A 144,179-nucleotide genomic window follows, 5' to 3' on the forward strand; every position below is an offset into this window, starting at 1 on the left:
ACACTTCAGAAATGGTTTTGCCAGTGTTTACAGAGCTCCTCATCCACTTTTGAATCCTTCCTGACCAGCTCTTTTGCTTTAGCAGGAACACACAGCTAACAGCTGTTTGGCACCTGAATGTGGTTGTCTTTGCCCCCCATGCAGTGGTTGCTGCCCACCATCTTGGGGGGCCTGGCTGCTTGTCTCCCTCACCATCTATTTGCACACCCCAAAAGACAATTACACTGCCCTGTGGCAGGGACCAGCTTTATCCTCACAACTAGGCAGCACCTTATGCAACAGGACCCCAGGCAGCTACACCAGCTCAATAATCCCAGCCTTACCCAAGGGACATCAGAGCCTCTCATGGATCAGGCTCTTAACATAGAAAGAGAAACATCTAGATGACAAGTGGGGTCACTGGAGATTGTTTGAATTCATCATCCTTTGGACTGATATTTCAATGCCTAACATGTTCAAAGGCCACAAGACCTACTTCTCACTGGAGTTTTCCAGCTGAAGGTGGAGTTGAAATTATAAATCCACTTCAGTAAATATTTTGCTGAGAAATTTCTCCTTGGGAAGAGGAAGTTAGTAGAAAAAGCCTTCATGAATTCAGTCCAGGTTTAGGATGCAACAGTGACCAAAGAAGGGAAAATAGGAAAGTGAAAATACTTTGACATTTAGCTAACATTTTGAAAATTGCCAAACAAATGCCAAAGCAAAGTAAACTCTTTGCTTTTGAGTCAAGTGAAACAGTCAACAGGTAAGGAGATCTCTTCCTTATATTACTGAGAAAACAAATCCAAGCGAATTTCATTTTGAGTTAACCAAACATATATTTCTTGGATATCCAGGCTTAGCCACTGATCCAAAAGCCCCTGCTTATTTAGGCAGCTCTAATTGCAACCCATTCCATTGGCTCTGAGGAGGTTTTTGCTTATGCTCAAAGGTGAGCATTTAGTAGGCTTAACTATAGGAGAAACTGCATTGATTAAAGGGAAAACCCACCTCAACATGCAATTTAAGAATGCAGATTTAAGTTATCCTTTAAGTTATCCTAGCTGTAGAACCTATTTCAGCTGCATGGACCTTCAGGAGGCCAGGTATTCCTCCAGTGCCTATGACATTATAGAACTGAATTAAAGTTGAATGTTTGAGTAATAATTTCTCAGCAATAGAAAAGAACAACTTCCCAAGTAATATTGACACCTTGTGTGTGTGTAGTTTTGTTTGTTTGTTTTAAGGCAGTTGGTCAAAAGGGAGAGGTAACTCATTGTTTCCACAACCCAGATCTTATTGGCAGAAACAATTCTTATCAAGGAACTGTATGAAGTCCTATATCCTTGAAAGTCTGTTCTTTCAGAATTAAGGTGCTGATTTAATAACTCCAAAAACTGTTGGTTTGTGTGAATTTTTGCCCCACTATTGAAGTCTACTTGTAAAAAACATGCACTTGTTCCAATATAAGGCTACAAAACCAAGTTTGGAATAGCAAAAGCTGTTAACATTAAAAAGATGTTTGGAGACCATGAAATTTATCAGTCACCATGAGAAGAAGTGGTGCTGGTGTTGTCACGCATTACCAATGTTTCTTGCTGCAAATTAGGTTAGGATGAGCGATAATTATCCTGACTTTGGAAAACAGAAGGTGCTTTTAACAGCTGATTCAGACACTTTTCTTACTCCAACCTGTGGGACTAGCAAATATTTGATAACAATAATTCTACATAAATAACACCTGTTGAATTGATAATTTTATTGCAGCTTCTGTCTTCTGACCCTAATCCTGTGTCATGTTTTTGTTGCCAGCAGTAAACAGATGCACTAATTAGCACCAATAAATAAAAGTTTACCTTTGGCTGTTGGTGCAACAGCAACTAAGTGCAGTGACTATATGAAAATCTTAAAAATCAGCCCTTGGAATGGATATATCAACTCTTCTGTTTCTATTTTTACCTCTTATAAAATATCTTCACTTGTGCATCTAGTGTTGAATTGTGCAGAATAATAAAAAATTTGGTCTTGAATACAAATCTCAGATCTAAGAGAACACTGGACTGACCATTACTAAAGATTCCTTTTTAAACCTTCACCATCCTACCACAGAAGTTCACTGCACAACACTTGTGCCCTGTAGCTCTGCTCTTGTACTCTCAGCTATATCAGCTGGTGCTTGGGAGAGCAAGCCTGTTATTTTGAGGTGGCAGCTTTCCTGATTTCTGCTCACCTTAGCATGGTTTGAATGCATTCCATTTCCCTCTGCAACCTTGGGCTTTGGTTTCAGAGGTTAGGGAAGAAGGACTTGTCAGCTGGACTGCTGTAAATTGATTTAAGAAGTTACCTGAAGTATCACTTTTCTCTTCCTTTCACTTTTTCCTTCAAGTTGAAACATGATAAAAGAGACATGACAACACAAGCTATATTTTGTATTAGATATTACCAACAGATGAACTCCCAGCTGTCACAAGCAACACTTTGCATCATCTTTCCCAATAAAACTGCTCATGATTACAGCTTTAGTATTTGTTTTCTAACCAGATTCTGAAATCTGAAATTTAAGAGCCACTGTTTTGGTGACTATTCCTGGCGTTAAGTGTAGACCCTAGGCTCACTGCATTAAAAAAAAAAAACAAACACAAACAATGTAGACCTGAATTTACATGGTAGGGAGTTTTAGAAGTAAAATGACTGGTCACAGAAGGCTGCTTTGCATATTCCCTCTTGCTTCAGTTTCAGGGGGTGTCAACACCAGCCTGCAATGCCACGATGTACTTTAGAATGAGTTTACAGTCATGTTATTTTTAGGGAATTGCTGTTGGGTATTAAGTGAAGTTCTCCCCTCCAGCCAGTACTGGTTGCCCTATTTAAGGGAAGGGGATGCTGTGAGCTTCAGTTCCAGTTCTCCTCCTGTGCTGCCCTGCTTGCACTCCCAGCTTCTGTTTTGTTTTATGCCCTGTAACTTGTTTATAAATTTGAGATCTACCTGATTATTCTGAACTACTGAATAAGAAGTTTACACACCTGTCACAAAGGGTGCAGGAGGAAGAGTATTGGAATGAAAACACGGAGTGAAACATGGAAATGGCATTGGAGAACACTAAAATTTTTTACAAGGACAACATAGGAAAAGCAGCAACTATTGTTTTGTTAGCATAAGGACTTTCTCCTTCAAATAGCTACAGATACCACATGTGAAGTTTTGTCTTAGGTGGAAATGGAAGAGAAACTCTGCATCTTTGCTGTCAGCATGGGCCATGATCCTGCAAACATGTAAGTACTTATACTCCCAGAGCAGATGAAGCTAGGCAGAGCTACAGTCCTTCCATGACAAACTAGCACTCCTATGGCTCGACTTTCCTGCTTTATCACTCCATGATGGAGTACCTGGCACAAATCAGTAGTTTTCTTCTGGCAGCCTTTATTTTACAACTGTGACACGTAGAAGGCAGAGGAAACTGCCTTCTCAGCATCCCAGTAACTAGAATTCAAGGGAGCTAATGATAACACAATCCTGATGCTTGCTTGGAGGTCAGTGTTGCCTGCAGATAGCTGCATTAGTATTATTGTTATTGACACCATTGCAGTGACTATCCTTAGTGCACTGTAAGACAATTACTTCACTTGCTAAAGGGTAAGCCCTTTCCTCGCATCCTTCTGCACATCACCAAACAACTACATAAGAAAAATAAGCAGAGGTCATCAGCACAAATCCATTAGAACAAGTTTGCATCTATAATTTTATGCTTTACTTGTTGACTTTACTGGAAGGGTTGAATGCCAAAACAACATGCAGATCACCATATTAAGATGCAGTTATTTATTTGTATTACTTTAGTACCTGGAAGACTCAGCCAAAAAATTCCTGTTGCAATGCCCAAGGCCTTGTTTGAGGAACTTACCCACCTGTCAGCTAAGTGTTATTTCTGAAGGAGGGCATGGTTATTATGAGCAGCAGGTTCAAGCTAAAGTAAATTCAACAGCCTGGGACTTTATGTGGCTGTAGCTGTGTTAATGAATTGGTGCAGCAGAGAATTGAGATATCACAGGAAAAGCATGTTTACAGGGAAGCAAAGGGCAGAGTCCAGGGAGTAATAACAGCAGTCAAATGAGATTTAATTACTTCAGCAAAGCATGCATTTTAGTTTATGGAAGGAATAACCCCAGCTGGGAACATCTCAGCTCCTTCCCTAAGAAGGAATCACTTCGGAGTATACCACCTCAGCATATAGCCAAGCATGCCTCAGTTATCTGTACTGGCTGAAATCTCATGTCAACATTTAAACAAAGAATGAATGCCAAACATCACATGTAAATAACACTAAATGCTTTTCATTTCTTGTCTTATTTCTTTAGAGGTATTTAATTGACAGAATTACTTTCTGTTGTTCATATTTTTGCATTTTATGTTTTTACAATACTTTTCCTTGTCAGGAAAGCAACTATTGTTTGCACAGAAAAGCAAAACTATTAGAAGCAATTTAACCACATGAGCATTTACCCAGGTATTCGTACAGCCCCTGGCTACAGGACTGTGCTCTTATACAATAGGATTTAGCAATCTACAAACAGATTTAACAAGTACCAACTGAGAGCTCCCTAAGCAAACTTCCAGACATGACAAATCAAATACACAATTCAAAAATAGAAACTCGGTGTAAGTTTAAAGGAGTTTTATGGAAAAAAAAAATCCTCCATTTCATTATATAAATCCCTGAAGAGTGAAGGAATAGAGGAAACTTCTTGATAAACGGGCATAAAATTTCAATCCTGGAATAATTCAGTGACTCAAGAACCCACCTGAGACACCATGTACCTGAGTTCACAACCTTACCATGTCCTATTCTGACAAGAGCTTTGAACCTGCTTCTCTCTGGGCAGGGAAAAATGTCCCAATCAGTAGCTACTTGCTGCTCTGCCTTTGATTCTGCTAGGGGCAAGAATTTAAGGAAGAGTAAGTTTCCATGAAAATGAGATTAAACTGTTTTAGTGAATCAATATTTTTATATGGAGAGCAGATATAAAACAAAAATTGTTATCAGTTCTTCTCTCAATGACATTAAGGGACTTTGGCACCAGGTGTGCAGGCGGAGGCTCCAATTTCCAGGCATCTTTCAGCAGCTGCAGGCTGGCAGGGCAGCTCCCTCCAGCAGGAGGAGGTCTCTCCTCTGCAGAAAGCCTCTGTGAGAGGGATGAATAGCTGGAAGGGTACTAAATGAAATTTACCGCGGACAGAAGGGAAAACAAAAAGCATTCAAAGTGAAATTGCCACATATGCATCAGCAGAACCTAAAGCATGATCAACAGAGGTACAAGGAGGAGAATAAGGTTCTGTTGCATGAACCCAGAGTTATTGGAAAACTAGAGTCTTCAGGGAAGGCTTGGCCTCAGAATTTTATCATAAAATGAGAGCAGAAGAAATTGAGAAATTCTTTGGAATAGAAGGAGAGAAACTGCAGCACCTTCTCTTTCATGTTAAAGAAACAAGAAAACAAGGAGTAGGAAAAGCCAATGAGTAACACTTATATTTACATTAATGATAAAGTTGTCTTAAAGAAAAAAAGATCATCAAAATAATAAGAGCAGCCTGCACGTCATTTTTGTGAAGATTTTATGACCTTACATGACCTCTCACTCCTTCCTTTTGACTAAAGGTGATTCCCAAGCTCCTCTCTGCCTTGAATTGAGCATTTTAATAGCTCCATGTCATTACCACAAAGATTACTTTTCATTTTACCTGAAGACAAATGGGGCTGGCTTTTACTGCAACAGAAAATGCCGGGATTGGTCTTGCAGTACTTCAAAGGTTGGACAAGAATTTTTATCCCATCTTACTCATGGGCCAACAACTTGGGATAATAAAAGTTTATCATCACTCTTATAAATGTCACAATTTTTGTACCACAGCTTATTCACATAATAACAGAAAAAAAAAAAGCTTAATTAAAAGATCACTAACAATTACTGTTGGAGTCAAAGAGGGGGGGTCCATAATCCACACTTGATCCTGATATTGGCTGCTATATAGTTAGCAACAGTTACACTTGACTGAATTGAAGGAGTCAGGCTGTCACATAAGTACAGCATGCTGCATAAGCTGAAACTAAAGCAATGAGATCTGTCCAGGTGGATACTGACTTAAGCTCAGAAGACATAACCTGGAATTATGGGACATATGTAAACTGAAGCTAACCATTACTTGTTCCCAGTCAGCCACAGAAAGACTGTAGGCATCCAGACCAAAGCAATGCTGTGAGAAGGATTTCACCCTGACAAAGTGATCTCTCAGAGTACTAAGTAGCCATGCATCACACTTATTTTCCATCATAACTCTGAACACCTCTTTTCCTATGCTTGTTATATGGCAAGTGTAAAGGTACAAATTTGGTTCATTATGGGATGTCTCTGATACAAGACAAATAATTGCAAAACATTTTCTACTAGAACAAATTGCCAGAATATTTTCCACATTGCAAGTCCCTGTATCCTCTAAAGTCTGAAGCCTGTCTATTGAAAATGAGAAAAATTCCCAGGAATGTTTGTCCCAAGGCAGATATCAGCATGGAATATCTCAGCCCAAGCAGTTGCTTATAGTTTTCTTAAAATTTATTTTGAGGTACCTTACAACTGCCACTTCCCCACTAATCCTTTGTGAGCCAGTTTGCACAAATTCACCCCTTTCCTACCATATCTCTACCATCCACAGAGAACAGCTCTAATGCTGTTCCTGTTTCCCCTACCTATCACATCTGGTCTATGCCAGGTTATCAAAACCCCTGTAACATCATGAGATTAAAGAGCAGAAGGCACATGACAAAGTGTTCTCACTAAATAAACAGAGACAGGTCAAATTTGTGATGAAGAGTCTGAAGTTAAATATTTTCATAGCCAGTTGTTCACTGTTTCAAATGACTCATCCTTAAGATGATGAATCACTATGTCTTACAAACAGGTTGAGGGCAACCTAAACCACAGTTTTTAAATCATGAGTAGAAAGGTAACTTCTCTGATAGCTACTGTGACATTTCTCTTCTTCCCTCCCTCCCATTTTTGACAGTTACTATAGTCTTCACAGTGAAGTTCTCTCTTCACTTTTTCCTCTTTTACCACACTCAAGCCTAATTTCAAACAGTATAGGCAAGTGCTTTCTTTCAGGAAACACCACCGCATAGCAAACCACACTGTTCATCCCAAGGTAATGCTTGGACATACGCTTTGTACAGCTGACACCCTTAATCCAGAACCTCTCCATGCCCATCCAAGAAGATCAAGACAGCCCTGAGAAGTCTCATTTAACTTCCAAGAACAATTTCAGAGCTGGATTGACTGTTACATACTTTTTCAAATTGAATTTAAGAGGACTGACCCTGGTAACCAAAGCACATTGATCCATGGCAATCTCTTCAGTGCTCTTCTGTCTAGGTTCCTACACCCAGCTAATCAGCTGAGCACCTTCCAGGCTGGCATTAGAAAACACAGCTAAGGTCTGTTACATGCTGTTTATTCTCACCTCCCCCCCACAAGACATGTAGTAGAGTGCCTTGTTTTTATAGCCTCCCCCACTCCCCAAAAACATACATACATACTGCTATACGTTTGTGTTATAGGTTGGAAGATATGTGCCCTGTTATTCAGATTTTTGTTGAAAGCTGCAGTGATTACTAGTTTGCAGAAGAACATGTTTTACCATCTTGGAGACTGTCCCATGAAAGATTCATCTCCTTTGCAAACTTGCATGTGAAAGTGCACTTACTGACTATGGGAGACCTGAAGGCTTGGCTAAAAATTCACCAGAATGCCAGTGCAGACAATAAGTTAACTGAAAGAGTCCAAGACAGAAATTCCTATCCAGTGCTATTGCTAAAGGTGCTACAGGCATAGCTGCTCTGTGGCAAAGACACAGGAGCTACCTCTGCACCAGCTCTGCTGCTGCCTCCAGTGCTGTGGGACAACGCAGATGCACAGAACCAGGTGAGTTTCACAACAGAAGCAACATGCATGCAGGGCAGCACCCAGATCAGCCAGTGTGCTGCTTGCAGCCCTCCCAATAGCTCCACTGCTTTTGGAGTCCAGAGGAACAGTCATGGTGCACAGAGCTGCCTTCTGTGAAGTCCAGAGCATAATCAGTGATAAATGAGCATGTGCATGTGGAGGGGTTAGCTGTGCACTCTGCTGCATGAAGCAGACATACCCTTATTTTGTTCTTAAAGGGTATTTGCATCTGTACTCGTCACAGAACATGAGCCCCATTCAATTCCTGAAGCACAGAAGAGAAACTATTATATTATGAGTTTTGCACACTACAAATGAGGGTCTGCAGAAGCTTACAGAAGCATCAGTAGGTAAGTGCTGGTGCAGCAAGAGGATCACTCCCACTCTCAGCTGGTGTTGGAGAGGTCTCACTTGCTATGCAGTGCATTGAGATATTTTATTCACAACAACAGGTCCATTTAATAGGGTTGCTGCTGTACCAGATGACAAGGTTGAATAACTTCTCAACCCCAGAGGCTGCTAATCAAGGTCTGTTACAGTTTGGTGCTGCTCTGGGAAAACCTGAGCAATTTTCTACAGTGGGCTATTAACAGAAGTTCTTCTCCCTTTTTCACTGCTGGCTGGGATGCAGGGTCCTCCTGCCCATGCTCTTCTCTCCTGAGAAACTCCAGAGCCCAGCAGGGGCAGAACTTCAATTTTTCTGCCCTAGGAAGCAAACACCAGCAGATCTTGCCTGCTCCCCAACAGCACTGAGAGATAAGAGCATTTTCAGCACAACAGCTAAAATCCCTTTCTCCCCTCAACTCCTCAGCTTTCAGCATCATTTCCTTGCATTGAGCTAATAATAGGATTTTCTCTTGCCAAAGTGTTTTCAAATTAAACTGAACTGACTCCCTCCTCCCAAAGCCATCCCTAACATCTTTCTACTTCACACGGCAGCACCACAGGGCACTAGCTCTACTCTGCTCTTCTAAGATACCCTTTAAGGGATCTCCCTGCAGATGATTGAATCTGAACTCCAGAGGTCTGCAGGCACAACCTACAGTGGCAGAAAATTAAACTACCAAGCAATACTGTATTGGTTGGAGTATGGACCTGCAGAATTTCCTGGCCTAAAGCCAAAGCTGTGTAGGCCCTGTCAAAGATGAAAGCAGAGGTTTATTCACTCAGTGGTCAAAGCTGAGGATGGATTAAAAGACCGTTTGAAAAGTAAAAATTCCGTTTCTGGTAGGGAAACAAAAAGAGGAATACCACCACCATGTTGCCATGAGATGAGTATGCCCAGTAGGTGTACCCAATAAGCAAGTACCTACAGAAGGCACAGACCAATGAGAATCAGTCCCATAACCCCTTAGCTACCCCTTTTCAGAAGTGAGACCACCAATACACTATTTTCAGAGCTCCAAGATGTACAACGAGTTGCACCAACAGATGTTCCCTTCCCCAGAGCATCTAGGCAAATTTACTTAAGTAAAAGCAAAACAGAACCCCTTCCCTCTCTTCCTCTTGTCCTGGCTATTAAGTTTCATGTGGAGCCACTAGGGTTTCTCTGACCTCTCTTCACTTCCCAGATCCTGAAAGCAGGTGATGATTTCAATGGAGTCCCACCAGGACCACAAAACTGAGCTTCCTTCCAAGGGAGCTACCAAAGATGCTACACATGATAGAGGTTTCTGTGTAGGCCAGTGGTTCTCCTTCAGGAAGTCAGACCTCAAAGGGCTGCAGTCAGGCAGAAAGTCTCATTTCAAAGGGCCATGCTGGTCTGTCAAACCAGCTTCCTCAGAGCAGAGTACATCAGCTGGTGCGATTTTCTGCCAGCCTGCACAAGAAAAGCCCCCAGAGCAGCATTTGATGTCTTCCTCTGCAGATATTTCTTACCCCTCATTATTCACAGGGATCCCTGACCAGTTACATTGTTATTTTTGCAGGTTGTCAAATTAATTTCTCCCCCACTTTGTACTCTCATGGGAGGTACCTGATGGAAGCACGGGACTTGCTTGCCTGTTTCATAAGTGCTTCTAGTTCAATTCCCTGCTCATTTTGCTCCATCCACTCCAGTGCTTTGTAAACAGCTTTCTGCCTGCTTATTTTAGGTAAACACATCACCAAATAATACTTATAGACCTCCTATGGATATGCAACGTTTGGAGATTATGATAGAGAGTAGCTGAATGAAAGTGGGACAAGGGGGTCTCTATTTCCTGATTTGATTTTTCATGACAGAGTTCAACATCCCACTCTGCTACAGAGCTTTCCATTGCAAGACATCAAAGCAGTGATTTTTGACTTAGGAACACCTGTGAGAAGCAGACGGTTAAGGTAACAGAGAGCCTCATCCTCCCCTTTCTGCCACAGCTTCAGCCTCTGGCAAGACTCTGAACATTCTCCTGTTTGCTTCAGCTCCACTTTACATATGCCTCCCCAGGAATACGGCAGAGCATGGTAGTGTCAGCTGCAGAGGATGCTTTCTTTTCACAATGCATGTTTAGCATGAGCCTTGGAGCAGTAAAGGCAGATCCTCCTCCCCACACTTATTTCAGGAGCCAATGCCTGATCAATCCAAGGCTGTATTTAATGTGTGTCTTTCCTGTAACAAAAATCTCTAAAGCCATCTACCACTTGTTACCAGTGCTGCCAAGCTGAGTCACTTATTACTATCTTAAAGGGTAGGTGGAAGATCATGTGGATCTTTACTGCTTCAATAAAAAGAATTTCATTACAAGCTGCTGTTGCCTTTTTGTTCTCTGTTCAGCATTTGTGACAATGCCATCTGACGTACTCAAGACTAATATATTCATTTCAGGAAAATAGGTATTTTATAGCCTTGACACAGACAAATTGCATTTCGATGAAGAAAATGGATGCGTGGGATAAAACAAAACAGCTTCCACCACTGGTCTTCTAAAGTAATTGATTTTGGTTGGAACTTGCTTCCACAGAGCTGCCTTCAGAGGTGCCAGCAAGAGGAGAGCTCCATTCCAGAACTGCATGCACTCTTCCTCTGCAATGTTTGCTAAGCAGGCACCAAAACATGGATCCACAGCTTCCATCTCTCAGACCTGCCAGGAAATCTGATATACTAGCAGAGTAGATTTAGCTGGTGGGATATCAGAGTAAATGAAAAAAAAGGTGTACTTTCTTTGCAGAGAAGAAAGAGTGAGGAGAAGGCACTCTTGTCTCACTATGAGACCCACTGCTCACAGCATGAAGCTTGCTGCTTACACCAGTCTAGCCCTGGCTGTCACCCCACCCTTGTTTAGACTCTCAGCCTCCTTTACTTTGTAACAGATCAGCCTGGAACAAGCAGCTCTATAGACAAGGACCACCTCAGATGGTCACACTGTGTTAGACATTATGTCTCTATATGACCAGGTCATATACAGAAAAGAGAACAGAAGATGACAAAAGAGGAAGGAGGGAAAGATTCCTGCAGAGAGATGAGGAGGGAAAGATTCCTGCTGAGGGACTGAACTCCTAATGGTTTCTGCCCAGTTTTCTTCAGAGAAAAGTGCATCCCTTGCTACAATGCTTGCATGAGTGCATGCAGTATTCTAGCTTATCTTTTGCTTGTTTTTAATTCAAGTTAGGAGGTGAATACATGCTTACAGGACAACCACGTATCAGTCTAAGGCAGTCTATGTTAGGGCTGGATTCAGGCACACCACACTTGCCAAGGTGCCTTCAGAGTCACAATCTTCACATGCCAGCATCAAGGGGGTGATGATGCCTGGGGTAGACTGTCTAGACTTTCCTACCCTGGGATACATGCAACCCTGCCAAGGCCATACTGAGACTGTTTAATCCTATTAAAGCATTAACTGAGAGTACATAATACTCATTAAAAGAAAAAACCTTGCTTTGTTCCCAAGATCTAAACTCCACAGCAGCAGATGCTGTGGGATAACCCACAGTTATCAATCTCTACAGGCAGAGCTTGCCATCCCCTGTCTCACTGCCTGCAGAGATCCCACGGTGCTGCTCTTTGCTCCCCTCTGAAGACACAGGTCTAGGATCCCTACACAGCACAAGTGCCAGAGCTGGAGTGCATGTATTTCCAAAGAGAATTGGCAAACATGAGGGCCCAGCTACTCCTCCAGCTGTTGCTTTACAGACACACAGAGCCATCCAGTTGTCACTGTCCCCACACAGAGGCCTTCTCACTATCAAGAATACAAAACAGACAAAACCAGGCATGATATCTTTTACCTTCCACACTCAATTTTCCTAAATCTCTCACTCTTGCTACTAACTTCGCAAGCAAACAAAAATGACAAGACTCAACCTCTGAGGCTAATAGGGTGAGGAAGAAAAAAAATTGGATGGTTGTATAAGTCATCAAATAAAACCTATCAGGGACAGTAACCATTTATCAAAACTAATAAAAAGTCCAGGAATACAGGCTGTGCAAACTCATCCAGATTTTTTTTTTTTTTGTGATGAATGTGCAGTAATTCCATAGCATATGGAGAGATCTCTTTTGCAGCATCCAGCCCAAGCACAGGATTCAAGACTTCTAATGATTTTATCTGTCCCAAATATTAACAGATTAAATCAAATATCTGAAAAATGAAAGCATTTTTCCCTTCCAAAACTGCTTATTTTTAAGATACTTGTGCTGCAGTGCAGCACACTGAGTTGCTGAGGTATCGCCCTACTAAGGAAGCAATTAAATCAGCATTGTTACTTTTATTCATTCCACCTATAATGAGCTGAAGCAATTCCTCCCACTCACCTGCCATTCAGAAAGACACAGCCATATGTATCCAGGTAACCACTGCTGGCACTGCAGAGCTCACTGCAGATGTGTGCCCAGGGACCCATCAACCAGGAGCTCAAAGGACCAAAAAGGAAAGGGCCAAACCTCCTGAAGTGGTAACACACCTGAACCTACAGAAGCCAACAGGCCTTTTTGCCCATCTTCCCCAGAGAAGCCTGGTGAGGATGTCCAAATACTCTGGACCCCCAACAAACAAACAGCACAGAAAGAAGCAGGATGGCAACAGCAACAAGAGGAGGAGACACAAACACATGTAACCAAGAATTAAACGTTTTCCATTTCTTCATGCATATTTCCTGTCTTATTCTTCAGCATCCCCAAGTACTAGAACATTGCCTCTCTGTCTTTTGATAGCAAAAAATCCAGCCCCAGTAATAACTGTAAAACCTATTATTTAAGAGATCCAGCTTCCACTCCACCACAATCAACTGATCTGTCATTCTCCCACCTTGATGCTCCCCTCAGGTAACTCCCCTCCAGTTCTTCACTAAGTGTATTAGTTCACTGTGCTGAAGAAATGGTCACCACAGATCTTTCCATACTGTCTACATTCACTAGCAGTTTACATAAACAAAGCAGAAGTCATCAATTCCTAAATGCAGAAATTTGGGGTTTTTTTAAAGTGGCATTGTCTAAAACAAAACATGAATATAAGGTTTTTTTCCACCCCCCACACACTCGAAACATTATACAACACTTCCTCCACACAGCCAATTGTGATTTTTCAGAGCTTGCGTAGCCAGTTATTTCTTAAGAAGGTGCTTTATATGCTCTCTGAGGCAGTATTCATAATATCCCACATATCCTTGCTGTTGCTATGGAAATCATTCCTCTGTAAGCTGATGTGCAAATGCAGGTCTCATTGCTGAGAACAGAGGCTAAAGGTGTGCATGAGTCAAACTATTTGCTGTGCATTATTCGTCTGCAGCCTCGTTGCTGCTGAGGGACAAGAAGAAGGAAGAATTAGTGTCTATAATGAGAGCACCTGCAACAAGGAGCTCTGGAGAGAGTTAGCAGGGTATTAGCAGTACTTCATAGTTACATGAAGGCTCTGGCTGAGAACTGCAGCCAAGCTTGATTTACTCATCCAGCTCACCTGCTCCAGGTGCCACAGAAGGGAGAAGATTCAGGCCCAGGAGGTACAAAGCATCATTCATGACATTTTTAAATATTTGAGGGGGAAAAAGAAAGTCATCATGGATACAAGGCAGACAGCATCCTGCCCTATCTGTAGACCTGTAGCCACTCAGAAAGGTCAGCAATAAAATTAGGCTTTTGATAAGGACCTGCTGCTGGCTACAGAGAGCCAGAAACTGCAGAGCTGCCTGGAGAGCCATCTGACTCTCATGAAGCAGCAAGGCCAAAAGGGAAACACACCCACAAAAATCAAGCTCCTTTGTATCTGCAGTGTTTGGCAACTCTTTTAAACACTGTTTTCACACTCCTTAAAACCTAAGGATAAGTACCAAGGTAGATACTGGAGCACTCTCTGTCAAAACACAATTTGATGCTAGCAGCTACTTTTCAGTAACAACCTCTACCCTCTCACAATGTAACAGAAACAGAGAAACCTGTTGCCTCCAGGACTCATTGACCCTTTACCATCAGTAGAGATGAAGCCCCTGGAGAAAAGGCCACATGCAGGCAGTTGCAGAGCTCCCCCATGCCCCACTCCAGCCAGACACAAGCATGTCTATGTGTGGGAGTTTGTGGGGACATTCCAGCTTTCAGAATAAACAAGAACACCCCACACACATTTCTTTTGCCCTGCAGTGAAATACTTGGCAGTACTTTTCATAGATGTACTGCAATAAGTAGTATGTCTCACAGCAGCCCCTGTGCCTTGGTGGTTTCCTAGTTCAGTGTCCTATATTCCTCCTGCAGGCTTAGGGGAGAACTGGGATCACAGAGGGAACAAAGAGTATTGAGTGCTCAGGTTTATAGTAGCTTTTCAAGAGGGGCAAGGTTGGTTTGTTTGCTTTGTTTTTGGTGTTTGTTTGTGGGTTTGTTTGGTTGTGGGTTTTTTGAGAAATAATAGAAGGACCATCTGAGGGTTCAGGGTTGGGTTTTTTTCTTTTGTTGTGGTTTTTTTTTTTTTTTTTGAGGAACTAGAGACCACAGCAGAGAAAGGCAGTTTCATCAAAAAAGCAAATGTAATTTCTTCCTCCCCCCAACTGAAAGAACTGCTCCTGGAGAAGTGATCCATCACACAAACAGGAAGTTTCTATTCACATCTCTTGCTCCACAAGAAACAGAGGTGTCATAACCACCCTCTCTTCTTAATTATCTTCTCTCCTAGACATAAGTGAACTCTTAAAGCATAGCAAACTTAGAATTACAGCTTCAGAGAAGTTAGTGAAGTTTACACCCAGCTTTTTTTTTTTTGGTCAGTTACCCTGGGGAAAGGCAACTAATCAAAGAACAGAATCCAAACAAAATCTCATCATCTACATAAGATCTCAGATCACACAGACAATAGTCTCAAAACACAATTCCTTCAAGACACCATTGCATATGACAATTAAACACAAGCACGGTAAAGAGACTGCAGGATATTACTGTAAACAAGACAAGCAGATCTCCCCCAGCCACAGTCCAAAATAGAGGCAGCACTTACTTCAGTTCAGGACTAGAAAGAAGGCTGTTGCCACCCAAAGCTGCTCTACTCCAGCTTGCTTTCCCATCTGGGGCAGGGCTGGGCTAGACCCTCTCCCTCTCCCTCTCCTCTCTTATTAGCTACCTGCCAGGTGGTTAGCTGGTTAGTGGTCCTTAGCAGAAACACCTGCTAGCCCAGCACAGCTTGTTAGCAGAAGGCAGGGATGGCTGGAATTTGAAGCAAAAGGATACAGTTAATGATTTTTTTTTAATAGACTTTGTTGTAATTCTAACTGTCCATGAGCTGTAATAGGCATTCTTATGTTATCCTTCTGGTTAAAACCAGCTGCATTCAGGCTCAATCAATACCATTCTAGTATTCTAATAAACTGTTACACCATTTAATGAAAATGCAATAACATGTAAATACCAGTTTTTCCAATTGCTTTAAGATACAGTATGAATGTGAATAACTTACATCAAATCACACTGACATAGAGAAGTATTTTTTGATTTATAAATACCTACCTTATGTAAATTAATACCACACAATTCTGCAGCTTTGTGGATAGATGTCTTTTGTGTCATGGTATGAACACAGATACAATGCCTCAAAGGCTTCCAAATATGTGGGTGGGACTTGGAGAATACAAATGACATAAGAAACTAAAGGGGTTTATTTCATTAATATCCTAGTATGCTAGAATATGGTATCAGAGATTAGAATTTATGGATTAGGGATTCACTTTCACGGTCTTGTTAGAAAGGGTATAAAAGAAACAGCAAAAAACCAGTAAAGGAATAGCAAAGAGCAATGTATACCTTTGCATTTATTTTACTTAATCACCATTCATTTTATTTTTAGTATAATGGCATTCATGATGAGTCATGTTGTGAGTGTAAGTTTAAGAAATGTAATTGTGAATGGATTTGGTACTGTTTATGATATTCAAAAATGCAGACACAATGCCACCATCAGAGGGACTGGGAAGGATTCTTCTCATGTTCGTGAAAGGAAAAACTTCAGATCCTGTATAAATTTAAACTCTGAACATGTTCCTGAATTTGCTAAGTCATTAGGGTTATTTCTTCCTTCTCAGATGCATCGTTTTGTGTATACTGCTTCTTTGTTGGCATCCAATTTGGAGGATCGGTTGGAGATAAAACACTCCATAAAAATACTTAATACTTTTCTGTAAAAGATGTGAATTTAGAAATCCAGAGTAATTAAGTTATAGAGTGACTCCAGTAGTTTTCTAAGATTATTTCTTCAACAATAGAAACCCAGACCAAAACCCTAGTCAAACTCAAAGACAAAATTCTTGCAAATGCTAAGAAACCTTAACCTGTGCAGGGACTGCTTATTAGTGAAAGGAAAGATTAAATTAGTACATGAAGAGAGGATGCACATCTAAGAAGAGCATCAGAAAGTGGGGAAAAGGCATTGCTCCCTCAAAGTTGTGCTAACTTTTTGTTTTCCCTGGGGACAGACACTGTTTTTCTGCTCTGCATCAGAAAAAGTTCATTCAGCTATGGAAAAATTAACCAAAAAGGACTTTTACCTCTCACCTCTCAGTAACAGCTGCACCTTAATTTATGTGTGTGGAGATGAAGGACACAAAAAATATACTTGTCAGTGCCAAATTCTTGAATTAAACTGCAAGGAAGAAGGAGGGTTTGCCAGCATTTGAGAAGCAGGATCCTGTACATCACCCTCTGTATGGGGTGCACTCTCAGGTACCAAAAGCTCTTGGCTCCAATTAACTCCCAGAGGAGTCTGGTGGCTCAGCACCAAGCAAGGGATCTCAGTGCATTTTCAGGATGAGGACATTTCCCCACTTGATAACAAACGTTGCAGTGCCTCTTTATACTGATTCTATACACATAAATACAATCTGGTATATGTCGTCATTGACACATCAGACCAAAACTGGTCCTCTCTTGGCTGACCATTATGCAACTTGGCTTCACTCAACCAGCAACACACCCTGAGATACAGATATAGGAAGGATATTTTCATCTGACTAGACTGTTAGTGAAACCAAATACTATTCACTGCCACTCCCCTTTGTTGCTGGATTTATTTGGGGGATCATTTGTCCTGTAAACAAGAAAGAAATCCCATGTTTGTTCTTGTCATTTGAAAATAATCCCAGAAGCTTTTAAAGGTTGATAGTATATAATATAACGAATCCTGTCCTTTCACAGGAGCAGAACTAGGCTCTAGTGTTTTTTCTGTTACGAAGCAAAGAAAGCAAATGACATTTCCTTCTCTTCTGTATGCACCTTTGGCCATGAGTTCAAATCTCTGGAAAAAGATAAAAAAAATCCCATGTGATTATCAGATATATCAATTCTACTGATTTGGGGAGGCAATATGCAACCTACCACATCAAGAGGAACCCTCCCAATTACTTGGCTGCTGAATGTGAGGAAATCCCAGCCAAGTTGTTGCTGTGCACACAACAGAGTTGCTCCAAATATTTTCACTAAGTCCAGCATATCCAGGATGTGTCTGAACATGATACATGATCAGGTCAACAGTGCCACCCACTTGTGTTTGGATTAAAGTGACCTGAAGGCTCTGGGCCCCATGAGGCGCAGAAGGACACATTAATTGGCACAGTGTGTGTCCCTAACAGAGCCAATGCGTGGGATACACTGCACTTTCTGGTCACTGGTCTGCACTGGCATCCCTACACACTGTAACAGTGGCATCTCAACAAAACGATTCTTAACAAAAATCAGATTTTTGTAAGATTTCAAAACTCAGAAAATGGGTTGATTCATGGAAAGGTTCTTTCAGATCAGTTCTACAGTGTTAGTCAGTAGAAAGGCATGTTCTGTCCAGAAGACTGATTCAGGATTACTTGAAGGATTGCATTTCAAAGCAATCTAGCAGAAACTTCACTTTGGTCACCAGCACGTCAGTTCCCTTCATTCATCAGCAGAATAAATCCTCCTCGTGTTTTCGCTGGATGATCCCAAACATCAGTACAAAAGGCAAGCTGCCTTAGGAAGCACAGTCTTGCAGGGACTCTGGAACAGGACATGCATGTCCCTTGTCCTGCTGTGACCCTGATTTAAAGGCAAAGTCATAGATGGGGCTAATATGGTTACACTTCCACTCTTGCAGTGGGACACAGTGGCTGGTACCTGGTTCTGGTATATCTATAACGTTAGAAAGTGGTAACTTGATACAAAGGAGGCATGAGGAGGGGTCAGAACTTACTGCTCAGTAGCAGCAGTTCCTGGTCTAGGGGTACAGTTCCAGGTGATGTTAGGATGATAGCTCAGTGTCCCAGCTGCAGTGGAGACTATACAATGTCCCCATGTGACATGAAAGATGACACTGTCCACAGCACACAATTTTAACCATTAGACGTTTGTTATGAATACCTAGCAGCTGCAGCTGAGAATAGTTACTAGTGTGAAGGGCTTGCATTCCCTGTACAGACAGAGTAGAAGGGAGAGTCAGCAGCTGCTGAGGTTATTAGTCCTCAGCCCAAACTCTGCAAGCTTCTGACCCCATGTGTTTTCCCCAGACTTAGTGGCTCCACGAATGTGTAGCTGCAGAGGTGGTGGTGCGTGTGCTCTGACAGGGAAGTGTGCTCACAGATCCATGTTCAGCTCCTCAAAGTAGCTGAGTTTGTCCACTTCTAATTGATGCTTCTAACACTTAATTTACTCCACTTTCTCACTTGGGACTATTATGACTAATAAATTCCTCGTGTCATTTTTTTTAAATGATACTATTAGCAGCTATTTCCTTACATCCCTCTTGCTCAAGCCATCTTAATGAGGTAGGAAGTATGCTAAGCCCAAAGAGTCCACTACAGTATTTCAGCCTGGCAATAATATCAAAGATGACTGTTCCTGCAAGCTGGAAAGAGATGATTTTGGAAACTCATCCATGCTCATAACAAGCAGCACTTGATGATTTTTTCAGAGAAGCTGTTTCCATTTCTCTCTTCTGAGCAGAACTGGTATTAATAACTAGTTCCTGTCAGCTGGGAAGTCTTATGGTTGAGTTTTTGTGTTTACTTGACTTTGGACAAATATTGTCCTGAAAGAGAGGTGAAAAGCCTTGACACAGAGAAAACCCGTGCACTTCCACATGGTGATGTTTGTGGTCATTTTATTGCATCTGGCACTGCCTTCTCTATGGATGCTCTGATTTGTGTGACAGTTCTTCATGAGCACCTCACTGGCTGACAGCATGCAGCCAGCAGGACATAAGTGAAATAAATTTGATGTGTGCTGGTCAAAGAGAGGCTAAAATGGTTGTTTGTCATTTTAAGTGAACTGGGGCAACCAGGGTCAAGTTCAAAATAAATATGGCACAACCTTCCATAAAGATGCTGAAGGTAGCACCTATTTTGTGGTTACTGGGTTTTCAAAAACCATTATAGACTGATTTCTGATTTTGTGATTTCTGCTTTTAACTGATGGTGTTCTTATGTAGCAATCGAATAGCTCAAGGGGTTCTTCTGTTAGTATCATCTCTGTTTTGGACATATTAGCTTCAGCCAGCTGCTTTTTAGCCAATTTAAGGTAAGAGTTGATTATGGGAGAAGCTTCAGACTGATCTAGGACACCTCAGGAGACCATGGCTTTTTAGGCCATAGCCTTCAACTCACATAGGTTATGAACTGAAGTGCTTACTACCTGGAAAGAGAAGTAGACAAAATATCCTGAAATACAGGTAATCCATTAGTAAAACTTACCAGTTCCTTCCAAAATCTTTAAATTATTTACTTGAATGAAATGCTGGAAGCACAACAATTTAAAGTGAATTGAAACATTCAATCAAATATGTTTGTAAATTCTGAATTTGAAGTAAGTTTTAAACAAAATGTTTTTGACTACTCTGACAAGCACAGAATTATAGCTTCTTCCAATAGGTCTAAAGCCATTAGACATGCAGTATCTATAGCATAATAATGCAATATAAAACACAGGTTATGCCTGGGATAACACTTCTCTCCACAGTGAATAGTTCATTAGGACTTGTTATGTTTCAATAACCTATACCCATTAATTCACTTAGATTTCACAGACTCTATACATAGATTGAATTTATGTAATTTGTGCTTGTAGCTATTTTTGTCAAGATGAAATTGGCAGATCCTTATGCTGTGATGAGCATTCTGTATTTCAAATGTCTGTCACCAGCTGGTCAAAGTCATCAGCTCTTCAAGGAACCGATCTGCCTCTGTTACTGGCTTGTGCACAAGGACATGATATGTGCTTTGCAGCACAAAACTCATGATAACCGTAGAAACAAAGCAGAGTGGGTTTTCCCCTACCTTTCTCTCTCAGCCAGTGGCAAGCCTGAAAGAGGACACATATCCTTATGTGTCCTTGAGGCCTCTCTGGGTGCAGTGACACTGCCCACTTCATTCAGCAAATATGGGGAAGGGTTGGGGTACAACGTGCTGCAATGTGCTATGGCTCTGGGCCTGTATGACTACACAGTGCCTTTACCAGCAAGAAGGCTGCCTGTCTTAAGCTCACAGCCTGCATGGCTGGTGTGGTGACTGCTGGGGGACCCTCCCTCTGCACCAGCATTGAACCTGTCTCCAGGGCACCCCAGCATGTGAACTGAATCTGATCCCACTGAGGGATGGAATGCAGGACTCCAAGTAGAGATGCAGGGAAAATTTGCTAAAAGGAACCTCTCCAGCATATTAAATAACTCATATAAACAAACCCTAAGAGAAGCATGTCATGGTCTGTCTGAAAATAGGCTTATAAAAGAAGACTACAAAAAAAATAAGGAACTGGCACCTGACAGAAAAACAAAGTTTTATCAGGAGTTGTTAAAAAGCCAAACATCTCTCAAGATAGATTTTATTCCTTAGCAATTTTTGGGAGCATGTGAATCCGGATTTGAGTTCAGCCTGGAAGTAATCCTGTGATCATTTAATGATGAATAGTGCATGTTTTCAGATCAAAAGTCAACAGAATGTAGCATAAGTTTGTATTATTCCCCAAGAAATGCTGTGATCACTGAAGTAACTGCTTAAAGAAACTGCATGCATAAGAGAAAGTACTCATCATGATTTTTTTTTCCCAATAAAAGATTATTTCTGCTGAGGTTGGATCTTTTATCTGCTACCTTAGTCTATTTTCTCAAGCTCTATTTTCTTGATAGCCATCTCACATATTGCCTGCTTTCATATGTATGGAAAAGCCAACTGGTCATGCCCATTGATTGGCCTGGTTCTTCCTCAAACAAGTGCCTGTGCTGAAAGAACAGGATGAAATTGATTATCCAGAATATGTGGAGTGATACTTGGCCTTTAAATCCAAAAAGGTAGTCACAATGAGAACTGATCTTTCTGTGAGACTGGAAGCATACCTCTTCCTCTGGCTCTTAAACTGCTGGTGTGATCCAAAGCCAGATGTAAGTGTCATCCACAGAGAAGCCATCTGAGTGAAAAGCAGGTCAACAAGGTGAGTTACCTATTGTCACCTGTTCCAACCTTGACTGAGCCTCTGGCACTCTTTATCACTGATGAGAAACGGGAATAATCATGTGAGATAAAAGCACCAAAGACGAAACAGAAGTTCAAATGCTTCTTTTTTATAATAACTGGACAACACCGCCTATTTTTATGAAGTTTTTATTGACTCTCCTGCCACTATGTCATAACACTTTAAAATAACTTCTTAAGGGTAAACACTAACTTGTCACTGGGACAGTGAGGAGCCTTCACTGGATTTCAAAATCTACTGTTTATAGTTTGCCAGTCGCCTGTATATCACTGGAAAGACCTATGTTACAATGGAAAGGGTGAAATAAGAAAAACTCCTGCATAGCAATGCTTCTTTAAGAAAAGCCAATACACACGTCTTTGTATGGTGATTCACTGTGGGGACCAGAGAAGCAAGGAGAGGTTAGAGTCCAAAACAACACAACAGTCTACCTAACACTGGTGTCCTTGGGATAGCTATGCCCATCATTACTAGATTAACATGGTGCAGTAATTTAGCTTAGTCACAGAATTGCTTGACTATTCATCTGTTCAGTTGTGTATTTATAGGTTTATGCTTTAAAAAAAAAAATCTATAGACACCACATGGACTGATTCCACCGAGGTGTCACCTTGTTATGCACATGGAAGTGCACTCAAGTCATGAACCTGCAAAGTTATCTGATTCTGTTTCCAAGCTGGCACCTAAGTCCCCCGTGATTTCTGATAGCTATGCAATTGCTAAGTCCACTATGCTTGGTTTTATTTTCAGTAAGAAATGGGTCCATTAGTTTCTGAATGTATTAGATAGTTTTCAGAAGTGTACATTTCACTGGAGTGTTCTATGCCAAGTCTATGCAACAGTCCATCAATGCAAAACGTAAGGAAGACTGGCACTTCACTGCAAGTATGGAATGACTGTGAGATTGCTTCAAAATTGCACAGCCTTGGCATTTACAGGTGGCAGAGGTTACACCATTTTCCAGCTCTTAGTCTGAAGTTCAAAACTTTCCCTTTAATAGTCGTTTTGTTGTTGGTTTTTTTTTTTAATATGAATGTGATATAGATGTCAATGAAACACTGTCACTCTGTGAAAGTCACTACCACATGTCCCTGCTGTTATTCTTTAACAATAATGAGAAAGAAAATATTTATCTTTTCCCCATATTCTGAAGGCTCCATTAATATAGGCATCTGAGATCTGCTCAAGTAGCAAATAGTCATATTAATTAATGAACATGTGAAACAAAATACAAAGAAAACATACCCTTGAAAAGACAATTCATGTGTTTGTGAGTGCCTGTAACTCCAAGAGAGATAAATGAGAGATGCACATACAAAAGGGAGAATACATTCACCATACTGGATGGAAAAATGCCAGCCCAGAACAGAGTGGAATGCATAGAAGGATTTCGAACGAGATTACAGATGCCCATGGCAACTGCTCTCAATAAATTATAGTTAGATCAAAGAAAAATAGAATGCTTTGATAAGAGATTAGCAAGTGCCATTCTCAAATGTACAGTTGTAATTAAAACATAAATAAACTACTTTTTAGCCCTTATAAAGTATTATGTTTTTTTTTCTAGTTTTATTTATGAATGACTTCTGATACCCAGGGACAAAGGCAGCTTTTTCAATGTCTTCATTCTTTTACAACCAGCCACCAAATAAACACTATGCACGTTGCATGCACCAAGAGTTCTGATACGGAACATAAGCTTGGAGAGGGGAATAGTGGTGTCAGTTTTCGAAAGACTAGGTGACAGGCTACAGCAAAATGGTGAAGTGAGAATCAGACAGCAAGCCTGCTGCTTTCCTTGAATTGCTGTCTAAGTACTTATCAACCTGTAATAAAGAAGAGCAAAATCAAATTTACTTTCATCTGTTTACTAGAACCGTTGCTTGCCCTAGACCATAATGAACACATGCACGCTACTGCTTCAGCAGCTCAGTAAAAAAAAGTAGTTCTTTGAAAAGTCAGTGGAAAATTCAGTAGTAAAAATCATAAGTTACTACAAACATGAATATACTTCCATCATCGTATAAGAAATGTGACGGTTACTTTTTTTTTTTTTTAATCTACAGCTAAGCATGGGAAGATGCATTCTGACTGTTCCCTTTCAGCATCAGAAAAGCAGGCAACCAAACAGTGTTCTTCAGTAGCTCTGGGACTGTAGAAGTATTTGCAGGTGCTTGATGCTAACTTCAGAGTAGAAAGGAGAGGACTTCTCTGAATTTCAGAATTTTAATGCTGCAGCTGTCTAGAAATTCTTTCTTTGGAAAAATAATCCTCATATGACTATTCCTCATTTCTGAAAAAATTGTTCAGACAGTAAAAGTCAAATCTGGCACTATAGCCTTATGATTTCTTATCCAGGAATTGCTTCATCTACACATTTTCCATCCGAAGATAAAATCTACCATTTTCTCCCACTGGTTCCTGGCTGTGCACATCAGAAGCAGAAAGTCCTTTGCACTTGCAAAGTGCATTTAGTAGTTGACTTGACTTTCTCAATCAACTGGCACTGACCATTCTAGTATTTTACCTGGAATTAATTCGCTTGGTTCAACAGGCTAGAGGTCTGTTTCATAGATATATGTGTTCCTGTGAATGATGCTGTAATGCCCTGAGACCTCATTCTGCCAAACATTAATTTCTGATGAGACAATGTTTTCATCCTCTCATCAGCAATTTATGGTTGATACAGATCGTGGTGCTCTTTGTCCCTTAAAAATCCCTAGTGAAAGCAACATTATTTCTGTCCTTATCAGCACTAACCTATACAATTTTCCATGAAATCTGAGGCATTAAGCTGAAGGAAGCACAGGTGCATGTGCTTGGGATTCATGTCTTCAAGTTTTACTAGAGCTCGTAGCCCAAATTCCGTGTTTGAAGTCACTCCGTTTGTGCTTCTGGGACAGAGGCTGCACATGGCAGTAGCCTGCAAAAATTAAATGACCATTGTAGGACATAGCTTACACCAATAATGTTCCTATTGCTGGGTAGATGTTCAAAGCACATGGCAGTGTTTTATTATGGCCCTTTTCAAAGTATATTTTTTCTCTTGTTGCTCATTTATTGGCCTTTGATCAAAGCAACGATTCTTGTATTTTCCATCTTTGCGGGTCTCTGGGTCACCTGGTAGGAATTTCTGATAAGAAGTGACAAACGTCATATACCCCTGAAATGAATATTTTTTTTTCCTCTCAAGAAAGACAGAATATTTTTCTTTTGATTTCTATGCTCAATTACTAAGAGAAGAAATTGCAAGGAGAACCACAATTCATCTGTACCTGGCTACAGACTCAGCAGTCTATCATGCCAAGCAAGCATGATAGACTGTAAGAATTTAACTGTAATCATGAGTTTGACCTTTGACAATTAAGGCTCAAGAACACTGGAAAAGAGACAAAATGTTTTCCTACACCTATTTGGGCTAGAAATCAGACAAAGTTGATGTCAGTCTGAGATGTGCTATACCTCCTCACTTCAGGAAAGCTGGGAATCATGTGGAATTTAGACAAACATGCAATGCTTCAGCATTTCTCTTCCACTTTCTGCCAAAGCTAAGAATCGTAGACAGACTGTATGAAGAAAACAAAATAACTAGCCAAAACTGTGCTGTTTCACAAGTTGCAGTTTCTTGTCAAAGGTCTGGGTGATTTCTTATATCCTCCAGACCAGTTCTCCAACCTATGCTGCTAAGTGGGAAAGCAATGCCCTTTCCTCTCCTTGTCATGCAATGTGATACAAAAGCAAAAGGTTACTCAACAGAATTGAACAGCCGCTCCCTTGAAATAAAGGGAACGCAGTGGTCTGAATCAGAGCATCAGCAAAGGCAGTGGCCTCTTCATTCTGTTCAGACTGGAACATCACTGAATGTGTTCACTCCTGTGGTCACCTAGTGAGAATCCTTGGCTATCTGAAAAGCTGGGCATAGATAAATGAGAATGCCCTTCAGTGTTCCCTGTTGCTTGATTGTTTTTCTTGTATCCATCAGAAAGAGGAAAATATGTATCTATTTTTACATTTCTTCACCATGATACTCAGTGTTTCATTTGGATTAATGCTGTCCTGATTCCTCAATCTTGATGCCCTGGGAGGAGGAAAAAGAAGGCTCTCATTGGCATTTCTTTCCTGTTACAGTAAGAACAGCCTACTCTTACACTGGCTTTGCCATACAGGTGATCTAAAAAGGATTGGGAAAAAAAGCAAAGTTCATAGAAAATTTCATAGAGGGTGAGTTATGGACAGGCTTACTACAGCAAGAACTGGCTAGTCACAGCCTAGTCACATTTCTAGTTTTTAATTTGGATAACAACAGATATTTTGGGGAAAGAGCCTAGCCCATGGTCTCCTTATCCAACTGGCTCTGGTGTGAAGATGCCTTTGCTAAGTGCAAGTAGCTCTGAGGGAAATTTTGAGTATTTTCTCTTGTGAAATAACAACTTACTAAACATAGTGCCTGCAGATGAATACATTGCAGTCTGCAGGCCCAGAGAAACCAATTTAGATTATTCACTCCTCTTTCCTCCTTTTTCAAGCATTCCCTACATTTTCTCCTGAAATAAATGAGAATACAGAAATCCCACAGCAAAGTGTCATAACAGACTCCTGTAAAATTTCTCTGTGTTACAGAAGAGCACAAGGTTTTTTCCAGGTTCATCACTTGGCATAAATTTGCCTGTGATTATGATACTTTAGAGGAAAAGTTGGGTTTGGGGTTTTTTTTGCTTGGTTTTGGTTTTGTTTTAATTACTCTCTTCTCTAAAATTAAACTCAAATTGCATTTTTAGTATATGCACTGTACCTGTAACAAATTGATAAAAAAAGAAAAAAAATTATTTCTCAATCTGTGTTTGCAGTCACAGAAAGACTTACCCTCTAGCCCCATGAGGATGACCAGCATAATATGATGTAATGTAATTCTAAAGTTGCACCAGTGCTTTTCCACCCTCCCTGGTATTATGGCAATCAAAGGAGATATTTGTTAAAAATAGCTCGGATACAAATCCAATAATATCTCACTGCCAATGAAACCTCATCTCATGAAAGGGAGTGAAAAAGCTGTTCAGCAAATTTAATGTGAACTAGATTTATGCATTTACATTTTAATTGCTATGTGAATTCAAAGAAAAAAAAAACACACACACACACACACAAAAACAAAAACAAAAAACACCACCACACAACAAAACTACCACTACCAAAAAAAACCCCCACATAAAACAGTTGTTTTTTTTCCGGGTAAGTGATTTTCAAAATCTCCTCAACCTAGTTTCTAACGTCATAGAGGATATGTTTTCAATAAATAAGTGAGAGGCTGCTGTGCCAGAGTACATGTATTATGCTAGTGTTGGACATACTACTGTGTTGGTAAGAGATTACAAAAATCAATGTTCTATGAAAACATTCTCATATTTTTAAGCAAAATCCATCTGATTCTTTCTCACCTTGATTCCCTGTGCTCCCTTTTATTTACAAGATGCAGGAACCTCCCTGAGGTAGAGCATCTGCTTAGGCTGCATCCAGAGATCTCACAGGCCAGCCAAGCAGAGAAGCTCCTTTTTGTTCTCCTTAGCTCCCAAGATATTTTGAATGGCTGAAAATGATGAAAGAGAACAACAGGCAGGCTGACCTGATTCAGTTCCAGGAAAACAGGGGGAAGAGTTAACAAAAGCTTTATCAAGAAAGAATCAGACACATTACATGCAACAAACGCCAATCCATGTGGCTGGATGCAAAGCAGATCTTTTTAAACAAGTCTCTTTCCACAGGATGAAAGGTCTGGTTGAGAGTAGCATTCATGTTAATGAAGTTTACTTGGGTCTTGCCAAAGCATTTCATCTCATGGCATATGTTGGTATGATTAAAAAGCATGCATTATATGGAATTAAAAGGATGCACTTTGGAAGAACTAAAAGCTGGCTCACTGACAGATCGCAAAGTGGTGAGAGTAACGAGGGGAACTATTTCCAGCAGATTCCCACAAGGATCAGTTCCTGGTACAACATCGTTTAGTATTTTCATCACGTGTCCAAACAATGATGTAAAATCAGTCCCGAGATTGTCAGGGACTGCAGCATTTATTGTGTAAGAAACGGCTGGTGAACTGGACTTGTTCAGCCTGGAGAAGACAAGGTTTCAGGTAAACTAAGAGCAGCCTACAAGGAGGTTACCAAGAAAGGCTAGCCAGGCTCTTTACAGAGGTTTACAGGAAGAGAATGAAAAAACATGATCATAAATTGAACAGGGACCTTTTCAACTGAATATAAGGAAAAAAAAAATCACGATGAGGATACTCAGGCATTGTATCAGGATGGCCAGGGATGTTATGAAATTTGTATCCTCAGAGGTTTTCAGGATCTGACTGGATGAAGCTCTAAGGAATGTTACCTGAATTCAAGTTTGACCTTATTTTGAACAGAAACTTGGACTAGATGGCCTCCCAAGGTCCTCCCTGTTATCTCTTGTTATAACTGTAACTTGGTTGATTCTGCCTGGAGAGCTACTTGGGAATCCTGTTAGATAACCACTTCAACATGTGCTATAATGTAATGCTACAGGGAAAAGCAATGGTTGGATGATATTTGGCCACTGCTGGTAAGCAGCCCCACACAAAACTTGCTACTTTTCCAGAGTGGAATTCCCAAAATTGAAGCAGCCAGATGCAGGTTAGCATCCCTCCTCAGCCCATGAAGTCCGGCACTGCTGCTCAGTGGAGTCCTCATGTGTCACCTGAACTGCTACTTTTCCTATGTAAATGGAGACAAGGACAGCTAGGACCTGAATTTTTTCTGCGTAAACAAGGAAAAGTCCTGCACATGCTATGCAGCATTTCAGAGGGGTATTTGTATCTCCCAAAACTATAGCATCCACTTACAAGTACACAGCAAAAAGGTACTGAAGTACTCTGGTGATAGGGAGCACCTAGAAGCTTTCAGAAAAAGATAAAGCAAGATTCAATAACTGAAGGTTTTAAGTTAGACAGTGTGAAATTAAAAATAAGAATTGAGTTTTAAAATGTCACAGCTTCTCTGGAGGGAAGCTGAATTCTCCCTTGCTGCCAATCAAAAGCACTGGCTACGCTTTACTGCAGAGCAGCTGGCTGATGTAGGCACCTGTTGGATCATGACTTAAGTGACCAAGATTTGTAGGCATGCTCCTATTGTAAGGATAATAACTTCTGCAGTTCTCTACTTTAAGCACTTTTCCTTTTTTGGTTGACTTGGAGGTATTCTGGAGTATTTATGAATGGCAGAAACCTTTTAGACAACTCCATATTGATACAGAAAAGCCTTTTTGCAGCAGCTGAGGGAATATCGTACTTCCTTGACCACACAAAAATGTAGTAAAAGGTTACGTGAACAGAGCATCAACACAGGTGTGCTGGAGCAGCAGAACCTTTACCTGTATTGCTGACTAGGAAAGCCAAGCAGTCAGTAGATAAACATATTTGACCACAGATAACAACCCTTCTGGCGTGTTTTGTTGCATTTTCTTGTTGACTGAAACCCACTAAGATGAATTAGCCAGATTCACATGTCATGTAAATGCCATCATGATAAAGCTCAAGGCCTCAGAGAAATCCAAATCCCTTGTTTTGAAAAAAAAATTAAAAAAATCACAGAGGTTTATTTTATTATTATTTATTTTTAATTTGTCTTTTTCCTTTCCTTTCCTTTCCTTTCCTTTCCTTTCCTTTCCTTTCCTTTCCTTTCCTTTCCTTTCCTTTCCTTTCCTTTCCTTTCCTTTCCTTTCCTTTCCTTTCCTTTCCTTTTGAAATCCCCAACTCTAACATCATTTGAGGAGGGGTTTTTTAAGCCCTGCAGTACATGGTGCAACCATAGACTCATTGCTGGCTTGGCTTTTGACATCAGAGGACTGACTGTGCTGGCCAGGCCAGCAACCTGCTAGACTATCCCTTGTTTCTTTAATAAGAACAGATCTGAAGAAGCAGAATTTATAGCCCCATGCTTTAATTTCATAATTTCTCATCTTCTTATTTTGTACTTAAAACTAACTTTAGATTCCCAGGTTTGTTCGTTTGCTTTCCTAAGGAAAGAATACGTCTCTCTTTAGTAGCTTTGTACACAAAAATATACAATGATAAGAAGTCTCCAAGTTGTTTTAAACAGATGATGTAGCAATTCCCCAATCACTTTAAAAAAAGCAGCTAGACATATGTATCACTATGTTGAAAAAGTCAGAGCATGAGTGGTATAATTTGCATGTTAATGTTAACTTATATCCAAACTGCTTTTGGACAATATCGGAGTGTATGGTAGACAAATGGAAGTGTTTCCTGCCTTTTATGGAAAACAAACACCTAAAAAAGCATGGTGGATGCTCATACATACTGAGAAATAAACAAGCTAAACACACCAACAGCTCACTAATCCAGCTGGAGTAAACTATGGGTTTCTGCTTCTGAGGTGTACCTAGGGTATGAAGTTCTCCTTGACTGCATACACATGAAACATAGTTTGCTGGATTAATACCATTTTTGGTGCAAACCAACTCCCCAGCAACTGATTTTTTCCATACCTTTGCTTATTTAGCAGCAGGAGATGGACAGAGACAGCCAGGCACAGCGGCATTCCAAAGAGCAACATCTTCAGATGCAAGGACACAGCCAAGGGCAGAATGCTGGAAAATGTAAGATAGCCATGTACAGCAATGACGGCATTGAAAACATGATGGTAATACACTTGACAGGAGGTGGCAATATAATCTGTATCACACATAATGCTTTCACTCTACCATTAACCTCTCTAAAATATTAATTACAAAAATTCTTTACACTACTCAGACAACTTCTCTTCCGATAGCAGGGAACAGGGTGTGCCATATAGCTTTCTCTTTGTCATACTGAGTCTACTGCCTTTTTGTGGTTTTGTCTGTAAAGTTTTTTTTGTGACAATATCTGATTGCCTTACACCTTGCAGATCATTGCTCTGCCCTTATCCTTTAGTGGAGCGGCAAGAGTTTTTCAGATTCCAGTTACACATCTCCCACTGACCATCTGCTATTTCCACCTTAACAAGAAATCACTTGTTGAAAGGTGATTAAGTGGTTACAGTCCAGCACAAGGTTGCAAGCTCATTATGCTACTTCCTCCTCCAATATTAAGCAATAGCAATAAGCATCCGGCTCAGAGTCTTACCTGATACCAGTCAGTGCATTTCTACTATTTCAATAGTGCTACCTTAGTTTACATGACTTTTAGCTTAAAAACATTTATTATGAGGTTAATTTAGACTCCAGTCTTTGATTAAAGTGGGATTCTGTGTGCCACCATTTTTACACAGAAACTCGGAATAATCAAGGAAGATTTTTTTCTGTTCTTTATTATTCTTTGAGTCATCAGGGACAGGATGTTTTAAAGATAATTAATGACTGCAGCTGGGGGTTTCTGGTCGCACTCATGATGCGAGAAGTGGGTTTGTGCTTCCCCGTAGAACACTCAGGTTTACTGTAAAGATACTCTGGGCTCTGGACTTACATGCAATTTGCAAAGAAAGATCTATCCACTTAAACCATTCACTTTAGGTTTTGCTGAGCCAGTTTCATAATTCAGACTGAAAAGAAAAAACAAAAGTAAGCTTCAAATACAATGGGGCTGGAGGTAGTTTGCAGTTCTTAAAGCAAAAGCTTTTGTTCTTAAAGCAAACTGCTAACAAGCCCTAAATTTCTCTTCCTGCAACAGTTCTCCACTGTGATCTGTTTCCAGTAAACCAGCGGTTAGGACTGTTAGGACCGTGCATTTCAAGACAATCTCCCAAACAAGTATCACAGAATGAAACAGACAAGATAAGCTGTTTTAGCACATTTCTAAGCAAGAAAAGGCCAAAGTGAGCTGCCTCTCCTAAGTCTTGTATGTCTCTCAAAGAGACATATAGCAGGAGTACAAAACTGCTGCGAAAAAAAAAGGTGAGCAGTGTGATTCAGGACATTCCACTCTGGGGGAATGATAGCCTGGCTGTACTTAGGTTTGGAAAAAAATGTTCTGAAAGGTTCTCTTGCTGCCACATACTCTATTTTAGTTCTGGGGCTCATCCTGTAATGTCATATATATTCTGAGTAGTAAAGGAACCACCTGATGTTGAGCTTCATTTCAGGGAAAGGGAGGGCATAGGTATGATGGGCACTAGAAAACAAGTTTGGGTGTACTCAGATTACTGGGAGACAGTTCAGAACAGAGACACCTTGAAAGGTCAGTGACAGGAACGCAGCATGCTAATGATGCTAATGATATAAACAACACTCAAGATAGTTAGGTCTTGATTTGGTGAAGCATTTATGTACATGCTGTACTTGAAGCACCTGAGCAGTTGTATTCATTTCAGCCAGGTGACCTGGATGCCTACACTCAGGCTTATACCTCACCAGACAGGAGCTCCAAGCATCACAGATTGACCGAACTGATTTTTCTTGGCATTTATCCACACTATAAATGTAAAGATGAGTGCATCTTCCTTTCACAAAATTGTCTTCTGCTGGTGTTCATTCTCCTGCTTCCAGGCTACTCTGAATCACAGCATAAGAGAAGCTTTTCCAAAGGACCCAGTTAACACCTTTTAGCCAAAACACACACATCATCTGTATATATCTGTCTGTATCCCATCTTATCTCCAAAATGGAACAAATCACTTCCGTGCCCCTTTTCTTTCAGACACAAAAGGAAAATATTATCTGAGAAAACAGTGTTAGTTTTACCCTTTTTTTTGGCATTATAGGACATAATTTATTTTTCTGTTTATAATCACTAACAAAGTCCCAGAAAAATGCAAAGCTTGCCATTTTGAGATCTTACACTGATTGTAACTTACTATGTCATAGGCCCTTTTAGCACCAGAGACATCATTCTGGTTTAGTAATCCCTTCAGAAAATTCCTTCCAACAAATATAGAAGACTGTCATCATGATGAGGAAGATCCTTTCCCCTAAAACTGCTTATCATCCAAGAATAAATAGCAAAGAAAAGAATGGCTTTCCGAGATTTAAGGGATCACCATCCATTTATCAGGAAGATATTAGTACAAGTATCATACATAAGCCACTTACCCTTTCCAGTGTCTTACAGTCATCTGAATGTCAGTTAAAAAAAAAATAAATAAAAAAAGAAGATGAAGTTATAATGCTATATCAACACACAGCTGTCCTAGTGGGCACTGGGAACACCAAATGACTCGCATTGCTGAGCCCTGCAGTCATTGCTGAAGGAATGATGAGCTCACATTTCATTCTGATTCACATACTGTGGTGAGACTGTGAGGCTCACCCTTCCGCGCCCCGCTGACGCCCTCTTCCCAGCCCCGACACCAGATCTGGCTTGTTAACATGTCTGGAATGAGCGTGAGCCCACCTCTCAGCTGGCAAGGCCAGGGGGCATACTTGGATTCCCAGGTTGGAAGATTATCTCATTCAAGCACAGCTCTCCCACAGATATATAAGCAAAGCCAGTGTGGTGGTCCCTGCAGAGCTGGCTTCAGCACTTGGGAGTTTCAGCCATACAGGAGTGCAGCCTTCAAACACCAGCAAATATGATGATGATGAAAGTAGAAGACCTGGTAGGTACAACCTTCTTTAATTTATTCAAAATTACTTTTCTTTCTAGACTGTCATTATACCAGGCAGAGAGAGAAAACCTTTGTGGATCATCAAGATGATTTAGCAGGTTACCAGCCCTGCTGTGCTCTAGGTGTAAAACGTGTACTATATGTTATCCTATTATATTCTCACTTTAACTTTTCCTTGGAAAGTGAGCTCACCACTGATATAACTACATAGCTGTTTGGAGTTTGCATCAGAACATAGTTCATGAGGAAGAAGATACTGACCAAAATTTAGCTATGTATTTTCCTTTGACCTTGATTTTAGTTGGTTTTTTTTTTTAGAAGCTATTAACTTCATGATCACACTGAGTAATTCCAATCCAGTAAGGAACTGGGAGGAGGTATCAATACAGAGAAACCTAAGTATTTTCCAAATCTAAACTAACAGTTTAGTAATAAGTATTCTTTTCTAATAATAAACTAACAGTTCCTACATGTACTGCTGTACATGACATAACAAGTCACTGAAAATTAATGTCTAAACCAGACCACAAGTCATGGAACATTCCACCGTAGGGTTCAGACTACGAATGCCTGATTTCATCAATAAACTGGGAAAATGGGAATGATCCAGTAAAACACTAGAACGTCATACAGAAACCACTTTTCTTCCCTGATGGCTTTGTTAAGATGCAAATGCCATACAGCCTAACTAGTTAATGCTGCCTTAAATTATTTGGCAAGGCCCTGACAGTTTCTCTAGTGTTAAACTCTATAACAAACACAATTTTACAAGGTGATTGAATGGAAAGGCAGTCTAGGACACTTTAATTTACTGAACCACTCTCAAAATACACAACAGCCTCTACTAAATTTGACATATTATCTCTTTGTACACACTTAATCCAACTTCAGAAATGTTTCCAAAAGCTATTGAAAGTTCTGCTACTGCACAGCATCATGCAGCTTCTGCACAGGAACTACCTTACGCTATTTTGCTGAATGCTATAAATGGGGACTTTGGTACTGACAATGATGGGTAAAACCAGCCTTGAAATTACTCAGCAACCTGATTTAACTGCCTTGGATGTGTTTCAATAAAACTGTAAGGTCTCAAGGGAGAAAGCCTCTCCTCCCACTCTACCTGCTCTGTTCCCCTGCTCAACACTTGCAGGGTGCTGGTGGCTGGTCAGGGTGACTCTTTCCACCACCACCTTTTACAGCCTTCGATGGGTCTCACACATGCGAGCAAGTGAACAAACAACAAAATCCCAACCGAACAAAAGATATGCTCTTCCCAACTCACTGACTTTTGTCAGTACAGCAGAACCTTAGCCTCAAGGAGAGAGTCAGACCATGAGTTGGCTTCAAGGATCTTGACTCAAGACCTGGAGAATCCAAGGGGGGTTGCTGTGTGGATGCAGAGGATCTGCCTGTGAGATGGCTCTAGGCATTCGCATACATAGTTAATTCAGACACAGGCTGCATGAGGTCTGCACTCTGTCTGTCACACACTCCTGGGGCATGACAAGAATGACATGTAATCAGCCCCTGGGTAATCCGTATTCCCAGGGTTGGCTGCTACTGCCTATATTATATCATGTTTGCTTTTACAGGTGACTGGGAAGAAGGTGGATGATAAAGAGACTAGCAGTTTCCTCCCTGAGGACTTCAAAAATGGAGAGTATGAAGCTGCTGTAAGATTAGAGAAGCAGGAGGACCTAAAGACCATCCCTGAACACTCACTGAATCGAGGTGATCTGGCTTATGAGAAGGAGAAAAAAATAGAAGCAGAGGTAGGCTCTTGGGGTTTGTGCTTGGTTTTTTATCGTCCTATGTGCACTTTCTGCTGCAGCCCCCGAAGTTTTGCCTAAGTTAGAAATACATGCGTGGTGAGCTAGATAAATTCTTGGGAGATTACCACCAGAGGAAGTTGGTCTAAAGTCCATTGAAGGCCATGGAGATCTGCTGGCTCCTGTAGCCTATGGATGCAGGCAGTAATTCTGTGAAGCAGAACCCAAAACTCCCCCTATAATGTTTGACCGAATCCCCAGGGGCTCCTTCCTGCCCAAAGTCACCTGTTGTTAGCTGATGGTAAGGGAGGAGCAATCAGAACCAGTAAGTCTCCTTCAGCTTGCACACCTAATGACTGCCACCAAATATAACTACCCCAAGGAAGATGTAAGAGTGCATTTCTGAAGCCAGAAGCCTTAGCTACCATGAAAGTGCTCTTTTTATGAAAACAATACATTATACTTACTAGCACATTTGAGAAAAACAGTTAACAAATGAAAGGAATACTGGCCTACAGAAAAGAACCATTTTGTATTCCTGGAGCATGACAATTCTCTCACTGTCCCTAAGAACTGACTTTCCTCCCCCCCCTCCCCCCCACCCATCCCCCAAAACACAGTAGTTGTAATATCTTAAATTCTTTGGTGAATAAGCAACCATCTGGCCTAAAAGTTTAAAGCGATTTGGGAATGAAAAAGTTTAACTAGCAGGAGGCATAAGACTTTGTTCTGAAAAAAAGAAGGGCGGGAAAGTGAGCCTCAGAAGTATTAAAATAAACACTACTGACCTTCACCTTCAACAGAGACATCATTACTCAGTATGGAAATTTTCTGAGTTCCTCCAAAACAGAGTCCTAAAAACTTTTTGGGTTTCCAGTTGATTCACAGTCCACTTGGCCAACATAATTATTTTCCATTAAGTCAGTGATCTATTGATCAAACCCTAAATGCAGAGAATGATAAAAAGAAGATGTGGAAGTAACCTGAAAAAGAATTCAGTTGAAAAAAAATGTATACCATATGGCAGGGTCTCACTAATGTATTTACCCTTAATGATACCGTGGGACAGAATCTGTCATCTGTATTCACCCTGAGTTACCCCTTGTTTGTGAATCCCCCATCTGAAGTCAAGGACATCTCGTGGTACCTGGGATCTCAGTTCAGGCAACACGTTTGCTCTTCATGTTACCAGTGCCCCATGCTGACTTCATGCAAGGGTGCTTTTTACAAGCAGGCTTCAAGAAGTGTTAAACATTTATTGCACTGCCCCTCCAAGGATACTGAGGACATTCTTTGTAGCTTACCAAAACGTAACCTTTGCTGACTGAAATGCTAAGATTGGTATAAAACTTGCTTTTCACTTTAGGGTATATTTTTCATCAAAGAGGATTAAGTTGCAATAAATCAGGGGCTACATCATAAAACTGGTTGAAGAAAAAACATTTGGTGGAAGTCAAGTAAAAGTGCAGGGGCTTCCCAGCTCCTATAATATACACATGAGATTTCTTAAGTTGTTGGGCCAGAAAGGATTGCAGTGCTGTTCTGGCCCGTGGCCTAATACAGACCAAAAATTAATGCTATATATCCCAAAACATACAGCTGAAGCAGCAGCTAGGAAGAGGTTCAATGGCGTATGAAAAACTATGGGTGATGTAGAATTTCTCACAGACTTAGTAACTTATTCTACCGGCCAATTAGCCCTAGGCTGTTTTGGTTTTTTCAAAAGAAGACAACTTACTTCAAATTTCATCTGGTCTTAACTGAGTTTGGCTGAATAATAGCACGCACTCTCCTGTCACTCCAAAGGGGAGAGGTGGTCACACTCAGCTCAACTTGCTGGCTTCCCTGATTTGTTTCAGCTGAAGAAAAAGAAATTAGAGCAGAGGTCAAAACTTGAAAACTTGGAGGATCTTGAAAAAATCATTCAGTTGAAGAAGAAGAAAAAATGCAAGAAAGTGAAAGCTCCCATTGTAAAGGAACCTGAACCAGAAGTTATTGTAAGTTACTTCAAAGTACCTTCTTCTTGGAAAATATCGATGGGGTTTTGTGCCACACACATTTATGCTCTGTGTATTTCTTTCCATCAGACAGGACCAGTGGATATACCCACATTCTTTAGAGCTGCACTGGAGAATAAGCTGCTAGTAATTGAAAAATACCTGTCAGACAAAGGGGATCCAAATGTCTGTGATCAGGTACAATCTTCCTTCTTACTACAAGGCCTGCTACAGATGAGAGGTTATTACAGAGCAAAAATAACATTTACTACTAGGTTTTGTAGCTTCCACACTTTTGAGGAGAAAAAAGGGTAGGGGGTGTAAATAAACACCATAAGTTTTGTATACTAAGTTTTCTAGTCATAATGGGGCCATTGGGACTTTTCAAAGTAATATTACCTCGAAAGAATCTTAATATTTAAAAGCAAACTGTTGGTCACCAGGAGACCCCGATTTTCTGTAGCAGGTGGTCTTCCAACGCTACAGATGAACAGGCAAGAAATTTGTCTGCAGAACGACAAAGAAAGTGATGCTGCCTGCCCTGCCCTCCATAATGCATAAGCATTTACAAAACGCAGCTAGCATGTTGGATGGTGGAAATTAACAGGCATAATTTTAAATTTGAATGCCATACTGCAGATATTTCTCACACCCTTTAAAATGCTGGGTAGGCAGCTCTCATCTCATAGGATGCTATTAAAACTTAGCAGATTTCAGGTCTCAATCGTATTAGCTCTTGAAAATGAACCAGCATAAAGTATGTATTTGCCATCATCCTAGGGAGGAGGGGAGAAAAGATTTAAAGAATTTTTTTTTGTGCCACATTTAATATCTGACTTCATACTGTTGCAATTTGCAGTACAAACGCACTGCATTGCACAGGGCATGCTCTGAAGGACATCTAGAGGTGGTGAAAAAGTTGGTGGAAGCTGGAGCCCAGCTTGAACAGAAAGACATGGTATGTACAACAACTTACACTGCTTTAAAAAAATTGCTCATTGTTTCATAAATGCCAAGAGAAGCACTTATAGAAGTGCTTCTTATAGAAGAGGACTGTTGCAACGTCTTGTAAGTTTACCCTTAAAATGACATTTTTGAGGAGAGGTTTCAGGAGGGGGTGTCTGCCTCCTTTTGCCAAAGTGGAAAATGCAGGAAAGGGAGCAACCTGTTGGCCAGCAGACTACCACAAACATCTAGCGTAGGGAAAGGGAGCTGAGGTCAGGCTGCTGCTCCAACCTGCTGGCAGGTGTTGGAGATACCACTGTCCCATGCCTGTATCCAGGGCACAGGACAACGCGTACATTCTCCACCAGGATTTCCAGGCTGATCTCAGAAGAGTCCCCTGGCTCCTCTGGAATGCCAGCTACACAGGTAGCTGAGGTTCAACTGCTTCTACAGCTGGTTTTGTTGCTTCTCTACTTCCAGGTATTTATCCCTTTGCTAAACAGCTGGAACCAGCCAGCCTTACTCCCCCTTGCTTAACTCAGCAGTGCTCATGGCTAGTGTAAGAAACAGGAGGAACAACAGGTAGAGCATTCCACTCCTCCTGGCAGAGCTGAGTGGAGAGAAAGTGAATCCTGGAGGGAAGAAGGGTTCTAATTCACTTTGTGGACCTACATAAGTTTTTATTTTTTAAAAAGAGAGCTGTTCTTTCCCTCGAACTCCATGTTCTATGCATTTTACAAGCCAAAAGGCATCAAATAAAAAATATTAACTAGCACATACAAGCCAGAAAAAAAAAAACAACATACCTGTCTAATGATAACTTCTAAGTTCACAGAATAGACAAAACACATCCTCTCTCACAGCAGTGTTGCCAAGATCTCAGTCTTTAAGAGAAATACGCGGTGAGTGTGAAGAGTGAGAAACTCACAGTACTAAAGAAATTAGGGCAAAATAAGAAAAGCTGTTACTAGAAGCAACTCAGTGATCACAGTGAAGTGCTTTAGGTTAAATCGCATGAAAATTATTTTGGATTAATTTAGAAATTTGATTAGAATGATTTAACTTTAAAAAAATATAATGATGAATTAAATTACTTTCCTTTTGTTTTTCCTGCTGCAGCTTGAATCTACAGCCCTGCACTGGGCTTGTCGAGGGGGGAACCTGGATGTTGTGAAATTCCTACTGGACAAAGGAATAAACAGAAATGCAAGAGACAAGGTATGTTCTTCTGGGACTTTGCAGCTTTTTAAATTGCAGATGCAAAGCTGACCCTTACTCCAAGTAGATAATTTTTGTCGGCCGTTCTTCAAGCGGTCTCTACCTGTTCCATTCCACTGACTGCCTGCTCCTCCTGCCCCTCAGCTGCTCAGCACCCCTTTGCACGTGGCTGTGAGGACGGGTCAGTACGACTGTGGGGAGCACCTCATCGCCTGTGAAGCAGATCTCAATGCCAGAGACAGAGTGAGTACCAACAACTTCTTACCTGTGAGCTATCAGGGAGCGTCAAGCTGCTCTCTGCCTTGACAGTTCCACTTACCTGTAATGATCCCTGGCTACGCGGTTGAGTCCGCACTGCAGCACTGGGCCAGTGGGACTGACACTGTGGTCCATGTCTCCTGCCCCCAGGAAGGCGACACACCGCTGCACGATGCTGTCAGGCTGAACCGCTACAATATGATCAGACTGCTGATTCTGTATGGAGCTAATCTAACTATAAAGAACTGCGTAAGTAATAGCAAAACCAAAAAAGCAGTAATTCAAAACATTTTAGAATATGTTTCCCTTCAGAGCAGTTTCATGGGTTTCAAGGCCAGGAGAGGCTATTGTGAATAGACTTAATTAGATGACTTCTTAGTTAATTAACGCGGAGCTGACACAGCAAAATTGTAACTTGGGGGAGGTCAGGGAGGACAAATCCATGCCTCTTCTAAAATCAGAACCTATAAGCTGGAACTTAAAACAACATCACATCTTTTTGCAATTTATTTTAATTACACATATCATTTATTGAAAAGATAGAACATACAGACACTTGCTCTCTGCACAATGCCTGGGATTCAACCACCACTGAGACAACAAAGAGCTTCACTTGTCAGAGAAATCTCCTTTCTGTTAAGCCTGCAGCTAAGGGCGAGCCCAAGCACTACATCTGGATGACTGGCTGTTAACCGGACTGTTGGGCAATAAATCCCCATGGCTCAGTGGAGTTCCAATTTAAGAAGCCCCACACCTGACTCTTTGCTCATAGCCACTGCAGCAGCAGCAGATGCATTGCTGGAGCTCTGCAGCCACTTGTTTAAACACAGCACATTGCAGACCCTTTCTCCCAAACCAAGTAGCAGTGGAATGGACAGTGGGCTTTACCAATGCCAGTCAATGCTTTTGATTGGCAATCAATCAAAACTTAAGGGGGCAAGGAAGAAACCAGTCACTGCAGGACTTTGCACTCCCTACTCCCTGCCCACACTTTCCAAAGCAGGGCACTCCCAGCATCACCCCTCACCAGGGGAAGGAAACTATGAAAAGCACAGCCCCGAAGGCCAAAGACTTACTCTCTCAGGCTTTGTCTGCACACAGAAGTTGCTTCTGTTTAATTTACATGTGGTTCATAACCTAATTAAACCAGTACAAACTCTTATCTGAATTCACCATCAAACAGAAGAGTGCCTTATTGAGGTTTCATCTAAAAGTATTCCTCATCAGTTTAAACTAGATCAAAAGAAACACCTGCATGGTCTGCTAGTCACACTATTTGCTAATACGGCTTAGAACCACTGAAACACAGGGAGATTTCATCATGAGTCTGAACAGCACTGGGACTAGACCTGTAGAGCAAAAGGACTCAGATGTCAGGGAGAAGAGAGTCTGACCTTGTGCCTGCAGAAGGGTCTCACATCAGGCGGACAGATACAGTATATAAATATCTAGGGAAGACCAAAGGACTCAGAAATCACTGGCTGAAATTAACTCTTGCTTCCTCTGCTTTTTTAACCAGCAAGGGAAAACCCCTATGGATCTTGTTCTTCAGTGGCAGAATGGCACCAAAGAAATATTCAACAGCCTGAAAGACAAATCCTATAAGAGTGTCCATCTAGGCAAGCTCTGAAGAGAGAAACCAGACTGCTATGTTTTTGCTGCTTTTAAACGCTTCAAGTGAATCTGGAGGAATATAGTCCTGAACATAGTATTTTTAGTGAAAATATTTATGGTACTGGATTATTTGAAGTACCTTCACTGAAAATTGCAAAACAAACATGCAAAGAAATTACTTTGAAAGGTAGATTGAGTGTTAAAGTTCCACTGGTCCTAAGATGACCTTATTTATTACTATTATTTATTTATTTATTTATTTAAAATGTAATTTTTAATGATTCGCAGTATTATCATAGCTTTTTTGATAGAGCTTTACATCCTAATGCAATCTCTGCCAGCAACATAAATCTTTTTGTCTTAAATGGCAGTGTTTCCAACTACATTAGCAACTTCCCTCAAGCCTTCTAATAGCTCTAAATAGCAAATACTTGCAACTGTTGCCTCATCTCAGCCAAATTCTCACTGTTAAAAGAAGATGTTAAATGAGTGGTGATATGTGAAGAGCAATGAAAGTGTACTAAGGTGCCAAGTGGATTTGAAGAAGTAGTCGAGTAATGGGGTTTACATGGGGTTTGGCAATTGTGGTTGACAAAGAGCTCAAGGACAGAGCTCCAACCATCACGTAGCTGTTTGGACTGTGGGATTCAGGTGCAATGTTATGAAGGTGAGAGGAGACAGTATCAGGAATGTGAATTTTTTTAAGATGGACTACTGTGAAGTCTGATAATTGAAGCAAATTATGTATATTTGTAAATTTGTACTGCTTTTTCTGTACATTTTGTACTGATCTATTTCAGATTAAATAAAGAGAGTGGTTCTTTTTACTTGGTGGAGTGGATTATGGAGTAGTGAGCATGCACAGGGTGGTTCTGTCTCTCTCTAAAGAAAGTTCGCATCTTGGCCTCTGTAAAATTCTTAAGAACCCCAAAAAAGTCTCAACTGCCTAGAGCAGCCAGCCCTTCAGTGACCTCCCTGCCCCTGTTAGATAAATGCCATCTCTTACTTATAGTGTTAAATGGAGACACATATACAAAAGCAGAAAGACAGAACTTAGGTAGCTAGTAAAACAAAGTTACAGTTTCATTACTGAGTTTGATTTAAAAATCTGTTTCTCAGCAAGGCAGTACTTACTATGTTGAGCACATCAGACAGCTTCAGCTATCTAAGCCAATGAAGACACTGAGTCCAGGGAAAGGCAGACACCTCTGTCTTTGCTTTAGCAGAATCAGACCACTCTTAACAGGGCTGCCAGCAGGGACACCAGTGTCCAGTTTCACTGGGATGTTACATGCTGAATTCAGTTAAAATCCTAATGCCCCACAGTGTGGCCTCCCCAGAAAATGCACCATAGGCTCTCACACACCTTCACCAACCTGTGTCAGCTGGCTTCTAGCCAGCAGGCTTTGCTGTCTGACCAAAATAATGTCCTGGGCAACTAGGCAGGGTCAGAAGTGGGCAGCAATGACTAGTTGTTACTGGGGTGCCAAATTTGGAGACTAAGTGAATTTACAGAAACACCAGAGGAGCAAGCAGAAGAAACATCTATGCTGGCTGCAGCCAGCTATCCTAGATTGAGGCCAACAGCTTTAGACAGATTAGTCTTTTCTCACACAAGCACTATAATTCACGAGTGTCACCTTGCCAGCCATAAGCTTTATTTGTGGACACTCTTCTCCATAAGAATTATGGGACAGTTCTGCTTGCTGCCCTTCTCTGGAAGCCACTGCTTCACTACTTGTTTCTGCACAATTACCCGGACACTGGGAGCATGCCTTGCAGGAAATAGAAATGACATCAGTGCTGGATAACTCAGTTTGTTTATCATCCTAACCGAGAAGCAGCCCAATTGTTTGGGCACCAAAGTGGCCAGAACAATGTGCCTCAGGAAACCAGGGCAGAAGAAACTTTTCAATCAGTTCTGAAGCACTGCATCAACTTAAAGGGCAGAGATGCAGACATTAATTTTTTAAAATCAAGTCAAACAAGTAGCAAGAAGGATCTCTAGCATTCAAAAGCCTCCATATGCTTTCCATGTGCAAGCTACCAACCAACTTCTCTCTTGTTCAAGGTAGGTTATTCTCTGGCCAAGGCAACATAATGTGTCATTCAGAAAATTGCACCAGACAAACACATTTCTGCTTCTTCTCTAGTTACAGCATTACTTTGGAGCTAAGTGCATAAATGACAAACTACTGTATAACATCCCAATATCTATAATAAAACAGACTCAAACCACTAAGTGAACAAATAAAATAATAACATAAAGGAAAAATTTCATTATTTGTTGAATGTTGTGGTGAATTACAATAGCGCTATACAGAACCATCAGTCTACTGAGAACTTCCTCCATTCTGCTCAATCTGATTACTAAGAGCCCAGAGATGACCCACTGCAAGATTTCTGCAATATTTTACATGCTATAACTTCCACTTCTCAACTTGTTGTCAGACGCAAATAGAGAACTGGAGTATTCACAGTAAAGCTGCCTCAAGAGTATCTCAAGTACAGCAGCTTACATAATTTTTATATTGGTCTAATCAAAAGCAAAACTTCAGTCAACATTTGGAAGAGCTCTGAAAATGCTCTGTCGATTATAAATCTGTTATGATTGGTTTTTTGGCAGCCAGATTAGATTTACTGAGGCATCAACAGGAAGGAAAACAGAAAAGCGGGAGGCAGCAAAATGAGCACTCTCATAGACAACACTGCCATACCAGGACATAAAGGAGGAAATGATGCAGTAAAAATGATGTGACGTGGAGACTGCTCAGGCCAAGGTGAGCCAGCTGTTACTCTGTGACTGCAACATACCATGCTGGGCACAAGTTCAGCATAACCTTGGGCTCTTCCATCCTATGTATGGTAACCGTCTCATGTTACTGTTTGGTTTTAAGAGCTGCAGGACAGGGATGGCCTTTGGGATGTGTGTCTAGCAGGTCAGGTCAATCCTACTGTAACACAAATCCAAGATACCTCCTAGTAAGTGGCAGATGCTGGGATCTTCTTTATACCCATTGATCACAAAACAGCATGGGAAGCAGGTTGTTGTGTTTTTTTTTTTTTACTGCACCATTATTCTTCACAGGTCACTGAAGGTAAACATCTACTGGCTTCTGGTTGTGAGGTTTAGTACAGAAATATGCCCAAAATTGAGAAACCACAAAACCTACACTTTGAAAGCATGTGTTCGTAGAAACATTTTTAATAAAAAAGGAATGCACTTGTACAACTGAAAAATTCCATGTATTACTAACGTTGTGTTGAGTTTGCACTAACTCCAGAAGACTTAAGACAGGGTGAAGAGACAGTCTCCTGAACTTGGCCAGAAGCCCAGCATGACCTTTCAGATGTGGTGAACTACAGCAGTCTCATTCCCACAGCTTTCCTCCCCTGAACACCACAAGAATAATTCTTCTCCAGTCAAAATAAAGCAGTAAGGGAGGAACTGAGCTCGATGGAGTCTGGGATAAGACTCAACAATGGATAAAGATGGGATGGAGGCTCCTGTTGACAATTGGTTCAGTCCTCAAGCTTGAGTCTTAACTTTTTTGCAGGCTGGCAGTGTTGTTTCTTCCTCCTCAACCTTGCGAGGCTTCTTCACTGTGTACACAACCCCACAGGCACTCTTCCGAGTTTCTGGAATATACAAGCAGAAACTGTAGTACCTCAAATAAAATGACATTAGTGCATTTAATGCATACTAATGGCAGGTGTCCACGCCCCAAAGCACAGTTCAACATGTTTACCAGCCTGCACACACAGCCAGTAAGAAACCTGCATGGGCAGGAGCTGGGGATACGCTGCCTTGTGGAGTGGGGAAACTAAAGGGAGAAATCCAATGGTGGGTGTAGAATTACAGCAAACAAAAGAGAAAACAGAGTTCTGCAGGGGTTGAGGGGCTGCAGACACACGAAACAGGAAAGCAGGCTTTATCAGTTCAATAGTCACAGAAGGGCACATTCTGGAAGCACTGTGAAAAGCATTTCTGTGTTTCTGAGCAAAACACACTGTTCTTAAAAAAAAAAAAAAAAAAACAAACCACAAACAAAAAACAACAACAAACAAATGAACCCCAAACATATTCACATATCCCAAGATTCTTAAACAGGCTATGCTGGCACAGCTATATTGGCAGAGGCTCGCCTATACATACCAAATAAGTGGCTTTATGGTATTAAAAAATACTTCATTTACAGAACCCTCAGCATTACTATAAAATACTACCATGTGATGTTACCCAACTCTTCATGTTTGCTAAACAATCTAGGAAGCCCAATCCAATTTCAAAAATACTGGTGGGAGGCTTCTCTGCAAAATTTGAAGTAGAAGAGATTCCCTTCAAATACCTTGTTAGCAAAGAAGCTCTCCAAGAACCTTGCCAAAACAACGTAACTACTTATTCTGGGCCAGTATTCTTTGGGGACAAGGAAATTACATCTGCTATTTAATTTCACAGATAAGACAGATGATGGTCTTGAGAAATTCCACATAAACTGGACAAAGATTCTTCCATCACTCTGTCCTCATGTAGGTAAGCAGCAGGCTGGCAGAGGACCCTGTTCATAGAAATGTCCTCTCCAAGAGATCAAAGCAACCTGCTGTGAATTACAGCAGATTCAAGTCCCACCTCTGCTGAAACAAGAGATGCAACCCAAATCCTACTGTGAGTTTGAAACTTAGAGCAACTCAAGCTGTTGGAAAGGTAACTAGAAATCATACCTACCCAGCAAACCTTGGTGGAGGCAGAAATTAAAAATTAGATGAGACTACTCAATATAAACTATCAGAATAAACAACAAAAATCAAGAAACACTAACAACCAATAAAAAAGCATGTAAGAGGGGTGGTAATGATGGAGAAATGGGTGCTACAGCAGAAAGTAAGGGTCTAAAATGATTCCTGAAACACAAACTGTGGCAGCTCTTTGCTGTGCTGACACTAGGACACAAAATACAACTGGAAACCTTTTGATTTCCAGTGCAGGGGGCCATGAGCTAAATTTCCACTTGATTTAATATTAAAATGGGCAAGTAGGAAAGACCTACTGTGAGCTGTCTCTGCTGAGAGCATAAGGAAGCAGGTTTTGTTTCAGCAAATCACTTCAAGCCATCATACACTATTTGAAACATTTTTTTCTAAGCAGCAAGCACTCATGGTATTTGATTTGGCATTGAGTTCAAAATGGTCCAAGAGTGAGTCAGGAACAGACCACATAATGGAGAATCAGAAAGGGACATGGCAAAGGTTCCTTCTGCACTCCTGCTGCAAGAGGGGAAATGCAAAACACACACATCTTGATTTTCTTGAAGTCAATGACGTAGTTTCTACTGGTGTCACTGAGATCAGCATTCAACCTCGTCTGAAACAAGGAATAGTTCCACTATGAAGCACAAGAAGCAGATCTGTGTTTTGGCTAAACAATTTTTGACTTGTTAATGTGGTTAAGCAAGTACTCCAGTACAGACAGCACCATCAATTCAGCCACTGAATTGTTAACATGGCAATATGGGAAAATAAAACACCTTTGCTGCACAAGCTCCTCTTAATGCATTGGATCAGAGGTAAAACCTCAAGCTGAGATACTCTATAAGGTCTCAGATCTTTTGGAAAATATGCATTGACATGAATTTAGTTTAACAAACGCAAGCGTTCTTTAGAAGAGTTTGCACATGCTTTTCCCTTACCTCCATGAAGGATGGTGGCTCTGCAGTTGGTAGACACGGCTGCCTTTGCCTCACATTCTGACAGGCCAAACAGCAAACCTCTGTCACCTTTGCTCAGGATCAAAATGCACAGAAAGGAACAAAGAGAACAGTGAAGTCTGTCTGCATGGTAGGTTTGCTTACTCTACAAATAACTGGGAATTAGCAAGGCTGTAACTCAAAGTGACATTTTGCATAAGGTTACCCAGAGGCAGGGAACTGATGCACCCAGTTCTCCTGGCTGAAGTTCCTCAGCAGCCCTCCTGGAAAGCTCCTGGCAACGTTGCTTATTTCCAGACAAGAAGCTCTACTTCCAAAAATAAAAGTCTGTCAACACAGGAACAATTGTATATGCATAATAAGTAAAAAAATGACCCCATGGGAAATTTCAGGTTTGAGGAAAGGGCACTGTCTGATACAAAAGCATTAAACTGAAAAGTTCCCAGCCGCCTTGAGCAGGGATGACGTCAGATTAGGTATGTTAATTTGGGTTGAGCCTGACTGCTCTTTTTAAGAGGGAAGGAAACGCACATAAAATCCTTCCAGGCTGCACACCCTCCCACACGGTTCTCATGACTCAGAGCATGCTTCCCTTGCATCCCTTCGAGGGACAGTCCAGATTTGGGCTTGTGGGGCAGAAAAGGGAAAGTAGTAAAAATGTATCTGAATTCATAAAAAAAGGGGTAAAAAACCCACATTCTCCTTGGTTTCTAGAATGCAACAACTTATTTAATAGCATATATGTAACTAAGGACTGGAAAATTCAGAAGTAACCAGTACTCTAATAGGAACTTTTTCTTTCTTAATATAAACTTGATTGTATAGCTTCTTCTACCAAAGAAGTGGCACCTCGGAGATCGTAAGTAATAATTTCTGGTTTGGTTCACTGTGTCCATAGATTTTTTGGGTTTTTTTCATTTCTCCACTTACACCCATGCAATATGCAACGAATATCACAACAAAACATACCTGTAGCTGAACACAGACATTACTATTTACAGTTACTGCTTGTGCCACCCCATGACCAAGATCTGTTGCTCTTTCCACACCCACTCAGAGTCCTGATTCATGGAACTGGTCACCCAGAAGCTTCACCATGTAAAGTTCAAAGAGTGTGAATGATGGAAATATTTCAAAGCCAATTTGAACTTTCACATGTTGATGTTATCTGCTGCTTTTGACTTATAGAAAGGATACAGATTAGCAATGTCATAAGGACCCCGTAGTTCTAGAGGCTAAAACAAAACAAAGAAGGTTACATATGTGCATGTCATCTCTCTCAGGCTTGACAGAATGTGAGCAGATAGGACAGGGCTATCAGGAAGGCAAGGTTAAATGCTACATAATAGCAAGCTGCCGAAGATGCATTAGGAAATCAAGGAAATACTATTATTTTGAAAAACAGAGTTCCCATCTGGGAGAAAACTGCCATGGAAAATACCATAGCAGAAAAAAGCCCCACCCAAAGAAAAAAAAATATGCCAAACCCCACAATAAAATTCTTTAGTAAAACAGCTTGACTTAAAAAACCCACAAGATGGCAACCATATTTAAAACTACAGTTTTTATATGTTTAATTAAATCTTCAAATTGTTCTGACTTCAACAAAAATCTGGGACTTACCCTTTCAGCTGCACTAGATATAACAATGTTCTGGAAAACAAAAAAGAACAAATGTTCATCTGTCACACAGCATCAAGAAATGAGAGAGAAAAACAAAAACAAAAAAAAAAATCAGCAATCAGCAAAGACTTCATGAGCATTAGCTGTTTGGGCTCAGAGCCCAATTAACCACCAGAGTATCTGATGCCCTCAGATGAAGTGAACTCTAACAGAGCATGGATCTTAATTTGGGGACAGGAATAAACCCAGGTTATCTCCCTGTCCCCTACAGAAAGAGGGGCACAGGGCCAAGCCCTCCCTTGCATTTACAAACCTCTCACAGGCAGAGGTGAATTCAATAAGTGCTGCACCTCTTAGAGGGACAGGCTAAGCAGAATAAATGTCAGTGATGGCATTAAGCGAGCACCTATCAGACTGGATCTCTCATAGTGGACCTTAAACAGACCTTAAGGGTAAAGAAGAAATTCAGACTTGCACACACTGTGTTAAGAAGTGCCCCCTCTATTTACACTAGCTGCAAGAGACCCCACAAAAATGACAACTCTGCCTGAGCTGTAACAGAAATGGACTTAGGATCCTCCAGAAGCAGCTTATAAATAGTGCCTTTAGACGGGTTGGTGCTCCCAAATTTAGAGCCTACTCTCTGTGTTGCAGCACAACTCAATCCTAACCTCCTCATTCACATTGGCCCTTAAACTCACACGGGTTGAGGAAACCTGTCTGCAGTCAGGCAGTGGCTGCCAAGTCATGCCACACACTCACTTCCCTCAGCACTGGCATCCTCATGAAAATCACGAGGCACACAGAAATCCTTCTCCCTTCTCCCCCAAAGGGTTTCTACAAAACAGGTATGTGACTGCTTGGGGGCTGGCAGATATCCCAGCTCAGCTGCCAGCATTCTTCTGATGTTAAATCTCCAAGGATGCTCACCGAGGGGAAGACTGTTTTGCACTAAAAAAAAAAAAAAAAAATCCTTGCACCTTTTATGATACTGAATAAAAGGCCTTGGGAATTCCTGCTTGAGTGGGTGGGAATAAGAATTGTACTGAGGCAGCGAAAGACTCTCCCTCTCTGACATCAATACCACCAACACATCACACCACCTCTACTTACGAGGTGGGGCTTTTGATCCCTTTCCCGCACTGCTTTGCTTGTCCTGCCACCTCCCCAGCACCAAGAGCAGGGCAGACACTGGAAGAGAATGCTCTGTGTGCAGCTGGAACTCAACCCATTAAATAGCTATTCGCAAGGAAATGACTGAATGTTCACACTGCCCAAGGTTTCCTCACCTGCTGAGGAGCAAGGGTTGTGACATACAACTCTGCCTTATCATAAGGCAAGTCAGAAACTGAAGCAACACATACATGAAAGTGACCTAATAGCACATATCATGATGGAGACCAGGACATTTCTTTCTGTGTAGTTCACCTTTACAATGACTGCACTATGGATCCCAAGGGTGCTATTGAGCTTCACTGGTGCTGAGTGCAAGAGTTTGCTGGGAAAATTTAAGTATCCTGCTCTGACCTGTAACAACCAGCGCCTGTCTCCCAGGCTCAGAGAAGCTCCCAGAGCAGCTGCATTGACCATCTTGAACCAGCATGGGATCATGGTTCATGCTGAAATTGGAGATGCTCTCTGCCTGGTTCAAAGGCAGATGGCTTCCAATTAGGGGTTGGGTAGGACACAAGAAGGAAACAAGAGCAGACAAGAAAAGCACTGCTAGTGAGTGAAGGAGAGGCAGTCCAAGGCAAACCCAAGGGAAGGGCTAAAGGGAAGAACTCAAAGGCAAAGCATTACCTCCCCAGGTAAAAGAGACAGCAGCTGTTCAGTGCACTGCTCCAGGCACAGTATACACACTCAGTTACCAAAACACAGGAGGTAAGGGACTGTGGGTACACACACCTTCTGTCTGGCAAGGCAGGCAAGTCCCTCTCTCACTCCCTACACATTTTAACATGTTTTAAGGACTCTGCTCAGCAATGGCTCTGAGCACACCAGCAAATTTCTACAAGATTCTCTGCCCTACTACAATGAGAAAGGAACAAAGGGATCCAAAAGCTGCTATAAGTTCAGCAACTACAGGTTACAGAGGGCAAGAGCTGTGTGCCAGGCATCAATGCAAGCAGCCTATGGACCAGCCATCCCACGTCTCTTAAAAAAAGGGCTTTACATAACTGATGGATTCAAACTGCCTGTGAGAAACAGCCAATATCTGCTGGCCCACCAGGTGCTGCACCTGGAAACAAAAAATAAAGACAAGCTAGCAGTTCTCACCTAGCTCATCCAGTGCCTAACAATGACTCGTCATCGCCAGCTCCAACTGATTACCCTTCCAGGCACAGATGATACACTGGACTGACAGATGCAGAAAGAAAGGGCACTGTGCACAGACCGAGTGGTGGAACATCTCACTTGTTCTATTTGTGACACCAACTCAACTGATGCTCTCTAAATCAGTAACTGTGGTGGAAAGAGGAGCACTGGCAAAAAGGAAACCCAAAGGAAAGGGTTTGTGTGTGTGTGTACCTCAACTCAAAGTCAGCATTTTTTGCTATTAACTCCCAGAGCTGGGCTTCTCAGGAAAGGCCATGCAAATACTCACTTTCTTCTGGAGCACCAAGGGAATGAATCTGCTTTACCCACTCTGCTATCCTATAAAATAGGCTGCCATGCCTGAGGGGAACAGAGGTAACGATGGATCTGCTTTTAATTGGCCTTCCAAGCTGTATATCCCACTTCAGACTAGATCTAGGCGGTAATGCCAATTTCAGCTTCTCTGGACTAGCTAAGTGCAGAAAAGGCTGTTTCCAATCAAGGTGGTAGGAGCTACAATCTCTTTTGACTTGGATATGCATTATGATATGCTTCCCTTTAAAAAAAAAAAAAAAAAAGCTGGCCTGAGAGAACCCAGCATGACAGGCAGCTTAGCCTGGCAGCCTAGGAGGAGGTAAGTTATGAAAGCAATGGATTACAGGCGTCTCAGCTGCAAGCATTACTTCTTCCTCAGGTTTCAGTAGCAGGGAAGAATGCAGCTGACTGCAGGAAAGCCCTGGCTGATAGCCAGCTAGCTCTTGGGTCTGTTTTGTACATTGGGAATTTATTTTTAATAAAACATGATTTCTACTTTTTTCTTTATATTTTCTACCCTCTATATTCAAGGTACGCTACCAAAATAGAGCTTTTGGTCCATCAGAAATATGAAATAGGAGGTTTTAAGAGATGTATGGATTTCAGTTCTAGTGCAAACATTAGGTCTCTGGCACTTTTTTTTTTTTAAACATTTGTTTTGAATATTGCATACCATAATAACAGATAGGTTGTTCCAAAAAAGAGAATCTAACAGTTTGACTACTTAAGAAGAAAGCATGCAGTGGTACATGGCTGGAAGTATCTGGAGCTAGAATAATTGTGTCCTTGTATTAGCAGGCAAAGATTCAGTCACAGCTTCAGAAACTCCACAATCAAACTCATTTAAAATGGCTCGGTCTGTACAACTCCAGAAGAATTTGAACTGAATTAATTAGCTTGTTTTCACTTTGAGAACTTACCTTCCCTTTGCAGATCTGCATCAGGCTGATCGCATTTGAAATTGTGTATCTTCTCATTGTGGAGTCTTTGATGGCGGGTGTGTAAAGAAGTTCAAAGAAAATGCCTCGATCTATTGCCTTCACATGAAAGAAAGTGATCAAAAATCAAAAGGACAGAAGCATAACAATCTAACAACTGCTGTCTATTATTGATGCAGCTTATTCTCAGTTTAATTGTGCTATATATGAAAAAACTGAGGTGGAATTGTTCCAGCAAGAGCATAGCACAGCATGAAAGAGGCGAGAGAGAAGGTTTCACTGTACCCCAGATATGTATACTTGAATCTTGGTATGACAGATAAATGAGGTTTAAATAGAAATACCAACCACTTATTAGTTGTAATTCACTTTCCACTATCACAGTTGAGGAGACAAGTATTTGCTGGTCAGGAAGAAGCCTTGAAATTTTGAGGACCCTCCTCCTCTAACCCCACAGACTGCTCTAAGCAGGATCACTGCTTCCCACAGTACCCGCATCTGGCAGATGAGGAATTTGTCCTTGCAAAAAAGCAGCAATGATGAGGACCCTTCTCTCCTGTCTCACAGCATACTCTAGTCTTTGTGAGAATGTTAAATAACAGTACATCACAGGAGGGATTCCAAATAGTAATACTGGTTATATTTTCAGCTGCTTTAAAATCCTTTGTTATCTGTCAAAGTACCTCACAAAACTCTTAGTATTCTTGGTTTTGCAAACACACAAAGAAATGTTAAACAACTTGCTATAGGACACAGTGAGTTAGCAATAAAGACACAATTCAAAGCTAGGAGCTTTGTTCCATGGCCTAGACTATGTTTGCCTGAAATGTTACTCTATCCTTTATGCTCATATAATTAAAAAATGCTGCAATGTCAATACTGTAAGAGAGTCCAGTAAATGAATACAGATGGAATTAATCTAGCTTCCATCCATGCATGACCTCTGCATGCAAGCACAACAGAAGCTATGTACACATCAAATGTTTTACATAGAGCTGGTCCAACATCTGCAAACAAGAAGAGAAGCGTGAATTTATCAAAACCAAAACAGGTGATGGCAATAAACCAATTTCCAGTCAAGCAGATTTTTAATTTCATCCCCACCACTTCAGCTGCCTGCCAATCTGTCTGGCATCACAGCCACCAAAACTGACTGCCTAGGATGCACAAAACCAGCCTGACAAACAGCCTGCCTTGAAACTGGGAGTGTGGAAGCTGGGAAGTAGCTTGTAAAGAAAATGTTTCCAAAAACAGGGCTTCAAGAGCCACTCAGCTCCTCACCTGGGTCAACTGCTGGAGTTTTAGGCAGCTGGGGTACTTTCAAACAACATTTCATACAAAACTGTTATTCCAACTGGAATGCTGAAATCCTCAATCTGTAGTAAATTTCAAAGTATTACCTTCTGTGTGTTTCAGCATTAATTCTAGTCAATTTAAAAGTTTTATTCTAGGTCAAACTTTCTGTAGAAGAGGAAGTAGGATTTCTAGCCCATTCCAAATCTAAATTTTTAAGCACTAAAGACTACATCAGCCAAGAATGCCCATGCAGAATGAATCTTGACAGATACTCAGAGGAAAAAGATAGTTCATCTATGAGCACGTTCAGATTAAGCTTTCTGGCAAACCACCAACAGTAGGCAGAACTGTATTAACAAAATATTTAATCCATGCTGATAGTCATCTTGTACCCCACAGCAGATATTTAGCAATTGCACATTTGGTTCATTTGCCAAGACATTCCTTTGTCTAAGTATGGATTCAATACAGTTGTCCTCCAAATAACTGTCATTCACATCCTCCTGTCTTTTAAATCACAGGGCTGTTTATCTATTCTGACACAGCTGTACCACTTCTGGTTTGGGAAGCAGCTTAGTCAGCAATAACACCACATCTCACTGCTTAGCATAGTAGTGGCCTGAAGGTTCTGTTTCCATTCCTTGGGAACACCACTTCTGCCTTCTTAAGTGGGGGATATGAAGAAGAAAAAGAAAGAACATCACTGTGTATTAAATGCTGCAGTGGAGGCCTTAAAGTGAAGGACATCTGAAACAACACTACACATTATGCAAGAAAATAAAAGAACACTTGGATGGGAATGGTGGGAGTGAAATGGTAGGAAATTCAACTCAGACTGACATTAAATACAGAATTTAACAGCAAGAAAACAATTTAGATGTAAATTTACCATATTCACAGGAGGCCTTCGGAAGTAGAATGGCAGCTTTTCTGTTACATTTATGCATACCAGATCAACATCTAGAGTTGTGCAAGCAATCTACAGCAAAGAAATAGGAACAGATTATAATAACAAATATGCCAAAAAATGCGTATTCAACTTCAGGTGTGGTGATGGTCTCCTTCATTTCTTAATACAACAAACGTCCCACGAGGGCGAGTTCAGGTTTAAAATGAAGAGGTACTATGCCTTGCAGTATGCCAATAAAACAGCAGGGCTACAGATGCACAGCTAGAACATTTCAGGATCAAAACCCGAGCCTTCTCTCACTTACAGAACTACTTTTTCAGTAAAATACTGATCAACCCAAAGAAAATATTTATCGCTTTGCTCTTATCTCATACAAGATGTGCAGAAGCAATGCTGGCTTTTGGCAAAAAAACTCAGCAGCTAATTACAAAAGGAACACCCAAGGAACTGCCCCTTACCCATCACTCTAATTCCAGTGTAGCAACCATTTGTTCTACAGATTAAGTATTTTTACCAAAAGCAACCAAGAAAAAATTGAAACAGAAGCAGAACATTAGACAGTGACTGGTGGTGCCACATGCCCAGTACTGGAGGCTGATCCACAGGGCCTCGTCTTCCTGGCTGGGTGGGGAACACACAGCCCTTCCTGAAAGCCACACCTCTGGAGAAATGGCACTGGAGGTCACAGTTTAAAAGCTTACCTTTGGATTCACATCACAATTTACAGCCTGTATTAACAGAGGGAAGGAACGAACAAAGAGTGGAGAGTCTCCATGCTGACATACAGATAAAATTAAGTACACACAAAAAGGAGCCCTTGATTTACATATCTCATGCACACAAGACATGCAGAAATTGTATATACCTAGCCCGTAAAGATGATTATGCAGACAGATTGATGTCTGTAAGCAGTGTCGTAACAAAGAAGATAAAGTGGGCTGAAGATGTTGAAAAGGAATTTTCTACATGTAGGGGAACTCTGTGCTTTCAGAAACCTGCCAGCAACTACTCCAAATGCACCTGGGCCAGGTGCCAGCCATTCATCCCTCCTTGCACCAGCACAGAAGTGGTGAGGGTTGCAGGGAGCCCCACAGGGCAGCTGTGCTCTGCTCTAGTGCAGTGCAGGCTGTTGCTTTGCAAACTAGTCTTCTAGGTGGTTCACACAACATTTGAATGGAGAAAAGAGCAGAGGGACAGTTTTAGGAATGTTTCTTAGCTGTGGATAGTACTCCCTTGTAGACAAGAGAGCCACAGCACACATGCAGGCAATTCAAAGATCCAGCAAACCACAAGGTTTTTGATGTTAAATTGTTTCTGCCAGGCCATCCAGACTAAACTTTATCTTCATGCCCCACTTTTACCAACTCTATTAGGTCAGACACAGTCAGAATCTATTGCATCAAATTAGACTTGCATGTGTAAGTTTAGCCCTACTACAGCCAGTTTTAACCCTTTTCTTATGAGGTGTACAAACAACCATCTGGACAGAGGTGATTTATGAGAACATGCACAGTGCAAGTAGTTCTGAATCATGTCCTAGAAAAGCTGCCACTGAGGCCATAAGAAATTCAGGAACAGAAAAAAGCTGAAAATGAAGAAAAGCAAGAATACATATCAGAAACACACAAGTTGCCCTGTGTGATGAGAAAATAAGTCTTCCTAATCAGCTCCATAAACACTGGAAAACTCTTTTCCACTTTGCAAATTAGAGCACAGTGGGAAAGGGAGTGACCCAAATATCTACAGGATTCCAGTGACAAGAACATTTCAGAAAAAACACCACCACAGAAAAACAACATTAAGAGTCATACTTCCCCATAAGGAGGAACTCCTGCACTGCATGGAAAGTTGGAGAGCAGATTTCTCCAAACACTCCAATGTTCACCCTGGCTTTGGCTTCTGGACAAGTCACACACACAGGCAAGTTAAAGCTACACCCTGCCTGCTGAAAGGATCTGAAGTGCAAAGACTTCATACAGATGATATGCAGCAGTCACTGAGCCCAGCACCTGCCCGGCCACACTGCAGGCAGGAGCCCCATCTGCTGGGGAACTTCAGACAGACAGGAATAAATATATTCATCACTGCTTGGATGGCCTGAGGAAACCTTTGACAAATGTTTTAGGAATAAACAATGAAATCTGGCTTTGCACTACATTCCCAGACACATATATTTTTAGATACTGGTAATCTGCTAATGGCTTAGAAACAGCAGGCAGAACTAACTAATATGATTAAAACAGTCAGAAATCTTAAAAAGCAAAGATTTTTAGAAGCAACAGGGACAGACCTTACTGATGGCATGGAGCAAGCACTCCTGTTGCAGCCCTAAATGATCCTCTTGGGAGATTTAAAAAAGGAGCATGTTCTACAATTATCTTGGCAAACACAGCTTCCCCATATGCCTCAGGATATAAATTATTTGAAGAATTTGAGTACATCTTTCAGTACATATCACTACCACAGTCACAGAAAAACTTCCCTGGCTCATAACAAGAGGGCACAGACTGGTTTTGGGCCATGCTAAAATTAGAGTGTATTTCAAACAGTCACATATTTCATTCACAAACACATGAAAAATCCTGTTCTATTTAGAATAGTACAAGTGCCAAATTGTTGGTGAGAAAGATAATGCTGTGGAAGTAATGTTATTAACAGACAGTTTTAAAATACAAAGTTAATTGTGGTGCAAGACCCACCCTAGGCTTTAACAGTGACACATCTGTAAGTCGTAAGAGTCAGAGGTATATGCTGAGACTCCATGCATAACATCACCTGTGCTAGACTCACCCTGCTGATACCTCTACAAAACCGACACAGCTCTCCACAGAGAGTTAGAAAACCTAGAAGCTTTAAACAAAAGACAATCATCCAAATCTGCCCTGAATGTTAACATGTAAGGATGAAGTCTTTCACCTCATACAATTTGCGAGAGACACGCTTGAGTTCCCTCACCAGCTCAAATTGCTGCCAGCGTGGAAGCACCACAGGTGGATTCGTAGACAGTCCTCCTTCCTTCCTTCCTAACACACTGTCCATCACCTGCAAGCATCAGCTTCAGCAGTCGCTGCCTGTGCTGGCCTGCCCAGAGCACAGCCATCCTCTTCGTGCCGGCACAACTAACCGCATGGCTGAACGCTGAATCAGAGCGGGAAAGTGGACCTGCCTACAAAATAACCTGGCAAAAACTGGTTACTTTTCAGACAAAACCATGTTCCTCAAACCAAAGTGCCATGGAGCTGAGCAAGCAGCTGCACCAGCAGAGCAGACAGGGACGTGCAAAAATGAGTGGCTGTTTATGCTAGCTTAACCTCTGCCGCAATCAAACATCCAGCTGCTGAAATCAAGATACAGCTAAAAATACAATACAGCTACCCTTAAACGAAACATAGCCCTTTTCCCCAAAAACAGCATGCTCTTGCTGGTTACCTGGCTTCAGGTGCTTATTTTAACACACAATAAATTGACTGATCTCACCTGAGAAGCGAGATATCAGAGACCAAAAGAAAGAGGTGGAGAGTGATGACCAAAAGTATCGTGCAACTATTCACCTCTCTCATGCCCCTAAGAGTCCTAAAATCTCCTGAAGGTAAAAAAAAAGCAGTCAGAAATGTTTCATTACGCTGTAACTGTTACAATTAATGCTTGAATTGTTCTGCTGAAAGATTATTTAAGGTTCACCTTCTTCTACAGCCTCTTGCTTTGTACTTTACTTGGACCAGTTTTCAAAAAGGAGGGGTAATAATTTAGAAAAATAAAACCAAAAAATATCATTTTAATGTGTCAAAACAGGTACTCAGCAGTACTAGAAAGTAGCTTTAGCTTAAAAAAAAAAAAAGCCAAACAAAACAACAAAACCACACTCGCTTTTATACTGACAGGCACTCTTTGAAAGCAAATTCTGGCACTTCTCTGAAGAGATTCACGCTTGCTTTTGGTGTCCCTATGCCTTCTTCATGCTGCTTTACTGCATGCCTGTCTGCTACCTGCCAAGGCTAACAGAGATGGGATGCTTCTACCTACTCTTCTGAGTCAGAGCCAATGTTATTATTTATGAGCCTGCAACAGGTCAATGTCACAATTTTGGGTTTTGTAAGATAAAACACTCTGACAAAAAAATTACTTGCTTCCAGATGCTGCACTTTATCAGGCCACCCACATCAGCTATTTGAGAACAATTTAATTAAAAATATGAGACACAAAGATAACTAACACCTATCACCCAGCTAACTGAGATCATTCTGCCTTGGATGGTGCTTTAAAACTACAAATCTTTCTTGTAGGAAGAGCCTATTCAAGATAGAGCATCTATAGATAAAAGTTGGAAGACAAAGTGATGTTCAGTGCTGTTAGTAACAGCTGAGGAACTACTGCACATCACTGTATTTAGGTATCACCTCTAAAAATTACAGTAAATATCTTCTTCAGTCAAAGACACTTGCAACACCTTGTTTTTCTAAAAATCACAGAAGTGACAGAATATAGAGATTTTTGTTCAAAATACTTGCATTTGTATTAACAGAAGCCAATGCAAGAAACAAGTGTTGGGCTAAGGTGGCAATTTAATCCTAACTAAGGTTTTGAAAATTATTCACACCCCCTATTTTCTCTCACTAGCACGCTTAGAGCGCTACCACTGCTGCAGACACCAGCATTTGTTCAGTAACACTGATACAGCAACACCTTCAAGGACTCACAAATTTTGTGGAGGCAGTTTTCAGTTGCAAGTTTGCTCTTAACAGCCAGGATAAAATCTGAGGGAGGAAACGACTGTCTGCCCTCCAAGTATTCCCCCCTGGGTTGCTCTACTTTCATACAGCCCCAATGGTCTTGGCAGGCAAAGTAACAAACATATCATGAAGTCACAATATTCTCACTCAGCTTGAGCATCTAAAACACTCAAAACAAAATAAACCCAGAAATCTCAGCCTGGCAATGGAGCAAGGATTGTTACATTTAATCAGGCGTATTTACTTTTGGTAAATTTATTTTATCTTCTCATAAGATGCTATGACAACTTGAACTCTCTCTTATTCTTTTGATTTACAACAAGGAAATAAAAAGAAAAAGAAAGAAAAAGAGATGAGCTACTCATTTGGGCAAACCTCCAAGAGAAGATCCAAGACTAAAAGGAAGAAGGTATCTTTCAGAATCACATTAGTTCTGCTTTAAAATCCTTCCACTTCCACTGTCATTTCAGAGACCAGGAACAACTGATGCTAGCAGAAGACTACAAATGTGTTTTGGGGAAGCTGTCAGAGTTTGAGAAGTTAAAGTTCAAGAAGACAGGAAGTTTTCCACATGCTGATAGTGTGTGTGTATATATATATATATATATACACACACATATATATATAAGAAAAAAAGAAGGATGTTTTCTCTCCTCGCTAGAGAGGAGTACTCAGTAGAGTACAAAACATGCACAGGAAATCACTACACAGCGGCAAACGAATCCGTTCATCAGGTAGATGTTTTAGACTTTAACCAGTCACCTCAAAGCCCTGCAGTCTCCTGCAAACCCTACCAACCTTCCCAGTCCATCAATTCACCAGGCAGCCTATGTTGCTTAATTAGCCCCATGATGTGCAGGCCTGTATAGAATGGGAAATAAAATCTAAACAAAGCATGTAGCCAAACTAGCCCAACGCATCGAAAGTTATTGAACAGTCATTACTGATCAGATGATCATACTTACATGGAACAGTTTCTCAGTCTTCGGAAATACTGCTATGATGTCATATAACCGTATATTTGCAGATGTTGATCTCTACAGAAGGAGGAAACCATTACTACCTTAAATTTGGACAAAGACCAAACCTATTCACAATAGTTACAATCAAAATAATTAGAAGAAAATCCCTTTTTCACTTTCAAGTATTAAAACAAAGTCAATAATCTTCCAATTACATAGTATTTCTCTGCAGTGAGCCATAGTGTGAAGTCATTCATTCTCATTTTGAGGCTTCTCTCATCCACCTAGTAAGGCACTTACACCTTTAGCTTTGGATTATGTAGCACTAAAACAGGCACAGGGTTTGCTCATAGACTTCTATTTTATGTACAAAAGTCCTGAAATCAAAGAAAAGAACCAGGGGACAGAACTGTTGTCCCATATGATAAACAGAAACCATAATGAGTCTTGTAAGTCTGCAACTCTCTATTATCACTTTATTTGCTAAAGATGTGATTTGAGAAATCACTGCTGAGTGTTCTATAAAATTCATGAAGTTCTCCTCATACAATTTCCAAAATCTGATTCATTCATTGAGAAAAGGAAATAAAAATTGGCAAATTAAAATACTGAATATACTTACCAAGAGATTACAGTGAGAAGGATCAGAAACAACAAGTGTTAACCGGGTTAAGACTTTAATTCTTTTAGATGTCCCCTACAAAACAAGAAATAATACAAAAGACTTTAAACACTTCAAAGCAATAATATGTGGCAACTTTCATCCTGTCCGCTATAAAAAGAAAACAGTGTCTTGCTCATATTCTTGCCTATATTGATTTTCTAAAGTCTGTAGCTGCACTTCCCTATTTTATATTGATTTATATTTTTGTTTTCCAAAAGAAGGAAGGAAGGAAAATTATGCAGAAAAACTGAGTATGTTTTAATACTGCTATGGTTTCCCAGGTAGGCCCCAACTACAAGCAAAAGCAGTTCCTGAACTAATGCATGTCAGTGATTTGAAATACAGACTTGGTTCATTATATGCAAAACTTGCTTCATCAAAACCAGGAAGTTATTTTGAAAACTCAAATTTCAAGAATCATAATGCAATTATTCAAATACAAGAAGATTCAAAATTCACAAAAAGCTATTTCTTTAATCATTTCTAAAATAATGAAGAGAGTCTACTCTCATACGAGTGCATCGTTCTTCCAATGCTGGAAGTTCTAATAATCAAGCAATGGAAAAATTTATCTTTTTTTGTTAAAATGTGATATACAAAATCACATATACAAACAAACCACAGTAAAAACCATAACTCAGAATAATAATACATAGATGGAACATAACTAGACATACTTGTACAATAGGCAAAGATGGAAACAGCTCTGAAGGACACACTGGCTTGATGATTTCCTTAAAAGAGAACAAAACAAAGTTATTCAAAATGTCATGGGTTAAGTTTACAATGTAAACAAAAGCTGTATTCCAATCCTAAAAAAAAATTTGCCCTGCTAGCAAAACTATTTCCCAGGGACAACACATGGACCATATTAAAAATTAACTCCAGTGTAGTTACACTAAATTATAAAAGGGGAGTTCTGTTACAAATTCAGGCATTTGTACTTGCATCTAAATGTGCATTCTGCAGATAAAGCTGTTTGGGAACATGTAATAAGGCATGTAAGTTTACAGAAGAAAGCACACTAAAAATAAATGACCCAAACAAAATTACCTGTTTCTTTTCCTTAAAATCAATGACATGATTAAGAGCAACTGTAGAATATCCCACTGAAAAAGAAAACACACCGTGAGAATATTTTGCCTAGTAAACTAATGGAAACAAATCCAAACAGAAACCTGTTAAACATTCATCAATGTCTCAAAATTAATAGTCACATGCATACTTACCCTTCACATTATTTTTTCTGAAGATTAATTAACCCAAAAAGTGCTTTAACATAAAAAACCCCACCGTTTGGCTTTTAAAACACGCCATTCCGACAACACTTAGTCAATAGCAGTGCTTTATAAACAGGAATAATGGAATTGGGCTCCCCAAAGGTTATGTCTTAGTTCAATCCTGTTGATGACTTTCTTTAGGGAAAATGGTTAAGGACATTCAGGATAGTTGTCAAAACCGCAGAAAACACAGAGCTGGGAGAGACAACAACTACAGCAGAAGGCAAGGCGAGCATTCAAAATGATACTGACAAAATTGACGGAAAGATCTCATTCAGCAGCGATAAGAGGAAGAAATACACAAGACAAATCGCCCGCCAAGCACTGGACAGGCAGCATCTGGCTGCATGGCAGTTCTGCAGGAAAGGAAAACTGGGTAATAAGAAACGTCAGGGGTGAAAATGTGTCCACGATGGGGGGGAAAAAAAAACCAAAACAAAAACAACCACACCCCCCCAAAACCAAACCAAACCAAACAAACAAAAAAAACCCCAAACAACCCGCTCACGCACACAAACAAAAAAACCCCACCGGAACTGCTGCACCGGGATAAACGGGCAGAGTCAGATCCGGCAAGGCACAACCCCAGCTCTCCTCGCTGCTCAGCACGGTGAAGGGGCAGAGGAGGGAGGGGAAAGCCGACCCCTCGGCAGGCAGATGGCGAGATTCAACCCAGAAAGGGAAAGCTCAGCGCAGCGACTCACGCTGTGCTCGCACCAGCCTGGCGGAGCCGCGCTCCTGCCCGGGCCCTGCCCTCCCCAGCCCCGACCCCGCCGCCGACCCAAGCCCCGGGCCAGCCCCGCCGCCCTGTCCGCTCCCGCCTTGCCCGGGGCAGCGACTCACGGTGCGCTGCGGCCTCCAGTAGGCTCTGCAGACTCTTCTTGTCCGGTCCTTGGGGCAGGTTCAGGTCGGCGAAGCCGGCCATGCTGTGCGCGGCGGGGCGGGCCGCGGGCGGGCACGGCACGACGCGACATCCAGCACCGCCCCGCCGCGGCAGCCTGGGGCTTGTAGTCCTTTGTAGTCCCGTCCGGTGCGGTAGGGCCGGACCCCGCAGGACGGGGGTCAGCCTGGCCGTATTCGCCAGCGGCAGCTACAAAACCGTAGCAGCAAGCGAAGAGGGTGTTTCACATCATCCAGGCGCTTTTCGGTCGCAGGCGCTCCACCGAAGAGCTGCGTGACCCGGGGAAAGCCTGTGTGGTCAATTTCTCGGGCGGGGCTTTGAGAAAGATCACATCTGTCTCTGAAGAAGATTAAACCTGTGTCAGAAGGAGATTAAAACTGGTTCTTTGCCACCCTGCAAAGCTGGAGCAGAGCAGCAAGAGCACACCGCTCTCCAGAGAGCCCGATCTTGTATTGTACCCAGCAGGTGGAGCAGTAACCTTGCTCCGCTGAAGTAGCACCAGTTCAATTAGTTGTGCTCCACCTGAACACCGTTCATTAAAAAAAAAAAAAAAAAAAAAGGTAAAAATGAATCCTTTCTGGTTATTGAAATGGCTTGTCTTTCCTACGTTAGCAAAAAGAAGGAAAAAAAAAAAAATGAAAGAGAGCCCCAAGCTGCCATATCAAGAGATATCTCCTAACACGCAAAAGGACTGAGGAATTGTAACTGACCAGTAGTCAAATACACGTCCACTACGTGGTACTGTTACAAACACCACAAATATTGTTTTACCGTTGATAAATAGCACATGATATGCAAAACACAGGTGGCAATTACCATTAGTTTTTGTTGTTGTTTGGGGACTTGCGACAGCTGCTGAAAGCAGCAGGTCTGTGATGCCCGTCCAGGTTCAGGTGGCACTCCAGGGCCTTGGTGGTGCTGGGAATCCTCAGCTTTCTCTTTCTTCAGACTAGGCTAAAAGGTCATGAAGGGAAGTCTGTGGGGTACCTGGGGCTCTGAATTGTTAACAAGGCAGTGATGCTGCCGACTTTTTGTACATCCCTGCCTGTGGAGTCTGTCCTTGGTGCAGCTTGTGCCAGCTGTGCCTGAGGACTTGTGGCTTGTTTCTACCAAACAGATCACATCACAATGGATGACTGAGAAAAAATAGTGCCTGTTTCTCATGTTTCTGGGCTTGCTGTGTGATGAGTTAAAAAGGCATAGGATGGTGTTAGCAAAGAAGCTACCTGTGGGCTGCAGAGTCTGGATTAGGAGCTCAGGGCAGCTTTGAGGGTTGATAGACAGCAGCCTGCCACATCTCTGTAAGAGGGAGAAGACACATCACTCTGGAAAGGAAACAAACAAACAAACAAAACCACAAACTAACAAAACCAGCAAACAGCTGGTAAACCATTTTTACTCTTGCCACATACACACAGTGTTCTTGACAATATGAGGTCAAGATATTTCAGTAAAGGAATTCTGTTTTGGCCTATCTGCGTTTGTAAGGTGCTTCCCTTTTATTTGAGATCAGCCAGTATTGCGTCTCTGCCAGTCATTCAATCAAGCAGCATAGCCTGAATGGTATTGTCAAGGCTTTTATTTGATGTGTGTGAAAATGGAAGAGCTCGAGGTATTATTCCCAGTTTTCTTTGACTGAATGTATGATGGAACTTGATTTAATTTGTCTTAATGAATGTAAAGAAGCAATCCATAAACATTTATAAATTATTTTTGAATTACCCTACTGCAGCAGTGTTCAGACATATCAAGCAGGATTAAGCAGTTTTTGTGTCTGGCAATATACAAGCAGAACAAAGCTTTCCTTGAGGCATTTACAATGGAGCTTTGCGCAGAAGATCTGCAGAACCCTATTTGCTGTAATGGTATAAGAATCCGAGCATGAAGCACTTTCAGCATCAGGTATTCAGAATTATGTATTCAGACCCATGTACAACCTTGTTGCCAATATCTATTACTCAGATCTTACTATTTTTGTTTAGGTCAGCCCCAGTCACAGAATCACAGAATCACAGAACATCTTTGTGGTCCTCACTGTTAAGTCACAAGCTTCGAATGTGCTTCGTTAGATGGGTGTCCTGAAGTCCTTCTAGTGGAACCAGATCTCCTCCCTCCAGGTGTTTTCTTTCTCGATACACTTAGATCTCAGGGCAGTCCTTTCAGTAAATTTTCATGCAGAAACCCTAACAATTCCTCTAATATGTTTTCAATGGGCAGCCCATGGTAGCAACTGATTTTTTTTTACTTTAGTTCTGCATTTAGCACTTTTAGGGAGCTAAGATGTTATTTAGTACTATCTATCTCAGCCACTTGGTAACATGAATCTCATGGTCACTTTTACCATAACATAACCTTCTTCATAAAAGTGCAGACTGAATTTTCAGGGATGAGACCTCTGTTTTTCTGAGCAATACAGAGTTTTTAGCATGAATTTCACCTTAATTGTTAGTTTTCTTTTCAGATGTCAGTGTGCTGTTGTTAGTATTCACTAGTTCCAAAAAAAGGAAGACATTATTTCACATTTAAGTTGCACAGATATGAGTATTTATTTTGACAATTATAAGAAATACCAAAGATGAGAATGGTTACCTCTCTTTTCCTACCATGAGATGGTGATGATTTATTTTCAAAAAGGCATGAAAAGGCAAAAAAGAGAACTGCAGCTGCAACATCGTTGCTACAAGTTGGACAAGAGTGTTATTTGCTAAACAGCACATGCTGGGAATAAAAAATGGAGCTTTCAGTGATATTTGTCCATGGAATTCTAACCAGTCTCTGATAAAATATTCTAAACTTTTTAGCAACATATTTCTCCAAGGCAGAAGAGACATATACCTGTACTTTATTTATTTTTCCCTTATACTGGTTTCCAAGAACAGAAGACGAAAGCAGAAGTAAAGGAAAAAAATTACAACACACAAATGAAAACAACAGTTTATGAAGATGGACTGGTTCAGGCAGAGAAGGACAAAAAAAGGGATGATAAGGACAGAAAAAGAGCAATAAACATTTATTCCCTGTTTATTTATTATGTTGCATACTGATATTGTGTAACCATTGTGCCATGTATCCAAAATTGAATTGTTTAAGAAGGGAACTGTAGCAGCGCCTTTAAGCTTTTAGATGAGCACGGCTGCTGTTTCCTAGAGGTGGCTGTGTGGGAAAGAGTCACCATGCCAGGCTGTATGCACTTTCTCCTCCACTGGTGAAGTTCTTGTGCTGCACTTCTTGACCCACTTCAGTCAGGGTGCTCCAAGCTAACAAAGATCTGCTGTGTCAACAGACTCTGCAAGCACTAAATCCTCGGGAGAGGGACAAAGGATCCAGGATTTAGTGCAAATTCTTTCTACACAAACACTTTGATAGATAACAGTCTGGCTTCACTAAATCAACATGTACTGGGGAAATTGTATTGCTTTAGTCAGCTCTGACGATGTCTATCTTACCTCACTAGCAGGGGGGCAAAGAATTTATACCAATACCCACTGTTATATTTTACACTTAATATGAATCACAAATGAAGAAGATGTCGTGTGATTAATACTATTTCTGGAGGAGGGGAAAAAAATTGGAAGTCTTTAATTATTTTTGGAGAGGAAAAAATTAAAAGGAAAAGGTTCTCTTGCCTTTTTTTTTTTTTTTTTTTTGATCTGGACCATTTCTACATAACAAAAATGAAATATCAAAGATGAGATTTACAAATAAAGTACGTTATCAGGTGTGAACAAAATAATTTAACTTCAATAAGTGCATAACGAATGAAGGACAAGGGCCTTAGCACCTAGTCAGAGGTGTACAGAAACATGAAGAGGCTTTTATATGTAGAGAGCCTAAATTACTCAAAGAACAGGGTGTTACTAAACTCAGCAAGAAAAGTGATTTGATTATATTTATTGAAGCCTATGGCAGGCGAAAAAATAATTTCTTGGGGGTGGCAGAACAAATGGCAACTTATTATTCTCAACACCCAATCAGCCATTTGTTTCATTTCTGTATATTGTCTGGAAAAGCATGTTAGAATTTGTGAATAGGGTCACTGAAGACAAAAACAGGATGTACACTTGGAAGGATCAACTCCTAGCTACATGTATCATTATTTTAAACACATAGAACAGATGTAGTTCCATGAAGTGGTGGATGCTCTCTGCTTTCACAAACACTGGGGATGTGAAAGCCTCTAAAGCTCTGCAGAAAGGCACCTCACCAGAATCAGTCCAGCCGTGGAAACTGGAATGTTATTCTAGGTGAGCCCCAGTGGAAAGCTTCCAAGGGAAAAATTTTAGAGGTGTCAGCTGCTTCACCTTGCCAGGGTTTCATGGTTTCTCTACAATAGTACGTAAATACCTTTCTGTAATGATATGTAAATTGACTTAAATTTGTTCATCTCTTCAATGATAAGATTATGAGAGTAAATACAAACAACAGTAACATGTGACCTTTGAGAAGGAAAGAAATCAGTTGATTAACTGCTAATGAACTGTACGGGAATTTAAGGTACAGAATAAAAGATGAGGCTAAAATCTTCCTTTCAGGTTGGCGTGGGTAAGAGTAACACACAAATCCTGTGTGTAATCCATTGCTTACACTTAGAGAGTCACGTTCCAGAAATGTATTGAAAAGCTGTCAAGAAGAATGACTGATTTAATGAACTGTGTCAACACATTTGCAGGAAGCACTAGATTATAATTTGCTCTGCCTTAGCAACATTTTAAGCAACTGAAAAATTGCTTTTACAGTAAGTATTAAACTGTACAGCGTTACCAGCTTTTATGATATCAATCTATTTTGAACAAATTTTACCCAGTTCTTATCTGCTTAGCTGTACTTCAGACACTATTTTGAAAATAATTTATTTACACAATGAGAAAATATTCTCCTTTCTTCAAGTTCTGACCTAATTCTTTAACTTACTTTGACGTACCTTTGCTGTTTCTGTAGGTCTTTTTCAGCCTAATGTTTGCTTAGCTGGGGAGGAGGGACAAGAGACTTGCTTCATCACCCTGGAAGGGTAAGTTACCTCAGGCTCAAGCCTTGTGAACACATTCTGGGTGGTTAAACAGGGAAAGCTTTTATTGCGAGTGGACACAATGACACAACTAACAAAGTGTAGGAAAACTCGTGACTGAAGAGGAAACCACTTTCAGTTTGATAATGGACAAAGAGCTGCCCAACTAGATCTCATCCTTACCGTATGAAACTCGCTTATTTTATTATCTTAGTCAAATAAAGATGTAGCAGTGGAAGGGAAAGCAAGTAACTCAACTCCCGAACCCTGCTCACTGTCTGCTGCATGTTCTGACCACGGGAACCAGTGCCAAGATTGTGTTGGGCGCATCCGACCTCAGCCCCTCAGTCCCATGCCTGATCACAGTGGAGCTGGGCCAATGTGGCTCACGAGCAGGTGCTGCTAACAGCATAGAAGATTTCATTAAAAAATTAAATTCTATGAGCCAAGTATGGAAGCCTCAATTGCTATGACTTTATGTTTCTGTAGTGCATATGACTGTCAAATGAGGCTTTTTCTGGTAGCTGTATACTTGTTAGTCTTTCTTCAAAGCAGATTTTTGTGTCTGCATTATGTGACCACATACTGCAGTCTCTCTTAGCTGCTGGGCCACACACACAGTTCTCCCCTCTACCTGGTGCATGCTGGCATAAAACTTGCTATAGTGTTGCTACCTGCAAGACCTCCCCTCATTCAGGTATCACTGACATTGGTCAATGATCCATCTGGGGTCAACAGTCCTGCTTTCATTTCCCCTCTTTCTCTAGTTCTTCTGGGCTTCTGTCTTTTGTTGGAGATATAAGGGGACACTCAGGAGGAGGTGTTTCCTGGTTTTAATCTTTGTTGTCTGGCATGTTACCACACCAAGAGGTGTAGTCTGCTGGCATCCCATGGAAAACTGACAATTCAAACAGTTTTACCCCACTTGGAGGCATGAATATGACTTAAAGAATAGAGAAAGCTAGTGAGTCCCAGAAATGGGCTAGTACCCAAGAGTTCAAGGAATCTCTGCAGGAAAAGCAGGTACTTCAAAGCATTGGGGTTTTTTTTGTTATTAATAGTTGTGTTTTTAACTTTACTGAAAGGGTTACTCATGGAACAGTGAATAAATTGAAAATAATGCTATATAAATATGAACTAAAAATATAGTAGTGGGATTCACATTAATTTAGTAGGAAGGAAGAAATCTTAATATTGACAATCTGTGAGCTTGGAGATACAAAGAAATGCTTTGAAGATTACCATGTTGTCGGGGTAGATTTTATGAGAGCTGACGCTATTAACTCTCCAGGCAGCAACCGGGGTCCTGCCGGACCCAAATCTTTCAGCACTCGCATTTGGGTAGCGGAGATACAGGTCGATCTATAATCCTATCTATGCGGGGCGGTGCCGGAGCCAGCACGCCGAGAGGCTGCCACCCCGGCTCCGACCGGAGCAGCTCAGCCTGCAGCCGCTCCTGCTCCAAGCGCTCCCACCCGTCCGTAGCTTCTCGGGTGCGACATATATATATATATATAGATACAGGGGTTCCCGAAGCGCCCCTTGCTTGAGGCAGCCGCAGAGGAGAAGCTGGAGGAGAAATCGGCTCCCGAAGCCGCGGCGCAGAGGGGCTGTGGGGAAGGGATTCTCCCCCTACCTGTCTCTCAGAAGGGGAGGAGGGAGTGGGGAGGAGGGAGTGGGGAGGCGGAGCGGCTCCCACCCGTCTCCCGCAGCCCCGGAGGAGAGCAGCCGCGGGTGGGCGGGGAACGGCCGCCACCCCCGCCCGCCTCGGTCCCTCTCCCCGCGGGCCGGGGGCGATGGTACCGTGCCCATCCCACGACCGCCCGGCGAGCGCCGTGGGCGAGCCCGGCTGCTCCGGGGGGAGTTGAAGGCTGGGGTCCCCGGCAGGCAGCTCTATCGGCTGCGAAGGGGGCGGGCGGCGCCGGGTGCCCGAGGAGGAGCCCGAGCGCCGACCGAGCACGCCGGGCAGCAGGGAGAGCCGGCGAGCGGGCGGGGTGGCTTCATGGGCAGTTCACGCCAATATGGTCCTCGCCCTCAACGGCAGTCACCTCTACGGTAACCTCCGGCCCTTGGTCCTGGAAGACCCGCGGGCGCTGAGCGGCGGTAGCATGATCGCCGGCTCCTGGCCGCCGCGCAGCTTGGCGAAGCTCGGCCCGTCGCCCGCCCCGTCGGTGCTGCCCACGGCGAGCCCCCTCCCCGCCAACGACTCCCAATGCGGGGAGCAAATCCTCAGCTACGGCAACGTGGAAAAAGTTGTTATCGGGGCCGTCCTCTCCCTTATCACCCTGCTGACCATCGCCGGCAACTGCCTGGTGGTCATCTCCGTCTGCTTCGTGAAGAAGCTGCGGCAGCCCTCCAACTATCTCATCGTCTCGCTGGCCCTGGCCGACCTCTCGGTGGCCCTGGCCGTCATGCCCTTCGTCAGCGTGACCGACCTCATCGGCGGCGAATGGATCTTCGGGCGCCTCTTCTGCAACGTCTTCATCGCCATGGATGTCATGTGCTGCACGGCCTCCATCATGACTCTCTGCGTGATAAGTATCGACAGGTGAGACACCCGGCGACTCGCGGCCTGCCCTGCCCTCCCGGAGCGACCGGCACGGCGCCGCTGCCCCGGGCGACGAGGATGGCGACCGGCCGCCGGCGCTGGGGACCTGCCGTGAGCGGTTCCACCCAGGGCTCTCTTTTGCCTCCTCCGGCTCCCTCGGAAAGGAGCTGCAGAGAAGCTAAAAGCAGGGAGGGAGGCAAGCGCAAGCCTCGCAGCCTCTGCTCGTCGAGGAGCCCGCCGGAGCGGTGCGTGCTGCCGCCCGCTGTCCCAGCCCAGGTGCATCGTTATCCCTCTGGGTAACTTCCCTGCTCTCATTAACAAAACTGGCGCTAAACTGTATACGGTTACTGTGGCTCTTTACGAATAACGGGGCATTTACAGCTACTTTAAAACTTCCAAAGTGTGTCTTTAAACTGCTTTATACCACGGCTAGATTTGAGCTCATTCTTCCAAAGCTGGTGATAGTGTAAACCCACTGAGTTCAGTCGAGCTTTGCCAGAGCAGAGATGGCTCAGAAATGTAGCTGATGAGAGTTGGATCATTATTCTAAGACAATCTCAGAATAGCTCCATTTGATAGAACCATTTTTGAGAAAAAACCTTTTGTCTGAAGGAAAAATTGCTTTCAAATATTTGCCTTTCCCTCCCCCCCCCCCCAATTTCTTCTGCCCTCTTAAAAACCAGGCTATGCTCATTGACACAAAGCTTCTTCCGAAAGATACAGGCACTGGGACAATAAGGAGCTGTATACAGACTGCAGAAGAGGACCTTAGACTTTAATTTATGATGTTAAGGCTATACCTGAGATCTGACATTTGCCCACATCTAAGCTATCCACTGCAGAGGAAAGCTAACAGAGTCCTTTATTGCATGCAAGTGCCATTTGAAAATAAGTTGCAGCCTATAACTTCCATCTTCCACAGCCTAAATCCTATGCTGAGGATTTTAGCATCTAGAGGGAGACTGTTTTAATTACAACTTAACAATTAGCAGAAACTGAAGAACTTCTTAACTAGACTGTAGAATTAGTTTAAAAACTCAGATGTGCAACAGCAACCTTCACTGTCTGCTTCAGAAAGTTTTGGGAAAGAACTCTGCATTAGGTTTCTGCAAAGAAGAAGTCTTTCAAAAGATTTTCCTACAGTAACTGGAGATTTTTTCATGCCAAGGAGAATCACAGTTTATATTCACTTCAAAACTTTAATTTCTGTATCAGCATCTCCTGCTTCAATGCTCTTTATTTTGTGACTTCTGTAATCTTTAGCAGTTATCTGAATGCTGCAAGGCATCTTGTAGCAATGAAATCCACATACAGATTTTGACCAAGTATCAAAGGGTGTTTTTGTGTGTGCGTGTTTTTTTTGTTGTTGTTGTTCTTGTCTTGGCATTTGCTGTCTTTTAACTTAATTCCAGTATTATAAGAAACTATGAATAGGCCTATCTACCTTCTCACCATTATTCTGTTTTTCTATCCTACCTATTTTTAAGATAGGTGATTTCTTTCTTCCACTCTCTCCATGTAAAGTACTTCCATTCTTTGATCATTCTTAATGTCCATGAAAGAGCTCTCTACCTCTATTTCTAAGAACCTTTTAAAGACAAGTTAACATAATTAGGCTTTCTTACTCAAATAAGGGCATGTGGCTGATTCACATCATAGCACACTGGAGTAATTTAGTTTTACTCTTTTTCATTTCTTAGCATTTGAAGTAACTGCTGTATGCTGGACAGATGCTTTGACTGGTCACAGTGATGACTTGATCTCTTGCTGTCTTCTTTCCATCCCCTCTTCACACACCCCTCTCTCCAAAATGACAACAAGAGATATAGCTATGTATTTAGACCAGAATATAACCTATTATGAATGACTGATTTTTGTTAACAAGTGGTAGATTAAGCCAGAATTATTCTCCTCTCATCTTTGCATTCCTTCTTCTACCACTGAATATTTATTGAACATGATCTCTTAATATTTCATTACACTGTGGTGTAAAAATTACGTGAATCATGATGTTTTAACCTCTGTCACCCAAATCCATTATATGGTTAAGACAGGTGATACCATAAATAAGAGAAAACAAGCCAGCAATTCACTAGCAAGCTATGTCTATCACTTGGCAGTAAAGAATTTTAAAATCTCCATGATTCGTAATCCTATGTAAAAAATAATCAATCTTATATTGTTGTAAGACTTCTCAGTCAGGCCAAAGATTAGCTTGGTATGTTGAGTAATTTTTGAATGGTAAATATACACAAAATGTGCAAACCAGAGAGAAATAATGAAAATTAAATGTGAATGATGAGGTGTTGCCAGTGTAGCATTGATTTAATGGTGCTCTCTTACCTGCAGTTTTTCTTATGTAGTTAGGAAAGCCTTGAATGATCAGTGAGGGAGATGTATCTCTGAAAAAAATGAGTACCTCCAGATAAAGTACTGTGTGTGGTGCAGGAACCTGCAAATTGCGATGTATATAGTGCATGAGAGGATCAGACCATTTTCACAAGGACCATTTTTCCATGAGTTTGGTGGAAACACATGCATGTTTTATATTATCTAGGAGAAGATTTCCAGTCATACAGCCCTGATTATCTCAGTGCAAAGAACACAAATTGGAGATGAACCAGGAAACCCAGAAGCAGGGGAGGAATGAACGAAATCCACTGTCTTCCAACTTGGCCACTATCCTTGATACCACTTAGATACAATTAAACCTTGTAGCACAATTAAATGGTCCTGAGGTCACGCAGGAGACATTTATTTAAGGAGGAGAGTTAAGATAAGGCAAAAAGGAACATTTTCAAATAATAATTTTGAGTTGCATTGCCACCTGGCTCTTTGGGACAGTTTAGGAAGCCTTTGTTGTGATGCAGTAAAGTCTCTCCAGAAGGCAAAGCTGAGGCTGTCACAGGCAGTGCAGAGACAGCAAATAAATTGGGTATTTTAAAATTTTCATTGTTAAACCTCTAGGTTCTTCCTGAGGCAGCTGTGAGAATCAGTTGAAAGTAAATAGCCGAAAGAATGTTACTACTGAAAAAATCTTAAAGAAAAAAAAATAAAATAAAATGTTTGTGACAAACTGTTAGACAAGGTTTTTAAAAACAGGTGGTATCTTTTATTAGACAAACAAATATAGGTGGTAAAAAAGAGGCTTTGAGACCCTTCCAATCAGGATAAAATGAGTAAGTTGAAGAGGCTTTTTGATTTGTTTCCCCGGCACAAATATGTGCTACTCTGCTCATACCACTGAGAGCCCTGAAATACCAGCAGCTGGCAGGCCTATCGCACACAGAGATATTTTGCTGCACAGCCCTTAGCGGCAGATGCATTTTTCAGCTGAATTTATCAGTCATAAAGCTCTGAAAGATGCAGATTAGCATGGAGTCTACAAATGCGCTGGTTTCATTCTGCTGAAAAAAAACCCCACCTTTTTTTCCTAGTCAAACACATCAAGCAGTGCTTGTACTTTTAAACTTGCTTCTACTCTTAAGTGTTATAAATGTTAAGACTGCAAAGTACATGGTAGTATGCTGTTATGAGGATCTCTAACTTTGTACAAAGTGCACAAGAAAGAAGCTAGTCTGAAAAGGTCATTTTCTTATCCACGAAGAACTACATTTTTGGAGATGATGAGACAAAGTAACAATAGGAAGATTTAGACAATTATGCTTTTCTTCAGATCATGTCTTTCCTTTATTTCACAACATGAAAACTTCCACAGATCTCTATCAGGATGACCTGAGATGAGCATGTTATTTTTGAGGTCTCTCTCATTTATTCTTTGGGAGAAAGCTATCTGCTTGCAGGCAGGTCTGTCGGAAGACAGACAGATGTGACAGAGTGACAAGAGCATTTTTCTCTTTATAAATTTCATAAGTATTGAACAGTCAAGACAGTTTGATTTCCAGATAATCAATAACTTTGCTGTATTCTCCATCCATGATATGAGGGGTAGCTCTGAAGAAAAGTAGGAGTTACAGAGACTTCAGCAGCTAATTATGCCTCAGTGAATAGTAGCTCCCTTTAAGCATTTCTTATTAGTGGTGTGGGTCTTTTTGTTTGTTGTTTTGTTTGTTTGTTTTTCTCTTAAGGCTACGCTTTTCTTGTTCTGAATTAAAAAAATTATATCACATGTAGGTTCCTTCACATTTAAGAGTGAGCAAATATTTTGAGTGAATTATGAGGAATGGTTGCAAATCACATCTTACTGGGTGAATAAACATATAAAGGGAAATAATTGAATTTAAACTGGTGATGTCTGCATGCTGATTCATCATGTTCTTCTGATTGAAGGTAGCTACAGAAATCTTGTTTTGGAGAGTATCCACTGGGTAACTGCACAAGCAGCAATTTTAAATTCAATTTAAAAATAGCTCTTTGACTTAGAAAGTGATAAAGCAACATAACTACTCAGATACAGTTGACAAATTAAAACACTTCCCCCAAACCCACAACACAAGCAATCAAACATTTTTTGGGGAACTTTTCAAGTCTGAATCTTAGCCAAGGATTCATGAGTATTCCAGACTTCCATTAAGTTGATGAGGATTTAGAATTTGTATGCAAATAATACTAGTGGGGTTTTTTTTTGTTGATCTTAAGATTTGTATACACAAGGATAATTTCTTTCTCTCTCTCTGTTTGGTATCTTTTGCCATACTGCAAGTAAGTATGCGTACTTACGTGTCACCTTAGAATATGTCAGTCCCTCAAAGCTCACTCATTTCCAGTGTCCTTGGTGCATGTCTGAGAACTGAAGAGGCCTCATAGTGCCTCACAGGAAGAACTTGGAACTAAATTTAAATAAAGATTTAAGCACTTTCAATAGAATGCAGATGCCTAAATTCTGCCTACATCCAAAACTGACAATGTGACCTGAAAATACTGTCAGCAATTTCCTAAGCCTAGTGGCACCTAAAAGCCCTGCATGGCTTCCCATTTAGGATGAAACTCTTCTTCTGCCTTCAGGCCATGGCTGGAAAAGGCTGTGGTTGGTTCTGCCAGCCCTGCTCTGTTCCTTCAGAAAATACTTGTAGGATATATATGCAGAGATAGATATGAAAAAAATCCTGTATGTCATATCTTTTGGCTCCAGAATATATATATAGACGCCCACTAGCAGTGCCCCACCACCATGAGATTTTATTTGGTATATATATTTACACAGAAATAACTAAGGAATTAGGAAAAATCTAAAAGGAAAAGTGTGTGTTGGAGTTACTGCAACTAAGGTCTATATTATAGAAGAAAGTTTAGGGTCAATATGGCAGCTAATTCCTAATCACCATCACCATCACAAGAGTCATTCTTTCCATTGTTCAGCCTGATAAACAACTGTACTCTTTCTGAGTCTGTAAATAACTTGTCTAAGCTTATGAAAGATACAAACAGCATTGATAAACTACAGTGGAAAGGAACAGATTTATTCTTATTTCTTTCCATGTAGTTTTTCAAATTTAGTCCACTTAAAGAGCATTCTTCAAGTTGTTTTGATTTCTTTTTGCAGAGAATTTCTTACCAAACACTTCTGCAATCTCTCTTTTATTATTTACATTGAGAAGAGGTACAACATACACTTTTTTTTTCCAAATCCTAAGATAAAGATGTTGAATTGGAAGTTGGATGCATTTAGTAGTATAAGGCAATGAAATGCGTACCTTGCATCTTGACAACCAGCTCCGAAAGAGTAAATGAAGCTGGGGTGTTTTGTCATACTAATGTGATTGCACTTCTTCCAGTACTTTTCTGTGACATTCTCAGGTATCTTTCTCCACGTCTTATAGGCAGCCTGCACGAGATGGAGTTATTTACGCTGTAACCTGTTCTTGGATATAGCAATTGTTTTGCTATGTTTTTACAGAGACATTATGCTTCATGACTAGACTGCCAGATACACAGTAAGTAAGATGGTAGGTAGCAAATAAGTAGATTAGCAAATAAGTAGATTAGGTAGGTAGCAAACAGGTAGATTATTTTGTGAAGACTTAACAACTCTGGAGTAGAGAGGGTTCTTTTACCACCAAAATGACTGGATGTTTGATTTTCTGTAGTGGGAAGTGACGTAAGATCTGAAATTTGGTAGTTGTGTCTTGTGGCTGCACAGTAGAGGCTGACAAAGTTAAGGAAACTAGGGGGCCTTATAGGAAAAAATCTGTAGACTGATTATTCTATTGCTGTTACGTACCGGATGTGTTTAAGTAGTGTTACCAAAAGGGAGTAATGGGGTGTGGAGATGCAAGATAATCTAGAGGTCGCAGTGAAAATGTGACTGCAACTGGTAATGTTCCAAGGTGGGCATGGATAGGAGATTATAGTTCAGCCCCAGTAACAGGAGATTTACAATTACACCACATTTACGTGAATGCCTTTTTTGAAATTGGCTTGTTGTGTTTTCTCCCAGATTTAAAATTATCTTCTGTTTGCTCCTACCAGGGTTTAACACTGGATGAGTTTTTAGAAGTGATTTTGGGGTCTCTAATTCTTGAGGACTCATCCAGGCATTTCAAAGGAGCCTGATAGTCAGAGATAAGGGAACGTTAAATCACATTTTTGCCAAGCCAGGAATTCTGGAGACATTTAAAAAGTGATTTTTTTTTTCCTGTCAAGGTCACAAAAATACTTTCTGTAAGTGAGGTTGGATTTACTTGAAGATTCACAGGAATAATACAATTCTAGAAACAATTCCTTAACTTTTGAAGAGGGCTTTCAAAAATATCTCCTAATATAGATCATGAAAACGCAAATGCATCTCATACTAGCATGAAGGTGTAGCATAATATGTGTACACTGGTATCAAACTGTATTTTCTTAGAGTGTTTTTCTTGAACTGAACGAATACCATAGATTGGAACATCAGAGCATTTGTAGTCATTATATTGTGTTTGCAGTGAGACTATCCCATCAATGGTAACATGCTCTCACAAGCTTCTAGAGGAACAGAAATTAATCAAGGAATGTTCTTTGACTTTTTCTGGAATAGTTTCCTCTGAACATTATGTATAAAAATCCCTGTCAATTTTATAAGGATAATATTTTTTACAGGATTTTTTTTTTTTAAATTTCATTTATTATTTTTTTTTTTTAATATTGCAGTCGTGTTTGAAACATTTTATCAGAAACATTTGTGGCAACTTTTGAAACAGAATATCCAATTTCATCTGCAGTTGATATTGTCCATATGGTGCTGTCTTTCAGCTACAAACACCTCTATCTCTTTCTCTCAGTATATCACAAAAAGATCTGGACAAAGATCCTCTGTAGACTAGGAAATCTGAAGAGCAAGCTGGCTGTTCTAGTTCTCACATGAACACAAAAGAGCTTGAGAAACAGTTGAGTCTGCCAAGGTGAAGGTATCATATAGCAAAGATCAGGGATCAAAATTACAAGTTCTGATATCTATGTTTACAAAGCATAAACATCATAAAGTAATGCTCACTGCAGTTTTGTCCTAATGCTCACTATAAGGTGAGGATAATATCTTTCATCTGGAAAGCTTACAAGTTTTTGTTTTTCATGTTGCACTGAATAGCCAACTATTTCTAAAGGACTGAGTCACATTTATTACTATGTATAATGAAGACAGAAAAAACAGATGAAATTTTTTGAGTAAACTCTTACTACAAAGGTTAAGTTTTCCTTTCTGAAAGACTTCAGTAATTAAATATGTCATGGGGAAAGCTTGTTTCTATTCTGTTTGAACTAACACAACAAAATTCAGGAGTAGAACGCCTTTGATTTTCTTCTTGTACTTTGCTGTTTACTCAGGAGGCTTTATATAGAACATCTAGATTATTTGATACATACGGGTGAATATTAGCATGTATGCAAATCAGGTAGTGATTCACCTCTAACAGTAAACAAGATTTTTGTGTAACGTACAGACAAGAATGAAATTTCTAATAGTGCCTGCTATAATAATGATAATGCACAGAACTGCAATGTGCAGGGAAATCAATTCAGTACTGAATATATTCTTTCTGTCTTTATCCTGGTCTCTGCTATCAAATTGGGAGCTAGCACAAGAGATCTCTGAGGGAGGTTAATATTATTGTGGGCAGCTGTTTCCCTACAAAATGATCATGTTTTTTTTAAAAAAAACCCACAAAACTAAAGAAAAAAAACAAGGAGAGACATTACAAAAATATTTTTTTTTTTTAAAAGTAAGGAGAAACCAGGGTGAAGTCTATTCTTAGAGGTACATTGTGTCTTGATGAAAAAGTTGGCAGCAAAGTTTTCTCCTGAAATGTATCAAGGAAATGGGTGGGTATGTGTTACTGTCAAAAACTTGAAACCAAGCTTTTTAGCTTGTGGAAGTATAAGTTAAAAATATAACAACAAGAAAAGTCGATCATCCATTTTTGTTTATGGTTTTTTATGTTTCTTTAAGGAGGCTGTGGAAAGTGGAGGTAGAGCCATATGAAAGGCAACACTTTCCTCCCATTGAGAGCTATTTGTCCTGCAGGATGTACAAAGTTAATACACAGCAGCTTGCTGTGTATTAACAATGGTAGAAAAACTGCTCAGGGACCAAGGGAGACTGGGCAGAGTTTGTTGTATCTCAGGCATACACCAAGTTGGGTAAAATCAGAACTGGAACAAAGGTTTGCCTGCAAGTGCACTCTTTCTGTAGGACAATTGCGTACAAATCTTTTTACTTCTAATTGACCATGTGATGAGTTTTTTGTATTTAAAAAGATCGAATTTCTAGTTTTCATTTAAATGAACTCTGACTCTTTTGAGTTGACAGCTCCAGTCTTTTGGGGACAGCTTGTTATTGGAGATCTAGGCAGACACATCATGAGGTGGTCCCTCTATGACCCGGCCTACAGCTGCACGACCTTCATTCACACTGAAGAATGCTGATCAGTAACCTTGCTAGCACTGCAATCATCATTTCTCATCAGTTATACAAGTACCTGTGCTCAGAGACATGGTATATTGCTCCAAGTTAAATTGAGTGACAGATACTAAACTTTCTTTAAGTACATTATTTATAAACTGTTTGCTTTCCACGAGAGACACATTAGAGACTTGGGAGAATGTTTTTCAACACATCATTTGCAGATCTCCAGAGAGGCACACAAAAAATAACTCCAGAAAAACCTGATCTGTTGTCAGTAGTGTGTGTTTACTAGTTAGAGGACTGTTCCCATACAAGAAAATGTAGGGATTTGCGAATCAAAGTAAAGAATACTAGCCTGGAAGACTTACACTAATGACAAGTATTTAGAAATTGGCAACAGACATAAAAATTAGAAGGTGGAAACAGAAGGCATGAGCACAGATAACAGAAGTATATGCTATTATCTAAACTTATAGAATTTGCAACATAACTGTCATAGTGAATACAGACCTTGAAAACATGTTGTGATTATCATGAAACATTTCAGATACACAGTACCATTTGCCAGAATAATCTTCTGTAAACAGTTCTCCATGTGGGTTGTTACATTTTATTTGCTGTAGAAATCGACATTTAACAAATAGTTGAAATACTAAATCCCTAAACAAAGTCAGAGTGTGTTGTCTGGCCTCAAATTGCTTGGAAATATTTATATGCATGACCCCAAACAGCTGTTGACAAAATGCAAAGCTTTGCTTTAATAGCTTAATAAGATGTTTTGATGCTAAAAATAACACATCTTTGGCTCTAAAGACTTAATTCTTTTATTGTTATGCACTGCAATTTCTCTTTTACCTTGAGAATCTGCATTTGGAGACCCACTTCTTAATACAAGCAGTTTTAGCAACAATACCGATTGTAGTCTCTCAAGAGTCCATTGTCCCATATTAAAAAGCTATTTTTGCTAAACGAGTTTGGTCATTAGCAGAACAGAAGCTTAACTTTTTCAAAAATAACTGAAATTAAAATAGCATGGCAGACTGTTTGACTGTGAATTAAACAATACAAGGAGGAGTTTAACATTCCCAAAGCCTGTTACTTAACACAAAGCTTCTCTGCTGCTGCCTAAGTGTTGAAATGAAGGGAGCATTTTACTGAATATTCTAAACACTTACAGTTTGCAGTGAGCTTCCTGAGAGGTCCACAGGCTAGCAGGGGTGATTCATCCCACACTGATATTCAAGTTCTGCTCCTAAATTCAAACGCATCTTTGAAGTTGTTAGCCTGGCAATGAGAACCGATATTACTGGAAGCTGTAGACACAGCAATAAACCTTAGGTATAGTCTTTATCCACACAGAGCTGATGACACCACGTCTCAGAAGAACCTTGCCAATTTGCTGCTGAGAGAAGCAAGGGAAAGATGTACTCACTGAGAGATGAAAAGAAGGGCTTCCTTCTGCTGATCCCATTTGTTTCACTGCTTTCATGTGTAGTGTAGCATCTATAAAATGAACAGAGAAGAGAGGTCTGGGATCCTTGATAATCTCCAAAGCCTGCTATCTTTAAGGACTTTGGCGGAAGAGATGGTCTATTATCAGCTCTGTTTCTGTTTTAACATAAAGGTATAACATTGAATTCTGGGGAACGTGAAAAAGCTTTATAAAATAATTGACACACAACCCTACACAATGACCTGGACAAATGGTCATTTTTTGGATAACCAGTGGTTGAATCTGGCTTCAAATTTTGTCATTCTGTATAGAAAGTTCAGGGAAAGAAGGTCAGAAACTCCTTTCTTGACAAGAATAAAACCCAAAAGTTTTATTCTGTACATTGAAAGCACTATAATTTAATATCTGTGAAGCGGATGGTAGCAGTTTGTGCAGTATTGTAATTTGTTCTATATTTTAAACATATAGTATTGCAGATTTTTAATTATTTTAAAAAGGAAAAAAATTATTAAAGATGTTTCTGAAGGAAAAGGGTACACTGTAGTTGAAGCCAGTTGTGGGCAGGCCCTTGTTCAACAAGACAAAGAGGACACATTTTCCTGGCTAATCTCCTTTGTTCAAGTTTCCTGTCTAGAGATCTCTAAGCTCCTTTGCAGCCAACTTTGCAAAAGTAAAACTGGTGATGTCTGAGATGGGGAGTGTGAACTTCTGGAGTTGGATTAATTTCTATTGGAGCAGCAAGCTGGAAAAAGCCAGATACTTGGAGCCACAGCCTGGCAGGTTTGAGCAAGAACCAGAAGGTTCAAAGTTCATTGGAGTGGAGGACTGCTTAGCTAGAAAGTAGTAGTGCCCATGTAGCCATTACATTCTTCATTCCCAAACTTGCTGGTAAAAATGAATAAATATTATGATAAATAAACTATTAAATACTGTGGTTGTGAAGGGCTGAACATACAGTTTTACTCATCTCAATGTGGATTTTACTGTAGTTATTCTTTACCACTAGATGTTTCTACCCTTCAAAGTTCTCCTTCAGTTAAAGGGCACCTAGGGTTATGTATTTAAGGACTCTGAATGATTTCAAGGGGAAGAAATGTTTGTAAAGTAATATTAAATACCTACAAATATTCTGTTTCCGGTTTATAGAGGAGACCTTGGTCTGAGCAATTTATTTATTAAAATTAAATTCCAAAATATCACTGAATAAGACATTTTTCTGAGGAAAATGACTGTAGGCAGGAGAATTACATGTGAATGGAGAACTTGGGATCTAGTCTATAAGCATGCTGCAAATAAACGTTAGTTAAAATGAATGCTAAAAAAATAAATGACATATTGTTGAAAGATGTGGCAGCTACAGTAAACCTCACATTCATTGACATGAAAAGTGATGAAACACGATAACCTGATGCTTACCACATACTGAGCAAACAATATACCACTAAAATATCAAGAAATGGCAAATAAATAGCTGTTAGCGTAAGCTAGAGAGAAGAAATCACCTTATTATGTTCTGATAAGTCTCATTCCAAAAGCTTCTGGTGCAAAGGACTGCTAATAGCAGTTTTCTAAATCATTCTTGAATTGCAGATACACAATTTGACCTAACTTCCTGCCTTCCTTAGTACCTTCCCCTCATACTGTGCTCTCCCCAAACCACTGCCTCCCCTTCCAAAACAGGTTATGAATTCTTCCTATGATGGGACCTATTCATATCAGGAAGTGAGACAAGCTGTTACTGCAGTAGAGGAGAAGAAAATCCAGAGTCTACATCTTTAAAAAAAAATATTGGTATTGTAGGAGATCAAAACAGGATGTTCTGTATCAAAATACTTTAGGAAATTGAGGTGATTTTGCCAGACTTTTTTGTTGTTGTTGTTGTTGTTTGTTTGTTTTAAATAACGCAATTAGAGTTATATTGCACATCCCCAAGTTTTAGAAATAAGACTTCTAATTAAACCTGCTTTAGACTTAGATTTTCCCGTATATCTGACACACTTTATTGATATACTGTGGTTTTTTTTCCTGCTGAGATGGGGAAAAAAAAAAACAAACAACTTGAGGTGAACATTTATAATTTTGACATACCCAACCCAAAGGAACACAGCAATCTTTTTGTGTGATTTTTGATAAATTCAGATCTTCCTTCAGGCTAATATAGCTATGGAGAAAGCCCAAAATGTCTTAGTAGGTTAGTTCTGTACTGAGATTCATCCAAAATCAATATAAATGTAGGTGTTCATTAGGGCCCTTACAAAATTACTGTTATGGAAAAGCAAAGAAGACCAGGTCCTCCCAGTATCTTTTCTGTCTCTTCAGAGAGGGGAAGAGAAAAAAGGGGGAAGAGAAAAGTATTCTAGAAGGGGGTTTTCCTTAAGTGCTTTGTCTGGAGATATTATGTTTCATTTTTTTGTATTGAAGGAAGGAAGAGAGGGGACACAAATATCAGCATATTTAAAGATATATTCCCTTTGTTTTAATATAGTGGTATTATCAATTCAATGGGCTGTGATTTTTTCATTTCATTTATCACTTACACTGTGGAAGTTTCTGAAATGTTTCATTTAATAATACTAAAGACATCAGTCATGATTTTCTAGTTAAAGTTGTAGGAGGTTTTCATTTTGAAACACTATTATAACTTCCAAAATAATTCCTTTTAAAGCTGATTTTTAGTGTTAATCCAAGCATGACTCATGTGGTGAAATTGGAGAAAATCACCTTAACCATATCTACTGTATGTTAGTCTGATGAGGTTTTATTTTTTCTAGGTCTGAAATCAAGCCCACACACATTTTAGTTGAAGCTTACCTCGAGCTTACCTCGAGCAGCAGAAAAAACAACTGGTTATGCAAATAAAGCACCAACCTCGGTTTGTGATGACCCAGCAATCAGGGTCTATAGGCTCATTTAGTGGTTCTGGGCAAGTCACTTAAGCTGCCTCTAAAGCAACAGCCTGGTATGCTTAGGACAAACCCCAATGTTCATGTTCCCTGATCACTCAGACCAGAGCTCTCTGCAGCTCCCTGTGGGTTTGGGCTTTCTCTTGCCAAAAGCCAGGAGTAAAGGAGGCCTGGGGCTTATGCCCATACGGTGCAAGGAACAGCCAGAGCACTCACTTGAGCACAGGGACTTGGGAGTTCTGTGATCTTGTGTCATTGAACTGGATATCCCTGTATCATTTTGGCAACCTCCTCCTTCTGAGAACTGTCTAAGTGCCTGGTGTTCCATCTCCAGTCTGAATCTCCACCACTTGCCCTGAGAAACTATCCAGGCTGCCTCAGCTGCATCCATGCAGGCATCCCAGTGCCCTCTCTGAATGTTCTCCTAAAGTTTACTCTGGTTTCCACTTGCTTGTAGCAAATACATTCTGAGACCCACCTTGCTGCCAGATACAAAGGGGTCATATCTGGTGTGCATGTGTGTGCATGTGCTTGCACACACATGGGAGGAGAAAGTGGTAGCCCAATGCATTAGCCAAAATATAGACACAGATCCTATAGGCTATCAGCCTGCCTCATTGATTACCTAAGGGATGTTTGTGCTGGTGTCTGGCAGAGTACAGAACTGAGAGAAAACACATTGCACTTTTTATTACAGCCTACTTGAACGCTTTCACAGAACAGGTTGGTCCCCAGACTGAGGCATGTCTGGTGGTTGTCTCCTGGCATGTCTCCTCTGGCCTGGCTGAAGCCAGCCAGCTGGCCTAGAATCACAAGTGCTTGTCTTTGCCACAGGACACCACCAGTTAGGATATGAGAGGGTGAGAAATCTGAGCTCTGTTAATAAGCTGTGAGTTTGAGAAACAAAATGCTTTCTGAAGGCAGCAAGGAGAGGAGGCGAAATAGCATGTTAGAAGTACTGCAGAGTTTGACAAAACCTGAAATCTTCACTGGCTTTAACAATACCCTTGGACATAAAGGATGAGAGGATAAGGTGAGGGAAACTCAAAAGAGGGAAATTAGTATTTTCCAGTTCATAATCTGCAAAACATATTCTTTTTCATTCCTCTGTTTTCTTTTGCTCAGTAACTGCTCCCCCACAGTAAAGGCAAAGCAGCAAATAAATCTTTTCCTATCAGTGTTTGGAGTGCTTCTGCCTATTAGCTAGGGAATTTAGGTTATCACGATAAAATCCAAATCTCATATTTTTCTATACTGGTTAGCATATGGGATCCAATTAAGTTTAGGTACTTGAACCTGATCTTCAGATGTGTACGTGGCTCAGGACAATAAGCAATTTAATAATCTAAAGCTTTAGATCCTCTAAACAAGTAGGCATTCAGCAAAGCATCATGATTGATGCCTGCCTTCTAGCAGACTGTAATTGCCAGAAGGACAGTGAGGTTTGTTGTGCAGGACATGGAAATGCTTGGGAGCAAGGATCACAACACAAGATTACCTCCTTGGGAGCCAAGGCCATCATAAAGATGACTTCCAGTGCTAAAGCATTCCTCTCCAATTTCTTTATTAAAGAGAAGAAAGAACAGAGCTGTGTCATTTCTCCTCAAGTGCCTTACCAGCAATCCAGTGGTCAAGTCCTTCATCTGATCCATTCACTTGCTGTTTCTGATTCTCTAGACTGATAAAAAGAAGATAAACATAAGTAACTCCCAGTACCCCTCTGTCTCTTCTCTTGAGTCCCATGTAACACCATCAAGCAATATTTCAGGACAAGCCTCATGCCTCCTCCGTAGTTTTTGAACTGTACGTGTTCATGCTCAAGGTCTTCTCTGCTGCTCCTCAAACTCACTGCCGGTGCCACCTCCCTCCACTCATGGCAAATCTTTTACTTGTTGTCATCAGATTCATTTTCTCCTTTCACATTTAAGCAGTCCTCCTCTGCCATACAAAAGGCCATATGAGATAACACCTCTTTACTAGTTTTCTTCCAACTTGAACTTTTTCACTGTACACCTCATCTCAAATGAACACTGCAACACAACTATACAGAAATAAATGAGAATGTGATTTCTCTTTAATTCTTTTCTAGAATAAAGCTTTTTCAATCTTAGTCTTCTCAGATAGTATCAGAAGGCTAAAGTATCTTCTTTAACCCTTTAAAAAGGGGCCAGACATCTTGTAATAACTTACTGAGATACCACATCATGCATATCAAGATGGAAAAATAGTCACATAAAACACTCATCAGTCTATATGTAATTAGATACCCAGGTACAACAGCTGACATGATGCAAATGCACTGCATTTGTTTCTATGAGTCTAAAATATCTTGGAATAATAAAGAGGCACTCAATGTGGAATAAACTGAAATGTGAATTTTAAATAAAATAATGTTTTCTAATATAAATTATATTATTGAATATAGCAATGAACAGCCATCTTATCTTTTAAGATGTTTTTCTCCTTGATTGATAAAGTGACTTAACAACTGGTGTAAATCATACCATAGGGTGTGAAACTGTAATAGTGTACAAGGGCCTGGTCTTCTGCATTTGTGAAAGCAGTTTGTGTGTATGCTATGATGAATTCCATGAAGAATTTGCCAGTGAAGTGAGACATTCCTTAAAAAGCACAGTAAGTTATTTCCCTAGGGAATATTCCTGAAGTGTTAGTAATAGGTACTGTGAATTGTACTTTATCCTACATTTTGATTAATACAATTTTTTACTTTTGAAAAGAGATTAAAAAAATAGGAAGAGCCTTTCGACTCTCTTCACACTTCTTCTTCCACAAAAGAATTAGATCAATATTAAATAAAGGGAACTTGCAAATCTATGGGGGGGTGAAAGGGCAGAAGTGGGTAGTGCATGCCCTGACACAGCCATTTTCTTTTAAAAAAGCATGAAATTTGTTTTCCCCCAACCTTGCACACTGTTGAACAGTTTAAAGAGAAATGGATTCTTCCTGTGTATGACTTGCCCAGATTTAGAGAGCTTTTGAGGTGTTACAGATTATCTATCAAGAAGGGAGGTGAAAAGCACTTTTGAGCTGTGTATGTAATTAATCCTATTGAACTCAGTAAGCAAACCATACCTACACACAGGAACCCAGAGATTATGAAATCCACAATGTTGGAGTTCAGACATTTTGAAAAAAAATTTAAAACAGGAAATCTTCCATTATAGTATGCAACTTAATTCTAAATATTTCATTGCCCAAACCTTTTCAGTTTTCAAATACATCTAGATTCTAGGAGGCTGTTGAATGGACTGAAATCCGTTCCCCTTCTTGTGCCTCCTACCTTTATGTCACTGGTTAAGGCAGAAGAAAGAAAAAACTACAAGTACTATTTTCTTCAAAAACAGTTTATAAGAGGGTTTAGTTTACATTGTAAAATATTTATTTGGGTAATTGCAAAATATTTGCTATGAAATACATATTATCTAACATTCAGGCAGTGTTGCAAGATAAACATCAGCAACTACATGTTGGGACCCTTTCTTCCAAACAGCATATTATTTATGGTGGAAAACCAAAGGCTACCAAACTGTCAGGAAGCTAAGAACAAGGTGGTGACTGGTGACAAATACTTCAACAGTCACATGGGGGAAAATAAAAGACAATGGGTGAGGATAGGTAAAAGAAATTTGCCAGGGTCCAAAAGGAAAGAGACATATGTTTTCAGAAATTAAGATAATAGAAGTTAAGCTGAATTATATTTCACATCTTTCTGGCAATACAGTTATGTATTTCTTAGAATGACAGCAGAATGTATTCTCCCCATCTATGGCAGCAGGCAAAAACTAAGTGGGACAAATATAGAGCTAAGAGAGAAAAATAAACAAGGCAGGGCAAGAAAGTGAAGTAAAATCTGAATAAGTAAAATACAATAATAAAAAATGAATGAAAATAAAGAAGAAAATATGAAGCTGTAAAGTTATGCAATATGACAGGAAAAAAAAATCCATGCAAGTACAGAGAAACTGAAAAGTATAAGAGAGGAGAACGTAATCTACTATGCAAATTACATTCCTTCAGAATTAACAGGTATTTAGTTTTGATTGACTTAATCCTCCCCCACTGCCAGGAAAGCCTACACTTCCTAACTTCCATTAAAAATAAACCCTTACAATGATTTTTGAGAAAAAGAAAAATCAAGGCAGAACATTTACTATGTATGATAAAAGTATAGTACTGTATTCAATGTGTACCCACTCTAACAGTGGGAACAAGTATCTTCCTCTTGTAAAGAGAATTTGAGGAAATACATTTAATTGAGAACCAGAAGGGAATAACAGAAAATGTTAATCTTGCTGAAAGCAAACCAAATATTTAATTCTCATTCAAGTATCAAAATTAAAGTATCACTGTTTCAATAACAAGAATAATGTTGAAATTGCATGAAACGTGAATCATAAGCATCTAAAACAATAGATATGGAAACATTCGTTGAAGGTCTTTCACATTACTACATTCACCATCAACTGAGAAGGACAAAGTAGAGATTTAGCCATTTCTAGCAAGAGCAGTCAAGATGTGGAAGCTGGTCACTGTGCTGAGACTTTTTATAAACAATATACTAATTCACTACACAGAAAAGATGTAACATTTAACTAGATGAAGCACAGAACTTGTTGAACAAAATGTTTTTCCTCCACTGAGTAACAGCTTGATTTTGTTAGTTCTGCTGTCTCACTGTAACATTGCACAATATTTAACATTTAGGTTTTAAAGTAATCTAATTCATATTCTGAAAGCTGTCATATATCCAATGAAATAAGGAACTTTGTTTACTTCTGTGAAGGAGGAAAGTATTTTACTGCCTCTGAAATATTCTCCTCTTCCCAGACAATAAACTGGTGGTTATCATGGTGCAGAAAGGCAGGTATCGATACTGTCATACAACAATTAACAAGGTTACTTTTCATATTATAACACCATACTCATGTGCTGTAATGCTCATATCTCAACACTTAAGTCTTTTTATGTTTCTATGCCTATACTTCCATTTCAACTACTTAAATGTGTGATGTGAATAGTATTTTCCTGATCAGTTTGTATACCTATTTAAAAGCAGGTCTGTGGGACACAGTATCTCTTTGAAAACAAGAGAACAATTTCTGTTAGGTGGTTTGATAGCTGTAACAGACATAACAGATTTGATCAATGTTTCAACGTGTTACATTTACATTTAATTTACTGCTTTATGTCTCAAAGTATATATATATATATATTTATATATATACATAAATAATCTAGATCAATCACTATACTAAGGAAAATATTTCTGAATGTTAGATAGCTTTTAGGAAAGGCATTGTGATCCTATTCTTGTGAAGTTTCTCTAAATCTTGTACTGAATTAAAGAAAAAAACTATGAAAGATCATGAGAGAATCACAGCAACCAAAAGATCAGTAGATCAGCATTGTTCTTCAGAAAACATTATTATTTCAGGTGAATCATTAGACTGGATTCTATAGATGTAGGTTGGCAAAGAAACTAATACAAGGAGATACATGTTGAAGCTGGAAAGCTGCTGTACTAGGAGAAAAAGCACAAAAGCAAAGCAGCAAACATTTTTCTGGCCTTTGAAATAAAAGTTTTGACTCTTAAAATACAAAACCAGAAAGAACTGAAATAAACTCAGGTTAAGCACAACTCCAAGTCAAATGGTAAGTAATAACAGAACAATATCAAGATTCCTGTTAGAAATAGCTACAATACACATCTACAGAACTTCCAGTACAATGTTTCTAGTTTTATCCACAGTAATCTGGCCTGTTTGTAAAAAAAGACAATAAAATATGCTAATCTGATTCTAGAATAATTGCTTATTAGATCAGTGAATTCTGAGAAATGAATGTGGACTAATTAGAATGGAATTCTCTCTGCCTATAAAGTATATAGACATCAGAAACACAGGAGTTGCATGTGTGCATTTCAAAAGTAGCATAAATGATGCTGAGATGCTGATGTCACAGTGCATTCAATTTATTATTGGGTTGGGCAGGAGACATCAACCCAGTTTTAATGTTTTTAGTTGTTAAGTTTTCTATTACTCTGTGACTTTGCTCACAGTGAGAAGCAAGTCCTATTATTTTTTTTTTCTTTATCTTTTAGCCATATAACAGAGGTTATATAAAAGAAAGATTTCAGACACCAGATCCCAAATTAGACCATCCTATTACTAGTTTCTTTCTATCGTTAAAGTTCATGTAGCTGTTACATCTCAGTTTGCTTTCTGGATATGTCGAAAGGTGTAAGAATTGGACACATCTCAAAGTTTCCAGTGTAGCTATGAACAATTTGCCATTTTTACAGCTTAACTATTACAGCTATGTTTAGCTTCCTCAGAAAAAGCATGAAGAAAAGGAAAGGAATTTTGCTACTTCTGAAAAAAATAAAATTGGTTTCACATGAAAAAAGGAAAAAAAAAAATTACCTGTTTAACCTACAATGCTACCATACCTGACACTGCGGATATGTTTCCTTCTTGGAGGAAAAAATTGGTGCCTTTGGCAACTACAAAATTACTAATTAATTCAGCCAAAAATGCAGAGTTGTTCACTTCAAGGTGATGAGAAAGATCTGCTTGAAAAGTTCTTCTAGTAGATTATAAATAGGCGATTGTGTGAACTCCACGGTAGTGCAGATAAAGCAAACTACCGTTCACAGTTTCCTGCATTAAATAATGAAATACATTTATTTGCAAGAAATGAAACCATATCAAACCTTTCACATTTTTAAATATAGTAACTTTTAGTGGGACACAGTGGCAGTCCAGTTTCCAGTTTGAGAATTTCTATGCAAGCAGTAACATGTCAACCTTCACAACAAGCAAATAGCTAAGACAAACATAATTGGGAAGAGAGAATACAAAGAGTCACAGAGAGATAAAGCAATGTGCCAGAAACAGAAACTAGGGCTTGTGGATGCCTGTTCCCTCTGCCATATACCTTTTTACTTTCCATGTACATTACATTTAACACTTGCTATAACATTTAATATATTGAGCACACTATAATAAAAAATATTTGTGATCTACAGTTCAAGGAACAATGGAGACCTATTGCATATGATCTTTGTAATGCATCAGTATCAAAAAAAACCAAAATAAAACACAACCAAAAACACAGAATGAAAAAAACCACAAATGGATTTGTTTCAGGAGCAATTATAATGTTTTTACATTAAATTGTCTATAACAATTATCTGTCATTAGATGGTAACAATTTAGAGGTACTAGGAAAGAATACTGGATCACAGGGAGCCACATTTTTGTTAAACAAAAGAAAGGGCTTACTCGTTTACCTTGTCCGTTGTTGGTGTTCATTGGGTGACTGTAGTAAATGGCAATTGTGTACAATAGCCATTGTGTACACTGCACAAAGGAAGGAGCTCTTCTCCCCTCACTTGCATTTGAACAGAGCTCCAGGGAGAGGATGGCAAGGGGTGATTTTTCTTCCCTAGAGCTGGGCATTCTGTGTGTGCCGCACAACTGGATGGGACTGCAGCAGAGAACTTGGGTTCTGATCCTCCAACAGGGAAGAGGCGACACTGAAGTAATCATAAGAAACCAATGCAGAATGGGGATGTGTTTTTGCATTTATGCACATTCATTTAAAAATAGATTTACTCTGTCCCTCATCATTTGCCCTCCTTTTGGTCTACGTTGGTCTTATTTTGAGCTCTTCAGGTAATGGGCTGTTTTCCAGATTTCAGTGACGTAGTACAGAAAAAGTTCTCATAAACTTTTGTTGTTGTATCCACTAGATGCTAGAGCCAGACTGTCCCTTCTCATTTTTCTCTGCTCACCCAGCAGCCTTTCTTCTTGGAATGGCAACAGGACCACAACTGGGGTATGCATCGTGCTTCTCAGTGGTGTTGTAGCATACTGCACTTCGGTGTTCTGCATACAGCATCAGGCAATGCTGAATGAGAAATGACATGTCCAGTTTATAAGAAATAAAGGCTGCATATCTGCAATACTGTGCTTTTAGGGAGTAACCTAGATATAGCCCATGTTGTGCTGGAGTTTTACAAATGAGAGCCAAGGCACAGTTTTTTCCCCACCAAGATCAAAATTAACATCTGTGGCATGTAAAGAAACAAATCTCAGAATAACAAGTCTGAGACACTTGTTCCTTCCTGGGGATAGCTGAGACACATGAAATGTTGTTTTTTTTTTTGGGGGGGGGCGGGATTTGGCTTCGTTCTTTCACAGCAGTAAGGCCTCAAGTCATTACATATTTTTGAATGATACGTTAAGTTCAGCTGATTTACCTTTTTTTTTTTTTTTTTTTGAAAGGTAGTAATTAAACATTAAGCAATACAAAGTATATTTTTGCAATGAATCTGACACAACACTTTTTAAGCTCATGTATCTATTAAGGCTTGGACTCTCTCTAGCGTATCAGACAACAGCAGTGATTTACATTATTTTGAAGCTGCAAGTAAGTTTTCAAGGGTAATGGATTTCATATATAGAGATAAAAAGATAATGTTCCTTCGTTTATGCCTGATGACTTCTTTTCTCTATCATATTACATTTAGCAAAATGAATAAGACAGAAAGGATGCTGGTGTATTTTTATGTTAATTAAAGTATTTTAATTTCAAATAGCATTTTGGATGCTCAAACTGCTTCCAAAAAAGTGGTGCCAGGGCAAAACTAATGAATTTTAATTCCTTTCGGTATACTTCTACTTTCATGAATTCTTTCTGTTACATTCTGATGCATGAGAATGCATCAGTAGGCATTCAGAGCATGCATTCCACAGATCTGATTTTTACAGAAATTCAGCTTAACTTTTTAAGCTACATAACAAAACTCACTTTATAAGTAAGTGTGTTATTTTTAATGACCAATTTGGTAGTAGCTAGAATACTACATACTTTGGGAAGGTGGATCAACTTGTTAAAGATGTTTGTTTTTAACTATGCCTTGCAAGTGACAAGTAATCTCTCTGCACAAATGATGTATTTAACTGTTTTGTAGCTAAATCGTGTATTTTCAGACAAATTTTAGGAGTGTGCCACTCCGGTCCTAGAAGGGTTACAGCTAATAACTTTATCCTTGCTGCAGTTATGTTACTTAAAGCAGTACGATGTATCCCTTCAGCAGTTAAATGCTGAAACTTCACTGCATTAACCCTGCTCTTCTACATCTTGGAGTGCCTTGGAAAACTCTCAGCTCCTTGGGAGCCCAAACAGTTTTGGTCATGATACTGTAAAGCAGAAATCTCTTTGGACTCTACAGTATGCCCGTGGCCATCAGGGCTGGTACAGTGACAGCTAATGCTGCTGATGAGTAACGCAAGAAAAAGACTTTTGTAGAATAGTCCACATGTTGCACAGACAATTTTAATAACTGTTCTTAGCTTACGGCTCCACCAGGCACAGCTTTGTTGCCAAAATACTGACCTGCTGTGATTTACTTCTGCATGCTGTTGAGAATCAGGTACAATAAACTAGTTCTATCCTTTGTGTAACACTTGCCATAAAAGTAATATAAAATCAATTACATTGTTGAGAGGGATTGTTGTTACTTACCAGAACAGATAATGAAATTAAGTTTCTTTTTACTTCCAGGACTGTAGCATACCTGGTTGTTTGTGTAAAGCAGCAGCGCTAGCCATAATTTACTGCATTGCAGTAAAATCAACAATGCAGCATTCTGCAAAGCCAGGCAAATACTCATATTTGATTTGTTAGGTGAACAGAGAGAGAAAAATGCTCCTAAAATATTTTAATCACATTACTATATTTCTTGTTTGTAACCCTCCAAAACCTCCACTCCAACTAAACACTGGTACCATTTGAAACCAAAATGTTGTTCTGAAACCTGATTTGAAACCATTTCTTTTACAAGTAACAAAGAGAATCACACTGATTTTTCTCAAAATTCTTCATTTTGGAAGGAGGAAAAAGTACAATTTGAGAAGTTAACAGTAACTCATACGTAAGTTCTAGGTGAGCAGAAACCCAATTTAAAAGTAAAAACGTTAGGTGTGTGGGGAAAAAAAAAAAAAGCAAAAAAAAAAAAGCACCATCTAACTCCATATAAGAGAAACTTACCATATCTAGAGAGGAAATAAAGAAATTGTATGTAGTTGAAAGTAAACACAAAATTAGGATATTGCTGTCCAGCTACGTAGTGCCATAGTCACATATATTTTTTATTAGAAAAAAATACATAGTTTATGCTATCACTGTTTAGAAAATGTGGTTGTCAACAAGTTCTGAGTTTTGTTTTTGTTTTTGTTTTTTTCTTTACTTTTTTTCCCCCCTCTCCAGTGAAAACCCGGCACATTATAAACATTTTTCTTGTCTGTTGACAGTTTACCACCCTAAACTTAGCTTCTGGTAAAACTAATGTTTTTCTCCAGGTTTTCTGGAACTGGCACTGTGATGTGTTGTTATTTTATTCAGTAAAAATTCAAATACTGAATAAATGTAATTTATTCCTAATTAACTTATGATAAGAAGAATTATTGTAGCATTGAAACAATCTACTTTTGGCATAAGTTTGCAGTTTGTTGTTCCTATTGGAAACATGAAGGTAAGAAAGGCAACTCATCATCTCAGTTTAGCAGCAGGGATATTCATAACTGTTGAATATGTCAGAAGAATTAAGACAAATGCCTGCTTGCTTTAACCATATGCTCAACACAAAAAGTGGTAGGCTTTGTAGAGTGAACTTTCAGCTATACTCCAAAATTTCATAAGCTAGCCAAAGAAAATTTGAGTTTCAGGATTTCCTTAAAAACAAAAAAAATTAGTTATCTGCATGAAGATTGTACAAATTCGTTGAAAGTGCAGTCTGTTACACCCAATAGGAGATTTCCTTCTGGAACAAAAGACCTTTCGTATAGAGTACCAGGACTATAAATTTCAATGTGAAAGACAGATTAATTTACAAGTTTAAAATACATGCAGAGAGAGGACTGAAAAATGTAAAATAGAAACCCTAGCCAAAGGTGTTTTATTTACGGGTAGACTATGTGAAATAACTTTTATCAGTTAACCACTGCACCATATAGTAACTCTATGTTATCATTCTAGGTACCTGGGAATAACGAGACCTCTCACATATCCTGTAAGGCAGAATGGGAAGTGTATGGCCAAAATGATCCTCTGTGTGTGGCTCCTGTCTGCCTCCATCACTATACCCCCACTCTTCGGTTGGGCCCAAAACGTAAATGATGAAAAGGTCTGTCTGATCAGTCAAGACTTCGGCTACACCATTTACTCTACAGCAGTTGCATTTTATATTCCAATGTCAGTGATGCTTTTCATGTACTATCAGATTTACAAAGCTGCCAAGAGAAGTGCTGCAAAACACAAGTTTGCTGGTTTTCCCCGGCCGGAAGAAATGGAAGGGATTTCTATGAATGGAGTTGTAAAACTGCACAAGGAATCTGAAGAATGTACTAATTTTTCACGACTCCTAAAGCACGACAAGAAAAACATTTCCATCTTTAAAAGAGAACAGAAAGCTGCCACTACACTTGGGATTATTGTTGGGGCTTTCACTGTCTGCTGGTTGCCCTTCTTTCTCCTCTCAACCGCCAGGCCCTTCATCTGTGGGACTGCATGTAGCTGTATCCCTCTGTGGGTTGAGAGAACATTTCTATGGTTGGGTTATGCAAACTCTCTCATTAATCCTTTTATATATGCCTTCTTCAATCGGGACCTAAGGACAACTTATCGTAACCTCCTGCAATGCAGATACAGGAATATCAACAGGAAACTATCAGCTGCAGGGATGCATGAGGCTCTGAAGCTGGCAGAAAAGCCAGAATTTGTTCTGTAAGGTGGCTCATTCTTTACTATGATAATTTATTGGTTTATCACATTAGCTTTTCCCCCCACAGTTTTGGAAGAAGAGTTATGGGAAGAATCAGGCTTCTTGAGCACTGCTAATGCAGTCATCAAGAAACCAGAAGATAGCAAGTTTAATTCTCATATAGCCCACCAGTCATAGTGAGCCTGGAAAAGCAAGATCATCATTTCAAGAATTTGGGTGTAAGAGAAAAAAACAGAAAAGGGGAGGATAAAAAGCAGTGCAGGATGTTTGAGTTACTAGTGAGGAAAGAGCAAAGTTGGCCTAACCCTTTTGTTTGGCCTTCAGCCCCAAACAACTTTCAGTAGATCTGAATGTTGGATGCATCTTGTATCCTAGAGATTTTTTGCTGTAATAAAAACAAAATGGTGAAAAGTTCAGTATAATTCATTGCTTTGTTATTATAAAAACAATCAATTTAAGAAGAGGCTGGATCAAAGAACTTATGTTGTTTAGAAATACTCTATTATATATTAAAAAACACATGTCCATTAAAGATTAATTTATTGGATTGCCTGAAAATAAACTACTTTGTGAAATTTAATGTTGCCTTCGCACAGCAACTATGGCACTGAAAGATTGCATTTCCAATGTGAATATTGAAGTTTGAGTAAAGTCACATGGACCAACATCTGCTGCTGCATATAGTCATGCAGCACAATTAGCTGCAGTGCTGCTATGCCAATGACACCAGGTAATGATCTTGTCTTATATTTCTAACGTAACAAATATGCCTGCTTACAGTCTATTTCAGGAGCTATCTGGTCTTTGATCATCTTTTCTTTCTTTAATTTTCTTGGCTTTATCAGCAGACCTGTTCTCTAATCTAGGTGGAAACTCTGTCTGTGCTCAAGTCATTTCTGTTGATGTATGGCTAGTCATTGTTCCACTTCAGTAGTTAATTTATTGTCAGTTTGAAAGCTCTTCTACCTTTTTGGGATTTCTTTCCTTTCTGAAGTCAGTAAGGAAAAAATAAATGTAAGACTTTATGACATTCAGAAACAGCTGCACTTTATCCTTACAAACTGATTTTGGTAACCACTTTTGCTTAAAATGACATAAAGCCTTGCCTTGTGTTAGAATCAGGATAATCCACTGTTTCTAGTTGTTTCCCCCCCATCCTACCCAAGCATGTGATTCTACTTTTGATTTGGGTAACAAACCTCTTCCCTCAATAGATCAGGATCAAATATTATAACAATATTTATATTTAAAGTTTAACAATAATAAAAACATTAATTATATTAATATATTAGCAGTAATGTATAAATATAAAATGCACTAATTAAGTAATATATTGCTATAATAACCTATAATATTAATAAATTTAAAACAATTTATAAGAACAAGATGCTTTTTCTGGACTGAATTTGCACCGCACACCATGTTCCAGATGAAGCATAGAGTACATTAGTGAATGAAGGCTTTTTCAGATACTGAGACATCAATTAGGAGACAACATGTTTTTTATCAAATTGCTTCAGCAGCAAATAATACTTTAGGCTAACTTCTATCCCTGCTTTCTATAGTATGACAACATAGTGACTTAAATGAATTCAGTGATGTTAATTTGAACTAAGTAGTGAGAAGTTCGTGATCTCTTGTTCAAAGCATACACGCACCATTGCAAACACCTGAGTTTCTAAGTGACAGATACGTAAGACCTGGATTGATGTCCTAAGTTACATGTACTGAAACAAGGTTCATCTCGTTCAGATGGATTTATATACTAGGATACATACAGCAGGAAGTATGTTTTTGTCTCATTTTTAGAGAAGGAACATAGTTTTGTAATAGTTAGAGTTACACTATAACCCAGCTTCAAAAAAAGTTTTCTAAAGAAGTATCAGATTGATTTGGAATAGTCCAATTTCTCTTAAGTATTCCAAAAGTATTATGTGCAGAAGGACAAAAGGAGATTTTAGCTCAGAATATCCACAAGCTCTGAAGTACAGAGTAGAATGCAGTTCAAGCCTGTTTCCTATATTGACATGAAATTATGTTTCTGACTTTGTTATCTATTAGAATATCATTTTTTTCAGTTCCTAGCATAACTGAGGAGTTTTCACAGGCCTTCTGTAAATTTTTTTCGCTATGTGAGGGTACATAAGAGTATATGCAAATAAATAAAGCTGTGAAAATTCCAAATAGGATTTTAAAACTCTGAAGCTTCTGGGCAGAAGTTTCAGACATCTTTTATTCTACAGGGAAGTCTGAGAAGCTGCGTTCCCTCCAGATAAGATATTTTTTTTTTTTTTAAATGAAATATGTCTTTTGAATCAGAATTTGACATTTGGCCAACTGTCATAAAAGGCAATTACTTTCCTCAGGGAAAGTATCCTGGAGGACTCCACCTCTCCTCTACCATCTGTTTCAGGTAATGAGAGCCCAGGAAAGAACAAGAGTTGTTATGGACTGTGTGTCAGTCCTTGAAGTTTTTGGAGGTAAACAGCCACCCCGATCTCCAGATATGTTTGGAAAGAAAGAAGAAAAACAAAAGTAAAAACCAAGTTTCTTCATACAACCAAAACAAACCACAGCTATGTGGCAAATAGAAGCTGTTGTTAGATGGAGCTGTATTTGAGGGAAAAAGTAAAGAAGTTGAGAAGATTAGAACAATGTACCAGCACATGGGTAACACAGCCCTGAGAAGAGGAGAATGCTTTCAGATAGTTCTAGCTGAAAGAGGCTTAGATAAGCAGCACAAGAAAATAATTGCTTATATTCAAGAACAGTATTTTTTACTTTTTAAAAAGATAAATAAATAGAACTGCATCAAAATACTTAACTACAGAAGTAGCAATTTTTTTTAATTAGATAATTTGCTGTTCCTCTGACAAAGGGGTGACATAGGAATGGGTGAATCAGAAGTCTACATCATCATGCGTGCAGCCTGCTACATGCTAGTTCCAAACCCTGAAAGAAATCACACTCTTGGTCTGTGTGTCCTTTCAGATGTTACCAAGCGAAAGCCAGACAGGTGGATCAAATAGATGGGGTAGTGAAAAAAAGGTAATAAAAAACTCCCAGAACAAGCCAGAACATAGGGAGACCAGCATAAGACTAACTGAATGAAGACAGAGAAAGGAGAGATATTGGAAGCAAGACATGGAAGTAGTTCTAAGTATCAAACTTGTGATTGGATAGTTACTTTTTGAAAAACATGCAAAAATGTAGAGGCAAACAGGGTACATATCCAAGATTTTAAGGATAAAGATGCAGACCTTTCTAAAACATGCTTGTACAACCTCAGCGAAAAAACACTTGCTACCTCATTGCTTAAAGGGCAGCTGGGATCTGCAAGTCAGTACTACTCTGGATTTAATTTTTTTTTTTTATATATATATTTTTTTTTAATAGCAACATGAAGTGAATCTTGACTTTAGGTAAGAGCTGTTGAGATGTAAAAGCAATGAAATCTAAGCCAATCTTACTTTTTAAGAAACAATGCATGTTGTCTAAATCCACAAACTCTAGCCAGAGAAGGATGTGGATGACAGTGACAGCTAATGCTGTAACCCCACTCCTGGGAGCTTTCAGCTATCATTAAGTCACAGTTTGAGATGTGAGAAGTCCCACATTGAACTATAGAGTGCAAAAGACTCAAAATATTGGACAATCTCAGGCTTTCTGTGAAGGTAGCTGTCACTTCGTGTAATGTTTGAGTGTTTGACAGGAAAGGTTGGAGTTGGTCCTTGGGTGCACAGGGCAACACATTCTGGAAAACAAGAAAGACTGGAAAAAGCTGTCCTAGAGAATGAGATTGTCCATTAACCACAGTACAGAACTGTCCCTTACCAGACAGACTTTTTGTCTGAGGAAATTCAATGCAGCAGTTGTTATTAACTACAGTACTGACATGCAGTATTTCTGATTAAAAAGTTTAGTCATATTGCTGCACACCCTAGACTACCAGCTGGCAGTTCCAAAATTAATTTCTAACCACTATGTGATTTCTGGACAGTGATGGTGGAAGGAAAATGGTACCAAATTTTTGCGACATTTACTAGACTGACAAGTTTTTTAAGCAGTTGTGCTCAGTTCATACACATGTTGCACTTGTGTTTGCTTCCCAGGATCTCATGAGGCTGTCTAGCCTCCATAGCTCTCAGGTGGGAATTCACCTCTTCTTATTCAGGCAGGGAAGGAGTCACCACAATGACTTTTAAGATTAGGGTTGTTTTTTTTTTTTCCTTTTCTGGCTGCTGTTTCTGGGAGAATGTAGTCAGCTATACTGGATGAAGTGATGATCACTCAGCTACACCATGTCTAAACACTGGTAAAAACAAGGTGATACTGGGAAATGCTCAGGCAGCATTTTCAAAGTTATTATCATAGTGTGTGCTAGGAGTTGATGAAATCAGGAAGCAGCTGTGCAGCTGCTGACAGCTTCTAGATCACCTCTTCGTCCAGCACAAGCTGCAGACTGAGATCTTCAATTGCTGCCAAGATTATCTAGACATCACCACAGGAAGATGTCAGTCAGACCTTCATGTCTCTTTGTTCACCTCTAAAGTGTATGTAAAGATCCTCGAGAGCAGCCACTGAGTAAGTAGATTCCCTAAAATGACTTTAAGTCATAGCTGTGCCAGGGATCCTTCCTTGAACCCACTTTTCATTATAATGAACATTTTTTACCCAAAATAAACACGAGCTGTGGCCAAAACAGAAGCCAAAGAGCAAAGCTCTGAAAGAGGCACAAAAAAGTTTAACCTTTACACACCTCATTATATGGTATTAGCGATACCCTATCTATAATTTATCCATAAAGGTAAAACTAGTTCTCAATGGATCCAGGTGAGGGGGTCTGGATGAACCTCCTTTACTTGCAACAGTCTCATCCTGCTCAGATGTGCTGTATTTATGTCATTTTTCCCCAATAAACAAGGCACAAAGCATCTCACAGTAAGAGCTCTAGATGAATAGACTTAAACTGAAAAATTCTCCTCAGTGTAAGCAATGCCCTTGGAGCAGAATTTGAGATAATGGTTTTGTGAAGAGTTTGGTTTGGTTAGTTTTGCAGCCATCGCTGCCCACCCCACACACTACCATCTCTTTTTCTTTCTAGTGAGCTATTTACTCAGAGTCAAATCAGCAACTGTTGCTCAGAGGTTCTCAAGTATCATATATGACTATATTTCTTGCCATTCCTGCTGACAGCTGCCTCTGTAAATGTATAGCTAGCCTACTGTAAACCACTGTCCCATTCTGCAGTAGCAGATAACCTGCAGTAGAATCAGTAACAACACATAGTATTCCCCATGGTATTTTTCCTCATCATCCAAACAAAACTTGAGGTTTTGTTGCAGCATCAATATATCATGTAAACTGTTCTTCCTCACTCACTGAGTATTGCTTTTTTGAGGGAGATCATCTGTGGCAGAAGCCTCATTCCTAACATTTTCTCCCAGCTCATGGAGTCTACCAGCCTGTGGGTTTAATACTGTAGCACAGTGTTGTCACTTACCAGACTCCTCTGTTTAGCAAGAGTCTTACTGGGTAATAACAGAAATAAGAGAGCAGTAAAATGTGAATTTATGGCAGTATCTCATAATAAGTTTATTGCTTCACATTTCAGTTTCATGAAAATCAAAGCAATGTTCTTTATGCTCTGTTCAGATGATTTACTAGCTAGCACCACCTGCACAAAGATATGTCAAACCGAGGAAAATAAATCTACTACAATGAGACCTAGGGAACTGAGTTATTTTTCAAATTAATACTATAAATAATGCAGATACAATCCATTCACTCCATCCCCCTGTTTGATGGCAGGAAAATTAATTTTCAGGCAGCCCCTGCTCCAGACATTGGGGTCAGCACAGCATCATTACAAGAACATTATTCAGACAAGTTTTGGGATTGCTAACCAAGATTCTGTAGGTACAGAACTAGAAGGTGTTTTGAAGCAAAGCCATTTGTTCTGTTGCTTTCCCCTAGCTATCAACTTTGCTTCCCATATTATTTTTCTTATATTTCAGGAAAGTATTCAAAGCATAATATTCTTAGAAAATGTGCAAGATCCATGTGTCACCAAATCCTGTTCACAGTTTGCTTAAGAATCAGTTCTCATCTTTTAAAACAGTGTTTCTCAGGAAGACACAGGGCGAGGGAATGGAGAAATTTCAGAGACATGGGGAATAGTCTTAATGTGCAAAATTATTAATATGCTGGAACAGAAGACAGTCCTTATTTCAAAGGTTGAGGAGATAGGAAAGGTGAGGACTGGATTTTTATTTTTTCATAAGAGGAGGGCTTAAGTAAATAAACAACAACAACAACAACAGCTTAAGAAACACTACATTAGAAGAACAATCTTTGCAACATATGAGAAATACACACCTCTTTACTGATTTTAATCTCTTAAGTAGTTATTGCCACTAAAGAGTGGGTTCATCATGAGTTTGAAGTGAATTTATACTGTTTTCTATACCTGCTTTGTATACGTTTTGCCAAACAGCCTGTCATTCCCCACACTTGCTATTCTGGCACACTGCTCAGCCACCCTGCTGGATTGCCAAGCCCCTTCTCATGCAGCAATATTTCCAACAGGGCAGAATGGCTTTTACTTACTTTAAACTGAAAGACACTTAGGATTCCCACATCACCTTTTTCTTCACCACAAGCAAAAAACACCCACTGTGATATTCCTTAAGTATCTTGATATATGGTTACTATAGGGCATAATATTTCGATAATTTGTAACTTAGTGACTTCACTGATCAAGATTATTATTTCTGTAGTTTGTGATCTTTCACATAGAACCAGTCAAGTTACTTCAGAAAAAAAAAAGATGGAAACAGATGTATCAAAGTTTCCAGAAGAGAATGTTGGACTTTTATAAACCGACATACCAGACTGAATAAATATTTTCCTTTTAGTTTTCTATCTACTCAGTCAAAACCAACAATATTTCATTAATTCAGTAGTTGTGTGGTCTTGCTAGTTCCAGAAAATTGTGTTTACAGTATACTTGTTTTTACTTTCTGTGAGAGAAGAGAAAGAAAGCCACTGTAGTACACTTAGTCCAGCCCTTCTGGAAAAGCTGTATTTTAAAGCACAGAAAAACATAGCAGAATGCATCTGGACAAACTCATTAATGTCTCAGAAAACTCTGGCTAATCTAACCAGGATTTTGGCAGGTCTGTGATAAAACAGCAGAGATTTTTCAGTCAAAGCTACCATCCTGAAGATGGCTACAAGGAAAAGATAAAATTAGGCACATTAAATGAACATTTACTTACCAGCAATAGTTGCAAAATCAAAACAACCCCACCCAATCAGTAAAAGCAATGATGATATTTTTGCAATCTTAACACTTGAACAGCACACAACACCAAAATATTACAGTTGCTTCTTAGAAATACTGAAATCAATGTCTTAATGTTTTGTGTTTCCAAACCAAGTAAGAGATACTTACCAACAATTTTAGAGACTGTTTTCCTAGCATATTTAATTGATGGAGACTTTCATTAGGGAATGCTGGAGCAAGTTGCTGTGGTTTTGTGGTATAGTAAAATAATTTTAACTTAGCTTGTGTTTGTTGTATAGAGGATGTAAACTTTCTGTATATTGATGTACTATTGAGGACCTATTCAAAGTACATATTGCCTCTCTAAGCTAAGGGCATTAAAGAAGCCCAAATATTTATCATTATGAAGACAACATAACAGAACTAATTAAAAAATAACATGGGAACGAATCAGGCACAGAGAGCTTAAAATCTTTTGGATGTTTCATCGCAAACATGCAGAGAACCTGTCTGTCCCTCACAGAATATTCATAGTTTTTGTTAGTATGTGTACAATATTTTTGACAAATATGTAAATTATTTTTCTCTCTTTGAAGTAGGATATACAGAAGTGGAAAACCATGCTAAGGACTTTTAACTTGCAATTACAAAATAACAAAAAGAAAACAAACAAAAAACCTAAACCCACCAAACAACAACAAAAAAACCACACACCCAAAAAATAGGTGTTCAATTAGATACATAAAAAAATAAAAAGATACTGCACTAATTTAAGATCAGTCTTCTCTTTCCAAAATAATCTTGTCAGCCCAGAAAACAACAAAAATCATCACCAAAATCACTTAGAATTATGAACATTTATATAAACAAACTTTTAGCCATAATAATGAAATAACTCATCTTCTGTCCATATAAGGTTGTTCCTTCAATTAATGCAATACATGAACAGATAATAACATTTCCTAAGGCAAATTATGCAAAGTCCAGAATTTTATTCTGTCTTTAAAAAAAGCCCTACAATTAGCTAAAACATAACATTTTAAAAATTCAGTTCTTGCTTTCCTTTAGAACTGGTTTTGAACCTGGATGTAATTACCCTTTCAGTTTTCAAAAGTTCCTACTTACTTACCTTCCTTTAATTTGGATCCATTTTTGCCAAGTTATGTCTTCATTCAATAACACATCTGAAATGAGTGAGAATGCAGGCTTGTCTCTAAAAATACCTCCTCCTGATACACTTACTGATTTGAATAATCTAGTGGCTTCAACAGGGAGGCTATAACAAGACAAAGGATCACCTTATTGCATGCTACAGCCAGGCAAAACTGGAGTTGGGATACCATAAAAACCTGTCTTGTGATCTCGCAGACATTTCTGTTATGATATTTCAGCCTGATTACTCTACAGGATTGGTTGTTCCCTTCACCAAACTTGAGAAAAGAGGCAGGGATATGCCCTAATTATAGAGTGATGGTGTTATAGATAGGATAGCTGCAATGACATTGTATTTCAAGATGTGTATTCCGTGCCAAGCTTTTGCAGGAATTAGAATCATAGAATAGTTTGAGTTAGAAGGGACCTTCAAAGGTCATCTAGTCCAAGTCTCCTTCAACGATCAGGGACATCTGCAACTAGATCAAGTTGCTCAGAGCCCTGTCCAGCCTGGCCTTGAATGTTTCCAGGGATGGGGCATCTACTATCTCTCTGGGCAACCAGTTACAGTGTTTACCACCCTCATTGTAAAAAATTTCTTCGTCATGTCTAACCTGAATCTCTCCTCTTTTAGTGTAAAACCATTACCCCTTGTCCTATCGCAACAGGCCCTGCTAAAACGTCTGTCCCCAAATTATTTGTCTATAGATGATTTTATGAAATTGAGGGAGAAGTTTTCATTACCGCCCTGGCTCCTTTGTCTGTCTCTTGCATGCATGAGGTCCCCATGAGCAGTGATACATGTAGGCTTGTGCTGCCACTAGGGGCTGGAAGGCTGGGCCAGATTTTGGGCTCTCAATAAAACCAGCTACATTTCTGAAGTAATTTTGGGCTTGTGTTACTGAATTGTGTAAAATGGACTGGGAACTTCCTCAGTTCTTACAGCAACCTGAAATGAGATGAATACAAAGGACTTGAAAACCACCACCACAATCGTCTGCTTTCCCATAGCTTCCTCCTTTTTACAGCACCACTGAGAGGTATCTCATTAACCACGATCTAATTGCCTCTTCAGAAATGTTTCCATGTATTCCCTTGGTATCTGGATCAGGACTTTTAGCTGGTCCAGGATATTTCTCACCTAATTCTTCTACTTTTTTAAAAACAGGAGAAATCCCGATTTCTCCAGAGAAAGAGACTGATGACCAAATGTGCATTAAAGCAGCCAGAAAAAGGCAAGCCAGAACTGGAACAAGAAAAATGAAGAGTTGGCTTCTGAAGAACTCAATAGATTTATTACGTACTTCATCTTCTTTTGATGAGAATGTACTAAAAATACTCCATGAGCTCAGTACATTACATTAAACACATTTATACTGGAAGTAGTCACATCTTGTTTGTTATGGAGAAAAGAGCTGCTATATACAAATGAAAATAGTTTTCTGCCTGAGAAAGCCAAATCACTTCAGCAATAAGAGTTTGGCACATGGGGTGGGGAACAAAAATGCAAATAAAGCTCAAAGATAAAGCACTGTACAGATTTCCACCACATTAAATAATGTAGAACATTCACCTATGTTTACCATGCTTGTAGATTGGAACAGTGATATTAGTAACTGGGATTATCAGTGGTACCAAATGTATTTTGCTGTACTACAAAAAAGAGGTTTTCAAAGAAATGGTGGCTCTGTAAGCTGCTTGCAAGGCTTGTGTTAGAGATGCTGTGTACCTAGAATGGGATTGAGAAAGGTAATGATAAAAGACCAATTTTTGGAAAAGCATTCTGTTGTACAAAGCAGATACCTGTTTACTTGTTAACATACATATGGTTTGTTCTCCCTAACCTTTTAAAAAAGCTGCCTTCAGTTACATTCTGGCAAAAGTTAAGAGACAGAATCAGAATACACATGTATTACACTACAGTTAATTTACAAATACAATTGCTTTAATGTGATTTTCTTGATCTGACAATTTATAAAAAAGTTTTCTCTCATTTTAACTCAAATAATTATAAAAGGCTGGAGAATTTACACAGCATTTAGTTTTTTGTCTTCCTGGCTGGCCAGACTGGACTAAGACTTACAAAATTTGTTATTTTTTAAAATGTGTTTAAGAAAAGTTATTTCTGCCAATGTTTGGTTACAATCAAAACAAAGCACTTTAACTTGACAAAAATTAAATGGGCAAATGTTAATGATCATTTGTCTCAGGGAAAATTGATTCAAGGGATCATTCCTTAAATATGCCTTTGAATATTTTTTTGTTGTTTTTGAGCTGCTCATATTCATTTCCTCTCAGAGTTTCTAAACTATGAGTGGCTATACATCACACAATACAGTGGGATGTACCATTCCTAAAGGCTATCTTCTCCAATGGTATATCTCTATGTGCACTTGCCTTATTTTCATAGCCATACGATTTGTGATAACTTAGTCTCCTACTTCCAGACTAACAAAAATGCTGCTGCTAAATCATCTGCTGACTACATATGCCATTAAAGCTCTGATTTCCTGTGTTTAAATTAATATTTGAGTTCACAATAGTTATCTAAATAAGGAGCCAGGCATACCAGCAGAGGCCAATTCTTTACTTATCAACAAGAGTTAAATAGGAAATGGAAATCTATTCATGCTAGGTCTATGCAAACCTAGGACAGAGACCCAAACCCACCTTCTGCTTGCTATCCTGACAGCCTAAGCTAACTCCTGTTGTTACAGAAGAGAGCACCAAAGTAGTGTCTTTCTACTGTACTAGATCAGCAAGACTCCTTTCAGGACTTCACTGATAAACTAATCACTCCGAACTCCGTATTTGAAGCAAGATGAGTCTTGTAATTTGCTTTATTTCCTAAAGGGAATGACACTGCAATGCTTTTCACTTGGTTAGACTTAAGCGTTTAACAGGAAATGGGACAGTTATTGTCAATGGCAAACGAACCAGTTCCGATTGAATTACATGAGCATACATTCAGAGAAACTCAGCTGAAGTCAAAATTACACTGGCAAATAATATTATAACTGGACCAAATGAGAAAAGGAGACAATAGATCCACAAATCTAACAGTAAGAAGAAAAAAAAAAAAAAATAAAAAGGAAAAAAAAAAAGAAAAAAAAGGAAAGGAAAAGAAAGAAATAAGGGTTTCTTCTTTTAAAACCCCAAAATCTTAATATAAAGAGCAGTGGTCACACTCTGAAACTCATTTTTAAGCTTCATGGTCTCACTAGTATGTTCATTACACGAGGGCAATGAAACAATTTTACTTAGATTAATTAGGCTGTTGCTTTCCTTGTTCATGTTGTCATGTCAAAACCTTAACTTCAAGTGAAATGGAAAACTTACACCTCATATGAATAACTTTAATTATTTAAAACAAACACCCCAGACAAACAATAAACAAATGCTACCAGTGACATCTTTCTGTGAAAATTCATGAGTATTTTTAATGATGTTATTTTAAGCTTAAGTAAATATTTATATTTTAGGAGAGATGTACCAGAGGGCAAAAGAGAGTGAGCTTGAAGCTGTTAGGCACCTACAATTCTAGACAGATACATGTATACATCTATATAACACACACAATTTATGCCTCATAGTTTAGAATGGTACTGCCTCATGAAAAGAAGGCAACAAATTGTTAGCTAACAAACATTCATTTCTTTTAATATCTATTAAATTCCCAGAGTCTTGCAGAAAATACAATAATATTTTAGAATAAGTTGTGGCAACATGGACCTATAAAGTTGGAGTTCTGATTTTTTCATAAAGTGTTTTTTCAAACAGGAGTTTTCAGACATGTAGACAACACAGAGAGCATTTGGAACTACACAACACTGATACTTCGTCATACAAGATGAAGCTCATTTTTTTCCTCCTGTAGCTATCAGGTTGGCACCTCTCTCAAACCAGCACAGAAACCCCCTCAGTAACTGGAAGAGTTACTCAAGGCTAAGTATGTGTTTCAAGACTAGCAAATAATGCATATAATATTTTAGAAGACTAAAGAAGTTAGGCTGATCAAAAGAAGTCAAGAGATTAGTTAGCCTACTGGGATAATGAGACAAGATTTCAACAGTTTCTGTAGCCAGTAGTACAAAAGCAGCACATGGTCCTGCCCTACACTGACAAAATCCATGTCCCTGGGCCATAGATAGAAGCCCAACAGACTAAATAATGCCAGAAACAAGGCTCAGACTCACAGTTCTGGGTCTATACAAGATGCCTTTCCAGCTCTGTCACTGAGTATGTTCTGGGACATTGCAGTGAGCAGTTTGCATTTTCACAGGGCTGCCTTATGGTATCTATCACTGCATTTGTCAATTTTAATAAATAAAATGAATTTCCCAAAAGTTTGTCTAAACCCCATATCTTTAACTATGTGCCCCAGCCTGTCTTGTTCTCCACGTGTATTCTTGGGCTCAAAAGACAGCTGAGATGTTTGGTGGACCAGCCTACTACACCTTTATTCTATTTCTATTTCTATTGTACTTCCCTCGTACTCTGTTTATTTGTCCAGTTTGATCTGTTCTTTACAAAAGTAAAGCCTTTTCCTAGCTGCCCCCTTGATTCTAGTGTAACATTCTTGCTATATTAGCTAGCTGTATTCCTACGCCAATTTGCTTAATTTGCTTCAGATCTCAGAAAAAAATAAATACAATTATAAGAGAATAAAGTTTTTCTTATTATCACAAGATGCACTGGAAAGCATGAAAATACATATATATGAATAATATGAAAACAGTCAGATATTCCTGGTAAGTTCAATAGATAAAAGTGAATTTTATATATTACTTCAGTCAGCTGGGACTTTTAATATGCAAAAGTCACCAGAGGATTGAGCTGGAACTCTATATATTTCAAGTAATATATATTTCCTTGATGAGATCTAGTAAAAAGTAAAAACAGTTGACATAAGAGACTATTTTCCCACAAATAGCTTATAAAAATATATAAATATAAGGAAATCAAGTTCTTCAAGTTGTAAGAGGCACACGCTGAAAATGTTGAGTGTCTTCGGTTGTAATATGAGTCTTATTCGTAAAAAAGAATTGTTGCCACTTGCATTGCAAATTATTCAAATTTATACAGCAGACTAATTTAGTAAAAAAGGAAATAGGGTTCTTCTGTATTAGGTAGTGAGTTATATTAGACTTTTAAAATGTGTAAACCCAGAGGGATATTAAAATGTTAATTTGGATAGTATTTAAAAGGTAATTACTTTTATACAATAAAATAAGAAGTCTACTGAATACTAATCTCCATGTCATGTGCTTTCTTTGAACTAATGCTGCACAAAATAGAGAATCCATTTGTTTAAGTGATTTTAATTTAGATTAATGGAAGACATTCTCATGTATAAAAAGTGTCTGATTTTTTTCAGCTTGGCTCATTTAAAATCCTTACTGTATCAAAATTAACATTAAGAAATGTACCTACACTTGTTGGATAGCACTGAACTGAAAGAATGATAGATGAGAAATTCTAACAACTCTCTTGATGAAAGCATGGTTTGGTTTCTTCAGCACAAGCACTGCTACAAAAAACACTGGTTCAGGCCATACTGAGTAGGTTGAGATTAATTGCTCCTGAGCAAAAGCTGATTTCATCAATTCAAGCCTTTTAAGCGAGGGGCAAATGCTCAAAATTTTAGTTACATTTCATTCCAGAGAAGATTACTCAGACCAAAAAGGACATTTTGTCACATTTCTTAAGTAACAATCTAAATATAAATTTACTTATAGCTCTATTTAAAGAAGTCATACATCATATTGTCTAGGAAATCCTTTGATATTAGTGTCTTGCTCATTAAAAATGGATGACCAAAGAAAGATTTCTTTTAAAGAAATCCAAAGACCTTGACTAGTGTAGACAAAATTATTTTCATTTATAAACAAAGAGTATTTGTATTTTATTTTGTATCATTGACACTCATTTTATTTGTTTCCTTGCAGGATTGCATATATGAATACTATACAGTTTTGTTATTTCCCTTTAAACACTTTTTTCCTGCAATTTGCAGACCATTTTCAGAGTTTTTACTCACAGTGATAGTTCAATAGCCACAGGCTGGTAATTACTGATCTATAATACAAGCCTCAACCCAAATATGTTTTAGATAATCCAGACCTTCAGACTACACTTGACATCTATATTATGCTTCTGATGACCTACTCAATGCATAGAGAGCATCCGTCTTGAGACATCCACAGGAAACCATATTCACACATTTTATAACAAATTTTGTTTGTGGAAAGTGTTTTCTTCCTTTTCCCTCTGTTGTATCAGTGCTTATTTCTTTAGTCAACACCTCCTATACTTGACTACCTATCTGAATTCTTTTGTTAAAAATGTTATGTATCTAAGTATCTAGGCTGGGTATTTACTCAAGTAAACAGAGATGATTTCCAGCTAAATCAAAATAAACCAATAAATGAGGAAGTCACATATGACCATTTTTTTCAGCACATCATAAAAGACATTTTTAGAAGACAGAGTATTTTGAAACTGCTCTCAAAAAAAAAATAGTTTTATGTGTAACCACTTGAGTTGTTCTGTAGCAAACCACATCCCTTATAGTTTCAATTACTAGATTCAGAAAACATGAAAGACACAAACAGCAACATAAATCATAGTAAGAAATCATATGGGAGAAAAGCTGGTGAAAGAAGCATTTGAGACCCTAAACATACCTATGCAGTACTCCAGACCAAATAGAAACAAAGCAGGCTATACCTGCATTCTCAGTCTAGAGACCTCCCAGCACCTGAACACAGAGAAGTGCATTCAGGGTGTGTACCACAAGACCTGAGTGCGTGTTTTCTCCCCAGCACTGGTCCCCCAACTACACGCATGGGGAGGGGAGCAGGGTGTGTGGGCACCAAGATGGGGCACAGACCAACATGCCTCCTGCTCTGGTCAGCTCTGGAGCACGCCACAGGGCATGTCTAACCTCGAAGCACAAATTGCTGAGGAACAAGAGCTCAGTGAGTCCTACAGACCCCATGCTCAAAGTCAGGTCACCAATTTTTTCCCAGGGCACACCAAGCCACAATTAACTTTTTTCTTGGATAAGTGACCTCTGTGAAAGAACTCATCGACCTCCCTCTGAGGAGGTAGTTGGTAGGAATGGAGAAGAGCTAAAAAAACCTTAGCTTTCCAGTTCCCACCTTTCTGAGTCTAGCTGTCATTTAACTGAACAGAAAGGAATCTTTGCACTATCCTTGTTCTTAATTTATTCTTGTCAAGCTAAACATCTATTAACCACTACTTATGTTTTAGCAGGAATATGAAGCCATTCTTAAATGTTTTCTGATGAAGTTACAGCCAGGGCAGATGAACTGTGTAAGTTTCTTTCACACAGTAAAACTTAGGTTAATCTATACTTAGAATGAGAAATGTCAAGAACCTCTCTCCTCTCCTAAGCCATTTACATATGCCCACTCTGTATTCATTAGATCAACATTTACTGCTCTTATTCTGTCAGCAGAATGTTGATTTGATTTTCACTCTTGCTATTACAATGCCACAGGTATAATAGCATTATGAGTGGTGCAGTAGATTTACAGACTGAATAAAATATAATTTCTGAGGAGTAATTACTGGTAGGAAACGAAATTTTAATAACAACTTTCAACTGGATAGCAATAAGCTAAAGAAAATAATTTTATTCATTATGATTTATAGATGAATCATTGGAGAAAAAATGTCCAACTACAAGCTTGTCACTCATCTAAAATATTATGAAGATTAAGATATGGAGAGTGATCAGTTTCTTGAAAAGGACAGCCTCTGCAGATTCTGTTTGGCCCACAGATCTCCAATATTTTTCCCTGTAAAGGATCATTCATCAAAAGACAGAAACTGAAACCATTCCACCACCAAATCAGAAGACCTTGTGTGTTATTGAGAGGCAGCTCAGGTTCAGCTCTCTTAGGGTAAGGATCACTGTCCATAGTGAGTGTTACAAACACTAACTTTTTTCCTACAAATTGTCCACGGTACAGTTGCCCTTTCAATGAAATAGAAAGCTTCACTGAAATCTTTGGAAGAAAAGAGCATAGATGCCCATCTCTAGGAATGAATCAAAAAAAGAGTAGGCATATCCCAGTGTTAGAAAGCAGTTTCAAATATTATAATGGCTATTTGAAGGAAGCTTTATTGCTCTCAGATTCCACCCTGAGGCTTCCAGCCCCTCTTCAGACATTGCAGAAGAAGCCTATATACCAAAGATGAGCACTGACATTTCACTTTGGGCATCAGGCACCTAAGAAGTTAAGCTCTACATTGGATTTGATACAATTATTTTCAAAGTATGCTGGCACAAACATGTGGATGAAGTAATGGATATCATATTACTAACTTTAATTAATGAAAACATATACTGTTCTCTCTGAGGATTGACTAAAATGTAATGAGAATTACTAAGTCGATAGAGCCACTGTGCAGCTACCACAGGGATAAAAATGTTATTTTACAGTGAATGATTACATTCATTAATGTAGCTTACCAGAGAGCATCTTAAACTTTCACTTGCAACTTTTCATTTTTGAGTATTTGAAGACATGTTTTTATTAGCAACAGTAGTAATTCCTTTGTTATGATGCATTTCAAAATTATGGTAAATAAAAAAACTCCCAGTGTTACTGGTGATTTGCATATAGATAGTGAACTTCTCTAAGATGAAAACCAAAATCAACCAACACGTATATTTTAGTGATTTATCTAAAGCCTTTAATTCTATGTTAATCTTGCTGCTCGAGTTACTAGCTTGTATTTACTTTTCAAAGGCTTTAATGCTATATGTCCACTAGCTTTTCATATAAAGTACTCATTGAATATGAACGTTTTGATCCATTATGGATATTTTGATCCGTTATTGATTATTCATTTAAAAACTACGAAAATAAATGTATTCAAAATTGTGCTGAAATAATCTGCAGCTATTTGTTGCTATACACATTACTCCTGCATCTCAGAGCATGCCAGCATATGATAATAACTGTCTTTCCTCATATAATTTTATCCTACCTGGATGCAGATATACGACTCAGAAAAGTGACTGTTTTAACAGGTCATTTCCTCATGATGTTTCTCAATGTGTTATTGGAAGGTTATTTTCTAACCCTATAAAATATTGTTGTTTCTTATCAAATCCTCCTTTTAGGACTCTTCTGGAAACTCTTTTCCTAAATTTATTGCTACACTTTACTTCAATGTCTCCTTTCACTCTCAAGGCCCTCTTTTTCAGACCAAATACCCAGTCTGATCCTGCCACTATAAAGCCAGAGCCCTTAAGCTGGAACATCTTCCTTTACACAATTTAATCACTGTGTCTGACACTGATCAACAGCTGACATTTCCCATGCAAAAGTAACCACACATTTATTGTAAAGATCATCTTAAGTAAGATTATTCATTAATTCAGTTTTACTTCAGCAAGACTAGTATATCTTCATTCCCATATGCTTTATGAAAAAGCAGAACAGTTAATTTCCCGCTGAAAAAAGCAGAGTAGGAAGTGAATTTGCTGTAGCAAGGTTGCAAGGAGGAAGGAAGGCCAAATAAACCCAAAGAGAGAGCCTAGAGGAGAAGCTCAGCTTAGTTTGTGTGCTGATTGTTTACTGCAGCATATGTCTGTGCTCTGATTTACAAACATACCCTCAAAATGCAAAAGTTCCGTCACATCTAAGTGACAGCTGAAGCTTCACAAGAAAGCATTGATATTCTGCCCATTAATGAAAAACTAAGCAAGTGCTGTGAATATGCATTAAGCACAACTTGAAAAATAAAACTTATAGGGAGGCCTTTGGACCAGAGGCATTTATTTGGCCATTACATTAGTACTGATGTGATATTACTTGCTTCAGTGAGGTCTTATGAAGAATGTTCTGCATCCTAACGCTCAGCACTTGGAACTCTTAACAGAAGTCAGGCAAACTCAATTATTTGGATTTATCCTAGTGAATTTATCACTGATTCCTAGCTATCCACAGAAGTTCAGGTGGCAAAAATGCTTTCACAGAGCATAACTGAAGTTAACAAAGTATGTGCTGCACATCATACATTAATATTTTACATACTATAAGCTTGGATTTGGCAGGATAAGCCTAGGTAACAGCTTCAAAAATATCAAAACACTATATTGAAAAATTAAGAATTGACTGCAACTTTCATAATGTGCAGCCTCTTCCACTCCAATATGATTTTTCTGGGTGAAAGATCTTCAAACTGTTAAGCATAAAAGCTTTTATATTAAAACAAGTTTTAAAGTGGTTTTCAAATTTATTCTGTTGCCACAAAGGAACACCATGGCCTTTAAAATGCTCCATTTAGAACTGCCCGAGATAATTGACAAGGTGAAAGAACATTGTTTAGTTTGCCAAATTAGCACATAGAAGAGGCTGTAAACAGATCAAATCTTCTCCATTTCCCTGAATTGCCCTACCTAATTAGCTGGGTAAACAGCGCAGCAGGCTGTAAAATGCATACCTAGAAGAAAAATAACCTGAATCAGCTCCAAAAATGTATTTATCTTTTTCTGCTATAGTTCCATACGCAGCAACCCACACAGATATACATTTTCCCATTTAGCCTTAAAACTCTTATCTACAAGTTACAGTCTGTAGAGCCTAAACTGTGGTTTAGTGAACAAAGTAATAGAAAAGACTGAAAAGTTCTGATAAAGCACAAAGAAAGATTAAGCCTTTATTTGAGAAAATGGTCCTGAGATTACAAACTCATATGGGTATCTTTGTTCCCCAACTGACATTTGATAAATATTTCCGTCTTTTTAACTTGTAGTACAGACTACAGTACTTCTTGGTTATAAAGGTTTTGAAAGAAACTGGAGCATATATACCCTTTGTGGATTATAGTGAAAACAAACAACTGTGTCTTTTGCTGGTGCCAAACACGTCTGCTAGCTGACTGATTTGAATCCACAAGGACTCATGAAGCAAGCTTGTTCCTGTTATTTACTACGAGATGCAGGTTTCATTTTCTCTCTCTTATAGGAAGAGAGAATCGGAGCACACATTTTTTTACTATGGATTATTTTCAGCATATAAGTAGCTCAAGATGATGAGCCTGTGGTTGATAAAATATGCTATGAGTTGCATAGCTGACTCTAGGTGCATGTCCCCGCATCCCTGTATCCTATACACCATGTTAATTAACGTTGGCAAGTTCTAGTTTATGCCGGTTACTAAAGGTCACAAAGGACCAAATTACAGGAAAATTTCTCCTCCTACACCCCCTTTGATCTGCCAGGATGGTGATTCAGTAACAAAAAATTAAAAATGAAAATGCTTTCAGACGTTCACTTTCTCTTTAAAAGTATTCTAAAAATTGGCAGTTGAATGAATTTTTAGTGGATGTGCAATATTATTAAACTGAAATTCTTAAATCACCTTTCCACTTAGAATTTAAACCAGTAAGTAAAAAGTATGGGATTAAAAGATCAGTTTTAGTTTTTGTCTTTGTACTTTTTGCTATCTTTCAAAACGAGTAATTAAGTCTCATTAATTAGAAATTATTGACATGTGCAGATTCACAGATAAATAAAGCCTTTACTCTAAACTTGATCGTTGCCTTTACTGATGAAAAGGATATGAGGTAGAGGTTCAAGAAGTTATGTAGTTTAGCACACATGCAATTCAGATTCTCAAAATTTAAGTTTTGTAACAGGTGAATGACATTTCTAATTAAAGATTAACAGTTCTGAGCTACTGATTAAAGCCTTTCTAACTGGTGTCATATGTCAAAGTGTTTTAGAACGGAAACCGAAATTTAATGAATTTGAAGAAAAACACCATTTTACAACTGATTCATTATGTAACACAAAGGAGGAAAGATTATAAGTGTTTTGCACTTCAAAAACTGATTTATTAACCTTTGGTAATGTGATCTCATTTAATGAGCTGAATTTGTAGTTTTATGGTCCCAGTATCTTTCAGTGCTTCAGAGCTCACTAGAAACAATTGATTGCACACTTTATCCATGGATTCAAAGAGGAAAAGGATCTTTCTTGGTTTCAGAGTGAATTAAACTGAGAACACTCAAAACAGGACATCATGCAGTTGTCTGCATGAAACAGACTCCAGGGACAAAAAGCTTCACATTTATAATAGCAGGGAAAATATGGAATTTATACATAAATCAGTAGAACTGAGAAAATTCAGAGATTAGTCAAAACCTACCTCAGTACTCTCCACTGTTATTGAAAGCAAAACACAGAGCCATACAGAGTGATAAGACTATGTTTCAGAGGTTTCCGCACTCCTGGAACAAAAGAAGGGTCCTGTGGCCTTAAGACTTAAATTTCTACCTTATGTCAGCAATACAGCAGGATCTTCAATGTAGGTATGTAATAGTAGCATAAGTTACTTTGAAGGATTGACACCAAATTGAATTTTCTATAAGCTACTCAATTATTCCCTTTGGAAATGAATGGCATTCTGGAAAAAAACAACTTCTGAAATTGTTATTTTGTTAACAAATGTATTTGTTGTTTTAACTCCACTGTGGTTTATATCACATTATGAAACTATTTTTCAATAAAGGGTAATTATTTGTTACTGAATGTGCAGAAAGTAATATTAATAGCTGGTACTTCAATTCCCAGTCAGCATAGATAATTCAACATCTAGAAGTTAATTATTAACTCCCTTGTGTCTCCAAGCATAATTAATTAGGACTGTAAGAAAAAAAGACTTAAGAGCTCTCTTGCATCAAAACTGTAACTACACCAAACGCTTTTCTAAAAAAGCATCACAAAGCAAAATCGTCATTCACTTCTCTTGTATTGAGCTTGTTCTGCCTTTGGCTGTTGGTACTTCAGTTTAGCACATTCTTAGGCTTTCCATGCTGAAAATCCTAGAGTCGAACTTTACCAGCAGCCCAAGTGCAATGCCTCCTGATGGGCTAGATGCGCAGGAGCAGTCAAACCAGAAAAAGCAGGTAAAGATAGAGGTTGCAAACAATAACTACACTGAGTAGTTTGTAGAAAACGTTTTCTTTATGAGAATCTGGCTGAAATCAAATGAGTTCATTGTCAAGATGCTCACAATTCCCAACACCGAGCAATTAAAACTCAAAGATGACATTCCTGCATGGCAAGGTGTGTGCAAGCATTATGATGAAGCAGGGTCAGCGTGCTCACCCACCACAGGACAGGCCAGTGCACCACCCAGACAGCTTTATCCTCCTCCTCAACTATGCTGAGCAGCATTTTGTTGCTTCTGTTGACTTCTTGCATGTAGCTGCTTAGGGGCTACATATACACAGAGCTGTGTCCACATAGACATAACCTGAAGAAAAAGATCCATTGGATCTCTTAACTCTAAATGACTGTTAAAAAATAAGCAACATCTCAAGTAAAATGGAACAAGAACGTGTAATATAAACCTAATATCAAATTCACCTCCTTCATTCAGTTAAGAGCACAGGTCACAAGGTGTAATAAATCCTTGAATATGAATGCTATAGACCCTACAGCTGGCTATATGTATGCTACAGCTTGTACCTTAAGTACCATATATAATTGATCAGTGGGATAAAGTAAATGAAGCTTGAAATTAAATAATGTGCACATAACAGTATAACTCAAGGAAACAAATGCAGACTGAACTGAAAGGAGACCAGATACTAAATGATGAACATGGCTGAAAATCAGGAGCATACGGTGAAACCAGAATGGTAAAACTGGTGATGTAAAAGACATGGAGATTGATACAGATTATCAGGAACCTGGAGATTTAGAGGAAAGAGAAGAACTAAAATAGAATTTTAGACCTTCCCAAAATGGAAACAGCAAGCTTGCCAGAGAACTGTCCTACATTTTCTTGGGACTATTGAATACCTTTTGCTATCAGGCATCAAATAAACCTACCTGAAGATGAGATCTGATTACCACGTCAAACATGGTGAAAGTTTGACATCATTATAGTCCATTCCATGTGCCACAAAACCTAGGCAGCAACAGAACTTTCCAATTTTTATCCATTATTGATGTTAGGCTTTAGTAAGAGAGGAAGCCATATGAAATTGTCCTCTCTAGAAGGTCTGGCATGCAGCACTTCTACATAATGCAAAGGTTTATACAGCAAAACTCTGGTGAGGCAGAGCTCCAATACTGAGACAACTTGGTTCTAGAAAATTTTTGAGTAGATTTATTGCTCTACTTACAGGCTAGTCAGCTAAGTGACATTGTGCATGTGTGTATATTTATGCCTGTATAGACGTGAATATACATACACATACTCTCATATTTAAAAGGCAGGCAAAGAACATTGAACTGCTTCAGTAAACTATTTAAGCATACATTTAATTTCCTCAGTAGTGAGTAAAGCATATAAGAATGTATTCAATAACATGTCAGTCTCATTGAAATCAGTAAGACTGTGGAGCTCAAGTGATCTGATGAAACAGAGCCCCAGTTACGCAAAAATGAGGAAAGATAGGAGAATTAATACAGCTGTATCTGACACAATTTCTGTTTGTTTGATATTTTGTTTGAGGATCTGGTTTCAAAGGTATAAATAAATATTAAATATTTGCATGAGACCACAACTGTGAGGTTACCCCTGCATTAACACAAAAAAAACCAACTCTGCAGCTATTTCTGATTCAGGAAGCACTTCTGGTATATAGAGTGTCTGTAACAGAGGTATTGATGGGAGACTGGGAAAGAGGGTGACTTCCAGTATAGCAATACACTTAAAGCTTTCATGCTAGACCAACGGGTTTTAGGAAGCAACTATGAAATAAGATTTTTAATCTGTTTTTGTAATTTTAGGGGGTTTACCTCTATAATTTTTAATACTTTTTTTCCTCTTTCCATACATCAGTTAAATCTATAAAAGCTTCCTTTTGTGTTTTAAACTCTGAAATTATCCTTTTTTTTTATTCAACATATGTACAGGAATATAACATCACATTAATAATTTAACACCACTTAAATTATTTTAAAAATTAACTGAAATAAAACACTTTATATAAAAAAATGTGAACTTAATAATAGATACAAATCCTAACAGCATTAGTATAATGCAGGTTATAGTCTGAAATATTTTGCAAATATTTGGCAGTAATGCATATATAGAAACAGGCAGAAGAAAAGGAAATCATAAAAGCAAAGAAACCTACATATTATTTAATCATCTAGGCAGGGGTGACCATCAAGTCAATAACTTACTTTGCACCTATAGTGCTGGCTGTGGGGATGAGACAACCATGACTGGGAAACTGATTTTTGCATTTCTCACAGGAAAGGTTTTCTGTAGAGAAATAACTTCTAACCAAGGTGATGTACTACTATTGTCACAATCCTGAAAACATTTCAGAATTAGATACATTTGAAGTCACTTTGCATGTGTTGAAATTAAATAGCCTCAAATAAAGAATTTCAGATAAACTACTTTTTGTTTGGTTTCATAAACTACAGATACAGCCTGCTCTTCTCACAGCAGTCAATGATATTTCACTGGTAGGTAATCAGTCAAACGGCCTTTGAATCTTTGAAGTAAATTAATTTATGTTTGCCATAAGTGCAGATTTAGACAAAATTCTTCTGATAGTGAGACTACTCTGGGCATTTTGTGATCCAACTGAACATTTTCAGACGAGGGAAAAAAAAATTCTCATTATTATCACAAATATTTTCTAACAATAGTCCTGAAATTTCTAAATTGCTCTCAACCATTCATCTGGATCTGCACTTTTAGGCTTTTTCCAGGTTTTGCCAGCTTCCTTTAATTAGGTATCTCAAAAAGCTGCACCATGTTTTCTCATTCCACTCACATCTGTAAGACCTCAATATACTATACTTAAGCTTATTTTTAAACTTTGATTCTAGCATCCTTTTTCTCTCTATTCAAAACAATGTCACTGACACAATTTTTCTAGATTCTCTACGTTCCTTCATTTAATCCATGTGCTGGTTGTCCTTTTACTGCTGCAAGTCTTCTCATTGCCCATCATGACCTTTTACCATTTAATCTATCCAACTACTGATGTTTTTTTCTGCCTGAGAAGAGCTCCCTCAGAAACATCTTTGACAGTCTCTTACACTTAGTTCATCTACACACATAGTACTCAGTCATTTACTGCTTAACAGGAAGATGGGGTTGTTATATTGATCTCCTATGGGAATGCAAGGAGCAGCTTAGAGCACAACCATGAAAAAGGCTAGGTGAAAACTGTAAATCATTTTCTTCCCCCAGGGACTCTATGCCCACTTACAAAGAAATAGCTCTGATGTTCCTTTAAAGGTTAGAAGTCTAGTGCTAAAACATTCATCAGGCTGCCCCAGTGCAGAGGTTGAACTGGTGACCTTTAAACTGGAGCAAGTTTATATTATGTTCAAAGCAACAATTTCACAGAATCACAGAACATCCCGGGTTGCAACCTAGGAAGGACAGCAAAACACCAGCAAGGAGGTAGGAAAGCAATTTTAGTGCAATAGAAGAAAATAATTGGAGGAAGACCAAAGCTGTTAATCTTCATTAGCTCAGTTTTCATCAATTTGTACTTCTGATTTTCTACCTGAATGAGTCTAATTATATAAGATATCAGCTTCTATTTTCCCTAAGTCAGAGTCTTCAGCATACTAAGTAGACAGCTGAGGGCATGTTCTCCTACATAATCAACTCTCTTCATCAAACTGTACTTCTGGGCATAATGTTTAACCCACACTAGCTTCATCCTATTGATAAAATCTGACATATCCAGGAAACTGTGGATGTTCTCTAAAATACACTTATATCCCTTACATGACCAACTTGCAATCAGCATTTGTAAGGAAATAAAGCACAGTATATAGGATTCTTGTTAGGGAGAGTACCAACTAGAAAAGTGTAACATTTGTAACGTAATATAAAAAGTATTAATATATTTGGTACTACAGTATAAATGCACATTTAAACTTGTAAACATGAGTAATGAGGATTTGTACCCAGATATTTGGCTACTCCCAGTATTTATAGGAGTGGTACCACATTGTTCCTACATTAAAAAAAATTCTAATTCGGCACAGCCCAAAATTTGTGGGGTCGGAATTTACAACAGCCTTACATGGACAACCCTCATGCTTAATAAAGTGGCCAGGGAGCATAAGAGAAAAAGCTGCATTCTGCGTTGTACACAACCAGTATTGGAGGATTCATTAGGAGAGCTCAGGCCTTTATGATTTTTGTAGAAGAAAACTAAATTTTCTTAAAAAAAAAAGAAAAAAAGTACAGAAAGCAAATGATAGAAGTATCCTTCTATTCCACCTGCCATTTGACGTATAACTATCACTTTGATGTGTACTTTGCCCCCTAAAGGCATATAAATGCAACTGTAGATGCTACAGTGTCTGAAGAGACACATTAGCATTCATTAGTAAGAAACACTGAAAAAAGACTACTTTTATGTTTCTCTCTTCTCATTGTTATTCAGCTCAGTGCACCGTTACCTCGCAAGCAGGCTTTAAGTTCCTTTTTACAATGTTTAATTAGAATTTAGATTTGAAATAAGAAATTTAGATTTGGAGAAAAAGTTGCACAGAATGAAAATTTTATCAGGGGTACTAAAAATTAACTCTTGCTTGTGATTCTTCTATGCTATACTGAAAATTTATGCTGAAATGCCAATATTAAGTGACAGCAGCAGGATACTGATAAAGTATAAGTAGAAAAAGAAAGAGTGCCTGCAATGGATGCGATGGTGAATGGACACAAAGATATGGAGGAGGACTCAAAAATACATATATAGCTAATTCTAAGTGGGAGAAATAAGAAAGATATGTAGTCACAGTCTATCAATTAGGGAAAAGATGGATACATCATCTTGTAAGCCTTTTTTTTTCCCCCCTTTCTTTTTCCCTTGTTTTTCCCACACCAGGGAAATTTGCATTGCTCAGTGCAAAAACAAAGCCTGTTAACAAATTCTCCCTCTTCATTTGGTCCATCTGTATGTGGATAGCAGCACTATCCATTGAATCAACCATCCCTCAAACTGCACAGGAATCACTTGTCTAGAAGCAATTTTATCATTTATCTATTTTAAGAGGCTCAGTGAACCTCAGAAAGAAGTTGCAACAGATGGCTGAGCTGATCTAAGAGCTCATTACCACCCGGGTTCAGGTTTCCCTACTGCCTGGAGCCTGTCCTGCCCCACAGACACCCTCCAGCCCTCTAAAGTGAACATTTCTACGTGGCATTCATTCTCATGTTATTTACTCCGAGTTGCTCTCTCTCTGAACTTTACAAAACACTAACTATTGTTCATGAAATGCCTCAAATAGCCTCCTCCCAAAGTGCTGCAGGTACACACCTCCATCGCACAGAGCCTATCCCGCCATTGACAAACACCCATATCCCTCTTCCAGAAGTAAAAGTCAGTGATAATGTCATTCATGGGTCTGCTCTCCATTCCAGTTGTTTTTTATGCACTTCTACTGTGACACACACAGAAAATATAATTTAATCTTTTAGAAAGTAGTGCTGGAATAAGCCATGAATTTTACACCTTGGAGTTAAAAATGAGGAAAATGGACTCTACCCCAATCCCCTTGCCTTCGAATTCGATAAGCTGAAGCAAATGATACTTTTTCAAGGACAAACTCCGTTCTGTGTGCTTTCTGTCTATTTTTGTGTTCAGAAACACAGAAATAGTACAAAATCCATACAGGTGCTAAAAAAAGGACACACCACACTGTCAGCATCAGAAGAATCTCACCCCGCAACTTCGACTCAAAGAGATTTTTAACACTAATGTTAGTCTACTGATTACACAAGCACTTTAAATTGTTCTCTCTCTTTACATTCTGTAAAGGCTCCTTTTAAGAATAAAAAGGGCCATGCATAAAAAAGTCTAATTAAGTGCCTTAAAAATAAATTCCGTAATATAATACTTATTCTTCATGGGTATGTATTTAAAAGAATGGTGTAGTGCTAGAAAAGGTTCCAAGTTTTAAAAGGCTACATTGCTTTCTTTGTATTCATTTATACAACTTTCTGTGAACATTCTCACCAAAGGGTGCTTATTTTTCTAAAGTAAGTTTTCAACTTCTCCAATTAAATGAAAATAAAAGTCCTGCTTCCCTGTGTTAGCTGTATTTTCAGTGATAAAGGAATTGTTGACTAATGTAAATAGCAATAGACCCTGCATTACTATGCAAACAACCAGCAGCTGAAAAATAAAGGAAATCTACATAGACAAACTAGATCATAGTTACCAGAGGATATATTTTTGTCATGTAGCCATCAGCTTTTGTTTTTATTATCATTGCAAATGTCAATAGAAAATATTTGAGGAGTAAAGTATTACACATGAAACTAGATTACCTATTTGCATCTTAATTGAGTTCCAGAGTCTGGTAATTTCATGAACTGAAGGAAGGTATGACCAGCACACCACTAACTACACCCAGCTCTAGACAAAGCACAGCAGCCAACTCAGCTGTGACTGATGGAGTCTCTGCTAGTGGCTGCATCTCCCATTCTCAGTCACAGGTAGCTTTAAAACAATAAATGGTGCCTTTTTCAATGCATGTATAATTACTTTTCAGGTTTCTGTACGTGTCTTCCTTACCTGTTCCCAGGGCTAACAGCCCAGTCAAAGCAAGCTTGCATGCTGAATCGTGGAATTCCCAGGAGAGTTACTTACGGTAGAGCTAATTGCAGCAACAACAAAAACAGGAAAAAAACCCAATTTATGCATAATCCGTATACAGCACATCTAAAATTAATCCAGCAACAAAAAGTACAGATGGAAAGAGTCCAACTGTTGCTATTCCGATGCTGACACAGCTTTCAGAAGAGTATCGGTTTTTGTTTAAAATAATTCTGGCTCTTTTGAACGGATGATACTTTCAGGCACAATCTGACCCTGCTGCAATGTGATTAAAAGTGGGTAAACCATGGTATTTCAGCACAGACCATGTTGTTGACTTCAATCTCATGAAGGTACACTACTAAGACAGCAAATATGTAACATGCTACATGTTTAATTTTTGAAAGTAGAGGAGCACTTCTGTTCCCAACTCAATTTTCCCAGTATAGATAAAACATTTGGGAAATTTGAGATATACCAAATTCAAGTTCTGTCCTACTCTGTTCAGCCAACCTTACTCACCCCTGCTTTGGGATATAAAATTGTGGGTAGCTAGGAAAGCCGGTGACAGGGAATTATGTGGCTGTCCCTCTGTCTTAGACCCATGTGAGATATTGTAACAAAACATTGATTATTTGTCAGGTACTCACATAAAGCTTTGACACAACGCTTAGAGAACACTTTTGTTTAATCTATTAGAGCTACACTGCAAAAGTAGGATGGAACATGCAAAGAAATACAACTGGGGAAAAATAGTTGCAAAATACTTATATTCTTGGAAAAGAAAGGCAAAAATAGAGAGAATGACTCATGAGAGAAAGTTACAAAGGTATGAGCAATTAACTTTGCACTTACTGCTTATTTCATGTGAGGAAAAAACAAAGAATGAAGTTAAAAATAAACAAACAAACAAAATTCACATGCTTTACTACAGCCCACTAATGCAAAGATTCCTCTTTTTCTCCCCGTTTCCAGCAGCTCATTCTGAAACCAAGGCCAAATATTCTGATGTCTGAGGCTCCTTTCAGCACAGCAGAGGACAGACAGCAAACTGTCCGCTCCAAATGAGGTTAGTACAAACCAGCAGCCTCTCCATCACCCACAGGAGCTCTAACAATCACTGTTCCATGTATCCCCCCTCACTCTTTTCCATAATCTAAATGCAAGGAAAATACCTAATACATGCTAAGCCTGACAGGAAGGAGCAAGAGCTGTCTTCTGCTCTTCTCCGTGATTCCTTAAGATCACTTCTGCTTCTTCGAACATTTGAATTCAGATATGTTGCTGTGGTACCTTCTAACACAGCTGGGTGCCTTCTGTTCTTGTCCTGGAGACACCAAGTCTCTATATCCATTATATTTTCATGTTTGTGGTGAAGAAAGCAAGACACATCTGGGAATGAAGACCTAAGCATTTGTCAGGTACATGGGTCATAAAAACCCTGAGACACGAGGAAAGTGCCTCCTCTGAGGCGTTGCCTCAGCACACTTCACTTACAGAATCAGAGGGGCCTTTTGCATGTACAATAAGAAGCACTTGCTATGAAAGAAAGACAGTCAGAAACATACAGTTTAAGGTATGTTTGAGCAGGAGCAGCTCTCTGTTTACTGCAGGTCCCCTGCATGCTACATGGGAATCCACAGAGAGGGAGCTGCAACTGGTTTATCTTTTGTTTCCATAGTGCAGAAAAATGTGAAACTGGGCTGTTTGAGTTCTCAAGTTGCTGTGTGTTTAACCAGAAAACACTGAACCTGAGAGGAAACTAGTCATTTGGACCCTACTTCATCTCCTTTGCACTTGGGAAATTCAGATGAAGTGTAATCACATAAGCAAGCGTGGTCCTTCTGGGTGTGTGTAATTCTAAATCCCACCTCTATTTGCATACATATCAGTAGACTGAATAATTTGTTAACAATGACAAGCAAAGTTAATATGAAAAGGTTGCAACTGAGTAACTTGTTTTTCTTTTGTGCTTTGTTATTATCATGAGTAGTCATATACAAAACATCATTCAATATATGGCCTATGGGTATTATACACAGTGAGCCATATATAGTTTCAAACGTGCTTTTTACACGCAGTGGACTGCTTATCTTAGGGACCTCTGATCTTGGCAGGAAGACTGACTTCAAATGTGACCTGTAAATCACTGAACTTTCAAAACAAAGTTCGCTTACAGGATTCACAGTGACCTACACTATTACGTTAGAGATACTCCAGCAGTAAGCAGCTACATTCATTTTTTTTCTACTCAGCAAAAGAAAATTATTCTAACAAAATGACCCATTTTATTATATTTTATTATCTGGGAATTATTCCAAGTGAATAAATATCAAGGATCTTCATTAATTTATCATTCTCCAGTTAGTATTATCTTGTAAAGATTTCTAAATCATATCTAGAGTGGCTTGCCCAGGTAATAGTACTTCAACTTTGGCCACAGGGCAGACCAAAATAGCACATAAAATATTAATGGAACAAAAAGAAAGAAGTTTCAGGTATGTCTGACAAAAAGTAAAAGCCTATTTAAGAAACTGTCTTCCTACTTCTGCAAATGTGCTCATCATCCTTTTGCCTCCAAACACTGTCTATGGAATACATTCTAACAAATAATCCTTTTTTTAAACAGTTGCAAAAAAGTTTACCAGCTCTTTCTGGATTAAAATATCTGTATTTAAACAAATAATAAAAGAGGAAAAAGAACCAGATATTCTATTCAAAACAGGTGATCACTTCTTAAATCAACATCAAAAAGTTGTATTTCCTTACTAGAGAAGGTTCAGCAATTCTACAGCTCTAACCTAAAATTGCATCTCAAAGTGCTTTTAAAGGCGTCTTGCCTGTACAGGTAAATATGAGCAATGTCTATGGATGAGTATCAGCCCCCAAAGCATACAAATTCCCATCTAAGGCAATTCAAGAAGCTTTTAATCTAAATCCTGATCTGTGGAATCTAAGAAGCAGGCATTGCAAATAACTTGCTTGCAAAATAAATGCTTTCAGAAATAATCAATAAGCAATCTGCAATAAAATGATTTCCTTATCTGCAAAACTGCAAAATGAAGTTGTAAATGAAAAAAGAAAAAAAAAAACCCAACAAAAACATCAAACAACAACAGCAACAACAAAAGTGTTCAGATATCAGAAGCACCTTTTTTTACTGTTATTGTAATTTATTAAAAGTGTGTTTCCATCTTAAGGCTGTCTCCGTAGGAGACAAGCATCATAAATATTTTTGAAAATAATTTAAATCACCTTGATACAAACCAATATGGTGTATGTAAATAGAGTTTTAACCTGTTCATCTTCCTCTATTTAGCTGTTTTCAGCTATGGAAATGTAGATATGTTTTGTTGTGTGACTGTGTGGAACCAGAAAATGATGGTGAGCATGAGTATGGCTCTGAAGCTCTCTAGTTTGGACACTCTTCTATAAGAATGCTAGTTTATGGTTTCTACTCTAGGAATGCTTCATTTCTTAAAAAAAAAAAAAATATATATATAAAATAAATACTCAAAGAAAGAACAAGAACTATAGACTCTCTTCTCCAATGCAAATGCCCTAACTGCAGATCTATAAAGTTCTGATTTGACTTGACTGCATTTTCAGTCCATTGAATCATTTTCTGCACAAGAGAACAGATAAAAGTGGAGAAGGGAGATGCTTTGGTCCTTTTTATGGTGTGTCACCTGGTATACTAGCAGTCTTTGCATTGGAAGAAGGGAGCTTAATCCTCTTAGATTTATTTAAACATTTAATGTCTCTTCCATACATCTAAGTTCTCTAAATATCACATGAATGGATTTTGCAATAAGGAGGCAAGAACAGAGGAGCTAGTGCCATATAATTTTGAGAGAAGCCCAATTCCATCAGTGAACATTAAGGCGTTTTCTGGGAATAACACATATAGATTTGCAGTAGCTGACAACCACACTGTCCACTTAAAACATTACAGAAATCAAGCAAAAATGTTAACAACATGCAAGGCAATTTGATTTGGGAAGGAGAGGGAGGAAGAGTTAGTTGAGACGAAGCTGGAATTGCTGTTGATGAATCAAAACACTGCACTAGAAAAGTTTTGCTTGCAGAGAAGCTCAAAAGCATTAAGTTGGCACTTGGAGACACTCACTGACATATCCAAAATCAGCTTTCCATGAAATGCAACGTCCTCTGCAATATACTAAACTGTCAAATAAAGGGCAACGTATCAGTTTTCCATAACATTCAGAACTACTCTTTCTAAATTATTAAGTAAATAAATGTGCTTAAGCTGCATTTGAGATGCAGCACAGATACAGGATGCTTTAACAAACAATTCTTGCTAATGTGAACTCTAAGTACAAAGCTTTATAGCTTAGAGCTCAAGGATGAGGTATTACTTCTCTCATTTCACCAGCTGTAACGAGCATTTCTGTCAATGCTGCAGTCCTCAGGAGGGACTGGTGGATTTGGTTCTGACATTTTTTTCATTTCTTTTACATGGCCTTATTGTTACAAGCCTATTTGCAATCAGGAGACAAAGACAGTAATCAAGTGAATGAGCTCAGTCAGAGCACAATGCTAGTTATGATTTTATTCCCACAAAGATTGCTGCAAACACCGATAATAAGATGTTCTTGTGGGCAGGAGCAGAAGAAGAAATCACAAATTGATGTAAGAAATGGCAAAAAAAATAAAGTACTTTAAACTGAGCTTAGAGAACTATTTACAGCAACATGCTCAAACAATCATTCCACGTGTGAGGCAACGGCAGAAATGCTTATCTGTAACATCATAAACATCCAAGACTTTCAAAACAATCCTAAATCACAGAATTCCCCCTTTCCTACAATTTTTGTCCTCATTGCAAATTCACACGAACTCTTAGAAGTTGTATCAGTTTTCCTATGCAACCTTTGGCTGTCAGAGAGCCTCCAGCTAATGCAGGTTAATAGTTGATCTTTGCCACTGCACCTTGAGGTAGCAGCCTACACAGCTTAGCATCCAGAAGATCAGAAAATAGGAATACCTTTATGTCAAAGTCAGTCAAGGAAATGAGCTGAGCTCCTGCAGAAGCAGACAGCTTAGCCTGCTTTGAATTTCAGGTTCAGTGCTTCATAACAGTAACTTGGTGAGACCACTCAACTCAGAAAATGATTGGGAGTTTCTTTGTATCACCTGACAGCCTATACGTTTGGTGGTATGGGGCAAGATTAGCAGCCTTCAGTCTCTGAAAATGCAAAATGTTTTGTCTTTAATTAATTGAGGGATAGGAGGGTGGCATGTGGTGGAAGTTGCAAACCCAAGCTTTGCGACCTGCAAATTATAGAAATGTTGCACTGAAAGTACTTGTATTGCTTCCAAAACCACAGATTTTGTTAATCTGAAGTCCTGAGAGAGACTCATGTAAACAACCTGTAAGGACTGTAAGGAGGAAAAAGAAAAAATTTATGTTTTTCTTGCTGGGAGCAGACTGGGCATTGAGACTCCCTGACTCATGGCTGAAATCACAGTGGATCATCAGGCTGAAGTCTTGTTCTCAAGTGAAAGACTGGACTAGAGAAAACTCCTTTAGCCTAATGTAGAGATCAGTATAGAGCACCTTCAGATGAATAAACAAAACAAAGTCTCACTGTGGTCCTGAGATATGCCACATATTTGAGCAGGAGATTGTACCCACTTCTTAGGAAGGAACAGGCATGTATTTATAGACACAAAAAAAGCCCCAAACAAATTCATCCAACCCCACCCCCCAAAAAACAAAACAAAACAAAACCAAACCTAAAAAAACCCAGAGAGCACCTCCGCCTTTTTTCAAGATGCAAATCCTTCAAGGGCTTGTGAATCAGCAGAGCCTTGACACAGTTCTTGAGAATCAGCCAGAACATGTTGAGCAATCTGAACATCTGCCTGGTTGACAGCCCTACATCCACAGGGAGCCCAGATCTTGGAAAAAAGATACAAGAAAGGCATAAACCGGGGGTTATGAGCGTTATCTTGGGTATATTTTTCTCAGGACTTTTAATCTTCCATGTAAATACACATTGATTAAATAAATCCTACAACAAGGAAGTGGACACAAGAGAAAATTTAAAAGTTATTAGGAAAGGATTTTTAAAAAATATTGAATTGCTAAAAAAAAAAATCTTATCCTGATTTAGATTTATGAAAGAGTATAGTAGTTGCATCATTCCTTTCAAGAACTCGAAGCTCTTAGCTGAACAAACTTATGGGGACTATTTTTCCTTTCTGTTTCTTATTATAGACCATATTATAACTATAACCTAGGTCATTATAAATAAGTGGTGCCTTTTCAGCTCCTATATGTGAGACCTCTTTTATTTCCACATGAGTTGCTACTGTTATTTAGTATTTTTCCTTCCTGTTCGTATCAGCTTAAGGTAATAGCATGGTTATAGTTCTTAAAAATATGTTTATGATTAGTTTCTTCTAAAGAGCTCAACTGATAATTAGCTTTTTTCTTTCAGAGCATTATGGAGGAGGTTATGTTCTTAATTTTACTGTTTAGCTCTGTGGTTAGTGCTGGTGAAATAGTCAAGGCTGATTGCCAGAGATATGCATTCTCCAGTAATGGCACATAATAGAGTCAGCAAGCTTCTGCTTATTCACAAACTGATGACTATGTGAAACTCAGGGTTGAGAACAACACTGGCCTTTTTCAGGGTAAGCATAAGGTCATAAACCCAGAAAACTGGGATTCTTCTGGCTCCTGGATTAAGATCAACGCCTGTTGTACATGATTATTTGAATGTAGGACATGATGTAAATACCCAGAGCTTTACTTAGTTCTCTAAATCAGAAATTTAAATACTGAGAGACATAGTGTGCATGCTTGCTGATGACTTAAAGAGTCAGGATCTTTCTCCTTTTGCCAAATGTTCTGCATTTTCTTATCAATGATCATCTGCATATTTACCCCTGCGCTTTTGGCTTTGGGATTTCCTTCAGATCCATTTTGTGTTTTGTTTGTTTGGGGTTTTATTATTTTTATTTATTTAAAAGCAAAATAAACACATGCAAAAAAGCCACCTCAAAACAAAACACCATACCCACTTCATTTGGGAAAAGAAACTGACATTCTAAAGCACAGCAAGCAATCTGCAGTCCTCTAATGCTTTTATTTAATAATGACAAATTAAATAGGTGTGGTATGATTTGTGTTAGTGTTACTCTAAATGTATACAATGCAGAGTTGCTTAGCAAGTCAGATTTCAGACTTTGAAAAAAATATACATTCATGTATAGAACTACAGGTGTCTTAGGTGGAGCCCTCCTTTCCATAGCCATGATAGTAAATATTTAGTGTTCACAACTATGCATGTGTTTATGTGCTTCTATATTTATACAATTACAGAAGCCTTTTCTACACTCCCTATATGCCGTGTGAAATACTTCCTTTTTTCCCTTTTTCAGTCCCTCATGCATTGGGGATAAGGATTGAGCTTCGCTCTTTACTAATCAGCCATGGACTTGTATCTTTTAACCTCTCCTTACTATTAGGGATAGCCATTGCTCATTTAGGCTAGGGGTAGAAGAGAAGGCTTTTCTAAAATAACAGTAAATGTGACAACATCTGATCCATGCGTATTACAAAAACAAGCGAGTAGGATGGAATCAACACAAAACAAGAAACAGGAAATTTAGACCAGGCATTCTTACAAAAAAATTCAAAACATTCTCCCCAGATATTCCTGTAATAGAAAAGCCCATCTGTTCTGTACAAAGCTAATGAAGTAACTTGGCATAGCGTGTCCATCTTCACTGCCCTCCTAATTGCCCAAGAAGTCCTTCTCAACTGATAAAGAGATAACCGTAATGCAACAGTGTCTTCCATTATCAATTGAGTTAATAAATTATCGTAATGGATAAATACTTTTAATTTAACATGGTAGATATTTAATAAATTTTATTATTTTAGAAATTAACAAAGAAGGGGAGTTAAAATTGATTTATCATGAGATCCAGGTCATTTTAAAATCAGATACATTAACAAGGATAATAGTTTCTTTTTTAGTCTAGATGAAGGCAATTCCCAAGCACTAGGAAATATTGCAGATTGCTTGTGGGTAGAGCTTGGCATCTGTGTAATTATGTGGGATCTCTGAAGGCATTTTAAAGGTCAATTGACTACTTTTAAATAATCGCTTTAAACTGATGACAACTGGGATAGAAAGATTTTCTGGCCAAATGAAAGAACTGTATTTCAGTGTTGCAAATTCCAGTCCAGCAATTCATAAGCCTTGAAAGTTCATCCTTGGATATATTTTTTAGGATACCCATTAAAAATTAATCACAAAATTGATGGTGGAAAATACTAATAAATTAATTTTAAAAGAAGTGAAAACATTCTAGAGCTACTGAAGAAAAATTTGGATCTGTGAATGCTTTAATTTTAAGCAGTAATTCATGATGCTTGCCTTGTTGCAGGGATCAGATCCAGGCAAAGCAGGTTTTCTTGGCCTGTTCTTCTTATATTTATCCATATATGCCCACCAGTATTAGCACTCTGGCTTTCTATCAGAAGGGAATTACTGTGCACATGACTGTCAATCTGCTCATAGTTACAGACTTCACACACAACACACACTTACACATACACTGAATCATTCCCAGCACCCAATTTTACTGTTTACTGTGTTTTAAAAGGCAGAAGAAGCCATTTCCTATCTTCCTTGATGGTGTTCATATAATATATAATAGACAAATATGTGTCTCCCTGTCAACTCTTTGGATTACAATAAGGCCCTGTACATTGGTTCACTTCTCAATTTCTAAATTGTGACTGAGCTGTGTATCTTCTTATGGTTGCTAACAATAACTTCGGTTACATATATTAAGTAAGGACATTACAGTATGATTCAAATACATTTTCAGGAAGAGCTGTTGTGAATAGATGGCTCCATGTACTACTAAGCGGAGTTGTTAGTTTCCTCACATAAGAAATACACTGAAGGAGACCATTTCTGACTGCTGCTAGTTAGCCTTCTAGCTTTTACATACCAGGAACCATACCATTTAGCATTGAATAGCACAAAGGCACTGAAGGGCAGAGTTTAACTGCTAACCACCACATTACAGTCAGACTTTCTGCATCCACTCATGAAATTCTACTCCTTTTGACTACCAGCACCAGGCAGGCAGATGCAGCAGAGCAGCTGCTCCTCCTGACATACAGATGCTCCTGAGCAAGCCAGTCTGTTTGAAGCACAAATGCAACAAACTAGCGCAGCTATGCATGTCGCATGATGCTAAAAGAAAGAGGGGAAAAAAAAAGGCCATACCCCCATAAAGGCTGTCATTAAGCGTATCATATGTTGATATTTCCTGCCATTTTCTGTTGCCTATTATGAGCTGTATTAATTCATGTCTTTCATGCATTATAAACCTGATAAATCCAGAACAATTTCCAGCAAAATGTCAGCAGAATGAACTATTATAGAAGATTTTTTTTCTTCACAGAAAACTGCAAATGCCTGTGTTACTTTTGAGTAGACCATAAAATTTAGGACTCAGTGTGTGAAGAAATAAAGAATTACAGTACTCTGCAATGAAAAAAAAAGAGGCAAAGTGGTTACAATACTGCTAGGAAAGTATAATTCATTTTACTGTAATGCAAAGCAAAACCAGCTTTACTTTTATTAAAGAACTAGGTTTTTTGCTACTCCTAACAATCTATTAGTCACTTAATTGCAGAACTGCAGGCAGCACTAGGAAATCACTGCATGAATTCTACTTACCTTGTTTCCAACAGATTTTTGTGTATTTTGTTCTAAAAAGCCCCCTGTGATGAGGATTCTTCTTTCTTGGTCAATCTGTCCCTATGCTTAATTGTCCCCAGAGTCATAGTAACAGTACATTACATTTTGATCATAATTTCTGACTGGTTACTTTAGCCAGTTTTATGACAGAGCGATGAAGACTACAAAGAACCTGATCTCAAAAATTCAGTTAATCAGTTCCCTTCTCTCCTAAAAAACCAAACAACTCCTGTTTCCAAACTGATACGTTTCACCATCACACATTGCAATTTGGAAAAACAAACCACAAACAAGCTGGGTTTTATTGTATAAACATGTACAAGTTACTAAATAGGACTGTAGTTATCCTGTCAGGTATTTAAGGAACTCAAGAACATAAAAGAGGGAAATACATAATTAAATGGAATGCCAAAGCAAAAGTACAAAATATTCACTCAACCTCATCAGTATGCATTGGTTAAAAAAAAAAAAACAACAAAATCTCACTCAGGTTATTTCTTCAGCAGTAATATTACAACCACAAATCTATGCAAGAAACAGAATTGGAGACTATATTAGCATGCTTTTACAGATCCAACTGTATCTTCTATTCCACTATACTTTTTCAATGAACCTCTCTATATGATGTTCTCAATTACTATTAGAAATACTTGACTAAAATATTGGTCAGTTGAAAAACTGTATTTACGTGTAGATGAAAAATTTTCAAGATTCCAAAGATCTAGATTTCAAAAAGAAGATTTCTCTCCCTATCAATTAGAAAACTTCACTGAAAGGTTGTCCTAGACACAGATATTGAACAATGTCAGTATTCATTTACTTAGAAAACTATGCAAGTTATTTAATAAGGAAATATTTCCCCTGCATAAGTCCAGTTTCAGTAGCTGTGATATGCTTTCCAGCAGTACTGTTTTCACAGGTGGACAAGATCAAATTCCTGAAGCCATCATACTGCCTATAGCAGCAATGTTAGGGGAGCACTGAGATCATGAGAAAAAAAGCAGAGGAAAAAAGTAAGAGGTAGGAAAATAATCTGGGTCAAGGAAATAGTTATAATTACTTTCAGTTTGCTTGAAATTAAAGCAGAATACTTCATTTTTTTACTTCTTCATAACATTGTATTTTGAATTATTTCAAAATGAAAAATGAATCGGCATCTTATTAGCACAACATTTGGTGGCAGTTGCATTTTGGGACTTTATTCATTTTGGGGGCCTCATGTTCTAGGGCTCTATCACCTCTTAATGTCTCTAAACAGACTACAAGGTGCTTTATAGAGGTTAGAGGGTAACATAGGTACATAGTAGGACTCACATTTCTCAATTTAAAAAATAACATTAGAAACTGAAATATCAGCATTTTGATATACTGGAATTTATAGTGAGATGGAAAACATACATTCAACTTCACCTTATCATCTTGTTCTTAATATTATCTACTTCTCCTGCATGCAAGCCTCAGGTTCGGACAAAGAAAACCTTACGAGTACCTTAACTACCAGCTTTGAGAATACAGCTGAAATAATTATGTAGAAATAGGTTTGAATAAAGGGAATTAAAATACTAAAACATTTAAACTTGAATTCTGTTTTCTGTGATCATTCAAAAGAATTCATAGGGTTCTCACCACTGTTAGTGATTATGAGTTTATTAATACAAAATTGATAATAATATTAGTTTTATTATAATTCAGTACAATTGCAGCACAGTATCTATTTCTGGAGTTTGTGTCTCTCTTTACAGAATTTGTGGCATATAATGAGGGTAATTATATTTACTTCTTTTGTAAAATGGTTTGTGATCTAATAATGAAGCTGCTGTATCAAAGATGTAAGTATATTATTACTAAACTGTGTGGCTCAGTATATTAGTAATGCAATTATCCTCATAAGCAAGTAAAAGAGTAAGTGACTTGTTTGCTCATGAATCAAATTCACATGATTGCCGCTTCTGCAACTCACCATTTAACAAAACTGTAACTGTCCAAGTCTCTCATCTATGGCACAGTTAAGAACTCAGATATTTTTAAACGTTACAAAATTAAAAAAAATAAGACTAATAAAAAAACCCAAAATTAACATTTCATCCATACCGTCACTCTAAATACAGAGCATAATTTCAGTGGTCCTTCTGTGACCTAGAATCTTATTTTCAAAATGGATTTGTGGACAAGTCTTATTCTAGGTAAGCTGAAAACTTAACACACTAGATCTTTACTTAACTTTTAAGCTCCTTTTGCTCTGCATGGTCTGAATAATGCACTGCCAGGGACAAACACTTGTTGGGCTCAACAAGCTGAACTGCCCAGCAGCCCTCCTGCAGTTGTCTCTGCTCAGACATGAGCTGATGTGGGACCACTGGAAGCAGCATTAGTGTTTCAGTCATAGCCCATCCTGTTTTTAAGGCCAACTCACCTGCACATGCTGAGCACCAAAGGGCCACAGTCCCTGCTTTGGAAAGTCACCCTCAGATCTCCAGAGGAGCTACAGTCAGTTCTGGTCTGATCTGAAGTAACTGAGACAAGTCAAAACCCCATTTGCTCAAAGAGCAAACTCAGCATCGATGTATTCCTGACACAGCTTTTTTTAATCATACCAAAGTTGTCTCAGCTAACTCGACCCAGCAACATCATTAACCTCCCTGAAACTTGTTTCCTTTAAAGGTTTATTTGCTGCTACTAGGCAGATTTAACCCTTCAATGCCTGCAGATCCATCCACAATGATTCTTACTGTTTTTTGGAGAATAAACCATAAAATCACATAAAACAAGAACCAAAAGCATATTTATTGGTACAGGTTAATTCCATGTTCTAACCTTCACCATTCCATGACAGACCTCCTGAACCACAAAATGACACTTAATCTGTCCAATCCATAGCAGAAATTTAAATCATATAGCTGTCTAAGATTTAGATAAATCAACAGGTAATGATATTCTCTATGGTAGCAGTGAACACAACTAGAAGTAGCCACTGATGTTTTAGCTTAAGGTCAACTTCAGCATTAGCAGCACAAGTCTCTAAAAGAACAATTTAGTTTGGATTACATTTTCAAATGATTTAAAGTTCTGACGACTTTCAAAATGCTGTTAGTTATTAAAACATGATTTACATTCTGTCCCATAACAGCCAAAAAGGATACCAGTAATACCAGATTAAATATTATATTTATCAGTTTTCTACAGCAGAGTAAAATAGAAAAGAAATATGGCTAATCGTGACTTATATCCAGTTCTTAGTGTTCAGGTATAAAATTTAAAAATGCACTATGGATTAACAGTGTGTTCGTGTACCTCATGACAATTTCCTGATATGAGTTGACCACAAATCATTTCGAGGCATGGACATTTCTTTAATGGAAAACTGACAAGGGCAAGTTAATATCTCTAAAGGAACAGGGAGTTTGGAAATTGAATTTTAACTGTACTGTGGGCAATAAAATAACCTTTAGATTACAGGTACTGCACACTATAAAGCATAGGACAAATTAAATAGAGAGCTTCTTTGATTCTGCATTAGTCAATATTACAATACTATGGTGGTTTTGGTGTTATGGTGGGTGATTTGTTTGTTTGATTTTAGGAACAAGGATTTAAAATTTAGGGTTTTTTCTCCCCTTCATAGTTAAAATTTATACCTAAGCTTTTTATTATATTTAGCAGAAGAAGTATAGAATTAGTTCAGCGACATTTCTTGGTTTTGGTGAATACCTTCTAAGAAATTGTGTTAAATACTAAAACTATCACTAATATATTTCCTTCACAGGTTTCCTTAGAATTTTCTCAGCTATTCTTCAGAAAATAATCAAGACTCACAAATCCCCATAAAACAGCAGCAAGTAATCCACTGTTCCTAGAAAACTGTATATTCACTTAGCTTGCAAGGCATTGTTCACTATGAAGAATGGGTTCCTCTAAACGACCCATGTACTTTGCTGGAAACTGAGCTGAAGGATTTCTTCAACAGATAAAAACAATGAGACAGTGCATCAGCTGCAAGGCAAAACACATCCTTAGGAAGAACGCAGAGTTGCTACTCTGGTGTAATTTCTACATGCTGTAAATCTGAAGACTGTACTTCAGTGAAGTTTTGCTTCTTTACATTTTGTCTCTTAGAAAGGTTCTAGAGGTGGACTGTAGAAAACTATCATCTTGCCAATATAATAGGCTCAGGCAGGATCTCTCATCAGAGCATATTTTATTAATGATTTTGCAAAACTGGGTGTCCTACCTAATGGTAAGCACACAGAATAGGGTAAAAAGCCTCTACTTATATCACCCTAATCCCAGCTGCAAACTTCTTTCCCTGTTTCCCATTGGTTGGGTACTGCAGGGTTTACAACCACCCAACACCTGCCTCAGTTTACCCATCTCATTCATCTAATTCTAACAACACCCTCCCCTTATTGATTTATTTAAAATATGGACTCCTGGCTCTTTGGCTACCCTTCCCCCTAGCTTAACTTTTTAAATACAGTAATCAGTTTGCATTCAAGGATTAGTTCAAAGAGACTTCGTTTTACATTAAAGATTCACAGTTAGATGCCTCTCAGACCTCTCCCCCACTGGGGTCAGGTGCAGGTCCCCAGTTGTAAAAACAACATTCCTCCTGTAATGGCTCCTTATAGGATGAGGGCATAAGAAAGACCACTAGGATTCTATTTTTCTAGATTTTCCAAGAGAAACCCTCTGCAGAGCTGGCAAATGTGAAGTATTATAATAACAATGCACAGTGTTTATAAGGATGAATTTCAGACCTTTAATTAATTATTTCATTATCATGAAGTTTTCATTTTTTTCATTCAAGATTTTAATCACTGATAATAAACAAAGTTTGAAAACTTATCTTTGAGTAATATATTGAGAAACATTAATATCTAGCTCAGTGAGGTTTCTTGCACATAAATCTTTGAGGCATGCTAAAAACTGGGAGTTTTAACAAATGTAACAAACAGTACCCTAAAATTACTGCTTTTCATGGACTATGATATCTAAACAAGAATTTCTTAGCAGCTGATTTTGAGGATGTTTTTATTACCCATTCAGCTTAGAAAACTAATTGTTCTAGACATTCTCATAGTAGTTTCACTGATACAAGGTACCCACCAAACTGAAATATTTGCATTATTTACCAGTCCTAAATCACTGGGTTAAATCCCCACTGCCAAATGAACAGATGTTACGTTACTAAGCAACAGTTCTATCAAGTCTGAGGCATACCAATAAAGATATTTATTTCTACACATTCACAGTTCTTGGATACCCCATTCCCCTGCCTCCTCAGATTACTCTGCTTGGTGAGGAGCAGCACCCAAAATTCCTTATCCTGTGCTTGCTGGACAAAAGCAGCTACAGGTTTGACATACTGGGCACATCACATTCATTGAAGCTGAATCCATACATCTGTATCACAGCAAATGTTTCTGCTCCCAGGTGCTTCAGTGTCTTCTGAAGGAAAGCTGCTGCTACAAGCAACAGGCTCAGGTGGGACTGTGGCCCATTACACAGGCACGAAATCTGCACAGGGAAAAATCCTGGAGATCCGAGAGTCAATAGCCCAGTTCACCCAAGTAAGTGTGTAATATTTATCTTCACTTAATTACTGTTTTCCTCTCAAGTCTTACATGTACACATTATAACTACACAAGGCCACCACCTATATTATCAAAAATATACATCATGGTAGATAACTCATAGCATAAACCAAACATGTTGCATGGCACACACGAAATTTCATTTCATTGCTTTGACGTGCAAGAAGTTTACAAACTACTACACTTACTGGAAACAGCAAACATTGTTTTGTAATTCCTTTTCCCAATCTGCATTCAGTTTCTAATTAAATTCTAATACGAAATCAGTATTTCACTTAATTGAATTGTCATACAGTTTTGTTCAGAGGCTCTTAATGTATTTTAAGGTATTCATAATCAGAGTAGAATTCCCAGAAAATCTAGCAGTAGTGTGACACCATTGTTATCTTAATGACATTTTATGAGCTGGCTTAAAATCTTTTAGAATCCACAGTTACCAGGTCACCTTAGGATAGCATCAGATATTAAAAATGTGCTAGCTATTTCTGAGTACAGAAAATATAATTCTGATATTTTTTGCCACAGTTGTTATGAAGTAAATACACCCATACCTTAACTGAAGCTGGAAGAGATCAACTGAGCTGAAAGTGAGACAGCCAAAATCAGAACATAACTACTTGGTCATGTGCTTGAAACTTGGCAGTCAGAAACTAATTCTCTCACCATTATAGGCTCTTTCAAAAATACTTATTACTTTCTATCTTGGCAACACTGAGCCTGCTCATATTTAAATCTACTACTTTTGCTTAATTTTCTTCGTTGCTTTTAAACTGCTTCACCCCTTAATCATCTACCAAAATTAAATAGTACTGGGATTTAGATATGTGTGACTATCACCGGACCTAAGACGTTGTACTAATTATTTCTCATAATTTATTACTGAGAAGTGTTTCAGTGAAATGAGGATGTAGATCTTTTGTTATGTAAGCCTGAAATACTGTTTAAACATGCACAGAGATACCATTTTCTCCTGGTATTACCTGGTAGAGAATGGTTTCCTTTTGCTACTCAGCAGTACAACCAAGCATTCACTTTGACAAGCCTGAAGGGCATGAACCATGCCAATGAATGAACCATTGTTATGCTCTTTATTATTGTATACTGCAACATTAGTAAATAAGCTCACACAATTACTTATTGCATGTCACCCATAGCAGAGATAAATAATGGTTTAGATTGCAATTTAAGCTGTAACAAGTGTTTAAACACATTTTATAGGCCTGAAGGCTTTGAAGGTGGAAGAATGATCATACAGATCATGTTCAATTGTCCATATAACACAGACCAGAGTTTTCCCTGTTTGAAATTCACTGTTGAATTCATTCTTTTATCTAAAGAGCTTGGAGCTAAATCCAATAAAACAGCAACATACCTGAATATGGACCTTGCTGTTCCTGTATGAAGCATTCCTGGAAAGTGTGATGGTCTCTCAAAGGGACCAGCACAGCCTACTTGTAAGGTCAGAATTCATCTGAGAACTAAAGAACAGCCCAAGAAAACTTCCATTTCTGTTAGTACATTATTTTTTAGGCTAGCTGAGAAACAGTTGTTACTTTTAATAGGATTATTTCCACTGACTTCAGCATGGAACAGTTTAGCCATAGAATTTCTGATGACTCTTATTCCCATAGTAGAAGAGCAGAATAAGTGGTCTTTGGAAAGGCTTCGTTAAATCAGGAAACAGAACATTGATTACCATAGCAAGAAACTTCCTCTAAGTGTAACAGTCTGACATATGTGCTGTGTAATGTAGTAGTGGTATTTTTAGATAGGAAGCAAACCAGTTGTTCTGTTATTAACTTACATGATAATGTCAGGGATGTCATCAGCAACCACACTAAGCAAAAATGTTTCAAATATTAACACACTGTTTTTTCTCACTATAATGTATATCATAACTAAAAAATATATATAGCAGAGTAAGGCTATATTTACTGATGCAGACCTAATTATATGAAGTATATTGCATAAGTTGGGAGTGAGTCAAAAACATATGAAACGTATCACTCAGGCAAGAATTAAATTTGCATCAGGAAAGTTTTAGTTGAATATCAACAAGAAAATACATTATGCAGTGGAATAGGCCTTGTAACAGTGAAGCACATAAAGCTTCAAGAAACAATCCAACACTTGCAGACATTTGAACTGAATGACAAAGTTCACTTATCTAAGATCTTCTTTCAAGAGCTCCTATCATGCCAATCCTTACAGAATATACTTGGAATTGAGCTTTTAATCAGCCAACTGAGATGACAGCTAGAAATCTCATACATGAATTTTCTTTTAAATTTTTGTGAAAAAAATATAATTTCCTTGCTGATTTAGGAAAAAAGAAATATCTGAAGTCACAAATCCACCAGAACTCATATTTATAAAGCAAATAGTAGCAGGAAATATTTCTACAATGTAAGGTGCCAGTTGTCAAATAAGCTAACATCAAGCATGTGGTTTGACCCCTGGAGGCTGCAAGTTCAAAGTCAGGTTGTTGTTCCCTTAAAATTCAAAGAGAAGCAGCTATTGGAGTTTTCAAAAGCAGTTGTCTCCCAGCTCCCCATAGAAACATCTTGAAATCCCTCGATAACACTTAAGCGAAAAAATAAATCAAGGGAGTGGGGCTGGTTCAATTGGAGATTAAAAACCCAGCATAGGAGAGTGCAAATTGCAGTCAAAGAATTAACATCCTGGGGTGCATACCAAAGTGAAATAGCCATGGTTTTACAAAGTAAAGAGGAATTCTGAAAATAATATCATTTAATCAGGAATATCAACTACATCATACACTAAGGGTCACCTAAAAAGCACAGAAAGATATAAGAATGTGTATGCTGATTAAATGCTTAATTTCATCCTTTCCAAGCAAAAACTAGGATATAAAGCCACAAAAAACTCTATTATCTAGAAGATGGATTCAAGTCATGCCTTTCCAACACTGCCAACCTGAAAACACCTGATTTTGATGGAAATAAAACTGTAGAGGCTTAAACTTTCAACCTTCTCATTTGCACTTAACTAAAGCTTTATTCCTGGGCACATTTAGAAATACTTTAGCCTTGACAGGTCTGGGCAGTTAGACTCAATAAAAACTATCTGCTATTCATTTGAAACAATGCATGCAAAGCATAGCTAATATGTTAAAATATGAAAAAAAAAGTTTTTTAATGCTTATTTCATTAAATCATAGACCTTTTATTTCAGAGGGGAATATTTTAGAAGGGAAAAAATTAACTGCTGGATATGACACAGGAGGAATACATGTTAGCTGAATGAAAGAAAACTTAAGAAACTATAAAATAGTTAAAACCTTAGAAAAGCTCTTCCAAAAAAACAAAACCGAACCAAACAAGTGCAAACAACAAATAAATATCAGCCTGTGTGTCTTCAAAATAGATGTATCTTTTAAAAGGATTTAAGAATTAAACAGCTAGCAAATCCCAGAAGTAGGAAAAAGAGTAAGTGTCCAAGACCGTATACCTAGTGAAACATTTGTACCTAGTAAAACTGACCTTGCAATTGACATCAAGTTACAGTCTCTTGAAATTCATCAATTTTAGTTTACATGAGGATATGGTGAATATTTCAGCTATTTTTGGAAAGCTGCTGAAATTTTTCAAGTGAAAGACCATTTTCCAGACAAAGTAAAACAATTATTTCTAAACAGAATAAGAAAAAACTATGCCCAGTAGTAACAAACAACAAACGTAATCATTATTATTGTTCAACAGGTGTTAATAAGTGCAAAACCAAAATGTAACTTCGAAGCAAGGCACAGGAGCACTCCGCTATGGTGATGAGCTTTTTGTTCTCCGCTCATGGTGCCAGCAAATATTAAGCTGTGATACAGAAACAGATCAAATGTAACCAGAGAGAGTGTTTACTTGCTGGATTTGTAAATATTATTCTACAACCACTGTTCAACTATTTATTAAAATTTCAGGGACCATCTTAAATGACCTGAGGTTGTGCAAACAAAACAAAATGCCAGTTAGCCACACAACCCAGGCTGCAGTGGCATCAGGAATTTCATTTGCTAGAGGTATTACTGAAGGTAATTCTGACTAATAATACAATGGCACTGCAGATTATACAGGACCCAAGGGGAAGAATAATTTGAGTTTCACACATCTGTTACAAATCCCTTCACTGGGTTTTTATAAATCCTATTCAAAATATACTTTGTCCAATGTTGCTCTACTGTATCATGTCAGTCATCTTGTATCTAAAATACAACAGTGCCTCTGGACATGCAATTTCAGACAAAATCACCCAGAATTATGACTTGATTATTGCCTGATATGCAGAACTAGCTTACAAAATTACCATAGAAGAGGTCTTGTAAGTGTTACAAAATGACTACTCCTGTTATTGTAAATAAGAATTCACATTAACATCACTAATATCATAACAGGGAGTGTGTTGATTACAAGTCTTAAAAAAACAGAATGATAATTTGCATCCTGAGACTTCTTAACTGGCTGTTCTCTCACTCCATAAGTTGCTTCTCATGTATGTAAAATGAAAATTTTTTAAAAAGGGGGGGCAAATTATATTTCTTTCAGTTTAAACTCTGAGCAATTAGGACAATCAAACAATATCTTCACTGATAAATAGTATTGCTGTTTTAAAAGCTCATTTTCCAAAAGATTTCATGCACTGTCAGATTTCTTTCTGTGCTATTTTATACATAGAGCATTAAGAAAAAAGTTGGTTAAACATCTCCTAGCAAGCTGATTCTTAATACTAAAGAGCTTATTTGGGCATCCTCTGGCTTTAAGTGAAAGCAGAATGAAGTGTCTACACAAAGTTATATTTAAAAGTAACACACAAAAGGGCAAAGTGTCACACTGGGGAGAAGCCAGAAATAGAGAAAGCAGCATCAGTAGAGATGAGGGGAAAAAATGAAAGGGAAGTGAAGTGAAGGATGTGCAACTTGCTCTGTTTTCTGATTCCTGCTCTACATGCAGCCTCACTCAGTTCCTAACTCAGAGAAGTTAAAAGGTGCCAGACACTTACAAATAAAGGGAAATGCTCTGCCATCAGACTCATTAATGGATTAGGTTCTTTTTCATTTAAAATTGACAGCAACACTGGATGTAAATAATACCCTTGTGGACAGGAAACATCACAGAAATGTTTAGTAGATAGACAAATCTGTGAGTTTTACTAGTATTTACTAGTACTAGTTTTACACAGTGGTGTATGGATTCTCTGCTGACATATGCCAGCAAAGATTTTCTGATTTTTGTTCCCAGACTGAAAAAGCTGAAATGGAAAGTAAAAATAGCTAGAAAAATCAGTCTTCTTGTAACTCAAATCATAGCATTTTATCAGAGTTCATAACAAGATGACAAAGAAGAAAGGGTTCATGAAAGAGCTAGCTGCAGTAGGAATGGGTTT

At 38.8% G+C, this 144,179-nt stretch overlaps 3 protein-coding genes across 3 annotated transcripts; 2 read left to right on the top strand and 1 right to left on the bottom strand.

Moving 5' to 3' along the window:
• Window positions 1-33,372: 33,372 nt before the first annotated feature.
• ANKRD1 (ankyrin repeat domain 1) lies at window positions 33,373-41,225 on the top strand (the record flags this gene model as incomplete). Its single annotated transcript, XM_080348224.1, has 9 exons — window positions 33,373-33,399; window positions 35,001-35,180; window positions 37,037-37,174; window positions 37,265-37,372; window positions 38,034-38,132; window positions 39,239-39,337; window positions 39,482-39,580; window positions 39,746-39,844; window positions 41,115-41,225. The coding sequence occupies 9 exons, from the start codon at window positions 33,373-33,375 to the stop codon at window positions 41,223-41,225; spliced, it is 960 nt and encodes a 319-aa protein (XP_080204350.1).
• Window positions 41,226-44,486: 3,261 nt separating this feature from the next.
• On the bottom strand, window positions 44,487-62,873 carry RPP30 (ribonuclease P/MRP subunit p30; the record flags this gene model as incomplete). The annotated part of the gene is made up of 11 exons (XM_080348157.1): window positions 44,487-44,848; window positions 46,897-46,976; window positions 48,112-48,149; window positions 48,538-48,567; window positions 52,089-52,205; window positions 54,292-54,381; window positions 60,008-60,079; window positions 60,627-60,701; window positions 61,346-61,402; window positions 61,722-61,777; window positions 62,792-62,873. 11 exons carry the CDS (start codon window positions 62,871-62,873, stop codon window positions 44,739-44,741), a joined length of 807 nt encoding a protein of 268 aa, XP_080204283.1. The 3' UTR covers window positions 44,487-44,738.
• A 7,002-nt stretch (window positions 62,874-69,875) lies between these two features.
• Window positions 69,876-95,412, top strand: HTR7 (5-hydroxytryptamine receptor 7; the record flags this gene model as incomplete). Its single annotated transcript, XM_080347504.1, has 2 exons — window positions 69,876-70,402; window positions 94,662-95,412. 2 exons carry the CDS (start codon window positions 69,876-69,878, stop codon window positions 95,410-95,412), a joined length of 1,278 nt encoding a protein of 425 aa, XP_080203630.1.
• Window positions 95,413-144,179: the final 48,767 nt, after the last annotated feature.

The sequence above is a fragment of the Nesoenas mayeri genome (assembly GCF_963082525.1).
Source record: "Nesoenas mayeri genome assembly, chromosome: 7".
In the NCBI taxonomy this organism is placed as follows: Eukaryota; Metazoa; Chordata; class Aves; order Columbiformes; family Columbidae; genus Nesoenas; species Nesoenas mayeri.